This window comes from Lycium barbarum, chromosome 12, assembly GCF_019175385.1.
Source record: "Lycium barbarum isolate Lr01 chromosome 12, ASM1917538v2, whole genome shotgun sequence".
NCBI classification, from domain to species: Eukaryota; Viridiplantae; Streptophyta; class Magnoliopsida; order Solanales; family Solanaceae; genus Lycium; species Lycium barbarum.
Window position 1 is genome coordinate 99,703,327 of NC_083348.1, and position 143,030 is coordinate 99,846,356.

Here is a 143,030-nt window from a genome sequence, read left to right on the forward strand (position 1 = left end):
ACAATTCTGATCATAAAGGTTATATATTGAAATTCAAACTCGCGCGTTACGGTCTAATTTATTATGATTATAATGTTTATATATTGAAATTCAAACTCGTGCATTATGACTTAAATTATGGATGTTTGCCTGCTAACTTATTCTTTTAGAGGCATATAATCTGACTAACAAAGGAGATAGAAGGGGGAAGAAGTAGGACCAATTTGCAGCTGTTCCAATTCGCACAAGAGCATTTCCATTTCTAGCTTTCGTATTTATATATTGTTGAACAAAGTTTATTTTAAAGTAATTTTAATGCCCCTGTGCAAAATGGAGCCTTTCTCACTTTCCACATCTACTGTCCATTACATTTTTTTTATTTCTCACTTTCTTAAATAATTTTGGGTTCATATTATTTATCTTTTAAATTTCGTATCTTTTTAAATAAAATACTAATAATAATAATATAAATCATAAAAATATCTGTTAAGATTATTTTTATCTATCCTTAAATTGCATATTATTAATCCTCCACTAAGGATAGAATGAAGAATAAGTACTATAGTTTCTTATTTTTCTAAAACATCAGATTTAAAATAAATTTAGTTTGTCAAATAATACACATATGGAACGGGAAAGAGTTTAGAATTCTAACTCCATGGCATTTGTTGCACGTTTAATTTATTTTTTCCTTTATTATAAGTAGTTAATACAGATCGAGCTGACCTAAACAGTAATGGGCGAGTGAATCTGATTTCATTAAAAACAACTTAACGGCGAATCATATAGTGACAACTGATAACTAGCCGTCGAATTATCCTTTCGGAAGCATGACATTAGACAATTCTGATAATAAGGGTTATGTCTGGTAGCACTGTCATTTAGGTGCTCCTAATTTTGATTATATATAATTGAAAGTCAAAACTAAGCTTAACAGTATTTATCTGCGTGTAATAAAGAAAAATATAAAGAGGGCTACTACTTTCAACTATTTTGTCTCCTCTTTTATCTTAAAATTGAATTTTTTTAAATTAACTATGCCAAGGAATTGAAATTAATCTTGTATCTTAATTTTGTTTCTTCTGTTCTCGAAAGTTTTATTGCCAGTTAATTAGAATAAAAAGGAGAGTAATTTGACATTGGTCTTCTGTAAAAACATTTGCATTATTTAATTAACTCGCTTGGGATCACCTACGCGTTAGTCAAATTTAAATGTATAACGTGACTCAGTAAGAAAAAAATCAATATCATCAATATGACAAAATAGGATCGAAGTCTTATGCCCTTTTTGTCACGGTACAATTATCTTTTCTTCTGATCATTTTCAATGATGTTTCAACTTATTGTGTTGATTCATTTTATTTTTTGATATCATTTGTTAATAGGGAAAATAAGTTTCGTCTGAGCAAAACAATTCTCTTATTAGTTTCAACTTAATTTACAAAAAAAAAAATCATTTCCAAATTCACTATTCTAAAATAAATTAAGTTTTTCAAAATAATAAATATTTGGAATGCAATATAGTTTAGAATTTTAACCCAATGGCATTTGTTGCGCATTTAATTTACTTATATATATATATATATATAGTTAATACAGATCGACTTGATCTGAACAGTAAATCTGAGGTCATTAAAATCCACCGAACTAGGAATCGAATAGCGGTAATAGCCATCGAATTGTCCTTTCGGAAGCATGAGATTAGGCAAACTTTGATCATAAAGGTTATTGGATGTCTAACTCTGATCATAAAGGTTATTGGAATTCAAACTCGTGCATTATGACTTAAATTATGGATGTTTGCTGCTAACTTATTCCTTTAGAGGCATATAATAGATTTAATTAAGTCGTTAAGATGATTATCTTATGGTGCATATATACAGACTACACAAACAATGATATTGAATCTGGAAAAGGAAAAAGAAAAGCAGAAAAGGGAATAATTTGAGAAAGCACAAACTGGACGCGCAAAGGCAGCTAGGCGGCGACTAGTAGTGACCAATTGCCAATTTGCTATCGTGCTTGTAGGTCTTAACTTATATAAACATGGTTAATTGTGGGACCGTAATTGGTTCCATATGATTGATTAGTAGAGTATTAGGAGTTAGGACGTAAATTTATTTATTACCCAAATAGCACTCTACCGGACGTTTTGTCGAAAGATTAATTTAATTGAGACAAGGCACTTTGAAAACTAAACTATAATTAATTAATTATTACCTAGTAGCTTGGTGAGACATTTTAAAATCTTAGGATAATGAGGAAAATATTGAAGTTCTTACATTTACTGCGTAATCAAAACTATGACTTCTCAATTTAGAATATGCCACATGAATCATTTGAGAGGTCGTTAACCGAAAATATTATTCGCAATTTGTATGCTAACGCTGTTAATTACGTTGTAGCAGGCTTATTTTATTGAAGCGATCGTTTTACATTAACAAAAATATCAGAGAATGCAATTGGTCTCAAGCACAAGTTTACTTGTCAATGTGACAAATTAAAACAACTGCTACCCCATGCGTTAAGTTTCTGTCTTTTCTTCTCCGTCATCTTCTTCTTCAATTGAAAAAGATAAAAAAAAATTGTACTTTATAAAAGCAAATTAAAGTTCTTAAAAGTTACCTCAGGAAAACTTTAAATATTGTCAAGGATCATTTTCATAATATATATGAAAGTACTAGTGGAGCAATGATGTGCAACTACATTATTTGGCATTTGTCTCTAAATTTATGTTGGAAAGTCAAAGTATTTATCTAAGCTTTGTACCAGCACGCTGGTCTCCTATAACAATATGCTCTGGCAAGGTATTGTGGTAGATCTCTGTGGATGGATCAAAACCAAGGTAATTCTTTCCCTAATTTTCTGCTTAGTTTTGGATAATCTGACTGTGAGATTTATGCGTAAACTTGAATTTAAGTATTCAATGCAAAAAGTCTAAAGTCAATGCGTGAAACCTTTTGTAAACCCCATTAAATGCTCTTATATGCTGGATTTGGAATATATAAGTTGACGTGAAAGTAAAAGAAACGTTTGAGGTATTAATTGAGCGGGTGATTTTGCTAGTGATATCTAATACCAATTCCATAAGCATATATTTATTTCAAATACAAACAAGAGTACAAGTCAGAGATACCATGCAGGATTTGGAATATATAAGTTGACGTGAAAGTAAAAGAAACGTTTGAGGTATTAATGGAGCGGGTGATTTTGCTAATGATATCTAATACCAATTCCATAAGCATATATTTATTTCAAATACAAACAAGAGTACAAGTCAGAGATACCATGCAAAAATTAGGTGCTACCATAATAAAGGCAACTATGTCGGAAGTCATTTTTCAAAACTCAGCTCAATTCATGGCATATATACAGACTCTATAACAACAACAACAACAACAACAACCCAGTGAAATCCCACAACGTGGGGTCTGGGGAGGGTAGAGTGTACGCAGACCTTACTCCTACCAAGGTAGGATGGCTGTTTCCGAGAGACCCTCGACTCAATAAAAACATAAAAAGAGGTCAGATACGGCTAAGAGATTCAAAGCGATATGGAAATGAAGTAACGCAAGCGACACAGATAACATAGAATAATCAAAGCACAGGAAATAACAGATAATAGCATAATAGCATAAATTAGAGCACAAGAAATTATACTACGATAATGCGACTATTAATAAGGCAGGGTAATGAGACTATCTACTAGCCTTCTACCCTAATATGGGTCCTCCAAACCCTCCTATCTAAGGTCATGTCCTCGGTAAGCTGTAACTGCGCCATGTCGTGTCTAATTACCTCTCCCCAATACTTCTTTGGCCTACCCCTACCTCGTCTGAAACCATCCATGGCCAACCTCTCACACCTCCGCACTGGGGCATCCGTGTCTCTCCTCTTCACATGCCCAAACCATCTCAATCTCGCTTCTCGCATCTTGTCTTCCACCGAGGCCACTCCCACCTTGTCCCGAATATCCTCATTCCTAATCCTGTCACTCCTGGTGTGGCCACACATCCATCTCAACATTCTCATCTCAGCAACTTTCATCTTTTGAACGTGAGAAACCTTAACTGGCCAACACTCCGCCCCATACAACATAGTCGGTCTAACCACCGCTTTGTAGAACATATACAGACTCTATAACAAAAATGTAAAAGGGATCTTTCTATTTGTTTTTCGGACAAAATTATTCGATGTTAGTGAAAAGTCACCCAAGCCCCGTTGTTGAAAAAATTGTAAGATGGACAAAACTTCCTTTGTCACCGGCAGAAACAAACTAAACTAACGTGCGAAGAAAAGTTGGCGTTGATAAGTTGTTGACTTGGTCTACTTTGTCGTGCTATGACTAAAAATCCCAATTAGGAAGCTTATAAAATGATTATTATAATGTAAAGAATTGGAGCCAAGACTTTTCTAACCTAAAAATAAATTTTTGGAATCAAACTAACCCGTTAAAAAAAAAAAAAAAATCAAAGTAGGCTTCACGCACAGAATCTGTGCGTGAAAGGACCAAAGTGTACATTTATAATTTCGTCCTTTCACGCACAGAATCTGTGCGTAACCCCAGCCTTTATTCTTTGGAAATCAAACTCAAAATTAAGCTTTTTTCCATACTTTAACCGAAAATTAGTCACGTTTCAAAACATCGGAATATAAATATTTTATGTAGAACTTAATATTTTTTTATTGTACAATAATATCGACTCATTACATCAAGTATACATATACATTTAGATCGTCGTTTTAGGGATTGTAAAGTGCTCCGAAGTGAGTTTGAAAACTTGTTATACATATACATTTAGATCATCGTTATAGGGTTCTAACTAATATAGGATGTCGCACGAGTAATTATTAATCGACAATAAATACTAAAATAACTGATTATCACTAAAAAAATAATACCCAAAAATATATGTAATATTAACATAAAATGTACATTTTATTTACAAATATACAATCTCCTAAGGCCTAAGGATCCTCCTAACCCCACCACCCTCACTATCATCAGGATCCTCTCTCCTCCTCTTAATGACAGGATGATTTATGTCATGATCATCATTTCTTCCCTTTTTCAGGCCCTGGGTGAAAATATGCTTCCTGTGGGAGACGGCGGCGGTCTCCACCTGAGTAGCCTCATTAGATGCCTCAAGAGATGACTCAATCGAAGGAGACTGGACCACAGGAGCAAAAGAATGAACCTGAAATAACATATAAACAATTTAATGTTTCATAAACTAAACATGAAATAACATATAAACAATTATTTAATAAATTATTTATTTGTGAAAAAAAAAACCTGTGTGTCGACGGCCTCCTGAGATGGCTGGTCAGAGGGCTCCTTTGCTGGCTCCCCAACGGTCTCCTGAGCGCTACCCGGAGCTGTAGCTGGAGGTGGAGACGGGTCAATCTGAACAAGAGGAGACCGGTCCACAGGCACAGAAGAATGAACCTATAATACATGTAAATAATTTAATTTAGATTAATAAAATAATTAATTAATATATTATTTTATTGGAAAAAAACAAACATGTGTGTCGACAGGCTCTTGAGATGGCATGTGAGGGGGCTCCTGAGCGGCCCGCGGAGCCGGAGATGCAGATGGTGCCGTAGGCCTGGCTGTAGAACGAAGAAAATAGTCATAAAAAATAATATTCAAGTTTATGTCCTCATCTCCGTCTCCCATATGTAGATCACTAACTGGCACCTGTAGAAATGATGACCAAGGATTATAATGTGGGAACATCTTTGGCATATATCCAGGTCTCTGTGAAGGCGACGGCCTGGAGAAGAAGTCGACGGGATATTTGTAGCCGACGAAGCCTGACGGGCTATATCATCAGGCTCATCTACTAGACCTCTGCCAACCCGACCACCTCTGCCAGCCTGACCACCTCTATCAGCCCTACCAGCCTCTCGAACACTCTATGGTACAGGCTCTGGAGCAGGCTCTGGAGCATCCTCATCGACACAATTCCACTCTTGTGCCCGTGTTATACCAGTGTCGGTAAGCTGAACTATCCATGCTGCATATGCCGCTATCCCGGGGTCGGTGGACTCCGTACGGGGAATGCTCCCATGGCGTATCATCAGAGTCATCCGTAACTGCATATATTTGCAAATTTTAAGAATTGAATAAATTCGTAAAGTAATACATAATAAGACGATAAATTAAGTTTAAGACTAATAAAACTTACCAGCGCCTCATACGCTCCTGAGAGTGATGCATATCCTCGACCATCAGGACGAAGCGTCGAGGGGTTGGCAATCAAGAAGCGAGTGATATGCATGTACCACGTCATATACTCATAGACCGGAGTGTTATGTCTGACCACCGCTAGAGTCGTCATCCTCGCGTTCCATGAATCGACTTTCTAGTGCATACGTGCCCGCCATGCCGCATTGTCGATCGAACGCTCGTCCCTGGTATAGTGGGTGTGCTCCCAACGTGTTGCCACGTGTATGTTCTGTACATGCCAAACTGCCGTAACACGCGGTCGGGCGCGTGATGCTCAACGATGTCCATATGGATCAATGGACATTGTGCCATCCACATATGCTCACCATCCCTATAAAACGCCGACAACTGACCCAAAATCTGATCATACGACGTCCATATGAAAGCCTATAAAAGGAATTCAACTAGTTAACAATAAAAGACTAACAAAAATAACAAACTAATGTTAAATAAAAAAAACTTACCTCAGGCGCCGTCATACGGTCTAACTGATCCCTAAACGGGAGAATGACATGGTGCGTCTCCACACCTCTGATATGGCCTCGCGACCATCTCCACGCGTATAGCATATCCTCAACAATATAGTCATCGGGAGGGTGAGCAACTATGGGCTGAAAAGGTCTCAACCTAGTTCACACCCATATCTGTCATAGTCATCAAAAAAATTATCTATCAGTCGTCGTTTCGAAAAAATATATTTAGTGTTTTATTACACACACTTAAATATATTACCTGAAGAAGAGGGCTAAATGCAGCGACCTCAAGCCTCTCGCCCATAGAGGCTCGATCAAATCCTCTGTACATGTAAGCCAGGACAGCAGCGCTCCAACTGTAACATCCCAGCTGGTCTAGATCCTCAATAAAGAGCAGATACCTCATGCTCATATCCGCACCTAATGTGTTCGGGAACATGATGCCCCCGAATATGATAAGAAGATATAAGCGGGCACGTCAGTCAACATCAACCTGAGGCGTCGCCTCGCCAATCGGATGCTGTAGATGTACGAGGCGCAAGTGAGCATGGAGGGAGGACCGCAACAGCCGACTTCGTCCACACATATCCCTCTGATGAGGCACGAAACCAGTGAGCCTAGTCAACTCGTGGGGATACGACGGGTGCGGAGGCTCCACTCTATATAATGCCTGTCCATCAGTATGTAGACCATAAATCACCTCGACATTCTGCAGGGTGATGGTAGCCTCGCCAGTGCGGAGATGAAATGTATGGGTCTCCGGTCGCCAGCGCTCAATCATGGCCGTCACTAGAGCCTTGTCGTGCACAAGTCGACCAACCTCGATGCACCGGTAGATACCGCCCCGACGTAGTATATCTATGACACGAGGATGTGGGGGAATAACCTCTAGAATATCCCACGTTGACTCTCCCAAACGGGTATGAACCACTCTACTAGAGGATACCGGTACATCCCATACATACTGGGACTTATGCTCATGTTGTAGATAAAGTACCCCTCTGTTGTCGAAAGGCCCCGGCTCCATGGAGGTGTCCTATCTATTTTAGGCATTTTAAATTAATCACTAATACATGAAGTAAGGATTACAGTAGTATATTTTTTACGCATTTTAAATTAATCATTATTTTTTTAATTAATCACTAATACGTAGTATTAGTTATGTAATCTTTTACTGAGAAATTATACAAAGGATTGAATCCTAAACTAAGGATTTTCAATTTCTAATTAGCAAATAAATAAATTAACAATTTAAGATATAAATATTAATAATCAAAAAATTAACAATTAGCTAGCAAACAATTAACATATAATTATTAAATAAATAATTAACTAACTAATCAAATAATAAACAAATTATTAACAAATAAACAATTGGCTTAACAAAAACTAAATAAATAATTAGCTAGTCTAATAATTGAATAACTAATCTAACAATTAACAAATACTAAATAAACAATTAACAAATTAAAAAAAATTAAAAAAATGAAAAAACGGGCAGAAACAGCCCATTTTGCGCACAAAAAAAGTGCGTAAAAGTCTTTTTTCATTTTGTACAATAGTAATGCTTAGGTTAATAATGTAATAGAAAAATCGTAGTAAAATGCCCAGATTGAAGCTTTGATTTTGAATTTTGGAATTGAATTATACACCGCTTTATTACAAAGAAACTTGTTCCTAGACTTCAATATACCAAAAATATTGACTTTTGGGTTGGAAATCAACAAGAAAACGATGTTTTTGATCGCGTGGGACCTCAGAAATGCACCTTTAATGGCTGATTTTATTTTTCCTTTTGATCGTGGGGGACCAGTGGTGGGGAAGAAGGATGCCCCATATATTCAAGAGCTTTTACGCACAAATTCTGTGCGTAAAGCCTATTTTTTTTAATGGGTTATTTTGGTTTCAAAAATTTATTTTTGGGTTACAAAAGTCTTGGACCCAAGGAATTGCTTATATCATACTCAGATATAGCTTTTTGGCCTGGAAATGAACCTAACCCAAATATTTTCCACATCCTCTTGCGCCATAGTCCACATATAAAACAAGGGCGCGTATAACGCCAAACTGAGAATAGCCACTTGGTTATCTTTCTTCCTTTTGGTATTGCTATTTTTTATTTACATTTTCAAACATATACTCCTATGCGCTAAGAAAATTGGAGAAATAACTAGAACTTAAAAGGGGTTTTCCATAGGAATTGCACTCAGTAACCATTTTACATGTACTATTTAAATTATAATTTGATTTTCTCAAAGTTCGAAATTAATTTTGAAGCGGCTAAACATTAAATATTTTATAATTTTAAGCTAGGACTTAAATAGCAATCCTGTCAGAGTGATTATATGTGCACTTGCTCCGATTTTTTTACATGCTAGAGTAATTTCACGAGGCAAATTACAGACAGTCCCTGGATTTTAAACCAACGGATGCGAAGTAACAGACTGAAAGAATAACTATATGTTCTAAAAAATTGCGCAACTATATATAAAGAAAACAATTAATGCACTTGCACTTGTAAAAAAAATTGGATTTATCGACAGATACAATAGTTTTAATTCTTCCATAGAAGGAACAAGAATTAGCTGTAGGTTAACCGAAACATTAGAAAAAGGACGAGGAGAAGCAAAAGAGTATCTTTCTGCATCAGAATGTTTGTCATTTTTATGGAGAAAGGAGGAAGTGGTTGATAAGTTAAAATGTTAAATGGAATCTGTCCAAATAATGTAGGACAATTATTCATTTTTTAAATAGGCACGTTTTATAGGATTAAACTGTTCAGCTAAACCTTTATAATTTGAACAGAAGAAATGATCATGTAAATATTCCTTATGTATTTTCAGAACTCTTGTATATATAATATAAAAATAAAGATCTAAAACTGTATTGGGAGATTTAGCATATTTATTATTTTGTAATGGACGACGACGACGACGACAACAATGGGCCACAAACTCAATTGACCCATTTTGTAGCAACAAAATTTTTTTATTAATACGGCTTGCAAAATCAAGACCTTCCAAAATGAGCAGCCTCCACATTTGTTGTGTACGTACTCTTGATTTGTTTTGATATAATCATAATTCTTGATCCCAACATAAATATATACTCATTTTGTTCTGTAATTAGAAAAGTTGTTAACCGTCCAATAGACAAATGAAAAAATTCCAACTTCACTAAAAGATGTCAATGGAGGTAGGTCTTTCCACAAAAGAAGTGCACATGTTCCATTTTGCAGTGGTTAAACATCTACCATTTAAGCATTCTTTAGCTACATAGTTTACGTAAAATATAAATGTTAGAAATTCGTGTCGGATCATGAATTAATGAGGACCCATTTCTTAATTGTAGTTGAACTATTGATGCTTGAAGGATTAAACCAAAGGTCAAGCTGATTGGTCACCTATTAATTACTCACTTCTGTCGCTAATGGCTTGCGTAAATCACCATTTTCTAATGAAACTAGTGAATCCACCCGCGCTTCGCGCGGATTAGACTTTTAAATATTAAAATTGAACATATATTAATGTTGAATTTTTATAAAAGAAACAATATTTATTAATCAAACATCTTTCATTATTCTACCATTTTCTAATTTATAATTCTTTAGATAATTTATACAGAATCTTTTGACTGAAAGAATATATGAGACATCAAGATCCTTCTCGCTAGCATGCAAAAAAAATGGTGATGAAATAAATAATTAGCTAATTTTTTGAGACAATTCTTTTTCAATATTCCCGGTCTATTTTGTAGATTTCATCTTATATATTATTATTAATTACCATACAAATTACAAAACTCAATTCGCTTTTTAGTAGTATATTGAGAAATAGAATTTAATTTTACCGACATAATTTGTTAAACTAAACCAAACCTTCTAGCTAGCATGCAAAAATATGGCAATGAAATAAATAATTGGCTAATTGTTTGAGACAATTCTTTTTCAATGTTCCCGGTCTTCGACAGTTTATTAAATCTCTAATAATCTTCTACTAAAATAATGAAAAATAATTAGTTACCTAGCTAAAATAATTTTAACAAAGAGGATATCAAGCCAAGAAAAAGTAGAAAAAGCAAATAATTAAATAGTTAGTATAAATAAAATTAGGCCATCTAAAATATCTCAATTATAAGAAAATTAGATACATTGGATGAAAGAGAGATTATCAAATGATTTTTTTTTTTGAAGTCAAATTTAAAGAATACTAATTTTAAATTATTTAGAGAAAGCAAATAGAAAAGCATTACCAAAAAAGATATTCATGTCAAGTGGTTATAATGCCTTTGTCATTCTCCTAAAATCTCCCCATAGTCATCTTTTAGTCTTATTTTCATCAATCCACCATTTGGTCTTCTCCTTATCCTGCGAGAAATAATGCATCACAAAAAATGATGCACTACCAATGAAAATTGTCATAAAACAAATTATGTTCTTGTTTTAGGAGTTAGGATCAATATAGGATACAAAAAAACTAATTTACTGGATGAAAATCTTAGAAAGTAAGATCATACACGATATATTTGTTAGTAAATTTTTTAGTGCATAATAAAACATATACGAAGGCATAATACATGAAGAATAGCATACCCAATTAAAAGAAAAAAAGATATACAGTATAGGGCCAACAATAGAGTATCAATAAGCAGATGAATGAACTTGCCTCTGTAATTTTCGATGATAAGTATGCATGGAGGAAAAATGGCTTTACAAATCTACAATACAATTACCAAGAAAACATGAAAAATCAAACAATAAGGTAGAAAATTGAGGAAGATAAAGAATTTAAGATCAAGGAAATAAAATATTCGAAGAAGAAAATATAAAAAGAAAGTTGAAATTGAGAAAGCAAAAAAGATAAATGGGTAAATGATTATGGCATAAATAGAAAATGCTAAATGCAAAAATGATGTCTGAATATATTCTTAGCAGATTACATAGAAGAGGGGAAATAAACCACGTAATTACTCATTAGTTAAAGCGCTAATAGTTAATGTGCATACGTGCATAGTGGAGGGGAAATAAAGACCCTATTTACAGATTATTTAAGGACCCATTTACAAGTTATTAAGAGTGCCTTTAAAATCTAATTTTAAAGTAACGTTTCAGTATGAGAGAAGCATACAAAACTACCATTGGGATGCAACAATTAAGAAATGAGAATTAGGATTTACTGCATGTATGTGGGTAAACCTTGCAAAGGAATATTTAATGCATGCCTTTTTTTTTTTTTAAATCCAATTAGTTAGTAAATGCAAAGAAATGCAAAAAATTGAGAAAAAAGATAAATAGGAATGGTGATCATAGAGAGGTGTCACATAACCTTGTTTATGCCTAGCTTTATATTATATATAGATTGCAATCTTGTCGTGACTTTCTTGTTTCACTTGACACTTGTGATACGCTTTTAATTAAGAAGTTTCCCACTAAATGTTTGATAAATATCTATTTTAAGCTCAATTAATTTGAATTCACGTTAAAAAATTATTTAAATTACTCCTATCAAAGACTATTAATCTATATTGTTATTTTCTTATGCGCATAAACAAGTTAACTTGAATATAGAACTGAGAGGCCTTTCTTTCTCTTTTTTTGGTTAATTTTATTATCTTATATAGGAGTAAAGTTTTCGTACGTCATTGTTATTGTTGACTATTAAATCGTCACGGACAGTGTCTAATTGTTTTGCACGTCCAGAGTTGTACGTGCCGTCACTCTCTTCAGCTCAGTTTAAAATTGTTTGATGAAGAGTCTGGAGCCTAAAGGCACTAAAATGCATAAAATAAATTAAAAAGGGTGCTCCATTCCACAATATATCAAAAGGGGTATAACGTGGAGGGGCCAACGTTATACCTCCAAAAACTTTTCCCCTATCAGACAAAAAAAAAATTAATTTAAAAGTATAACGTGGACTGATCCACGTTATACAATGTTTTCATCTTCCCATTTCATTCATTAATACACGACAAAGATGACTCTTCCCATTTCATTCTAAAGTCATATATATTTACCCCCTTCCCCCACCCCCCAACGTTTTACAAAAATAGTTTGTAAGACGTTGGCCAGATTTAAATTATATCCGGTTATTTTTTTAATAAAAAAAAAATAGTGATTTTTTAATTTTTAACTCAAACATATGCCACAAGTCATATAATAATTAACTCAAACAAATATTTTAACTCATACAATAATTAAATATGTGTTATATATGCGAACATTAAAAAAAAAACTAAAATATAAGTTAAATAAATGTCACACATTAACTAAGTAGTAAATGTTAAATTACATACGTTATTAAATGACAGAAGACATATTATATATTCTTGAAAGATTACATAAGGAAACAACGATCGTACAATTTAGGAAAAAACATAAGAACCAACAAGCAACAACAACTACTGATTTTTGTCGGGGCAACGATTTTTGTTATGACCTGTTTGCTTGCACGTACTACACTTCCTAGCCATGCGAGCAGGAGTTGTATCCATTTCATTCCTCCTTCTAGTTGTACTCCGCGCTCCTGAAGTTCGCTCGTATTCAGTATTTGCAATTAAATTGAAGGGAGAAGGTGGCCAATATCAAATCTCTTTCAAGCCCAATATTCATAGCGGGAAGATACGTAGTACCTCGAATATCAAACTCATCGTTAGTGGGTGCTTCAACATTGGTAGAGCGTTCAACAGTTGCATAAAGTGGAATGATCCACGTTATACAAAATTTGAATGATCCATAATTTTGTATAACGTGGATCAGTCCAAGTTATACTTTTAAATTAATTTTTTTTTCTTTGTCTGACAGGGGAATTTTTTTTTGAGGTATAATGTTGGCCCCTCCACGTTATACCCTTTTAGTATATTGTGAAATGGAGCACCCATTTTAATTTATTTTGTGCATTTTAGTGCCTTTTAGGCTCCGGATTCAGCAGAAACACGAGAAAAGTGCATCTCTAAACAGAGAAGGCCCAAGAGATCTGGGTGAGCATCATTCTCATTTATTTTTGCTCTAGAGTTGAAATGAATATAGATCACTGTAATACTATCGCTCTAACAAATATCAGTGTCGCCCAAAAGACAAAAGAGAGGATAAATGTGCACGCTAGCGTTTATGACATCTCTCACCAGAAATAATCCTCAACATATATTCTCTATTCATGTAAACAAGTAGAAATTAAAACAGAGAATATCTCCAAGCAGAAACCGGGAAAAGCCATATTTACTGGGTTCAACTGATTTTAGTATTCTTGACATAGAACATAAATATACATGTGAGAGATTTCACCACATATGGAATTTTGAACCCACAAATATTTAAGGACAATGTATTTATATGCTAGGGGGAGCAGAAAACGTCGCCGTGTTCCAACAACTTGTGCTCATAATCCCTTGTCGAAGAAGTGCCTATTAGAGCCTTCAAACTTGCACGAATTTTTTGGGAGGACTTGTGGTGACGAAGCCTCCTGAGTACAACATTTTTATCAAGAGATGGAGAGGACTTCAAATATAGTTGGCTACTTATTAATGAGCTTCCACTGCTCTCATTATCTTCATGTGAGACAATCACATTCTTGCCGGGCTCTGACAAAGAAGGTTGTTGCTCGTTAGATACCACAAAAGCCATATTTATTTCGATGATTGTAGTATAGCAATAATTCGTGGAAGAATGGTGAGTTGTTACAAATCTATAAATAGCATTCGGGATGCAAATATTTCTGTGGGTATATTGGCAACTCTTTTGTCTTCTTCTAAATAGTAAAGCATGTTTTAATTTAAGCAAGTGGTTTCTTCTATTATGAATATTCAGAATTTTGGCTGAATTTAGTATTAGTAAATGTGCTTGTCAATTGATAAACAAAACATAGGAAGAGTGGACTATAAACATTTAACTTATGGAGTAACAAATGAAGTGTCAGCACCATGTAATAACAAGTGTGATGCTTATCTATTTGAAACTTAGAAAAGTTGAAAGTGAATGAAAATGCAAATGGTGGAAACAGTGGGCTGCGCCACTGGTTTTATATCCAAACCGAGTGCGTAAGCTTAACTGTGGACATTTTACGGCCAGGGGCCACGGTCCCTGCAAATTGCTGGGCTCTTTTTGTCCTCTTAAAGATGGGTAAAGTTTCACCAATAACCAGTTTTGAGCCTCCAAATAGTTACGTAGCACTATTTTGGAATTTCCAGAATTCCAGCTATTTGTGTGAAAATGCGTTGCTTCCTTTGACTATACCATTCATATTTTACAAGTAATGACGTATTGAACAACAACAACAACTCAGTGAAATCTCACATCGTGGGGTCTGGGGAGGGTAGAGTGTACGCAGACCTGACTCCTACCAAGGTAGGACGGTTGTTTCCGAAAGACCCCCGGCTCAATAAAAGCATAAAAAGAAGTCAGATAAGGTTGAAATGACCAAAAAATAAATAAATCATGATTTAAAGTTTATGAGTTTCTACATCGATTTTAAGTTAATATGTACATTAATAAGTGAGTGTATAATTAAATAATTATAGATACTTAGTTAATCTCTTATATAGAGAGAGAGAAACAATTAGATTCCCGTGACCTCACAAATTATGCTCTAGTTCCGCCACTAAAAATGACATGACATATTTTAGACCATTTAACTCTAAATATTTATGATATGTCATGTATACATTTAACTTTTGTCTTGAAAATATTTCTTTCGTACATTTGGTAGACAATCAAATGTCGTCATATGATTGAAAAGGGAGGGACGAAGTTTATCCTTCCGTACGGAAGTCTCTGAATAAAATGCGCTTGTTTAATAGAAACGGTAGTTATTTGTCATCTCTTTGAAAAACTTAACAGGAAGTCATTAATATAGTAGTGGCGCAAGGATAAGGTATGTAGTAGCGGTGCGAGGATTAGGTATATTAATATAGTAGTGGTGAAGTCAAAAATTCAAAATTCAAACTTATATTGTAAAAAGAAAGACTTATTAAAGGTTGAAATTGGCTATAGATGTAAAGTAATTTGAACATTCAATTCAGAAGATCTTTGAATTATTCAAGACTTTTTTAGCTCACTAGAAGTCTTTATGTATATTTATGAACGAAATCACGGCGAACATTAGGCTAATAGCTTATTTGACCAAGCTTTTAAAATTAGCTTATTTTGAAAAGTATTTTTTTTTGAAAAATGCATTTTTTAAAAAGTATTTTTTGTGAGAAACAATTTGTGTTTAGCCAAGCTTTTAAAAAATGTTTTTAAGCGTATTTTTCTCAAAAGTGCTTTGGAGAAAAAACTATTTTTTCTATCTTCTGCTACTCCTCGAAAGTACTTATTTTCTCTCAAAAGCTTGATCAAACACCTCACTTTTTTTTTTTTAAATAAGCACTTTTAAAAAAAAAAAAAAGTACTTTTGGAGAAAAATTAGCTTGGCCAAACAGGTTATAAGTTAAAAAATAAAATAAAAAATAAGAATGAAAAGGAGCAATCTGCTATAGACACAATTCAAATTGATTTCTAAAAACAACATTTAATTTCTAGAACCAGTAACCAATTAAGTTAAGTCAAATTAATTATTTCAGCTATTATTTTCTTGATAAATGATTTTTGAAAATAGAGACCGAATAGCTAGGCTCTAGCTATGGTTACAAATTACAATAGAGGAATCAAAACTATTGACTTTTGAATGCAAAATAGGCCACATGAATCATTTGAGAGATTTTTAGAAGAAGAGCTAGGATTTGATTCCAAAATATCTTTGTAATACATCGCTCTAACTTTCCTATTTGTATATATACACATTTAGTAGATCCTTTTTGTTTTGGTATAGGTGAATTGATCTTGTCTCGATGGACATATCATGTTTTCATATCTATCAGTATACATTTGATCATACGATAGAATCATGATTTCAAATTCCAAATTCTTCAAAAAAAGTAAAATTTGGGATTCCAAATTATGATTTAATTTTTTTTTAAATGTAAAACTTGACCCATAAATTTATATTTTGTAAGAAAAGATTCAAAAAAAAAAAAAAAAGGACTCATGCTCAATGTGAAAAACTTGTCCATACCAAGAGGAAAGTTATACTTCCTCTAAACCTTAGCTGCCACCAGTACTGGCCGGAATGGCCGAACCAACCGGTGGACAACCTCCACCGGTAACCCAGAATACAACCAACACGATCATTCCACAGCCTACATTATTACATACTGAAAATACAAAGCCCAACACTCAGAATCAAACCTATGCCAATTTTTTCAAGCCTGCAATTATGGATACAGCTACTGTCGATATTCCATCAAAGCAAATTACATACATCAATGGGGAAGAATGTTACACCTCGGAAAATTTTCCGTTAGTACGCAAGAGAAGGAACTAGTGATGAATATGAGTGCATGATGTCCATGAGCAAGAAACGGCGTTTGATGACCTTAGGCGAGATTTCGAAAGTGTCCGATGGGAGACGAGAAAGTTGGCTAAGTTAAGATGAGATAAAAGGTGGGCAATGCATGTGCATGGACGAGGATGATTAAAATGAGAAGTCTAAGCAATATGGGAAGTTGCAGAAAATCATTCAGCTCAGTGGTCGTATAGCACAATACGGCCCGTAAAGTGATTTACGGACCGTATAGTGCGATCGTCCCCCAGCTTGTCAAAAATCTCAACCTTCTGTAAGTTGTGAAAATGGTTAAATACGACTTGGAGGACGGCCCGTAAACTAGTTTACGGACCGTAAACCTCGGTCGTAAAGTGCCATGTCCCTTAGCCAAACTTTCTGTTTTTGAAAAGTTTAAAAACGATCGCGGAGGACGGACCGTAAACCACAATACGGTCCGTAAACTGCGATATACGACCACTGTTCATCCCGACAATTTTTCATGAAAGACCAGATTTTGAATTAATAAAAGGGGCCAAGGCTTCATTTCATCTCATTTCTCACCCACACAACTTAAGAACACCCTAGAACATTCTTCAAACACTTCATCCATAGAAATTCAAGGAGAATCAAAGGAAACCTAAGACCATCAACACCAAATCTATGCAACAAGAGTATGAAATGCTAGTAAAGGCTATCTACCTCAAGAAATCTCAAGAAAGGTGAAGTAGGGTTTTGGTGCAAAGAAGGTATTACTACTCAAGGCTTATTCAACCATCAACTAAGGTAAGTTTCATGACTTTGGTATGTTGTTTAAGGTGTTGGAAGGCTAAGATGCTTGAGATATAGAAATAACATGGAAAATGGGTTTTTAAAGAATGTGAAGTGTCACAATTGAGTGGTAGTTGGATGGAAATCATGAAAGTTGATATGATATGATTATGAATACATTATAAATGATGTTCAGACTACGAACTAAGTGTGATGTGCGAGAAATGTGACGATTAGCTAAAACCATAAAAATGTGGGGAAATTGGAGGAAAATGGTGGATTTGTGTAAGGTACATAAATGATGAATGTTGCTTGTGATATTATGAGTATTGTTGTAAATGTTTGGGAGTTGAGATAGAACGGGGGAAAAGTGGTAAAAACAAAGGGAACGCCGCCCAATTTTCTCTATAGGTAACGATGCGTTTTCATAATCGATTAACTAACATTAGTCCAAAATTATCTCGTGAAGGTAACGACGCGATATCAAAAGGGGACAAGTGGACGATAGCTCAGATAAACGACGAAGGTATGTTGAGGCTCGTCTCCTTCTTTCAAAGGCATGAATCTTATGTTACGATTTCATAAACTCTTTCATGATCTCCTTGTTTTCAATAAAGTTATAGTTCTACGATTCCAATGCTTAATTCCTTTCTTGATAACCCGTAAATGTCTTTCAAATACCCGTAACCTTCCAAGCAATAGTTTGCGATTTTGTAAGCTCTTATGACGACAATGCTAAAAATATTTCATCACAACGGCAATGATGCCGATAGGAAAGTATTTTTCTATGATGACTACGATGAGAATGATTTCACGCTAAAGGTTCCAAATCATGATTCCAATGATGATATAAGAATGTTGAGCTGCTTCTTAATTCCTCAATTTTATTCATAGATAGATGACTAATTTAAGACTCCAAAGTACATGAGCTGACACCTTGCGAGATTTATGATTTAATTCTATGTTCTCCTAATGTCACTCTTCATTGATAGTCCCGCCTTATAATAGTTGTTCCTTCAAGGCGAGACAAAGTTATGACGAGTAGTCCATAATTTATAATCGGAGGTTACCGACCTTACGTCACTCCGATGGAGTTATAGCTTTTCCTTGGGTTCTCATGCATGCTATGTATATGATATAAGTATATGATACGTATATGTACACAGGGGATATGGGGAAAGGTGAGGCGCTATAGACGCATAGCCACCTGATCAGCTGGCATATCATGATTTCATCCCGGACGCGGGGTGCCCGGACGCGGGGTATATGGGTTATGGATCGGGCCGTACGTTCCTCGGCACTAACATATTATAATTATGGATCGGGCCGTACGTTCCTCGGCACTAACATATTATAATTATGGATCGGGCCGTACGTTCCTCGGCACTAACATATTATAATTATGGATCGAGCCGTACGTTCCTCGGCACTAACATATTGTAATGATATGAGGATCGGGCTGCACGTTCCGCAGCAAAGTATTATTAAGCATGCATGGATCCGCCTTAAGAGGCAAGCAGATATCAGTTATTTTCTTGTTCTACTTTACCTTATTACTCTCACCATATCTATTGATGCATGTCTTACATACTCAGTACAATGTTCGTACTGACATCCTTTTCTTTGGATGCTGTGCTCATGCCCACAGGCAGACAGGGAGACGTCGCAGATCCGTAGGAGCCATCCGCAGATTACAGGAGCACTCCATTTTTTTTCCGGAGGTGCTAATTGGTTGCTCTTTTTGTGTACATTGTATATGTCATTTACTAGAGGCTCGTAGATGCTAGGTGTGGGTTATGTGGTTCCACGATATGGATAGTATGTATGTGTATAAGTTTATTGAAACATGTTCTTGTATTAAAGCAGTATATTTTTGTAACGCAAAATTCGATACTTCTTAGAGTTGACAGGAAATCGATGAATGATGGTTAAATAGGTTAAGGGAGTAGTAGTGCGAGTGGTGCTCGGCGGTTAGCCCTGGGTACCCGTCACGGCCCCTAGCTGGGTCGTGACAGAACCATTCATTGCTTGGAAATCCAAGGAGATACAACAGATGATAGTGAAGGAGAAATTACAATATGCAGTGATTGGTAAGTTTTCATACGATAATATAGATATTAAAGAACTCAGGAAGGTAATTCCAATACAATGTGGAATTAAAGGTGTGCCAATCATAGGATTGCTTGATGAAAGACATATCCTGATCCGAGTGCATGACAGATATTGCCAAATGATAATAGAATGATGTCTACCCCTGCATACTACCTAAAAGTGCATGACAGATATTGCCAAATGAGACCTCTCATATGGGATCCATGGTTCAATCCAAAGGAAGAGACTTCTAGGGCTGTAGCTTGGATAAGCTTCCCTGAACTGCCTCCAAATTTCTTTGCTAAAGAGGCTGTGTTTTCCATGGCAACTGCAGTTGGAAAACCTTTAACTGTAGATCTGGCCACAACAAACAAAACAAGGCCAAGCTGCGTAAAAATCAAAGTTAAGGTTGATTTATTAGCAACACTACCAAAGAGGATAAACATTGCTGAAGAGGATGAATTAGGAATACTAAAATCAAAATGGGTAAGGATCAATTATGATTACTTACCAAAATATTGCAAACACTGCAAACTCCAAGGTCATGAGGAGAAGGAATGTAGAGTACTTAATCCTGAACTGGAAAAGCAATTCAGAGAAGAATTAAGGAAAGAAAATGCAGAAATTGTTTCTACAGAAACACAAAATAAAGAAGGCATTCAAGGGAGAAGGGGATGGTGCAATACTGGTAAACAAGAATGGATGCAAAGAAGGAGCAAATACAAGAAGGATAAATCATGTGTTATAATTGGGGAAGTCAGTCCAGTACAAAAGAATAAGGAGGGAATCATGGTAACTACCAATGCATTTGTAGCACTGGAAGAGGTCTCAGACAATCATGACAAGGTGAATAAAGAACAGGTGCCACAAGAAGATACTAGAACATGGATTGAGAAGAGCTTCTACATCCACAAAAGTCAGGTAAAGGACACAGACAAAAAGACAGATGAAACAGAACAACCACAAGGGGACAGCAGCATATCTAGGGATGAAAATCACAACAAACACATACAAACATCAAGGGAGCAGCACATAGTAAATGATTATGTGGAGGGTATTTTACTTGATGAGTCCCAAATGCAGACACCAGGCAAAAGTATTCAAACAAAACATGCAACAACAAGTCATCAAGGGCAGGAGGATGAGCAGAAGAACAAGAGTACAAATCAATCCAGTGTGAACAGCATAAAGACAACAGCCACAAGCAGAGGGGAAAAAATAATATCTGATGCACATGATAACATGGTGAAATTTCAGACTCCAGATCTAAATCAAATAGTGCAGGGAAGGGAGAGTGATAGTCAAAGCAAAGAATTGGCATTACAAGGAAATCATAGCAGGTGGGATTTGAAGAGACGGGAGGAAAATGAACAAGCAGGAGATAGTAGTACTAACAATATGGAAATGAGGCAATCAGTCAGGGAAATATAGAAAGGACAAAATGGGATAAGGAAAATCATGAGCTTAATATGGGGCAGCATGAACAAGGCATATCAACAGTATCAGGGCAGATAACAGTGTGGGGGGGAGATGCCAAAATCAAAAATTAATATTGATGGGGGAAGCAGAGATCTAGATGTGCATACCTTAGAGCATAATTTGGAAGCAGCTGTTAGAGCAGGAGATATTTCACCAAAGTATCTTCAAAAAGGAGGAGGAAAAGCTAGAAAAAAGACATCAAGGGAGACAAGTGTTCCACCTGGGAGTGGAGTTCATTCTAGAAGGCAGATTAATAAACTTAATAAACCATGATGAATGCTCTTATATGGAATATTAGGTCTGTTAATACCATGGAAGCTTTTACAAGGTTGATAAAACTGAATCAAAGATACCATTTTGGTTTTATAGGATTAATGGAACCTTTTCAAGATTCAGACAAGATAGAGGAATATAGAAGAAGACTTGGAATGGAGCATGCAATAGCTAATATATCTGGTAAGATTTGGGCTTTTGTGGAAGACATTTTTGACTATTACATAATGGTGGATCATCAGCAGCATTTAACCATTAAATTAAGGGTTAGAGGAAGTCAGGAGGATATGCTAGTGTCACTATTGTATGCAAAGTGTACTCAAGCTGAAAGATTGGAGTTGTGGGACTCTCTGAAGGATTTATCTACCTCAGTTGATATTCCTTGGATGATTGGGGGTGATTTTAATGCAATAACTTCAGAGCATGAGAATTTTGGTGGTCTTCCAGTAACCATCAATGAAATTCAGGATTTCAGAAGTTGCATCCACAACTGTGGAATATCAGATTTGGGATTTAGTGGCAGTAAATTTACTTGGTGGAATGGCCAAAGTGGTGATGATTGTATTTTTGAGAGATTGGATAGATGTATGGGTAATCAGCTACTACAAGCAAAGTATTCTAGTGTAGGTATCAAACATTTGATCAGGAGTGGGTCAGATCATGCTCCTATGTTAATTTCCTACACAGGAGACAATAGAAGCATCAAAAAACCTTTTAAGTTTTTGAACTTTTGGGTAAAGCAGGAAGGTTTTATAGAGTTGATTAAACAAAATTGGACAGCTGATTTTCTGGCAAATCCTTTCATACTTTTTCATCATAAACTGCAAAAGGTGAAAGCAGCTTTATCACAATGGAGTAAAGCAACTTTTGGGAATATATTTCAAGAAATTGAAGCTCTTGAAGAGATCATTAAGGTGAAGGAAAATTAATTTCAGAATCTTCCAACTCCTACTAACAGACAGGAATTGCATAAAGTGCAGGCAGAATTAAACAGATATTTACATCTAGAGGAAGAATTTTGGAAACAGAAAGCTGGGGTGCAGTGGTTTCAGGATGGGGATAGAAATACAAAAAAAATTCATGCCTATGTTCAGGGGAGAAGGAAAAGGATGCAAATAAGAAGAATCCAAAGAGAAGATGGAAACTGGATAGAAGAAGAAGGGGGAATCATTGTTGAAGCCATAAGATTCTACACTGCTCAGTTTACAAAGGAAGAAGATCCAAAAGATTTTGAAATTCTAAATCATTTGCCCAGAATGGTTTTTGAGGAAGATAATTTGTGGTTTGAAGCAGAACCAACTAAAGAAGAGGTGAAGGCAGTGGTTTTTCAACTAAATGGTGAAAGTGCAGGAGGATCGGATGGTTTTACTGGTGTATTTTATCAAGCTTGCTGGGAAATCATTGGAGAGGATGTTACCAATATGGTGAAGGCTTTCTTTTGTGGAGTTGAACTTCCCAAGTTTGTTACTCATACTAATTTGGTCTTATTACCAAAGAAAGAGATGGTTAACACCTTCTCTGATATGCGACCAATTAGTTTGAGCAACTTTGTGAACAAAATCTTTTCTAGACTGATTCATGAGAGATTGGTTTCCAAACTATCTGATATTATATCACTCAATCAATCTGGGTTTGTTAAAGATAGAAGTATTGTGGAGAATATACTGTTGACTCAAGAAATTGTTTCTGATATAAGGCTGAGGACAAAAGATGCAAATGTTATAATTAAGCTGGATATGGAAAAGGCCTATGACAGGGTATCTTGGTTGTTCTTAACTAAGGTACTTAGGCAGATGGGATTCTCAGAGAAGATGATAGACATGGTCTATAGGATTGTTAACAATAACTGGTACTCTGTGTTGGTAAATGGGCAGCAACAAGGTTTCTTTCAATCTACCAGAGGAGTAAAGAAAGGGGACCCTCTTTCCCCTACTTTATTTATCCTAGCAGGTGAGGTTTTAACTAGGAGTTTGAATGCACTTCATCAGAATATTCAATTTAAGGGTTTTGGCATGCCTAAATGGAGTCCAAAAGTAAATCATCTTGCCTATGCTGATGACATGATCATCTTTACTTCAGCAGATGTGGTATCTTTGCAAAAGATAATGGGGATTTTGAAGAATTATGAGCAGACTTCTGGTCAAAAGATTAATATGGACAAAAGTGTTGTTTGTATGCATAATAATGTCCCAGGGGACATTAGTATAACAGTTGAGATTGTAACTGGCATTAATAGAAAAGAATTTCCTTTTATGTATTTGGGCTGCCCTATTTATCATTGTAGGAGGAAGAAGGAATTCTTTAATTCTTTGATCCTTAAAATCATGAATAGATTACAAGGATGGAAGGGTAAAATGTTATCTTTTGGAGGAAGGGCAATTTTTATTAAACATGTGCTTCAAAGCATGCCAATACACATGTTATCAGCTTTTAACCCTCCTAGTGGGATCATCAGGCAAATTCACAAGATGTTTGCTCAGTTTTTTTGGAGCAATACTATTGGGTGTAAGAGCAGACATTGGGTGGCTTGGAATAATTTGTGTGTTCCAACTACAGAGGGGAGCCTAGGTTTTAGATCATTTCATGATGTGTCTTTGGCACTTTTTTGTAAACTCTGGTGGAATTTCAGGACAAAAACTACCTTGTGGAGTGCTTATATGACCAACAAATATTGTAGGAAAGATCATGCTATAGTGGTACAATGGAAACAGGGGTCACAGACCTGGAAAAGAATGTTAGAAGCCAGGGACTTAATAGAACATCAAATTTGGTGGCAAGTTAGGAAAGGGGATTCACAGTTCTGGTTTGACAATTGGATTGGATTGGGAGCTTTATACTATGTAAATCCAGGGAATACTTATGATGAGAGAATTCAGAATGTCAAAGAAATGGTAGTACAGGGGAGGTGGAATAGAGGAAAATTGATGGAAGTACTCTTTGAAGACATTGTTGATCATATAATGGAGAATATAACTCCACCCAGGGAAGAAAGAGAGTTTGATAGACCATGGTGGATACTAGACACAAGTGGGGAATTTACAATTAAATCAACTTGGGATTTTATTAGGTTAAGGGGACCACAACTGGACAGTTACAGGTTCATGTGGATAAAGGGGTTGCCTTTTGAAATTTCTTTTTTTCTGTGGAGATGCTGGAAATACAAAATCCCTACAGATGATGTGTTAAAGAAGATGAATATCAATTTGGTGTCTAAGTGTTGGTGTTGTATAAGTCCTAGGGAGGAGACTATGCACCATTTGTTTCTAACATCAGATACATCTAAAAGGACATGGTCCTTTTTCTGCAATGCTGCAGGAATAAGTATGGAAGGAATGCAACTGCAACAATTAATTGTGAACTGGTGGAAGGCACCAGTAACTAACAGATTGAAACAAATATATGCTGCAGTGCCATCAATTATAATGTGGGAACTTTGGAAGAGAAGAAATGGTATTAAACATGGGCATCGGAAGGTTAATAGTTCAGTTATCTATCTAGTCTTAATCTCTATTCAAAGACTACTATTATGCAGGAATCCCTCTATTAGAAATATTCCTGCTGGATGGAAGGATCTGATTCAAATGTTGGAGGGAGGCAAGGCAAGAGTGAAGGTAACACAAGTTAGATGGAATTTACCTCCACTTGGGTGGTGTGCTTGCAACACAGATGGTGCTTCTAGAGGTAACCCAGAGAGGAGTGCCTATGATTTTTGTTTGAGAGATGCTGAAGGGAATTTAATATATGCACAAACTGAGGAAATTGGTTATGCCACAAATGTAGAAGCAGAAATTGTGGCTCTTTTGGAAGCCTTGAAGTACTGTAAGCAACAGGGGCTTCATAACATCATTTTTCAGACAGATTCTTAAACTGTTCAGAAAATTTTGTCTGAAGAATGGAAACCTCCATGGAATATTGCAGGTTGGGTGGAAGAGGTGGAGGAATATAAGAGGGATTTGGATGTCATATTCAATCATACCCTAAGGGAAGCAAATAAGTTGGCTGATGCTTTAGCCAACTTTGCCTTAGATGAAGGTCCTTTACAGTACTACTTGTTTGAGGAGTTGAATTTGCAGATGAGAAGGATCTTAAATAGTGATAAGAGTCAAATTCCTTATCTAAGAATTAGGAGATACTGAAGGGGGTGGAGGAAAAAGGAGAATGGACACTAGGGGAACATCTCATTCAAATCCTAGAGGAGGAGAATGAAGCCGTTTTCTTAACTAACTGTTTGTTTATTTTTGCAGGTTTATGTTACAGGACTAAACAATACAGAGGAAGTGGAAACTGTTGTGTACTACATCTTAGCAACAACAAGTCAGTTACTGGACATCAATACAAACACAAAAGGTACACCAATGACAGGGAACAAATAGAGATGGTGTGGGTCTACTTTGTGGTATTAGTACCAAATGGTACTCAATCAAAGGGATGCACACTACATCTATTTGTATCAATGTCAAGGGAAGGCATATCATGCAATGAGATCCACAGGCCACAACAATCAGAAAAGTCACAATACAGGACAAACACATATATACAAGGCAAAGCTAGTGTCATTCAGATACAGCAGGTTCAACGGAGGGGGAGAGTACACAATCAAATTCTAAGTCATGACCTATACCAAATAGATTTGATGGATGCCTTATTTGTGGTATTAGCATCTTATGATGCTCAGTCAAGTGGGCAGAAATTAAATCTATACAAGTATAAGCCATGGCTAGAAGGAGATTTACAACAGATTCAAATACATAGGACAAATCAAGTAGGGAACCAAATAGATTCTACAAAGCTTACAGGTGAGATGAAGTTCAGATCCAGCAGCTAGCGGAAGCTCAGATTCAGCTGGTTGAGGGAGCATGGAGTCATCAAAAACACGAATCAAGTCGAATCCTCAATTCATATCAAACGATCCAACAGAGAAAGAGGGGGAGTACGTCAGTTTCAACAACATGCAACTAAGGGAACAACAGACAACAATGGAGCAAAAAGACCGTAATTCATTCGGAACACTTACCAGAAAAGGAAAGAAGAAGAGGAGAAGGGCCTTCTTCAGATTAGCTTCAGGAGACTACATGATAAGTTTTCTCAGCTAGACTCGACGAATCAACAATAGAGCTTGAGGATCGGAGTGGAAGATTGTTAAGAACAACAAAGGCAGAAATCTCAGGTAGATTTTGGGAAAAAATGAACAGATTTTCGAAGTTGAAGCTTTACCTGGAGTTTTTGACGAACAGCACTTTCACACCTGGAGGTGTGAATCAGAGACGAACCATCAAAGCAACATCATTTGGTCTCTTCATCACCTTCACACCACCAGCGGCAAGAAAATACAGAGAGAAGCGTGGATGAAGAGAGAGAGAAGACACCGAGCATTTAGGGTTTCAATTAGGAAAGTAGTGCAAATGTTATTTGTTTTGGTGTTTTTTGTGTTTTCATTTTTTTTTCTTTTTTTTGGGCCTGACTCGATTTTGGGTTGGGCCGTTTGAACTTCATTTACTTTTTGCACATTAATAAGAAGCCCGGATGGGCATAATTGATTTTTAAAAAAAAAGTTATACTTCCTCTGTTCCAATTTATGTGATACACTTTTCTGTTTAGTCTGTTTAAAAAAGAATGATACATTTTTTATTTGACAACAATTTAATTTTAAACTTTGTCTTTTACGCTTAACGAGATTATCTATAATTACACAAATATCTTTGGCTTATTTTAGACCACATGATTCAAAAGTCTTCTTTTATTTCTTAAACTCCGTGTCCAATCAAACTATATCACATAAATTGGGACGACGGAAAAGTTAGTTACTACTAATATTGATTTTTTGGACCAATGAATCTTTATCAAAGTATGTGTGTTTGAAAGTTTGTAATAACATGTAATTGCAAGCATTTGTTCATAGAAGGAACATGTCGGAGATATGCGATTTATTAATGTGGCGCCTTAGGATATTTCGATACCTTACTTATGAACATGTTTATTTGGTAAGATCATATAAGAGTTGATTTTTTATTTTTTTTTATAGTTTTCACAAATTATAGGATTTTCATGTCTTTGAAAAATAATACAATATAAGAAATTCAAATTGCATGTCTAAACAAAATTTCAATTTCAGATCTAACATGATTTCAAATCAATCATGTGCAATCAGGCCCTTAAACTGGAAAATAGTTGAATCATCAAATATTGGTGTGGCCCGAAAAAAAAAAAAAAAAATGAGAGAGAGAGAGAGAGGGGATAACTAGTATTTGTGACATCTCTCATCAGAAATAATACTGAACATATATTCTCTGTTCATGTAAACAAGTACGAGAACTAAGATTTGTCCAAGCAGTGGCCTATGAAGCTATATTTACTGGGTTCAACTGATTTTAGTATTTCCGATATAGAACATAAATATACATGTTAACCAATAAAATTTAGATAAATATAAAACTTTGCGCTTATAATTTTAAAAGTACAATGTGTTCAATACTAAAAACCATATGCTAGGGGGAGCAGAAAACGTCGCCCTGTTCTAACCACTTGTGCTCATAATCATAATTCTTTGTAGAAGAAGTGTTCAATTGAGCCTGCATAATTGCACGAGCTTTTTGCAAGAACTTGTGGTGACGAAGTCTCCTGAGTACAACATTTTTGTCAAGAGTTTGACTAGATGACTTTAAATAGAGTTGGCTACTTATTACTGAACTTCCATTCTCACTATCTTGATGTGACACAATCACATTCTGGGGCTCTGAGAAACAAGGTTGCTGCTCTTTAGATATCGCGAAAGCCATAATCTTTGAAAGATTGGAATACCAATAATTCTCTCACAACTTACAAATGGTGATTTGGGACTAAAGGTATATATAGCATTGTAGTAACGCATATTTGGCTTCCTCTGGTTTTATTTTAAGCAAGTGGTTTCTTTATTGGCGAATCTCTTGTCTTCTTCTAAATAGTAACGCATATTTGGCTTCCTCTGGTTTTATTTTAAGCAAGTGGTTTCTTTATTCTGAATATTCAGACTCTTTGCTGAATTTAGTCAGGTAGTAGCAAACGGATTGAAGATATAGATACATAGGAGTAGTATATAAGTATAGTAATGTAATGTGCCTGTCCTTTTATTTAACTTATCAAGGAGTAACAAATAGAGCGGCAGCACATTATAATAAGAGGTGTAATGGTTATCCTGAAGAGAAAGAGGGGGGACCAAATCTTTTGAAACTTGAAAGGGAAAGGAGGAGACTGAAGGATTATGGAAACAATGGGCTGCGTCACTAGTTTTCTTTACAAACCGAGTGCGTAAGCGTAACTATTGCACTTATTCTTTTTCTTACAATTCTGGCTTATATTTCTTTTAAGCCGCCATTCTATCAAAAACGGCCTCCCAACCCTAGAAAAGTAGAAATAAAATCTACATACATACCACCCTCCCAAAACTCCATTTATGATGATATTCTATCGAAAAAAACCTCTCAACCCCACAAAAGTAGGGCTAAAATCTGCATACATACCGCCCTTCAAAACCCCACTTATACGTTACACTATGTATGTTATTATTGTTATATCTTGTTAATATTCGTCCCCAACGTACGATAAGAATACGAGATTATTTCTTTTGCCAACTGAAATACACCGTTTATCGTAAATATGTGACACTATTCTTCCAAATCAAGCGCATCGATTTGATGTTCTGTTTATTATTCCATTCATTTTAGTTTTAAATATAGAACAATTCAACATGTTCCCATATTTGAAATTTCTATACTTTTATCATTAATGACACGCTCACGTGAAAAATGACATTACATGGTAAAGACCAATAAATTTTTAAAAATATATTTGATTTCTTACAAATATTTAACTCGTGTGGCAGATATTTCTTCCCCTTTTAAATTACGTAGCAAATAGCAACACTGATATAAAAAATGAAGGGGCACTTGCCATTTATTATTCACATGGAAACCTCTGAATAAAACTCTACATACTTTTTTTGCTCTGTTATTTACATTTAACCGTGTCAAAATTATTTCTTCCTCTCTTAAATTCCATAAACTATAGAACACACTAATGAAAATGAAAGGGAAGGACTATCGTTTATTCTTACATAGGGATAACGCACTGGCCATTTATTTTTCCTCGAAAAAGCCTGAGAGAAAGATATGTTATTCGTCATTTCTCTCCAGCAAACTTAATAGGAAGCCACTAACAATCCTTCTAGCTATAGGATTAGATATATAGCGACATAATCGTCCATCCACATATGCTAGTATCCCTGACAGAACAAACTTTCCAATTCCCCATTTCCACACAAAGTTGAGCTTTTGGCCAGATGCAGGTACAATGGCTTTCTGGTCATCAGCTTCCACTTTCTGCTTCCAATTCATTTTCCCAACTGCTTTACTAGCTTGCTTCCGTAGCACTCGAATCGCAAAACTCACAAAAAGGTGTTCAACCAAGGTCAGAACTGTTGGTACTACTCTCCATTCCTAAAGAAACAAAACATTAACAGCAGTGTCAAACTAACAGAATAGAACCACAAATAATCTCTTTTTGGGGCAATCGTTTTAAAACAAAAAAAGAACTTCAATATGAGAATATAGAAGACAGGACGAAATTCCTCAATTTACCAAGTAGAATGTGCTTTATGCAAAGAGCGCCGATAAATTGAAGTAACTCAGTAATGGAGCACGGAGATGACAATACAGTATCATCATACTACATAATCAACATCCAAAGATAGTAATACTCACACGTTCCCCCCTAATGTGACGCAAGGAGCGAGAAGCTGTTGAAGAATCTCCTTTCAACAATGCTTTGCTAACAAGAAATCCCTTTACACGTTCCACAATCTCCTCTATAAGAGAACTGCTTGGTGGTAGGTTCTTCAGGATAACCTTCAGAATATAAAAAACATTAAAAAACACTTGCAATTTATGTTGCACCTTGAGATTGGCATCACTAATTGTGCACTTAACTTGCTATGAAACGAGAATTAGAGCTGAGCGAGCTATCAATGCCCTCATGTATTACCAATTTACTAGTTCTGACAAGAAAGTTTAGTCTCATGAAGAAGGTAACTACAGTGCTAGAAGTTTTTGGTGGTGGCATATTAAACAAAAAACAGTATTACATGTTTCGAAGTTTAAAATATTTTATGAAAGGGCAAACTACTCACACACACTGAGAACATAGTTTAGTTACCTGGTCGTCAATGACTTTGACTCTCAGGTATTCTTGCTTATACAATGTATCTAACATGGCTTGCAGATATCCTTCAATGTAAAGCTGCATCACAACCAAAAAGAGTCACTAATTTGATGCTTTAATATGCTAGAATAACTATAACATCAGAAACACCCACTAGATATGAGTTGACAGTAACTGCAGTGCATTGAATATTCAGCACCAGGAGTGTTTGTATAACCCCAAAAAACAATAGGAGAGAGCGCGCCTAAACTGTCACACTGGCAACAAGAGCAATAACAGCAGATAAAGTAACAGAACTAGCGGGAGATATTCATTCAGTTAGATTAAACAGATCCGCAGTTAGAAATCAGATGCAACTTCCTCAACAACTATTTTTAAAATTTCAAGCTCTTCAGAGCCATCTCGCCAGATTCTTCCATCAAAAGAATTTGGACTCCTGTAGGCCATTTTCTTTGATAAGAAATAGATTATTGTTGATCAAATTAGATTCTTGTAGGCCATATTACAACTTTTAGGTCCATAGACATGATGAGTCGAATCCTCCACATAATCTGACGACATGACTAGCAGAAATTCCACAATTTGCAAGGAGGAACTTCAATTAACTAAGTAGTTGCACCTGAGGTTAATGTCATGTAGTCTATAGCTGATGATTTTTACTCCATCAACAGTTATTTGGTTCACCAATATACAGGTGTTATGCAGTTTAATGTGTGGTTATTCGATGTCTTGCAAACTGATTCTTTCCATAGTAAAATTCATCCTTTTGCCCTTTTACAAGATAGAAGAGTCATAAAGATCCAGGGCGAGTGGCCAGCTAGACATGAGTTAGAGCTAGCTGTTATCTCTCTACAAAAAGAAGTTGAGATGGATAAGCAATCATCACCACAAATGCATCATACCTCATCAACCCCAGGACTTCGATCAAGCCTAATTTTTCGATCAGGGCCACCTTCCATGAAAGCACTCCCCAGTAGCATAGGTTCCATTGCCAATTTAAGTATTCCCTGATGAAAACCATTCACCTGGAAAGAACACATGAAATTAATTTGGATGGCAGAGCCAAACTACAACCTGAAATAGTGCCTAACTCAGAACTAGATCAAGGTTAATTGAACGTTTCAAGTTTGAAACTTAGTAGTTACAGTATTTGGAATGCCATCAGACCAGATGTTCTTACCATTCCATTCAAACCACTAGCTTCTGCTCCTTTCAGAACCGAGTCTGATATTTCAGTGACAGCAGCAAACAGGATATTTGATCCTCCTGACTTTAACTGCATAAGAAACAGCCTCTGCAGCGTCATTGACAATGGCAAATCAACTATGACAACAAAATTAACTAAAATATAGAACTTACAGTTTTCCCTAGATCACCGAAGTATCTTTTTGATCCAGAAAACCCTTTATCGTCAATACACTTACTAATGAGTTTGAAAGTACCTTCATCCAAACGCAAGCACGGACTTCAATAAGGCAGCATACACAAATAGATGGGAAAAGTCATACTTGCCAGTAAATTCCAAGAGACCAACAACATACCCAGTGTAGTCCCACAAGTGGGGTCTTTGGGGGGGGGGGGGGGGGGGGGTAGGATGTACGCAAACCTTACCCCTACCTTTGTGAGGGTAGAGAGGCTGTTTCCGGTAGATCCTCGGCTAAATTCCAAGAGATCAGCAGCATATATTGTCATGCTAATTCTTCATTATAAAGCAAAATTGGACCAGAAAAGCAGATATCATTACTCTCATGAGAGTTGGGTATAAAGTAGTGTGTAAAGTCCTGACATCCTATTCAATCTGTTCGCACTGGAATTCAAATATCTGAACAGTTTTATGGTTTGGAAACTCTCCTCGATTTAAATTTGTTCTAGTTATCAGGTTGGATTAAGTTACAAATTATCTCATTAGTACGTCCTAATTTTGCCTTGATAGACAAGCTACTTCAATTCGCCTGTGCCTAATATGCCACTTTAGCAAGATAATTTTGCTAAACAAGTTTCACTTTCTGACAAGATATACGATGTACAGAAACAGCACCCAACACAAGAAGATCATTTCTGGTAAGAAGCATATCTTGCTAAGGCATATTCCCCAAAATAAGAACACTGTAATATTCAAATAGTCTCCATTAAAGTCCACATGAAGTATTTATTTCTCGGTACTCTGATGCACAGGCAAATTTGACCTGTGCTTTCATGAACAAGTATTTGAGTAGCTGCCACAAGAGACCCCAAAAAACATCAATGCGTCAAACGAGATTAGCCACACATATACTTGTCCATGAAAACACAGGTCATGTAACTCAGCAATACTCATCTAAAGTCTAAACATGGATGCACCGAGCAGTAACCAGAGGATTTCAGAGTCTTCACGGGCATACCTATGGTGAGGCCAGGAAGATTAACAAGACCAGTAGAGGGATCAAAGAATACATCGAGAGATGATGAAGCTAAGTCATCAAAAATAGAAGCAAAAGCTGGTGGCAGCAAGGGACTTCCCTTTGCAATGTAGACTGCTCTCATTGCATACCTAGAGTGAATGGCAATTTTCAGCTACTATTGAACAATAATTATTGAGAACATAGGCAGAAGTAAGCACAGGCTTACCAGGAATAATGTTGGGCACATTTAATTGACAACTCCCGCAAAGTGACCAATGCATGAGTTACAAGGATGCCATTGAGCTCTACAGTCATATTTTTTATCGGAGGTATCTAAAAATGAAGATATCAGAGACAGAATCTTACACATCAGGTAAAATCAAGAACAGACCTTTGCTCGAATAGTAAGTGAACAACTGTACAGACTTTGAATATTCCCTCCTCAATTGACATTATACTCTTCTATACTGGCACAATGTGACATCATCCTAGTAGTAATATTGTTTACAACTTTCACAAGTTTCAACAATCCTAATTTATTTATCAAAATTAAACTTTAACGTGGTGTGTTCGCTCTGGAATTAACTTTTCAACTACTATCTTAATGTGATAAACAAGCTATTTTAACATATTAAACTCAATTCCACTTGAATGGTGTCACGTAAATAGGACAGAAGGAAGTACTATGTATCAGACCTTTATAACACTGTGAAGTAAGGATCTTAGTGTCTCCTGCTTGGAGCTATAGCTAGCATAAGATTCCCCTGGAAGAAAGCTTGCCACAACCTTCAGCAACATTAACAGGAAAGAAAAAACTGAGTTAAATCTGTGACTTAGTTTTCCTCCTGGCGTAAAAACAACTTCCCAGGGGAGGGGGGCATAGTGAAACCAAAGTTCTGTAGACACCTTAACAGGATGGATCTCAAAATGATCAATGTAATGCTTCTGACTTGGAGTATTTGTATCGCTGAGGGACGTTCTCCAGAAAGGAACGATTCTCATTAATGTCTCTTCATCGAGGTTGAAATCAAGGGGCTGCAAACAAAATTCAGCGATATAAAGATGGGACAAACGGGATATGTAAGTATAACAAAAATATGATAATGAGCCAATCACACATCAATTCCCTATTGATCTTGGAACATGTCCCTGCCAAAACAGTTGAACTTGTACAAGAATATAATAGTTCCAAAGAAGAAGAGATTCATGCGGTATTTATGTACAGTACAGTATTACCTGAAGAACAATTGATAAGTGTCGGACATGTTTGACACTAGAACTTGATGAAGCTAGAACAAGTCCAACACGGAGGACACAGTCATTTGTGTCACAATTTTCTATTTGGTGCCTCCGAAGTATTGATGCAAAAGGAGCTCCAACCCACTTAGGCTCCACACTCAGTGACTGCACCATGATTACAGAGATCAGCAGCTTGAGGTTAAGAATACCATCAACCAAGTCATCAAAACCAGACTCGGGGGGTAAACGAGATCCACCACAGAAATGAATATAAAGCACCAGAAAAAGAAGATTACCTGTACACTGAGATGGTTGAGCTTGTGCTTTTCAGCAAACATGGCATCAAAGTCTATCCTATTTAGTCTTGCCATAATGATTGGATTGTACATCAATCCATTGCCATTATCCTTGTCAACTACATCCTTCAGTAGGTTGAAAGACAATATGGACATCAAGTAAATGAACTATCTTTTAAGCAATTGAGCACAATTAACCAGGTTGCACATAAAATGGCACATGGAAGCCAAGATGGGTTTGTTATTGGATATTGAATAATACATTTCTGGTGTTAAATTCCTCTCTTCCATCCCTGCTTACTAGATCACAAAACTGGAATCATAGTCCACGTTATGAAAATATCCCTCAAATTTAAGAGTGGGGTTAACCGTAGTCAAATAGACTTTATCGTGAGTAAGACAGGATAGAAACTCATGTAAGGACTTAAGGTTATACCAGGAGAAGCGTTGACAAACCCAACATAGGTTGGTGGTCTTGGGTGTAAAGCGTAAGGGTAGAGTAAGAAAGAAGAGAACTTGAAAGCAATCGAGAATTCAGTGGCGGGCATTAAAGTGCTAACCAGCTACCATTTCAAGAAAAGCTACGGAAGGAGAGATTATGTGACTTAGAGGGGGATGAGAACATCCTGTGGAAGATGATACACCATTACATTTCGTCATAGGATAGAAAATGAATAAGACTGATCTCAAGAAACAGAAGATGAATAACCAGTAGACTGTGGTATTACTATATAAAATTCCATTTCCTCAAAAGTGCCAAACCTCCTCAGTAAGAAAGTCAGGCTGGATGGCTATGCAGATGACTTATTCTCAAGGAAAATTTCTAGCAGAAGGAACATACTGTTTTCGTTGTTATAACTAAATCCAGATGAGATGCATATAAAAAGGATTATTTATTTTCAGAAAAAACCAATTCACTCAAGCACATTCAAACTGTTAGTTTGGAAGAATCAAACAACTATATGAAAGACGCTTAAAGAAACAATGGCAAAAATTAAAAATAATCATATACTTACTTGATTTGCACGTTCCAGTAATTGAATCGCAAAATAGGAGATTCTTAGCTGCATCTTTGTGCAAGAATGGAATGAAGTTTCCCCTCTTCGTCTATCAGAATACTCGCAAATTCTGAGAACCCTAGTCAAGCCCTCTGCATATACTTCATAACCCAGCTTAGTGATATCCATGCCAGTTAATTGCCCATAGTTATTTTTCTTTGGATCTTCTGGCTTCTTTTCCAGAGGTAAATGAAACCCTAAACCTCGCTGTTGCTTAGTTCTGTAAAATGGTTTCCATTCACGCACTTTATCCAAGTTTATTTCACGTAGTAGATGTACAGCTGCAAGATAAAAATTACCAAAAATAAGATAATACAGTCATATTAATTTGAAGAAAAAGAAATACATATGCAAGTGAACAAGACAAGTACTTCCCATCACAAAAGGTAAAAGCAGTACCTCCAATCAAACAGAGAGCACGTCTGATTCTTCATTTTCCTAGTTATAATTTTTAATGCAAGGAAATGGTCCATATAGATGAGACCAACTTATGAGGATTAAGGCTTAGTTGTTGTTGCAACAGTTGCATTAAGAGTCCTTTTGATCTGGTTGGAGACTTAAATATTAGTGTAGGGTTAAGTGTGAGCATTAGAGAACCTCTAGTTATAGAAAACCCCTAATATGCCTTTAAAAGCATCAACAAAATGAGCCTGAGAATGAATATAGAGGTTTCATATATAGGAGACCCTAACTAGCTTGGGACTGAGACGTATTAGTTGATCGGTATTGATAAATTACCATGCTTTTCTGCAGAATTGTATCATCTTTTAACAAAACTTTGAAATTCAATAGTTAATGCATATCTGTGAAGACACTGCTTTATAACTAGACTAATCAAATAATTCAAGAGCAAATAAAAAAGCTTTTCCCTTCCAACAGCTAAGACTTTTGATGAGATGGTTCACCCTATACAACATCAACGTATAAAAATACAACAGACTAATCTTAACTGAAAAATAGAGACTAAAATAAGGAGCGCGCATCATTAATATATGCAATTAAACTTCTGTAGAATCTGTTCTAGTGAAAGTTTTAAGAGGTCAACAGCTACCATCAATCTGGACAACAAGCTTATGAGCAAGTATCAGGTCATCCCAGACATAGCCAACATTACTTCCAGATGCCAAAACCTCCGGCTCTATTAAACCCTGAAGGTTCTCCAAGATAAAGGAACGCAATAAGATTCAATTTCACGATAATGATATGTTGCAACTTGTAAGGTCAAAGCATTGAAAACAATGAAAGAGATGCAAAACCTTCTGATAATATGTAATAGAAGTATTTTCCAAGCGGTTCTCAATGCGGTAAGGCAGGTCCATATTTGCTGGCCAACGGAAGCGTAATACAACTGTAGGACCATCTTCAACCACATGAACAGTGGCAAATTCATACATGTCTGAGTTACGCTGAGTTGCAAGATCTGATTGTTGAACAGAATACTCAGACTTCTTGAATTTAAGAAAAAATCGTCCAAGTGAAGCAATACAAACTGGTCCTGACCATGAGTAACTGGCCTTATTTGGTTGAAATTGAACAAAAAATGATGAATCATTCTGGGACTTTGCATGTTTTTTGATGAGATTTTCTAAGAAGGTGTTTCTTTTCATTGTTGTCATCTCATTTCTACTCCTCAAAGTTAATGGTGCTCTCTGTTTACTGTTCAGTGTAACAATTGTGTCAGTGCCATCCTCCTAAGACGAAAATGGATTTAGTCCTCAACTCTATCAGTTTAACACAGTAGTGAAAGCGAGCATCTGAAAACTAGAACAAATACAAACCTCCAAAAAACATTGACGGACAGTGATGTCTTCGTCTGACTCATTTAGTATGACATATCTGGGATACATTGACACAACCTGCAGCGGAACTACTTTGCTAACAGATGGTTTCAAAGAGACTCCCAACTTCGTAACAGTTTTGGAACCAGATTTTCCTTCCACTTCAAGGTTCAGCCCCGTAAGGCCTGATAAAGCATCCAAGTCCAAGGGTGCTTCAGAAGCTCTCTCGTCTAAGAGTGTGATCTGCACCTTGTGGCATCTAGCAATGGTAAGCAAAAATTATGCAGGGTCAAAAAACGTTATGCCTAGAGTTCATAACCGCTGACAGTTGGAACAAGGAGAGACAATATGAAGGACTCAACAAAACTAGAACTAGCGAATCGAAGTAGAAAGAATTTACTTGCTGAACCATGGTTTTATTGATCTGGGAGGAAGATAATATCCTAATTCTGGAGACACCGGGGATACAATATTTTCCACCTCATGCCTGGATATAATAGTATCACTCAGCAAAGGAAAAAAGAGAGCCAAATGAAAAATAACAAATCATCTTCAATCGAAGATTACCTGGAAAAAGGCTTATGATTTGCAGGAAAACAAAACAAAGAAAATTCAGTATTGTTCTCCAGCGTGTAAGAAGTAAATACAGCAGCCTGCACAAACAGACGAATTTAACACCTAACATTTAGGTAATAAGCAGCTAAGCAGGAAAATTACCTCCAAAATCCCTCTCAGTCCACGAGATAATCTTAGTAATGCAAAATACTTCCCATTGCCAAAATCTAATTCAATATCCAAAAACTGAACTTTACTTTTGCGCTTCTGCAGCCTTTTCGCACTGTCACCACTATTGATTGGTTTGCAGCTTGTATCAAATGACGTTAAGGTGACAATGAAATAAATTGCAGCAGGATTTGCATATAAGTTTACAGACGACCCAGAGGGAATAGTTGCCTCATTGCATATGCAGTCAACACCATTAGTAGATGGCAGACCTGTACTAAAGAAAAGTCAGTAATACAATACATCAACTAACACTTGAACCAGACTTAATTTGCTATTACCTGTATCATTGAGTTTCACATGAATCTCCATATCTAAGAAGTTGGAGAAGCTAACAGTAGGAAGCAGAAAGATTTCTTTCTGCTCTTGCAAGGCAACAGGTGAACTTTTATCTACACGCGCATATCCGAAGTTATCTGGTTGTATGATAGGCACATCTTTCCCAATGCTTTCAATCAGAAAATGAATCTTTGCTACTTGTCCATCCTCTGACTTAATATCACAATGTGCCGTACTTAAGGAATATTTCATTGATTGAAAAGAAAATGCTTTCCGCACTTGGTAAGTTAGTTTATCAAATATCCCAGAGAGTCGAACAGGCTTTCCACCTCTAAGATCATCCGACCAGCAAGCGGATGGATTCTCAAAACTTGTTAAGTTGTCTGTAACTTCAGGTCTAAAAGAAAATAGGAAGTTACCTGCAAATTAATTTCCAATATCATGGATTTCCTTGATAGGAGCATATTCAGTCAAGGGGTATCAATATATGGCTTGAGTAAACAAGTGCTTATTTTTTTTTTGAAACTGGTAATTGTGAATAAACAAGTGCTTATTAGCTGTAATAGAACATCAACTATGTCCAAACTACGTAAATATGGTAAGAATGTTGACGTTGCACATTTACTATAGGGTAAGACAGAATATAGTACTTTCACGATGGGATTGACTGAGCCTTAGTATATTTCTGTATTCTTTTTTTTTTATGAGAAACTGAGTTCTTAACATCATAACACCCGAAGTACCTTCAGTCTTTATCTAAAGAACCATCAGATATATCATGGTTTCCAGAAGCAATTTAGCCATTAAATTTGACAAAATTTTAGGTAATTAGCTGATCAAGTACAAAAGAGAATAGGAGTAATTTGCAATAACCAGTGTTATGAAAAGCCATTCCTTTGTTGCATAAAGCAATGAAGCCATGCTAAGCGAGGAGTTATCACTTCATGAGTGAAGCCATGTGCTTCAGAGAAGTGTGTGCTCCAAACAATGATGCGCAAAGTGATACAAAAGAGATGCGTTTGTTCCTTTGATTCTCAACTTTGAGCAGTTGCGTATAATTTGCCTTATCCTACTTAGATGTTGAAAATAGTTATTTTGATTGAACTTTGATTATTATGGTACAAATTCCATATGTTTGGTATTTTTTTTATTTTTAGTAAAGTATGTGCTTCACTTCAAAGAGCCGTGCGCTTTACATCACTGTTCGCTTCAAGCCCTATGGGCTTTTTTGCACTTTTTACTTTAGAAGAGACGGAAATAATGTTCTCAGTTCCTCTTAGGTACCAGTCAGCAATTTTTGCTCAGACTTACCGTTTCTGCATTTTAAAGTTTCAAAATTTTCTTATATCTGAACGGAGCACAATTTATATTCTTGTAATAAGACAGCATGAATTTACTGAAACTTAAGTAAATTTTTTTTTTTTTTTTTTGGGCCAAAGTGTCACATACCAAAGAGGCTAGAGCTAGTGTTCCCTGTCAAAGAGATGCATAATTAAGCAAAGGTCATTGTCCACATACTGAATTTGTTACAAGAATAAATTCAAGAAACATTATGAGCTAATATAAGAAGTCTAGTATTGAGCAACTGAATTCTAGTTCCTACTACCAGTCTATATGCCTTGAACAGCTTCTAGAAAGTGATAAGTAGATACAAAATATCATTCTTAGTCTCATGTTGTTCTACAAAAGTGCTATGCAGAGCCTATAGCCCAGGTTCATCTTGACTACTCGAAGGAAAAAAAAATTCAGATAACAAGCAACCTTTTGAGGCTTGTGTATCTTTGTTTGCAGTAAAAACTTTGGTCATTGTTACTTATTTAAAGTCTTTATTGTTCCTCATTCAATTACAAGCGTTTCTAAATTTCCAGTTAAGAACTTTTTTTTGGACACTTTTTCAGAATTTACAGTTTGCAGAAAATTATTAAAGATAGCAGATTTTAGCCCCATTGAGGAGTCTAGACAAGACATCCCTTCTCTTATCTGAGAGTCAAAATAGGAGTTAGTAGTTCGACTTCGTCTAGAAAGCTAACATTCTTGACATCAGAATCAATTCTGTAGAGTTCTTTTCTCGAAGGCAGGCAATTTCTATATCTAAACTTGAAAAGGAGAAATATCCTTGAAACATACCAACACTCAAAGAATTTAGCGTCTTCTTTCTTTCACCAGAGAAATTTATGGCATCAAAGGCTGCCTTAGAATCGTCAATCGTGTCCCCAGCCTTCAGCCTCACAGAAGCGTAATCAATTTCCTTATGCTGAGGACGTTGAAAACGCAGTTCCATGGAGAAATCGGTGTCATTATGTATCCGAAGTAATGGAGAGACGACAATTGACAAGCAATCCTAGAAACATCGAGAAAGAGGAATGAAAACCCATATGAACAGTGAATTAGACAAGCGTGGATATCCATCTTAAGAAGAATCAGCTGAGGTACCTCAGTCCTGGGTGAAACTTCAGCCACAAGAAATGGACCAGGGAAAGTTTTTGACTCTGATCAATAGCGGAAAAAGCAAATAACTTTAGTAAGCTCAAGTTTGAAATCATTGAATATGCACAAAGAACTAGTATAGTTTATCTCAACTTGGTCATGTCAGCTAGTCCAAAATCTAAGTCTTAACAATTCATGATATCTGCTAGTGCAAAATTTATATTAACAAAAATGAACAAGTTGAGGAAGAGCAGCCTGAAGCACCTTGCAGAGATACTATACGTGGTCTCCATGCAAATGACTGGGTTTCCAAGAGCGAAAGATGAAGTACAGAAGTAGAGAGCAATCCTCGCTCCATAAGCTGGATAGAGAAAAATGATGCTTCCGGAGGTCGATTTGCCCAAGCCATGTGCCTTACAGACAAGAAGTTAGGCTCCTCACATGATGAGCACACAAGTTAAAATCCAAATTGCACAAAGCAAATACTATACCAATGAGAACCCCGTGATTAACTTTTCAGATCATAAGAAGGAAAATTGTGGAAGGATATTCTGTACATGCAAGCCGAGGACAGTGGAGCTTACTCGGTACAAATGTGGCACACAATTGAAAATGTCAGCAGCGAGATTTAAAAAACATATTCCAGACATACATATACATCATGCACTTTCTGTTTCATAATCTGTTAATCTGGTGTTATCATGCACTGAACAAGGGTGAAATAGGGCTGCGAGTTGCGAAGGTAGACTCAAGATTGGAAACAGGTGCATGACTATCAAGCATAGCAGAAGCACAATAGCCAGTTGGCCACATGCCCCTAGAAAAACACTGATTGCACATATTCCAGGGGAGAAGCTGAGTAAATAGAATGTCTCGCTGATCTAAAAGGTCATATCGAGGTAAAATAAAGAGAAGGAACTCTAATGACAAATAACTTTGTTTATCCTAAAATTGCACAAAGGGCAACCAGTACATTCTCAATCATTTGCGTGACATATGACATATGAAAATTAAACTACCATCTGATTCTGCTGTGACAGGTCATGTTTTGTAGTTTAATTTTTTTTTTTCTTTTTTCTTTTCAATGATCAGGAGGTCATGTTCTATCTTTGTTCTGTATGGAATAAACTGTACCAGTTCGAAAAATAAACAGTAGGTCAAGTTCTGTAGTTTCTTTAAAGGTTGTTGACTGTCTCCAAGGTAGGTTCTGCTGAATCATAGCAGCAGATGTTTCAAGTAAACAAGCAGAACATTGTAAACTACGATAAGCACCTCAAGAAAATGGTAGTGGAGTGCCTTCCTGCAACTGATACATCTTGATTATCGTAGAACTGACAACTAAGGGATAAGCCTGACTGGTTTTCAACCTGAAAATGTTAAAAAACGTCACATCACACATGAAACACTAGAAGATTTATAGTCTCTGCATGACTTTTCTCATGAATGGACAAATACAAGCTTTGTCTAACATTCAGTCTCAAAGAGAATGTAGACTAGCCATGAATATGGACTCGCGTCTAATTCTAGGTCTTTGATTTCCTCAGAAAACTAACAGCAAGATTTCATGCAACGGCCAACAGAGCCCGCAAGGTGCACGTGGGCATTACATTTTTTGCAATCATGCAAAGTCAAGATTGGCTGGTTATTAAGTTTGTGATGATGATTCTAACAGAACATTCTAATTTCTAAAACATCATTTTCTATTCCCCAAGAAGCGTCTATTCACATCCCCACTGATTTTTCACATCCTTGATTGCGAAGATGACAATTGATAAAACAAGAAAAGAAAACATAAGGCAATTGTTGCAAATCAAAATACCCGAAGGACGACATATTACCGATAGAGAAAGTTACCGAGATGTTTCATAGCAAGACATCATCCATAACATGGGACCCAAAAGTAATGCTTATCCTAACCAATGTAAAGATGCATATGTGAATCACAAATCTCCGACTCACATATTTAGGTTAGTTGATAAGTCTTGAGTCATATTCCACAGGTAAAATTTAAGTCTCAAATTGTTGTCAACCTATCATTTAAGCATTTAAATTGAGATGAATCATACTGGGCATATTTAGAGCCCGTAAATCAAGCCAGATGCAGTCTTTCCTGCTAAAGTGGGTCCACATAGTTATGTGCATTACTGGTCCAACCACCAATTAACTGTGGAAACATTTTACAAGGGGGTAGACAATGCCGCTATTTTCAGAAAGAGCGCATCCAGGTACTTCAACTACCATCTTATCATTCATTCTGGAATCAAACAACAACAACATCTTACCCAGTAAATTCATATCTGGAATCTTGGCAGGAAACTTTTACTCACTATTTCCATTGAGGAATCTGATTTCTCTTGCAGCAGAACTCCACATCGAAGTTCAGTAAGGACTTTGTAATCAATATATGATCACAGAATCTTTAGACATGCAGCTGACATAGCTATGCTAGCCTACATTTTGGTTCTAAGAAGAGGGGATTCTCTTATGGAGATTGAAAATAAAACATCTCAAGCACAATTTAATGAGTAGCTATGTCAGAGACGAACCTTGCAGCAATTGGCCAAAATTGTCGAGATCCTTACGGAGTATGGACCAGCCAAATTCAACTCCCCAACGACAAAGAGAATAATGTCCATCGAAAGCTCAGTAATTGTCATACTCAACTGCCAAGCCAGAAATATTCATTAAAAGGCACAATAAGAAGAGAAAATCACATGAAAACAGAGATATTAATCTGACCTCTTTAATTCTAGCATAGAAATGGCCAGGCACCCAGAGGATATTATTTTCTAATGCCTGGTTCTGAAATCTATAGCGGTAGAAAACATCAATTTCTAATGGATGCATGAGTTCTCTCCTGGTATCATGCAAACAAGTGAGTAATACGAATTACAACATATTATACCATCTCTGCTAGAATACAATATCAAAGAGAAAGATGAAGTAGCATTGCATTATTTTACTAAAGAGACTCACCGAATATCTTTCTGGGAATCAAAATAATACAGCAAAACCTCCAGCCCGCTCATAACCCGAACTTTAGTATTCGATATCTGTATAACAACTTCAGTGGGACTAATAGAACCCTGGAGGAGGGGAGTCCTCTCCTTGGAGTCAGAAAGTTCATGAACAATGGTCAAAGAAACCTTGTCCACTGACACAGTAATACCAAAAGAATTTCCTAGCTGACTCAGATCTTTTCCCTCACTTATACATGAATCATGTAGCTTGACTGCTCCAGGCTTCTTCTCGAGACAACCATCCAAAAAAATATTGTTAACGTATGGAGAAGGATCACGAAATACTTTAAACTTAAACGAGTGTCCAGGTTTGCTGACAACTTCCAGGACCCCATTAACAAAAGCTGCAGCACAATCATTCTTCTTGTTCACAAGATAAAATTTATTTTTAGTTTGTGGAAGATATGTCTCCAAGTCAACATCACCGTCATAAATGTCATGTTTGTATGGAAGCGCTCTCCAAAGTGCCCAGGCAGTAGCACTAGAACTGGAAATTTCAACAAAATCAGATCGTCGATGGCAATTCAACCGCAATGGTTCTCCTGATTCATCTTTAGCATATAACGAGATGAAGGACAAATACTGAACTTGTGAATTCCAGCTTCTCACATGGTGATGCTTCACCTGATGATAGAGAAAGGGTTAAATCACCACGTCCACCAAGTAATAAATGGTATTCCAAAAATGAATAATACCCATATATGCCAAAAAGATTTGTGAGAAAGCTGTCAAGGTAAAAATGAAAGGAGAAAATAACAGAGGGAAAAGCACTGAGCCTAGTCACAAATGCACAAATCGTTTTTTGAGGTAAAGGTAACTTTGTGAATACTCATCTTTTTTTGTGCACAAGGAAAAGTTTCCTCAAAAAAGATAACTGTGAATACTCATCATTCTTTGTGCACAAGGAAAAGTTTCCTCAAATAAGATAACTGTGAATACAAAGTTACGTTAATCTTCATCAATTTTTTTTGAGGTAAAGGTAACTTTGTATTCACACAAAAAACTCATCATTCAAAAGTGATGAGGTGGGATCTTGCAACCCACAATGGGCTTCTTAATCTTCATCAATTGGGTGATTATTTTAATGATGATGAACAACACCAAGTATATAAAAAACTTAAAGGATTAGGACAAATATGTGAAAAGATTTTAAAATATATACGGACAATAAAAGCTTCAAACCAAAAGAATTAATGAACCACAAAAACTACTTGTCCCTTCACCACACTCTTCTTTGTACAAATAACGAAATTCAGCCGTTCAGATTTTAGTTTGTCAATGTGTATCCCTCAATACAGGTGAAATAGAACTCTGTAATTACAGAAAAGGAGGGAGTTTTGGGACTAGAAACCTGATATTGCATAACAGAAGCTTTATCTTTAGGTGGCCAGGGAAGTTTAATCATGAAGTGAAGGCCCCATGGAGAAAGGTCTAAGAGAAAAGTTTGGTTGGGGGGAGGATGGGATCTGGACCATAAACTTTACGTTATACCTCATGGGACTGGTCTGTGGAAGTTCATCAGAGAACTTTAGGATGCCTTAAGAACACGACAACTTCAGACTAGGAGACGGAAGGACAATTTCCTCTGACAAAATGACTGGATTGGACATGGACCACGACAAAGACCGGCTTCATGGTCTGCATAGTGTTGCAGGAAAAAAGCCTTTTACCAGAATGTGTCTGAACCGGGATGGGAAGTGTCTATCAGGAAGAACTCCTATCTCATAAATCTGATGAAATCTGTGGCAATGAAAGAAGGGTGGGCTTTAATCTGTAAAATTTGGCTACAAAGTTGTCTGGAGGATGCAATTCTCAAAGAAATTGGCATTGAAAACGGAGTTGGAAGTGCAAGGCACCTTGTAAAATAAGTAAGCTGCTTCAGCTGGTTAGTGACAAGAGAAGATTGTGACACAACAGAACATGTTAAGGGTCATGCACATGAGTGTCCTTTGTGAAAGGGAGAATGAGGATGCCAACCAGTTATTTCTTCACTCCAAAACTTCAAAACAGTAGTGGAGTTAATTTAGGCTACCAACCAGTATATGTGTACATATCTTTATACAAACCCTGATAAATGAGAAGTGATTAGTAAGTAGGGAAGGAGGGAGTATTTACTGTCTCTTTATAGGTATCACTGTATATATTTTAGGTGTTAAAATGTTTGTACAAGAACATCCATAAGCATATGATTTGTACTATTGAGATAAAAGAGAGTGATGGAGGACACAGCTATAGAGAAATGAAATTTGTTGGCAAGCTATAAAGTTGAAGCTATGGAAAAAGACTAAAACTCAAGGTCGTCCCGATGGCCATTATCGGTTGAGTGGGTAACATATAAGAAAAAGAGATTAGAGATAAAGACATAACCAACTACAAAATCAGCTGAAGAATCCTTTGGACTGGAGTAAGCAATAATAGCTTTATGGCCATCTTCAAAGAAAAATAAATCTGTAAATATAGAGAAATACATAGTAGTGAAAGAACAGCTTTTAGCTGAGCAGGGAAAAAGATCCAGAAGGGATTAGTCTCGAAAACTAACCCAAATTCCATCAATACCTTTGGGGATTCAACTAAACACCTCACAAAGCTCTAGTCACTTCAACATGGCAAGGCACGCATAATGAATAAGAGCTGAACATACCCTGAACAATGCCTTCTCTCCCACAAGCGAATAGTGGATTGCCCCAACTAAATTGTAGCCACTTTCTGCATTATCAACTGCAACATACATATGTTGGTCGATATCTTTAATAGAAACAATTGTTCCTGCAAGAAAGATACTTATAATGTTATATGCTCATAACTAAAAGATGGATTCTGCAACCTGGGCCGAAAGAACATTACCATCAGGAACCATTTCATCCAGACTTCTTTCATCCAGACTTCGAGAATATTCTCCGCTGTTCTTTTGATGTGTTTGCTCTATGCTTTTGGTTGCTTCCACGCAAAAGATTGCAGATAAGGATTCCCCAGCAAAAAGTATAATCTGATTTAAGAATAAGAACTTTAGAGCAATTCTATGTATACCACTTGTATGTCGGGCTCATTACATAAAAGAAATCATTCCTTTATCATAAGAGTTAAGAGTAAGTCAAGCATTACTAGTGTAGTAAGTCAAGCATTACTAGTGAAACCTTATGGACGTTGGCATCAAAGCTAAAGAGGTACATATAAACATGGAGAGCAGTCCCAGATCACTGATTCCCCAAATCCTAACTCTTTCTCGCTATGTTTAAGATTTACTTGGAGAATGTTGTAAGCTAATTCCAATTTTTTGGATCTGGCACCTTTAGAAGACACATAAGGTCACATATTGCCAACAAGAACCAGACCCAAGTCTATAGGCCATACTAAGATATGTTTTTTAGACACAGAAGGAAATATTTCATTTACTCCAGGTCTGAAGGATAAAACTTACCCTGCATACACTAAAGGAGTCTTGTTCATAAATGAGTGACGGACTGCCTGATGATTTTTGTCACTTTTCGAAAACATGGCTAATGTGTTTGAACTCTCTACCAGCCTAAACCCATTGACTATACCAAAAGCAAAAGAATCCAAGAACCAGCCTAAGCCACTGACACAGCACACTCAATGACCTACAAACTTCCGCAATGTCCGTACTTGGGTCAGTTCTGGGGGGGTCAAATCTTTTGACCACTTGTTCTAGTGTTACCTTTCTTAATCACACAGTTTGTTTTTTGCTTTTTAGCGAGTCTAGTAGGAGGGGCAGAATGCTGACCAGTCAAGAAAGTTCACGTTCAAAAGATGAAGGTAGTGGAGATGCGGATGCTCAGATGGATGTGTGGTAATACTAGGAGAGATATGATTAGGAATGAAGATATACGGGACAAGGTCGGAGAGGCCTCCATGGCGGAAAAGATGAGGGAAGCGAGACTGCGATAGTCCGGGCATGTGAAGAGGAGGTGTGAGGATACGCCAGTTAGGAGGTGTGAGAGATCGGCGGTCGTAGGAGTTAGCAGAGGTAGAGGTAGGCCGAAGAAGAACTTGGGGGAGGAGATTAGACAGGATATGGCACAACTTCAGCAGACTGAGGACATGACCTTAGATAGGAAGATTTGGAGGTCGAGGATTAGGATAGAAGGTGAGTAGGTAGTTGAGTTTTGTCGCGCTGTGTTAACTCCATTTGTTCTGTATCTGAATATTTTGCTGACTTATTTTTCTTGCAATCCTACTACTTTTTTTTTGAGCCAAGGGTCTATTCGGAAACAGTCTCTCTACCCCGCAAAGGTAGAGGTAAGCTCTGCGTACATCTTACCCTCCCCAGACCCCACTTGTGGGATTACACTAGTTATGTTGTTGTTGTAGTGAGTCTAGTAGGAAGTCACAACAAACACTTCATTTGATCTAACCTTTGAACCTGGATTAGTATCCCCTTTGTCTCGCCCAGGAAAACACCATAGGTAAACACCAAAAAGAAAAACGAAAATGAAGACAAAACAAGAAAAAATAGAATATTGATTAGCCTCTACCTACTTATCAAGGAAAAAAATTAACCTCTACCATTGATACCTACTTCCAGTAATTCCACAACCCAAGACCACAAAAGATGGTCACTGTGATCTGCAACCATTCACCAGCTAATGGGCGGCCCCTCTACGCGTTATTAGTAAAATTATTTACCCAATGCACACTGTTTCTATATAATATTTTCGGGAATAATAACTATAGAAGGTACAAATTACAGAAGTGCACAAGAAAACAAATAACTAAACGATGTAAATATGGCTGCCAGAACCATCTTTGTGCTGATGAGTACTGTTCTACTCAACAACAACGACAACAGCATACCCAGTGTTGTTCACGATAGACCCTCGACTCAAGGCACGCAAATAAAAGCAGTTCGAAGAAGGAAATAATGGAAGTAAAGACTATTCTACTCAAGAAACAAATAACTAAACAAAGATGCTTCTCCTCACCTGTATTTCACGCAGCGAGAGAGTCATGTCGAAATGAGATATAGAACCACTGCCGACCCAAAAGTCATTTGACTTCAAAGAAATACTCCCACTGCTTTTTAAAGGAGGCTCAGCCATCAGATTAGCATTTAAGTCTTTTAAAACATAGTTCTGGGGAGTGGCAAGTGAAATTTGAGAACTTGTACCACCCCTCCAAGGTTTTCTTGAATCATCTGCATGGTATTGATTTCCCAGTTCTGGGGGGCTTGAGCTACTTGCTTCATTCGTGATAGAATTAACTTCACCCAAATAATTGGGAGCAACTAATGTATCGTCATGTACAATGATGGAAGATTGATCATTAGATATGAAAGAAGAAAGGAAAGGAGTTTCCGTTTCTTGGCTTTGCTGTTCAGTAGATATATGGAGTTCCGTTTCTTGGCTTTGCTGTTCAGTAGATATATGGAGTAACTGAGAAAGAATTGACAAGTTCGTTATGTGAAATGAGAATTTCCTTGGTAGTTCAAGCTCAAGTTTACCGTTACCTTCAAGCTGAAGCTTCTGAAGTTCATCTGCAAGGCAGAAAATTCATTATTTAAGTTGAGCTTTGTTTACATTGTTTAGAACAAACTGTTTATTTTGGCATACCAAATATTAGCCAGAATTAGCACTTAAGCCCTGAGGCTAGATGCAAAAACATGCTAAATATTTTACTTGCTTAGGCAGCGCCACAAATCAGGCACCAATGTGCTAAGGCGTGTGTTTCATCACCCATAGGCTCCATCTTGAAGATACAGTGTTAAACAATAATTATTTCACCTAATTGTATTTTTTCCAATTTCTTTGTCCATATAATTGTTGCTTGTATTTAAATTAATTACTCTTTAATTACAAATACATTTTTTACCTTTGTACCTTGCACTTAAATGTTGTCGGTTGCATTAGAAGTTCTCAATTAAACAGACCGAGCAGCTAGAATTGACCTAAGATGAAACCTATTATGCCAAAAGCTCCATGGATAGCAAGCAAAAGTCCCCATCGTCATTGCACACTATCTAATCAGTAGGGGTAAGACCCGTGCTTTACTTTCACTTTGCGTTTAAAGTCCCAACAGGCCTCAGCACTTTATTTTTCTTTTCAGCTTTCATAACACTGTATGTTACTCTAGATTCTAAAGAATTTCAATACGGCAAACAAACTCAGGTAGAAACTTGCTGCTCTTAGAGCAATATAATCTTATATCGCTTCTTAATACTCCTTATAATGTTATATGTATCAAAATAACTCCTCAATCTTGGGTGAACTCAAATGCAATGGGGTAGTAATTCTAAAAAAAAAAAAAAAGTATATATCTGCATGAGGGAACTACCTCAGAATCCTGATATCTATTGATAACAAGTGAAGACAAAAGAAAAAGATGATACCAGATTTATCTCCATCCACCAATGCCAGAGAAACACGTGAAAGATTCACGGCAAATTCTTCCACCGGGTCCCAATTAACTAGTTTATGTTGCTCCAACTGTTGGTTGGATGAACTCCTGCGTAGACTAGAATCCACATCATTCTGAGCAACCAGATGTTCTGTCATCGCTGGCCAAAGACCTCCCAACTGATTACAGTAGAATCCATAGCATTCTACCATTGTCACCAAAGCAGCTATCTCAACAATAATTGAACCCCCCTGTCAAATTGGTGTCCGTTTAACCCTTAGAAATCATAAGATCCTCCCAGACTAAATAAGCAACTTATGTCCAAATTAGGATCTTGCAAAAGGGATACAGAAGTTAATGCACAGGCAGGCAATAATCTGAAGCTACAAGAACAGAATAGAAACCTGGGACTGACAGGAGATTTTCTGAAAGTGTCCACCAACAGAAAGAGATGCTTTAAGCGTATTTGGTTCGTCATCTCTGAGGAATAAGTTCTTTACCGCACATCTGGCTAGATAAACTTCAGCTAAAGAAATGTTTATAGTTAACCAATCAAAAGAAGGATTTACATCATTTACTAATGACGGTGAATGATTCGACGACATTGAAGCATCATGTCTGGAGTCAGAACCACCCACTACATTTCTCTGACTGGCCTGCAGAATATTGTTACCTAAGACTACACTTAAACTAATTTCACAATGAGGAACTGAAGCTTGATATAAGGAATTGAGAGACAAAACAGGCAACTGTGGTTCCACTTGATCAGAAGTATCCACAATCTCATCCTGATATCGAGATATATCAGATTCAAACTTGGAAAAACCAATGAGAACGTCGGCTTTTTCCTCTTCAAAAGAGAACCTGATATATGAACGTGCAAGAGATATGTTAATTCCACAACTACGGATTGGTTGCACTGTCGACTTCCTGTCAGCTATAGTATTAGCATCTGCCACACTATTATGTGCATTATATCCTTTCCTGGAGTCATAAAGGCTCATATTCACTGATCTAAGTTCACATTTCGTACTGACATTGAATGTAGTATCAGTAAGAACTGAAGCTACTTGTGTGATTCTATTTTTGGGTGCTCTTTCACTTTCAGAATCTGTAAACTCTCGCCTTAATAAGTCTTCATCACTTTGGCTAAGGTCTAAACTTGACGTACTGAAAACTTGAAAAACTGTACACAGCAAACCAGATATTACCTGCCATAAGAAATTGCAAAGTCAAACGTCTGTATAAACTCCACACAACTTTTATTACAGAAGAATAGCTTATACAATTCTAGTGAGCGCTGAAAGTCACTTGTTACAGTGATCTGCGTGATGGTCAAGTCAACCTGTAAATGTGAAGTATCATATATTCTGATAGCTGTACTGTGAACAGCAGTTGCATTGTTATAAAAATAAGGAATGAAGACCTGTTTAAGGAATTTGTAAGGCAATCCAGGTAAGCACAGAACTGAGATAGCAGCTTAAAGAAGGAATATTGACACTTCACTTGGAGTACTATCGATGGAAAGAGCAAGGAGTACTGAGGAGGTAAGAACAATAGGGTTTCTCAGGATGTGGAAGTGTCCATCATTTGAAGAGGAAACTAGCATATCTAGAGTAGTTAGCTCACACAAGGTGCGCAAGGAGAATATACGGCTATTTGGATGCAGGGGAAGCTACTCTGAGGAACAGGCCATGATATGGATGTGCCCAAGAGGACTTTGAAGCAATGATAAGACTGGCCTGTGTTATAAAATAGCAAAATATGATGGCGGTCTAGTCATTCAAGGTCCTAAAAACGACCAACCACAGAACCAAACACATCAGGGAGGTTGGTGGTCCCACAGATACACTCTCTCTAGACCCTACAGAAGAGGTGTCATAAACAAGGTCGGAAGCACCAAAGTAGATCGGCTGGAAGCAAAACTGATTCTAGTTATGGTAAGGAGGTTGTTTGTGAAGCCTCAGTTGTTAGCACTTAACAAGGCCTAAAAATGATCTTTGAGTTCTCACTTGTTCACAACTAGAAGAGTGGAATTGTTATGGAAGCAAAATTCGGGGAACAGAACAGCTAGCAGGGACTAAAATGAGCCTTGAGCTCTCACTTGTTCACAACTGGAAGAATGAAATTGTAATGGCAGCAAAGATTGCGAATAAAAGACTAGCTCCATGAGGCACAGTTCATTTAGGACTGCATGCCTTGTCAATGTGTTAGTCCTTACAACAGCTAGCTACACATCAATTTCAGGCTGAAGTGCCTGTTTTTCTACGCTCGGTTTCCTGGAACCCTTCATGTATGAACCACCAAGTGACTCATGGAAGGATGGAACATCATCTGCGATGCTAAGGGGATAGTATCCAATACTCCCTCCGTCCCAATTTATTGATATAGTTTGACTGGGCACGGAGTTTAAGAAAAAAAGGAAGACTTTGAATCTTGTGGTCTAAAACAAGCCAAAGATATTTGTGTGGTTATAGATCATCTCGTTAAGCGTAAAAGGTAAAGTTTAGAGTTAAATTGTTCCCAACTATGGAAATGTATCATTCTTTTTGGAACGGACTAAAGAGGAAAGTGTATCACATAAACTGGGGCAGAGAGAGTACTTAATTGGAGAAAACAGCGAAGGAACATAGTCTTTTCGATTTCAATTAATCTAACTGTTTGGATGACAGGGGAAGACTTCAATTTGGATTTGAGGAGTTAATATCAATTAAGTGTATATCAACGCTGAACAAGGCCAATGAGTACTATGTAGGAGGTCGGAAACATAAAGACCACAATGGCAATCCCTGAAAGCTACCTCACAAACGTGGAGATGGTACAGAAGGACTACAGATAGAATTCCACGTTCGGATTGTATGTTCAAGGTCAGTTAAAAGATATACCGCAACCACAATCCTAAAGAATACCAGAGTAGCACGAGAGAGAGAATAAAGATTAAAGAAATACACAGTAGAATGATGTCAACGAGTCAACTACCCAGAGATAATGAAAAAATTCAGTCATATGCTAAAGGAGAAAACTACCAAACAATGCAATTACAAGGCACCAAGAGAAGAGAATAACCTTTAGCAAAACTGCAAATTCATCCATTAATACCAGAGTCTTCAATCCACTACTCATGCAATGCATTACTATAGAGAGAGAAATATCTATTGAGCCCAAAGAATGCAGATCCTTCCTGCCAAAGCATCGTTGAAATATATTAGCTTTAGCTTTTGTCCACATAATTTAGATATATTCAGGAAATGCTTCTCCGATAAAGGAAACTGAGGGAAATTTCTATTTGAGACGGTCATCAGTGTTATGCTGAAGCACACAAAGGTAAGACAAGTAATGGATTGGAACTTTATCAGGTACAGTTTTTACAAGTTTGAAAACAGAAGTTGACTCCAAAGTAGCAAAATACAACAGTAACACTAGACGACAAAAAGAAACTTAAACTTCCTCTGTTGCTTGTTCTCTGATGGATGTTTTGCTGTCTTACAATGACCAGGCTGAAAATGGGATACCTTAAACTGAGAGGGAATAAAAGCAATTTCCTAAATCTACAACCACATTCATTTCTTCAGCACACACCTAGGGGGCATACCTCAGAGTTCTCTTAAAACAACAATGGATATCCCAATCAGGATGAGCAAAGCTGTTGAAAAACTATTCATGAACAAAAATCACCATGTAATATTTTGAAAACGAGGACACTTAATTGCTTGCAGACTCAAGTATAACATGCACGTGCTTGAAAGCAAAGAAAAGAGAACCATGAGAATGGAACAGATACCTTAAAGATAATAGTCGGATAGTTAAAGGATTTAACTCGACAATTTGAAAGCCTTGATTATCCCATGACGTGTCGAGGGAAACTTTCAGACCTTTAAGTATCAAGTAGGCAGAAAGTGAAGTGCACCCTCGACTGCTATTAACTTCACCATTTGGTTTAGCAATATCAATCTGCTCAAGGTCCTTCAACAGTTCTGCATCAAAAACTGCAGTATCTCCACTTGAGGAAGTCAAATCAGACTCCAAATTTGGTGAGGCACCCAGTTCAATGTCGTCAGCATCAAAAGAAAGTCTCACTTCATCATTCCCAAGCTTATGATACAGATCCATATCCACACCATGAAAATCCTCCTTTCTCAATGTCAGCTTGATTCGCGGACCAGCAATGTGTATCGCTATTTGCATATGTTTCTCCGGAAGCAGTCTAGGCATCATAACCTTAATTTCAGCAGAATATGATTTGTATTTGCTATTCCAATCTGCAACTGGTGGATCCTCATCTAATCTAGAACCACCCTCTACGACAGTGGTCCCTATGCGGCTAGTAGTCCAGGATATTGCATTTATCTGTCTGCAAATAACTGTAAGTGACACTATTACAGTATACTCCAGAACCAAATTCAATTTCCCCATTACCATGTAACAAGTAGTGTATCCAGCAGTAAGGTTCTTGAGACTTTGATCAGTCAAAAATCCCTTAATCTCACAAAGAAGAAAAGGATTCTCCATATTCTGGATCTCATTTTCTCTAAACCTTGACGAAAACTTTCTCCAATTCAGGCATGCTTGCTCTATAAGAGAGTTCCGCGTATTTACACAATCTCCACCACTATCATGAGGGGGATTAGCCCCACCAGTTTCGGTGGAATGGAGAATTTGGTTAGGTTCCCCCCATAAAGTAGGTTGCAGATTGTGAACATTTTTTCTCGGACGTCCTTTGAAGTTATTATTGAACTTATTGGCCTTATCATCCGTAAGAGAAGAAGAGACGACCTTCAAGGATCCACATGCAAAGGAAAAGGAATGTTCAGAAACATCTTCAGAGTACCTTAAGCAGAAGAAATCAATAGAGAGACAGAATGTGAGTAAACCAGGGTATGAATGCCCAACATCTGATACCAACTTCCTATTGAAAGATGGCGGAACTTCATTATCTGGTGAAACTGAAATACAAAAGTCTCCGATATATAGGCAAATGTGACTTCCTAGGATGTGATCTTCATTTATAACTCCAAGCTTGTGACAGATATCTTGGTTCCTGACCAGCTTTTTCTTCAAGAGGAGAAAGCCTTTAACAGAATGGAGCACACTGCAAACGACCATCCAAATAAGGGAAAGTGATTGACAGATTTTCCAACAAATCCTGCTCAATGTAGATCCATGACCACCATCCTTGGACTGTTGACCAGATGATGATGCTTTATAACGGATAATCCTTCGTGCCTGCACAATGGCCTCTACCGGTAGTTCCTTCTCAATTTGAGAAATCACCTCCCACTGTTGCTTGAGAGTTCTTGAATATGCTTCACTCTGAACAACAACAGTAGTGAATTTCTTTATCGCATCATCCGCCGGATATCCAACCAGTAAAAGCATTTTCTCATAAGCATGTACATAACGCAACCATAGGCACATAGTGCTAGCAATTTTATGGAATGCAAACTTTGGAGTTGAAGTCAGAGAACTACTTTTTGTTGCTGCTATTTCCCATAGTTGCTTACCAGTTCTGGCACGGTTGGATTCTTTCGACCACAATGCAAAAAGTACAAGTATGATGGAAATGTCTGATGGAGATAAAGAAAAATTCAATGCGGCAGCATAAAAGTTCAATTCTCTGAACTGAAGATGTTTTACTTTCGCGGAAGCTAGCAAATCAGTTGAAGGAAAAATGCAGCTAATGTAATTTCCTCTCCTCAAGCTGATATCCACTTGCTGAACATTGAGATCTAAAGTGTTCTCTCCAGAAGGCAGAAAAACTGAATTAACCAGTCCAGTTAGGAGACAGCCCTTGATGTGTTTACATTGTACCCCAACTTCCTTCATCTCAAATGACAGCGACCATAAATCATTTGATAAAGGAGACTGCACAAAGAAATGAGCATCAAACACTTGCAACCGACATTGTTGTAATATCCAATCAAATAAATGAGTGGTCCAACTTCCTGCAGTAACTTCTGAAATCATCTTCATGGTATTGTGCAAAACACTACCCTGGAATATATCAAAGTCAAAGAAACTAAAATTCAGAAGTTTACAGATCAGACACATGGAAAAAAATTGTCAGGTAGTTCTATTCACAAAACAACAGCACCAAGAAGGTTCTGGGAGTATAAAAATACCACGGGACTTATCTCCTCTATGTTTGTACATGAGGAGTCTTTGAAGTCCAGAAATAATTTAGATCTTTACAACAATCATCGTCCACTAAAATCTTAAATGTTGGAGACACCTGTATTTTTTTTTACAGAAGATAATGTTCTGTTTTCCCCTCAAAATGTCTACGGTATATCTCTCAACATACTTTTGATCAGCTTTTTCTTTTTTTTTTTTTTAATCAGGATATATCTCTCAACGTCGTTTTGATTGACGAGACGCGTAGTGGAGTTAATGGTAAGCTGGAAGTTTGGAGAACGACTTTAGAATCGAAAGGCTTCAGGTTGAGCAGAACTAAGACGGAGTACATGGAGTGCAAGTTCAGTGGCGTAACGCAAGAGACAGATGTGGAAGTAAAGATCGAGGGGCAAGCTATACCCAAAAGAGAAAGTTTCAAGTATCTTGGGTCCGTAATACAAGGGGACGGGGAGATTGACGAGGATGTCGCACATCGGATTGGTGCAGGGTGGATGAAATGGAGGCTCGCCTCTGGGGTGCTTTGCGATAAGAAGTTATCGCCTAGGCTGAAAGGTAAGTTCTACAAAGTGGTGGTTAGACCAGCTTTATTGTATGGAGCAGAATGTTGGAATATCAAGTACGTTCACGCCCAGAAGATAAAGGTAGCGGAGATGCGGATGTTCAGATAGATGTGTGATCATACTAGGAGAGATATGATTAGGAATGAAGATATACGGGACAAGGTTGGGGTGGCGTCCGTGGCGGACAAGATGAGGGAAGCGAGACTGAGATGGTTCGGGCATGTAAAGAGGAGGAGTGATGATGCACCAGTTAGGAAGTACGAGAGATTGGCGGTCGCAGGAGTTAGGAGAGGTAGAGGTAGACCGAAGAAGAACTGGGGGGAGGTGATTAGACAGGACATGGCACAACTTCCGTTGACGGAGGACATGACCTTAGATAGGAAGATTTGGAGGTCGAGGATTAGGATAGAAGGTTAGTAGGTAGTTGATTTTCGTCGCGCTGAGCCTTTCCATCTCTTCTTCTTCTCTTTCTTAGTAGTTATATTTTTATTTTGGTTCCGCATAGATCATTATCCTTATGTGTGTATGACTGTGTTACCTTATTTGTTTGTTATCTTCATATTTTGCTGTCTTATTTCTTACATTTCTGCATTGGACTATGTTCTATTTAGCCGAGGGTCTATCAGAAACAACCTCTCTACCCTATAAAGGTAGAGGTAAGGTCTGCGTACATCTTACCCTCCCCAGACCCCACTATGTGGGACTACACTGGGTATGTTGTTGTTTGTATATATCTCTCAACATACTCTCCAGAATATACATGAAAAATGTCTTTTCTACAGCAGGACATCAAGGAATTATCTTTTAAATTTGTCTTTGTTCCTACTTCCACCTCTGTCCCGTCCACTGGTCATTCCTTGTCCCAAGTAGCCAGGTATTATCTACTGTTATCCCATATATTTCCAGGAACATGCACCAAATCAGATATACTTGCAATGTAAAAGAATGTGCCTTAGTAATTCTGCAGATTCCTCATAAAAATAACATCTACTGCAGACTAAATCTTCTTAAGAGATTGTCCTGTGTTAATCGTGTTTATCACAATCCTGTCCACAAGCTACTCTAATTGGTGCTTTAGTTCTCCATTTCATAGTTCATGGCCATTGGCCATTTTCCACAATATCTCTCAGCATTGAATGATAGCATGAGTTAACAGAAATTTTGAATAAAAACCTTTTTCCCCAACCAAAATAATCAAACAAGTAGTCAAATACCTCTGGATCAAGCTCCGCTAGAATCTTTTCCCGCTCCTCAATGGACGAGTCTCTGGGCTTTGGCCTCCGCCTAACACCGTCCTCCTCCTCTTCTCTAGGAAGTAGGAAAAAGAAAATGTCACTAACAAGTATACAAGTGGACTGAACCCATAGAAGGCTGCACTGGACGCTGAATTTCACTGCACCCACTAATATACTAGTATTTCATGACAATAGGTGCAAACTTAATATGAATCAGGGCTGTCTCAACGTCCTGGGTGGCCTAAAGCCAAATCTAGATGAGAGGCCCTAACTTTTCTTTTAAAAAAACTTCTTACATATTTTTATTATGAAGTCTATATTTCTAACCGGTGCAATCAACAAGTGTAACAAATATATTAGTTTTTCTTCCCCTTTTTAATTAAAATCATACCTTTTTACTTTTAAATACTACTCTCTCCATTCTCATTTATGTGATACTTTTCACTTTTCAAGAGTCAACTTGACTAAATTTGATTAGATTAACTCAATATTTTAAGATTAAAATTTATATATTTGAAAACTACATGAAAAGTACTATAAGTTACAACTTTTTTCATATAAATTTGGTGAAAAAAAAAACATTTTAAAATGTTAGTCAAAGTCCATGCAATTTGAATTTCGGGATGAAAAAAGTATCACATACATTAGGACAGAGGAAGTAATTTGTATTTAAAAAATAATATTCATAAACCTATTATTAGTGAAAATGGCCCCCCCAAAATTAGCCATTGCTTTGGCTGCCTTGCCCTTCAGCCGGCACTGATATGTATATGTACGTTTTAAAAAGAGATAATGGTCAAAAACACATTTGAGCTATTGCTTTTCCGCGAATTTCACACCCCAACTATTCTAGGTATTCCCTTTTCCTACCTGAACTACCGCAATCTATGTATTAAAACACGCCGCAACTATAGGTTGTTCCCTTTTCCTACCCGAAATATAGTTCAGGTAAGAAAAGGTAACAGCTGATAGTTGCGGCACGCTTTAATCCATAGATGTTGGTAGTTCAGGTGTGTTTTTGACCATTAACTCGTTTAAAAAAAAAAAATTAAACTACTATTAGTATTTGTTTATCAAAAAGCAGTGGTTACCAGCCAAAACACAACCATTAGCTGAGATGTGAGGAGAGTGGAGTTACCCGACAGATAAGACGACGTTAAGTCCATGGATTTGGAAATCGAATGCAGGTGCTGACCAGTTGGATACATGAAGGCTCAACTGTTGGACAGTGACTTGTTTGAAACACAAGCGAGTAGGATCATCTAGCAACTCGTTGAGTGCTGACGTGTTGAAGGTAAGGTTCTCTAACTTTGCGTGAGAACGAAGAAACCCTAACTGAACATCTAACTCAACTTCATCGTTTAACCATGGCTGTAACAGAGACACCAGTCTCCGTTGGATCAAATCGTTGAAGAACATTGTCCTCTTCCTATTCTTATCCGATTGATTTACTTACACAGTTCAAGTTAACAAAATTCACCATTGATAACGTGGTTCCAATTTGATCTTATTGACTGCATAATGTGACAGTGATACAAATATCAATTAGGCAATGAGAACAGTTCGACGCTTGTTTTGTGACGGTTGAGAAGAGAAAAATAAGTCGCGGAACTTTGGACCGTTTATTTAGCCTGGACCTGGGCGACCCGATAATTACAATTGGAGTGCAACTTAACCCAAGCGATACGGTGTCGCTTCTTTGTCAAACAAATGCTTTAACATCTCTTAACTCATTTTTATATTCCTGCCGTGGGAGGGGCAACAAAAGTACTACTAGTACATTCGATTTTCGTTACTACTTCCTTTATTCTTTTCTTGATTTCCCAGTATAGTGGAATTTTAAAAAGAGTGCTAACAACAAACAAATGGTTAGGGAATAAAAGTACTTATATTCATTTCTAAGGGTGTTCAATTTATAAAAAAAAAAATGGAGATCAATGTGAATTGATTTATTTAAACATTGGATTAAATCTAGCTTAAATTGAATTAAATCGACTTAAATGTCTATATATAGTTTTGTGTTACGTTTCTTAAGAAGCAATAATATTTGATGTGATTTGATATATGAAGGAAGTTTGAATCAAAATTTACCAGATTAGCTATATAGTATATTTTTGCGCATGAAAGGCTCAACGCCAAACCATGGGTCAGTGAAGCTTCATAGGATTATTAGTCCGCATCTTCACAATGATTTTTATGGGCATTTTACATAAATAGCAAATATTTGGGGTTTAATCAAGCTGCATTGCTAACGTTTCAATATTTACATTCTGTAGCAAATCAGCCTAGCTCCCACATGTGTATTCAATTTATTTTTTTTAGCTCTATTCATGAATACAACAATTTTTTTTCCACTGTATTCATGAAATAACTATCTGTATTCATAAATTGGCTTGTTGTATTCATGCATACAACGAGTAAAAACTGAATACATATACACCAATAATTACACAAATACATCGTATTTTTCGGTATGTATACAACAACTATAGGCGAAAAATACAGTATCAAACATTCATACACTAAAAAATTAACAAATATGCCATATTTTCCGATATGTATACAACAAATACAGGCGAAAAATATTGTATACAACATGATACATCAAAAAGTTTACAAATACGCCATATTTTCCAGTATGTATACAACAAATACAAGCGAAAAACATTGTATACACGGTACATATACAACAAATACAACGAAAATCTGGACTTTTTCAGGATCTGACCGGAAAAAAATCCGGCGAATACAACGACGACATCTTTTTTCCGATGTAGATCTGAGTTTTTTTCTTCTTCTCCATCATAGATCTGAGTTTTTTTTCCTTCTTGCTTCCAACAATGCTCAGATCCGTCGGTATTAGCTCTTTTCCGGCGTAGATATTAGTTTTTTTTCCTTTTTGGCCCCGGAGAAGAAAGGGGTACGGCAGGAGAAGAAAGGGAAAAGAGGAAGGGGCTGGCAGTGACGGTGGTGAAGGGGCACGGCATTTCGCCGGAGCTCCGGCGGTCGTGGTGGTCAGAGGCAGAGCAGTGGGGAGAAGAGGGGGGAGAAATGGGGGAGGGTTGGGTTAGAAGTGAATAGTTTGATGGATACTCTATTTTGTGTGTGTATATATATATATATATATATATATATATATATAGTTACTAAATGTCATTAATACACAAATGTTTGTTATGAGAAGTAATTAAGTTAAACTATAGCTACTAAATGTCAATACCCACTATATGTTTGTTATGTCATGTAGTTATCCCTTTTATATACGTATGTGTGTGTATGTATTATGTAAGTAGTTTCTTTCTCTTACTCATAATAATCTACTTTTGAATGCGACAGTTTCAAAAGTTGTTAATGGCTAATGTGATGACAATGTAACATGAGATATGTTTGAGGAAATGGAACTTTTAGGGAGTCGGATTCATATTGACTGGTCAATGAGGCAAATTGATGCAAGCCAAGCTCCATCAAGAACTTGCACACAAAGCCAAGCTAGGGAGTTCATGGACTTTTCATCAAGTCACTACTTTGGATGCTTGGAGGGTGCATAGGATCATAATTCACAGAGCATTATCATGAAGATGGAGTCTTTGAAGATCATGGAAGGTCAACATAGAATGGCCTTCAAGATATGGGAGATAGCTTAGATAGAAGGCTTTAAGACCATCACATTCAAGATATGGAAGATATCGTGCACATGGGCTATTTATGTCAAAAGGGGGCTATGCCATAAATTCAAGACTTCCATACCTTGAGAAGACCACCAAACAAGGCCCTTGTTTCATTAAGGGTATTATTGTAATAGCTATATTAGTCTTCTTTACTTAGTATATATACTACTTTAGTTTATTTAACGATGGAGCTTTTTGATGAATTGTGAATATTGTTGTTGTCTCTAGAGAGAGAAACTTATGAGAGGCCTATGGAAGACTCTTGTTGAATATTGTTTTGTTGAGAGGATTGGTTGCTTGGGAATACAATTCTTTTGAGGTCATCCTAAGAGAACTGGTGCTAGATTGTATGCTAATTTGGAGGTTTTAGCAATTATAGTGTTTTAGTTGTCAATTAGTGTCTTTCTTTGTGTCATTCTATTTATCGTTTACTTTTTCTTGTGTTTCCATATCCGTTATTGTATCATAAATGTAGTTTTAATTAGTAAAACAGCTTATTCCTCAATATGGATCAAATAATATTTGGTGCTATTGTGTCAACTCTCATATTTAGACATATCCTAAAAATAAATTGACGATTTTTTATTGATCAGGAGAAAGGCTAATTGATCCTAAAAGAATTGTCCATAGCACTGAGATTTTGCACCAGTATTCAAGAGAGTTAGTTGGTGCATGTAATCAGTATAAGAAATTTTCTTCAAAATAACATACCATTATTACTGGTTAGGATATTTCAGCATATATTGTTTAATTTGACATTAATTTGACAAATTGTGCCTCAAAATAACGTGAAAGCGTCGTCTTTTCCCCTCCCAAAAGTCTTGTACCCAAGATCTTCATAGCCGTATTTTCTCTCTGCTATTAATGTTTCGCAAAACATATATGTATATGTCCAACTTTCATTTCTCTATTCTTGCATTTTCATTTTCTGATTTTCTTAGAATCCAACTTTCCTGAATCTTTATTCCCTGGTTTCTTTTATTTTTCATTTGATTTCTAATCATCAACCTTAATTTAGTTAATTCGTGATCATTTTCTTAATGATAATATAGCAGATGAGGAATTCAAGAAAAAGCAAAATGGTGACAGAAGAAAACAACCACCACAAACAAGCATATGGGAGAGTGCAACAATCTGATCCAAATGAACATGAATATTCTTTTCGAATAAGCCACACATCAGAAACTAGCCATACAAATTATGATCATCCTCCTCCTCGATTAAGTTCCGATTATAGCCCTACTCTCGCTGCATCTCCGACATGGGACCCATCATCATCTCCATGTTTAGATTCTTCTTGGGACCAGAGTCACCAAACATCGCCATTATCAAGATCTCCATGGACATCTCACGTCGAAAATAGTAGTACTAATTATTCATATACAGGGCTCATGGGGTCCCTCGTTCGCGAAGAAGGCCATATATATTCTTTGGCAGCTTCAGGGGATTTGTTATACACGGGGTCTGATAGTAAGAATATTAGGGTGTGGAAGAATCACAAAGAATTTTCCGGTTTCAAATCAAATAGTGGATTGGTGAAAGCAATTATAATTGCTGGAGAAAGAATATTCACGGGTCATCAAGACGGAAAGATTCGAGTCTGGAAGGTCTCTGGCAAGGATCCAAGCATTTACAAACGAATTGGAACTTTGCCAACTTTAACGGCTTGTATAAAAAGTTCACTGAAACCTAGCAAGAATGTGTGGATAAAGCATTTTGATGCTATTTCATGCCTTACCATGAGCGAGGACCAAAAGCATTTGTATTCAGCATCTTGGGATAAAACCATAAAAGTTTGGAGAGCATCAGATTCGAAATGCTTGGAATCGATAAAAGCCCACGACGATGCTGTAAATTCAATCGTCGTAGGTTTTAATGGGCTACTTTTTTCAGGTTCTGCTGATGGAACAGTAAAAATATGGAGAAAAGAATCACAAGGGAAAGGAACAAAACACTTCTTTTCACAAACATTGTTGAAGCAAGAATGCGCGGTAACAGCATTAGCTGTTGACCCTTCATCGAGTTTCCTCTATTGTGGCTCCTCTGATGGGCTAGTTAATTATTGGCAACGCGACAAACTTCTTTCCCATGGAGGAGTTTTACGTGGTCATAAGCTTGCAACACTATGTTTAGCAGCCGCGGGAAATTTAATTTTCAGTGGATCAGCTGATAATAATATTTGTGTATGGAAAAGGGATGGAGGGGAACATACATGTTTATCATTGTTGAGCGGCCATTCTGGTCCTGTTAAATGCTTGGCTGTTGAAGAGGACCAAGAAAAAACAGGTGGTGATAAACAGTTTATTGTTTACAGTGGCAGCCTCGATAAATCGGTGAAGATTTGGAGAGTCTCATCGAAGTTGGTACCAAACCAGGCCGAGGTGGGGATGAGTCCGCCGCAAAATGTTCCTTCAGCTTGTAGCTTTGGGACACAAGGTAGCTGCAGAGTTAGCCAAAGGAGAAAATAATAATGGTGGAAACTGGGAAACACAAACGGGAAAAGACATACTCCCCCTGTTCCAAAAAGATTATCATCCTTTCCTTTTTATTTTGTCCCAAAAAGATTGTTTCCTTTTTATATTTAGAAACAATTTAACTTTATGAGATGATTTACAACCACACAAATATCTAAGGCTTATTTTGGACCACACGTTTCAAAAGTCCTCCTTTATTTCTTAAACTTTGTGCCAAGTCAAAAGAGGATAATCTTTTTGGGACGGAGGGAGTATTTCTTTTGATAATTGTGTAGACGCAGTTAGCTTTGGAAATTGACCAAGTTCTCATCTATCTTTTGCTAGCTTTGCTGAGAAATATTAAATGAACCTTCATTTACTTGTTCACCTTTTGGAGTTCGACATAAATGTCGAGGGCGGTTGATGTATTTGAATTGTTGTTGTTTGTTTCTTATCTACATTGACAACAACGTAACATGCGATGAATTATCTACATTGTTTATGTAGTAATACGATAATCTTCATTTCTCTTCTCATATGTTATTTGGCCTTTCGAAGTGAAATCTCTGAAATTTGAACAAACTACTGAGGGCTTTTCAACTAGATGCATGCTTCCATGGCATTAAGCCTTTATTCACTTTTTTTTTCTTTTTCTGATAGTGATGTTCGGCCAACTTGCGCGTATAGCTTATTAGGTACTTAATATCTCCCACCAGCATAAATTAATAGTATTAGATAACTTTGACCACCAAAACTTAGGTAGGTGGGAAGAAATCATCTCTTCTCCTTATTAAAGTGTAGATAAATGAAAAAAATACAAACAAAGAACTTGATACAATAACAATGGAATACATTTTACACTATATCACCTAAAAAATGATTGAGTAATTTCCATAATAAGGTTGTTTTAGCGGAATCAACAACCTGTACGTAACATAAGGTAGAGAACCTGCTAATATAACAAGTTAAATTGCACGGCTAACAGTAAATAGTAGCAATACAAATATTTCAAAGAGAGTTATGGATGACATTTCACCGGGTTAATGTTAAATGAGCTAGAGGATAAAGTTAAAATGGACCCAATTGTGGATGTTTGAACACCATCACCATTCATATTTTTTTGGTTTCCCGTGTTTAAAGTACTAATTCGAAAAGTTCAACTGGACTTCTTCAAATTGATATCACTGGCAAAATTAAATGAACAGAATCGTCAAACAAAGTAAGAAATTATATAACATATCAGTTGGATGACACCTTACAATTCAACTGATATACCTTTAGTAGAATTAACATTGTACTATAGCAAAGCTGCAAACTAATAACGGAAGCCAATCTGGTTGGTCAAATAAACAGAATGCATAGATGTTTTAAGACTATAATTTGTCGTCAAATCCATTTCAACCACCCAAACATTTGGTTATGCGACAACATCAACCAAGAAAATTTGAACTCCCATTTTTTAGTGCAAGCAACTACGTACAGAGATGTAATCTTAGAAATGTGATACCCTAAATTTCCACTGCCCTTCCACTGGATCATAAGAAACAAATTCTGCACCTTGCTCTACTGCTTTCTTAATAAGCATGTCCTTGTACTTGTTGACCACTGGTCCATCTTTGTACTCCTTCCCTATCGATTTGTTGATGCATCTGACATTAAGGAGAGTTATCTCAGCTGGCTTGTTGAGGCCTTGTCCAACTGGAGGTTTCTTGCTCTCATCCATATAGATGATCACTTCACGGCAATTGAAATGGACAGCAGAATCAAGATCAAGCTTCCGGACATCTGTTTCTCCCAAGTGTCACACCCCATTTTAACCCGAGAGTTAAATTAAAAGTATGACGTATTGGAGATTCCTGTTTTTGTTTTTTGTTTGTTTGTTAGGAGTCGCCACCTAATTATTTATGGTGAATTAGGACACCTAAAGTTTATTAAAGTTATGTTTAAAGTTAACTCTGTTTAAGGTCTGCAAAACTTAAGATTCTAGGTAAGGGTTCAATTAGTCTAAAGGGAAGGTATTAGGCATCCTTTAAGACCCATTAACAATGGTTAACCGACCGGACTTATGATTAGTTAAGCTAAGTGTAAATATAGTATTATAGGAAAGGAAATAGCTTTGTAAACATGACTAAAGTTGTAGATAATCATGTGAGAATGCTGTTTAAAATAAAACTTGTATAAAAATAATGATTTGTATAAAAGAGTATTTCTAATGTTATTTTGTAAACACGGCTTATAAATGTCGTCAAGGTTTTAAAACGAAAGTGTAATAGTGTTGTTTAAAATAATACTTGTAGAAAATGTAATAATTTGCGTAAAAGAAGATTCTAAATGTTAAATGAGACTCAAAATATTGCTAAGGCCTTAAATAAAAATATAGTAATGTTATTCGAAAAATAAGATTTTGTAGAAGATAGAGTAATTTGCCTATGAATAATAGCCTTTTAAAAGATAATTTGTCAAATGTTATCTTTAGATAAAAAATGATGTTATATGAATATGGTGGTATAGAAATGCCTAGACTTATGTTCTTAAATATGATGAAAAGTCCATAAGTTTTTTTTCTATTTTGATCACTCTTTATTTAACCAATTTCGGCTAAAAATATGTATAATTTGGATAAATCTTGAAAATGTTTATAAAATATAATTGGATTCCTATTTAACGACGTTTTGAAATTCATGAGATAGTAAGAATGAAAGATGATTTATTTAACTCAAAATATATAGTCATATTATTTGAAAATCAATTACTCGAATAAATGTTATAGGTACTATAAATAGTTTAGAAAATAGAAGTGAATGTAATTTGTGGATTTAACTACCCATTACTAAACTAAAACCCTTAACTTCACTAAGGTTCATCTAAATTAACAAACAAGAAAAAATGTTAGTCATACAATACACATCATATGCACACAAAAAATAAAAATAGAGGAATAGGTATGATGTGAATGGGCTCAGCCCATTTTAGACTGCTGTGACCTTCTGTCTGCTGTTGACATTGATTGGGCTTTTGGCCCAAATTTTATTTCCTTGTTTGACTGTAGATTGGCTGACTTGGAAGAGAAATTGCGTTGGGTTTGAGCCCAACACCGAATGCGGGAGATGACGGGTCCGAGGGACTCGTATGCGATAGTCATGCATAAAAATGAAAAGAAAGGATTAGTATACGATCAATGGATAACGTTAAACATGTGAGGTATAAATTCAAACAAATCAACAGATTGTATACATACTGTGTATATCTTGGTATATTTGAAATATACCTTATGTATACGTAGGTATACAACCTCAGTACCTTAACAACATTAGAGCATTTATAACATTTAAGGAACACCATCTGCCCAGTAGCAGCAATGCATATTGCAAGAAGAAATTATATAAGATACTAAGGCGAACAACATCTGCATAGCAGTGGCTGCAAGTGAAGAAGGAAACGAGGATGTGGACTGCTTATCAGCACAAGAGACAGATCAGATGCAGTTCAAATACTCACTATGCCAAGTAGAGTGAAAGCCATAATGGAAGCATATTAGGCAAAGTAATGGTAAATGGAAAGAATGAGGCATGGATGTGGGATGCACATGGGCAATCAGCAAGCATAATGGACAATGAAAAAGGCTTCAATACTCTGGTTCATGTTCAAATGGAACATCTCATTTATCACTGATACAATAACCTTAATTATTAAGCAAAAGGTAGCTAAATCCAGATAGGTGTATCAATATATGCAGGTACTAACAAAGGTCGAGCTCAAGACAGTAGAAGTGTCAACATGCTTTCTAAAACAGTCCAGTTAGCAGGCAAATGGATGCAATAGGATGATGGCTATAATATGGCATCTCAGGGATAGTCAAAAGCAAATCAAGTTGGTAATTAACTCAATCATGCAAGGCAACATTAAATGGGATGGGTTTTCATGCTGTGAAGATGCCAAGAATGAACATTTTAGGTTCAGTGTGAGCTCAAGCTTAGTCAATCAAACAAGATCATATTTAAATGAATTCCAACCTTAAAGTAGACAATCCCAACACAGGAGTTAAACAAAGATTTACAGTTTACGAAGAAGAAGGCTATTAGGTAGTTAAAGTAGACATAGAACACAAAAAAAAACTCACTCTGTAACTGAACAAGAATACAACCCAGTGGCAAACCAAACTAAAAATAACGCAAAGCTAAGTTCATGTTAAGAATGCAGGTTGACCTGGGCCTTATTGGTGTTTATAAGTGTTCTTCACAGTAGACAAACAAGTATTGAGCCTCTTTTACCTCAGCAGTCTTTGTTTACATAGCCTAGAACCCATAAACTAACATGCCCTTAGTCAAATAGTATGATCAGATACCATTCTTAATATAGTTCAGGTGGCAGGTAAAGCACATCTTAAATTCTTATCCACAACGGCACTTCAAACAGAACATATACGATATTGCTAAGCCACTACAACAAAGGACTTTAACCAAAACAGACATATTAGAGCATGCACAATCCTATCAGATTACAAAAACATACTACTAATAATACAAGCATAGAAACCAACAGCTTTAAGGAGAGTGAGATGGACAGAAACCACACTAATGTGATATCCTTCTGTGACAAACTCAAATCTTTCTCAAACAGCGTAAGTAGATAGTTCATATTTTACCCCGAGAACGAATAATCCACATAGCTAACCTAGTTGTAGTCCTTAAATAGGCCTGGTCAGACATTACACATATACAACATACATTTTACTCTTAAGCAGCCTAGATATATTTTAATGACAAGAGACCCTCACAAGCTAGTATGGACTCGAATAACCATAAATAAAGATAACATTTACAAACAAATGGCCTAAACATGTAGCTAAGCATTTTGCAGAAAAAAAAGGATTCAAACAAACAACCTCCATTTCAGATTTAGGATAGCATATGTATAGTTAAGCAAATACTCAGACCCAACATTTCACAATAGCAGTCATAGCTAATCACACTGAGTATGTTTAACAGGTCTAAAATGCAGACAGATCTGAGATGCTAACTAAGCATGACGAACAAAAGTGGCATGATTTTGATTAAGACAGGATTAACTAACTAAAACATGATTATAAACTAACCACATGCTTAACAAAATCTTGCACTAAATACATAATTATAAACCAACAGGAAGCATATCCGCCAATTATACTACTTATCACCCTAATAACAAATTTAATCTCATAATCAAATGCGAACAGGAAACTAAAACACATAATTAACACAAAAGACACTTAAACATCATTAAATGCTATAAATAAAGGCGAAAGAAAGAGGATTACCTTTCGTGGGTGCAGTGAAGTGGGTGTCGACGGTCACGAATCTACTCGAACACGACGAACTCGAAACCGATTAAAGTAATTAAGGCTTCAGACCAAAAAATAAAAATAGAATGATACATTAGCTGTTATTTTTTTGGGTAAGACCCTCTTTTATCATTAAAACTTGTGTTTTGTAGGGGGTTTTTATCGTTCCCAAAACTCGGTTTCTTCGATCTCCTTTCCTCTGTCTTTATAGAGTGGGGAGAGAGAGGAGCGGTGTGGGGTAGCGGTGTAGGGTAGGCGACGGTGTTGGAGAGGAGCGTGTGTCGGCTGTGGGTGGAGAGTGGGGAAGCGGGGTGCGGCGATGATGATGATGAAAGGAGAAAAAAGAAAGGGAAGTAGGGTAGAGGGGAGCGGAGTGGGGTAGTGGTGTGGGGAACGGTGATGGGGTCGTCGGCGAGGTGGGGACGAGGAGCGTGAGAGGAGCGGAAATGGTGGGAGAGGGGAGCGGCGGTGAAAGGGAGAGAGGGAGAGTATAGAGAGAGAGAGGAGGCGGAGAAAAGAGTAAGAGAAAGAGAAAGAGAATAGGTTTTAGGGTAAAAATATTGGGCCGGGTCTGATCAATTTCATTTGGGCTGGACCGGGTAAGATGTGAGCTGGTCTGGGTAGAAAAAAAATATGGGTTGGGTATAAAAATGTGGGTTATTTATTTGGGTAGGGAAATAATATTGTATTCGTATTTCGGGTCATGAGTTTGGCTGAAAATTGTTGATCCTTCCTCCGCTATTTAATTATTTTTGGGCTTCTAGTTTAATAACTGGTATAATATATATTATGTAAATATAATAAATAATTAATATGTAGAAAAAAAAAAATTTTGCAAAGTGTTGTCTTGTAATTAATTTAACGATTCCAAACCCGAGAATGAAACTATGACTAACCGTTTAAAATCTGTGATAAAGTAATACTTATAATGTTAAAAAATAAAAGTAGCGAAAATAATAGTAGTGAAAATAAAGTATTTAGCTCGTCGGTAAATTTAGAAACCCGGGTAAATTAAATAGGAGAGGGACAAAATTGGGTGTCAACACCAAGAACTTGATGCTTCCATAGCCATGTCTTCCTACCACAAACTCCTTCACGTGGCAACAGAAACCATCTTCTTCCTTCTCCTTTGATATTAACTCCTTGATAGGAGGAACTGTGTAGTAATCAGCACGTTGGAGCTTTGGCATTACGCCATCGACATCCCTATCATCCGTTCCAGCTTCATCAGCACTTCCAAGTGAAACTTGAAAACAATGTTTCAGCTGTCCGCAATTATCATAATGCATCTCTTCAAGCTCTAAGTTGGGCTTATCACGAACTTTGTCTCCGTCATGCATACCTACATTTTTATCAAGTTAACAGAAAAGGGAATTATAGGCAATTAAATAGCAAACTTGGTTTGGCTCTTAGTTCTTGGAACTTGTAAAATAGCAAGTCAACTTTTATATCTTAGATAATACAAATAGATAACAAATGATAACCTTTCTAGTGTCCAAAGTCTTGTAAAGAATCACTAATCTCTGAAGTCGCTCGGTTTTAATTTGAACTATTATAGATTCCAGGCTTTGAACTTATGGATCTTAATGGATCAGCCATATTAAGTAATCCACCAAACATTACATGTGATCTTCTCCTTCCCTAACTATGTCTTATTCCTCAAGACAAAAAGAAGGCATGAATGCATAAGTTCATTAAAAAATAAAGCTTACTGTCCATAGAAGTATGCTTCAGTTGAGACAATCTACATGAATCAGCCCCCAGTGAAAATTCTTTAGCGGTAGGACGAACCCAATCCCTTGGATTTTCCCTTGGAATGATGATGACTTCTGTCGTTGGTAAGCCAGAAGCGTTCTCTTTATCCATGAAAAAGGGGACCTGCATAAACAAATATTATCGTCCTGTACCATTTTCCAGTGTTTTACGTGGTTACATGAAACTTGAAAGTATGGACTTTGTCCTGTATTTTTTAACACAGAGGATACCAATACTTGCAATCTTTGCATATGATCTGGGTTTCTTTCCCTACACAAGTATCTCTCACTGTACTCTTCTATAGTCTTTTGGATCAATTGAATGTAATGCCCAATCCTCCCTCTCACTCTCTCTCTGCATCTTAGCGTATAAATTGTGCTTCCTTCACAAGTATGTTTTTCTCAAAATTTACCTTTTGGTCCATCAATCAAAACATGCCACGGGCTACTAAATAAGACTCATATAAGAGGCCTCAGCTACTAAGCAATTGACATTTGATGTCCAATTCTCTCTCTCCCTCTTTGTGTTTTTTTTTAACTTTACCTTTTGGTCCATCAATCAAAGCATGCCACAAGCTACTAAATAAGTCTCATAAAATCATAATTCTCACCTTTGGTTTATCACTTGTAGGTTTGTATTTCTGAGGTGGCAACCTATGTTGACTTAGAGATGAATGTCGAATTATCAACGAGGATTTTCGTCTAACTGGAGCAGGGTTGTTAGAAACCTGCAACCAAAAACAGAAGAGAATTGTTCTTAATAACCTACAACTTTTGTTTTCACCTTAAACATAAACAATATGAGTTTAAAAATCATAGTGAAGCTATAAAAACATAATAATTCATGATACTTTGAAGAGTTTGTTTGGAACTTGGACAACTATATTGGCATTTATCTTATTGGAGAAACACTGGAATATAATTATATAAACCTATTTGATGCATAAGGAAATGAAAAACCAAAGCCCAGCAACTAGATGCCGCATCATGCTTTAGCAAGTTACACCTACCTTGACACGAAAGCATAAATAATTACAACATATTAAAGGTAGTAAATAATTCTGTCTTTAGAAGTGCATAAAATCTATAGCAACAATAATGAGGCATACTAGTACATCATGTAACAGTTACTAAGAAGTATGATATTTGTTTTGGGACAAACAAACACATCCAGGAGCAACATTAATTATAGTTAGCTGTTCAGAAATGTGAAACTTACAGGTAAACTAGAAATTCCATACTGGATGGATATTGCCAAATTTGGGTGCTTAACCGATATCTGGACTGAAGGTTGTGTTTCAGCAGGAAGCATGATTGGTGATGTTTCACTTCCATGATTCTCGGAAAGTATGACCTGAAAATATGTTAAGGTATAGCTGGTGCATAAGAAAGTACTAATAGAAGGATCACGAAAAAAGAAAAAGAAGACACAGAAGAAGACTATGACAAATACAAAGATCAGGTTAAAACAGGACTGTGGAGTAATGACTGAGGCAGCATAAATAAAAAGAATGACAGGAAAGTCTAGAAGTCAAAATTAGGCATTTCATAACATACGCAGTAAAGCAAAACAATGGATAGTCAAGTTTGATACTCACTGTTGCCTATTGATACTCAGCTGACCAACTCTTTTTCCAATTTCTGAGCAACTAGTAACTTCTTAAAGGAAACAGGTGCCAGGGATTAGTTACAATTAATATGTAACATACTATCAACTTCAAGAAGAGCAAGACATACTGCATGAAGTACCTGTTGATGGGTGAGAAGCAATGGTTGTTGGAAGTGTTGCTCCAATGCTGGGAGTCATTTCTCGCTGCACAGCACCAAAGAATAGAGGCTCCAAATTTAGATGTACAACACCACAATACAAGTGCTTCACCAATTATATAAACCACAATAAGGTGCATATAAATGAGATTGTAATTACATATAGGTTCAGAATGACTTACATTATTTTGACTCGAAGTAAGTGGATAGCCTGTGGAAAGCTGAGAGAATGTACTTAAGTTTTTCAACCCAATAGATTGTGTGTTCGAAACATTACAAAAACCTGGTGGAGTAGGCTGCGACTGCTTTAGGCAATTCAAGCATAATGTGGATTGTGGAGCTGCTCCTGTAGTTAAAGCAGGAGTGGGAAAGAAATAGTTCTTTTGATCAGAATCATGGCCTGATGGTTTTGCTAGCGAAGGATATATTGAAGGTGAGACCGAACATGGAAACAGCGGAGATTGGGTAAGTGAGGGAGTGGAAGACATTGATATAGCCCCTGGATTCCTTATTGGAGGAAAGGTGGAAGAACTGGAAGCTGGTTTTAAAGGTGCAAACGCATTTGAATGGTTCCATGGAGAAAAGGGAACATCTGAGGCAGTAGATTCCACTCTACTTCCAGTGTCAGAAGAGTTAAACAATGATGTTTTGCGGGGGAATATATGGGGAGACTGCTGTGGCTTTGGAAATGGGGTAGATGCAGTTGTTGTAGAGTTTTCATTTGATAGAGAGTCAACCCCTGCTCTTTGCACTGCAAATGGACTTGGAAAATGGGAATAAAAAGGTTGATCAACAGTGGATTGGTTAAATACTGGTGATGTGAAAGGCCTCGTGTTGTCGATGACACCAAATCCCTGTGTGCCGGGAACACCAAATGAAGAACCACAATTCTGACCTGCAAACTCACCCATGAAGTATAAGAAAATTAATTAAATACAATATATATTTCCTTGCTATCAAATATAAGGAAAAAAAAAAGATAAGGAAAATAAGTTAAGGATACCTTTATCACCTAACTGGTAGTCCTCAAACCTCAACTCCTCCTGGCTTTTATCTTTATAAGTGTGCATTCCACAAATGGACTGAATTTTTGCACCACTGTCCTTCTCTGGAGTTACAATGTATGATGCTATTCTACTTCCTTTCTGATTAATACCAAATGCCGACTTTCCAAAACCAGAGCTCTTGAACAAAGGTGTTGTATTTTCTTTTCCTGGTTTGCAAATTTGATCGAGATTGAACACATAAGATATCCAAAAATATAAAGTTAAGGAATAAATAGTGTATTTAATAAAAACTCAACATGGATTTTATGCAGGACATACTTATGGAATAAAAAGGTTGATCAACAGTGGATTGGTTAAATACTGGTGATTCAACACCAAATCCCTGTGTGCCGGGAAAACCAAATGAAGAACCACAATTCTGACATGCAAATTCACCCATGAAGTATAAGAAAGTTAATGAAATACAATATAGATTTCCTTGCTATCAAAGACAAGGAAAAAAAAAATAAAGATGAGGAAAACAAGTTAAGGATACCTTTATCACCTAACTGGTAGTCCTCAAACCTCAACTTCTCCTGGCTTTTATCTTTATAAGTGTGCATTCCACAAATGGACTGAATTTTTGCACCACTGTCCTTCTCTGGAGTTGCAATGTATGATGCTATTCTACTTCCTTTCTGATTAATACCAAATGCCGACTTTCCAAAACCCGAGCTCTTGAACAAAGGTGTTGTACTTTCTTTTCCTGGTTTGCAAATTGGATCAAGTTTGAACACATAAGATATCCAAAAATATAAAGTTAAGGAATAAATAGTGTATTTAATAAAAACTCAACATGGATTTCAGATCAATATAGAGCATATAGTAATGCACATTGAACAGTATATAATCTTAATTCAAAAACATCAGCTAGATTACAAAACATTATTCTCCCTCAAAATGTTGAATAATCTTCTCCAATACATGAGAAAATGGACAATAAAGTAAACCTTTGCTCCCTGAAGTGGATACTGCTGGTTGGCCAAAGGAGTAGGAATCAAATCTCGGGGTGCCAAAGTGTGAGTTGCTTGCAACACCAAATGCTGGAGCTTTTGTAGATCCAAATATGGAGGAGTTTGAGACATTGGCATCCCTGGACCACAACAGAGGCTCATTGGCCACACTATTACCTTCATATGTCTTTCCAAATGTTGGTAAAGTGGACGAGCCTGGAGATATGTTTTGTGTTTGACCAGATGTAGAATTCTTTGCTGCATTAAAGCCAAACGTTCCTGTAGTTCGGAAAGCAGATTGAATTAATTTGCTAATCGATAAAGACACAACTACAAGTGCCAACAGCAGTCACAAGATTGGTTGAATAAGTTCTCCAGAAATAGTAAGTAATAACATTACCCAAAATAAGAAATTCCACTGAGATATTGCAGTTAGTACTAACATTTGGAAAAAAGTACAGCCCGATGACACTTCATTGCATAGCTACTTTCACAAGGAGCAGAATTAGCTTTTCAACCAATTCCATAGCCGCCTCACTGCTCTAGTAAAGAAATATGGTATCTCTGCTTTCATGAAATTGGCAGTACTAAGTGTAGCATCTATGCCAATCCTCACCTGGACCACAGGTGAGAAAGAAGCTGTACTCAAATCATTTGGCAGAGAAACCATGGAAAAGACATATATACTCAAAGAGTGTCTATAGTTCATTCCCATGGATAGCCTAAGTGGTCTTTCTTCTGTGCATACTTGGACAGAGATGGGAGAACATTCTATGGAATATTCAGTTGATCAGACATAATAATGCACCAAAATCAAGCTAGAAAGAGAAACAATTTTAACTGCAAAAAGTTGCACAAAGAAAACATGTTGATGATACAGCGATAAGTGACTTTTTACTTTCTCTGAGAAAACTGTATAAACCCTATTCTTTTTGGTTTGGATGTGATCATGCAAGCTGGAAGATTTAAAAATAGACTGTGGGGTTCCTTGGAGAAATCAATTGGCAATTCCAAAATCACCATGTGCTAAAAGGAAAAAAGAAATAATCAGAGTTAAAATCAAGTCTTTACCGCCAAAAGGCGTTGAACTTCCAAAAGGAGGAGCAAGTGGTGATGCTGATGAGGTTGTTGTTCCAAACACTTGTGGCACAGAAGGATTACCGCTGGAGTTACTAGTCTGTTGAATTCTGGATGTACAACCAAATAGGTTGATGCTGCTAAATGACGGGCTTGAAGCTGTCAAAAGATCATTAGAGAAAGAGAGAAAACAGTCAATCACTAGCTTATATAATAGCAAAGAATTTGTTCTACTAAAATTTTAATCAACCTAGGAGGAAAAGCATAAAACTTACAGGAAGAAGACAACTATGGGAAATCATACTATGCACATATTGTGATATACTAGCAATTAAGTACATACCTGGAGAAGCAGAATTTGAATCCACATAAGATGAATAAATAATGCATTACCGTCACAATAGGTTGTCAATTTTTTCAATTAAATCAGCAGAAATTCGAAAGATTGCACGAAGCCTTAGATCTTTTATTCTTAGTATAATCTATGGACAGTTTAATAAAGAATTACTAGTATTCCAGCGTAATCCCCGCACACAACGCGGCACCCATTATAATCTATCCACCTGGCCCTGTATATTAGTCTATGTAGAAATTATTAACAAGAATTCTTCACGATAATAAACATGGGAAATTGTTGAAAGCAGAGGCGGATCCAAGATTTTAATTCAGCCTAAAAGTAAAAAATTCTTGGTAATACTTTCCCGTGTTTATTATCGAAAGTAAAAACTTTCTAGGTAATAATTCAGCCTGAAAGTAAAAAGTTGTTCTCAATATATAAAAACAGATTCGTGTTCTCACGTATCATTGATATAGAGGAGGATAAATTTTAAACCACTAAACTATCAACTAAGCTCGAACCAACATGCAAGACCCACAGAGAAGCATAACACAGGAAAAATTAAAAGATGTTCTTAATAATACAAGAACAAATTCGTAATCTCAAGAATAAGGGATATGGAGAATTAGGAGAAGGCACATAAACTATCAAGTAATTAGAAGTTAGAACCAACATGCAAGACCCCGGGCAAGCATAACATGCCCAGATTCAGTTATCAAGAATGCAAGTAAAAGGTGTTCTTAATATACAAGAACAAATTCGTATTCTCAAGAATAAGGGATATGGAGAATTAGGAGAAACCTCATAAACTATCAAGTAATTAGAAGTTAGAACCAACATGCAAGACCCCAGACAAGTATAACATGATCAGGTTCAGTTATCAAGAATGCATGAATGTAGAGAAATTAAAAGGTGTTCTTAATATAAGAAAAAATTCTTGTTCTCAAGAATCAGGGATATGGAGAATTAGGAGTAACCACTTAACTTATCAAGTAATTAGAACAAACATGCAATACCCCAGAGAAGCATAATGCATGAAAGTGGAGAAAACCCATGCACAAAAACAGGGAGGAGAGCAACATAAAGAATGAACTTTTTACTTACATGGACCGGTATTTTTCAAGGAAAATATCGACATGTTTTGAAACAGAGAAAGCAAAGAGCAAGAATATTATTGTTCTCCAACGTGTAAATAAATGGCAATGTATTGGAATGAGGAAACATGGGGGGTATAAATAGAGAAGAAGAGACGTTGGTTGCATATTTTCTAAGCAGACTTTAAACCGTAATAAGCGTGTAGCTTACTGTTTAAGCTAGTCGTTGCCGGTTTGACCTTCAGATTATTTATTTTTCCTTTTTTTTCCCGCTTTTTTATTTGATTTAATATACCTTAAATATGGATTAACATATTTAATTTTTATTTATTAAAATATGTGTTTTTATGTCACTCAATTATTTGTAAATGCTTATTAGGTATAAGATTAAACATATTTAATTTTAATTTATTAAAATATGCGTTTTTATCCTTTTATACTGGAAATAGATTACATTTAAATTATCTTGAGAAATATACTTTAAATATGGATTAACAATACAAACATAATACATAGGATGTGACGATATATAACATAAAATTCTGAAGAATCACAAACAGAAAATGAATACTTCAATTAATTGAATGTCCATTGTGCTTTACTTCAATTAATTGAATGTCCATTGTGCTTAGCTAGATATTATGTGGGTCAAAATTAATTCGGTATGGTTCGATATTTTAAGTTCGATTTTGATATTTTGTGGTACGATAAATAGATAACGATAGTCTATTCGACTTTGAGTTACATATACTAATACAATAATACAATAGAGGATTATGGTTTCGACTATTCAAAATATGTCTCAATTATATCATACTTACGCCTCATGCATGTAAAAATATTCAAAAAAAAAAAAATACAAGCATTTCCGTCCATTAATCAATTCCACAAAAATGACATTTCAATCAAGAGAGGATAGTCAAGGTTCCAACATCTAAACAATTATTTTTGTACTAATATTAATTTATATATTTGTCCGTATTATAATAATATATATGAATTGTATAAATAACTATATACTTCGGTACGATATTTCTTTTATAAGTACCGAATATTTTTTAAAATGCATACTAAATATTGTACCAAATACCATAATATCAAAACCGCGGCATCAAACATTTTGATTTCGGTATGGTAATCGGTATCTACCGTACCATGCCACATGCCCCCTAATAATATGTTGTATTAAGATCTGAATACTAAATAATTTAGAGTGTTTATTTTTTCAATATCTGAATTATAACAATTGTCTTTATTTAAATTAATAAAAAAAAATCAATAAAATACTAAATTAATCTAATAATATATCAACAAAGAAAATTATGGCGGTTGGTGGTGGTATGACTAGCGGTGGTGGTTGTGAGTGACGACTGGGGGTAATGTTGGCTAATGGTGTTGTTGTGGGTAGTAGCTAGCTAGTGGTAACGGTAAAAAAAAAAAAAAAACGTGGTAACGGTAGCTGACAGTAGAGGTCGATAGTGGTAATTGGCGGTGGTCATTGATAGTTTTGGTAGATGATAGTGAATATTGATAGCCAATGATGGTGTCGAATGATCGATAATAGTGGTTGCCGATATATATAGTGGTGGTTGTTGTGATAATCGTTAGTTTGGTGGTTGTTGTAGTAATTGTGATTGGTGATGATGATTGTAAATAATGACAAACTTATACAGGTAGAAAAAATAGTCTTTTGTTCTTACGAAAGTGTAGATAAACCCTAAATACAACAAAAAACTTAATGCGATAACACTAGACCACCTAAAAATGACTTAGTAATTGCCCGTAATAAGGTTGTTTTAGTGGAATTAACAACCTGTAACATAAGGCAAGACAAACTGACATATTAAAGACAAACTGATATATTTATTAAATTGCACATCTAATAATAAAAATTCTTTAAACCGTAAGGATATTCCTATAAGTTGTGGTAGGACCATTCTAAACACGGTTAGCAGGTTCACAAACTACAAATACTAATTGGAATTTTCTCTGGAAAAGGAAAGAAATCTGGAGTCCTTTATCTGGATACTCCTAATTGAAAAGTAAACGTACGTGACAGGGTTTTACAATATAATGTGCTCCCCCTCTAAATAAAAAAGAGTGTCCATTTAGCTTTTATTTGGTTCAAAAAGAGTGTTCATTTACCAAATTAAGAAAGAATTAACCTTAATTTTTCAAATTTATTCTTATTAAGTGTTAAGTAATCAAATTCCAATTCATATTTAATTAAGAATAGTTTAGTTATATTTTCTTAAGGAGTGTGCAAATGGCTAAGTGGACTCTCTTTTTGATAGAGAGAGTATATAATAATAATAATAATAATAATAATAATAATAATAATAATAATATAAAGCTGATAAATGTGAAACGGAAACAAAAGTTTGATTGTCTATGTTGCAAAAGGGTCTTCTTTAATTCGGTGAAAGGAGATGAAATTCTTCTTGTATATTTGACTCGCCTAATGCAAGCTTTTACTTTTTTATTTATATATATTTTTTCATTTGGCTTCCGCTCTTAAGGTTAGATCACCTGCGTCAATTGTGACTTATGAGTATAATTTATTAGAGGGGGAAAACTAAAAAGGGAAAATACTTAAGTGGATAGCTCAACCTTGGTGGGAGTTTGAGTGAGACATATTTTGGATAAACTTTTCTTAGAACCACATATTTGAATCTAATGCTATTGCCTTAGGAGATGAACACGAAATTGAATTCCATGTGGACTAATTTTTTGTGTCCGCAAGTTTTATCAACTTTTCCTTTATGAAAGTATGACTTTGTGCCCCCAAACAGTTTGTAGAAACTTAAATTTACCCCACTTTTGTATACCAATTTTTGCAAAGTAAAAGTTGAATATTATTCAATGAGTAAAATTTATGCCAGTATTTTCAAATTGTTAAGTTGTCATCTAGTGTTTCTTCTTTATGGATATGTAAAAAAATATGTGCAGGCATGGTGTGCGATTAATAGCCTGTTAGGCCATGTTTATGGAGTAAAAAATGCATGTGTTTGATCAAGCTTATAAGAAAAAGATCAATATTTTTGAGTAGTTGCGAAATTATGTTTTAAAAAAACACTTCTAACGAAAATTACTTTTTAAAATATGCAAATTTTAAAACTTTAGCCAAACAAACCATAAATGATTGGCGAAAATAGTAAGAAAGCATGAAACAGCTGCTTTATCCCACTCATTCTCTAATTCAAATAAATGAAAAAATTGGCTTTAATCCTTGCTACATTTTTTTTCTAATTAACCTGTGTTAATCATAAAATTATTGAGGTCCCCTTATGATGATCAGTTATTTTGTAGTATCTCATTATCTCATCCTTCCACCATAAACAAAAGTGTGTCAAGCTGGCTAATCCCATTAATGACTAAACACTAAAAGTAATCAATACTAATATAAAAGGGAAAGGGAAGAGGCCCCTATTTTTTTCATCTCACTTTGAATAATTTTTTTTTTGCTCGGTACTGATTAATCGAAATTCTGTTATGATTTTATTTTTTGAGAGATCCAAGCAATAAGAGTAAAAATATGAATGGAAATTCGTCTCATAATGAAGCTAAATAACCACAAAACAAAGTACTAGTTTATAACTGAAGTATTATACTCTAACTACAACTAAGAAACTAAATATTTTAGTCAACAAAATATTAGATTCCTTGTATAAAATCATCCCCATTAAGAGCCTACACAATATGGTGCACATCAAATAACAGTAATAGAAATAAGTATTGCTAAACTTATAAAAAAGTAAATTCATTTTTCCAAAGCAGATGCAAAGGTTTGGCTGGAAGCAGAAATTTGAAGGTTAAGAAAGAAGTTTGAAGTGTAAACAAGCTAAATATTTGAATAAAAAAAAAAATTGTGGGAGGATGAGTCCATTTTATCGTTAAAAGCAAAACATGTTGATATGACAATGACGTGGTACAAGACAAGGGGCCTAATTCCATCAAAAAATCCAAAAACAATGTACTCTACTCTTCCCTTCTCTCTCCACGCACTCTACTCTATGTCGACAAACGCAGCCACAGACGCAACCTTTCTTCCAAATTTCAACAAAGGCAACATCAAACAAAGAGAAAATAAAAAAGGAGTAAAGTAAAAGAAAAAAAAGATGCCACTACAGAACAGTGTCCACTACTATTGGATTCCCCTCCTTTGTTGTCTATTTTCCCCCACTTACCCCCCTCACCTTTTCTACTTTCCCAACACATTTTTTTTGTTCCTCCATCCCAAGCTTTGGATTTTCCCTGATACCATTCCCATTGTCTTCTTCTCCTTCTCATTCTTTTTCCTTCAAAATTCATTCTTTTATTCCACTTTTTCCTTGCCAGTTTCAGTTTCTTGCACAGTTATTCTTCCCTGGATTTGGTTGCTTTTGAAATCTTGAAAGGGCATGGTAGAGGATACATCAAGATTGCATTTTTATCTTCTTGCCCATCTCAGTTTCTGTCTTTTTTCTAGTGTTGTATTTGGGTCTGTAAATAAAGATTAGTCATAGTTGTTGAGGGAGGGATTTCACTTTTCTTTGCCAGTTTCAGTTTCTTGCATAGTGTTTCTTGGTCAGGTTAATTTTGAAATCTCAAAGGGGCATTTGCCTAATTCATCAAGATTGCACTTTTAGTTCTTTATCTGCTAACCCATCTCAGTTCTCTCTGTTCTACTACTGTATTTGTTCTGTAAATAATAGTCAGTGATAGTTGTTAAGGGGTTTCACTTTTCTAGGGTTTGGTTACTTTTGGAATCTTTAAAGACGTGTGTAGTTAATACATCACAGTTGGATTTCACTTGTATTTGTTGTGTGAGTAATAATCTTTATAGTTGTTGAGGCTGTTCTGATTTTCCTCTCAAAGATGGTGGTTGATGATGGAGTAGAATACTGTTTTGCTATGGAGTATGATGGTCCACCTATAACCCATGATCTTCCACGGGCAGTACCTATCAATGTTGATAGGATTCCGGTGGCTACTGTAGTTTCACAGGTGCCATTATCCCATAAGTTAGCTTTACCAGTTGTTCAACCTATATCAGCTACAGATATAACTAAGAGATTTTCTAAAGATTTGAAGCATAGTTTGGAATCAACTGTGTCTCCCACATCTGTTATATCTTTTCAGAGGGTGGATGAAGACGATTCCGCTAGTAAAGAACTAGCTTTAGGCTCAGAAACTACATTGTCCCCAAGTTCTGTTACTGCACTTGATGACAGAGTCCATAGTAATAGGTGTAATGGTGGTCAGTCCAGTAGTTCTAGCCCATTGGAGAGGTGTAATGGTGATGAGAGTGTACGTGAATTTTCTGGTTTAATCAATGAATCCACTGACTTGGCATCTACCTCCATTAGTCGTGATCATTCACACGAATTGCTGGGAAGGGTGGGGAGTAGTTCTGGTACTTTTAGATTTTCGAGTAGTTTTGAGAAATCAAGAGACTTGTCAAGGAGTAGTCACAATTTGAGGGCTTCAACTGGTCGTAAAGACAGAAGCTTGGAGCTCAATGATTTAAGCCAACCAGATTGGGCGTCGAATGAGTCAATTTTGAGTCTTGATTATCCGTCTTCTCGTGTTTCTTCACATAAATATGGGGATAGCTTTAATGAAACTAGTTGTGATGTTAAACGAGCACCTGTTGTGACTTTCTGTGATATTGAGTCAGAGGATGAAGATATTAATGAAGATGTTAGTGGTGCCGAGCCTGAGGTCGTCCGACCAAAGAAAGAACCTGCAGTTAAGGTGAAAAAAGGGGTATGTTATCGTTGTTGTAAAGGAAATAGGTTTACTGAAAAGGAGGTATGTATTGTTTGTGATGCCAAATATTGCAGTAATTGTGTGCTTAGAGCAATGGGGTCTATGCCAGAGGGAAGAAAGTGTGTCAGTTGCATCGGTTATCCGATTGATGAACCAAAGCGAGGCAACTTAGGCAAATGCTCTAGGATGCTCAGGCGACTGCTAAATGATTTGGAGATTAGGCAGATCATGAAGGCGGAGAAAATGTGTGAAGTGAATCAGTTGCCATCTGAATATTTATGTGTGAATGGAAGGCCTCTTTCTCCTGAAGAGCTTGTTATATTGCAGAGCTGCATAAATCCACCAAAGAAGCTGAAACCTGGGAATTACTGGTATGACAAAGTTTCTGGTCTCTGGGGAAAGGTGAGTAGAATTTCATTCTGGACATCATTTTATTCTTTTTCCTCATGATATGTTTTGTACATTGAGCATTAATCTGGAAGTTTAACCGATAGTTGATTATAACAGGAAGGACAAAAACCTTCACAAATTATCACTCCTCATTTAAATGCTGGAGGTTCCATCAAGCCAAATGCTAGCAATGGAAACACTCAGGTCTATATAAATGGTCGTGAGATCACCAAATCCGAGCTACGCATGTTACAGGTTAAGTTTTTATACCTGCAAAACAAGGGTCCAGTAATAATTCACTTTTTTTGTTTTAGACTGACATTATGATTATTTATACAGTTAGCAGGAGTACAATGTGCTGGCAACCCACATTTTTGGGTGAATGAGGATGGTTCATATCAGGAAGAGGGACAAAAAAATACCAAAGGATATATATGGGGCAAGGTTAGATTTGTATGCGCGATTTGAGTTTGTATCCATTTTTCAGAATTTTCCTTTGCCTCTATTTAGTGTAGTCCCCATAGCAATGGGCCTTGGTTTAGTGAGGTTTTTCCCTTTTGGGGATCATGGCTAGGAAATGTAAATCGTCCTTATTTATGTTCCATGATTCAGTTCCTTCTCGACTTATCCATTTCACATACTCAAACATACAGCCATGTCTGGTGCTCAGTGAAAGTATTTTATCTTTTCAGGCTGGAATGAAGCTGGTTTGTGCTGTACTCTCTCTTCCAGTTCCTTCAAAATCATCTAATACTTGTGGAGAGCAAGTTAATAGTGTGCTTAGTCAAGTGATACCTGATTATCTTGAGCAGAGGGCACTTAACAAACTACTTTTGATTGGATATAGTGGATCTGGTACAAGCACCATATATAAACAGGTGATTTTCTACCTTTTTTTTTAATAAAGTAATAAAATTTTATTAATGTTTGGGCAAAAAACATGCCCGTATACAAGAGGTATACCAGAATGATTTTCTACTGTTAGAAATGACTCCTTGAGCCCTTGCTCTTTGCTGTTTTAGCTAAATATAATTTATCTGATATCTCTCCACGTGAATAATGCTCTGATGACCAGCTTGTTTGCTTTCTATTATCTTGTTCACAACATCCTATATTCACCTGATTTATGTTAGATTAGGGACTGTCTTCTCTTTTAAAAAGCATTAGTTATCCTCCATGATGTTCCGAGTAAGCTATTTAGAGATTCATCCTTCTTTAGTTAGGTTGTAAAGTTGAAAATTTCCTTCTCCTCCCTTGGTATTCTTGTTCCAAGTATAGCGGACTTGGAAAGAGAGAAATTTAAGACTTTTTGAAGACAAGCAATTCCATCCATAAATTTAGGATGAATTGTCTTAGTGTTTTATATTTTTGGTGTAAACAGAACTTATTGTGGGATATAGGGGATTTTATAGGCAAATTGTAATGATATAGCAGACTAGTTTTAGACTAGCTTTTGACAGCTTCACCATGGCTCTTTTTATGAGCTTGTAATTACCCCTTCAGCACTTCCAGGTGCTGCTTTTGGACATGAATACGAGATGTTACCTTTATCAACAAAAAAGTATAGCGGACATGCGGTAATCTCCCTATCCTATAGTTGCTTTCCTAGATAAGAAAAAATGAACAAAAAAGAAAGGAAAAGGAATGCAGGCACCTATGCTTACTTCTTAGAGAAGAACTGTTTTTAACTTATTGTTGTTTATAAATTGTTGCATGTCTTGTATTCTATGTGAGAGCAATTAGATTCTATTGGACTTTCTTTTAATGTATAAGTTAGATAATTGTGTGGCCTATTGTAATGTTGTCTTACGTAGATTTTCTCTTCCCAAAGACTTATGTTGATGCTTCTTCTATGTTGTTAACCTGACTGATAAGAAGAATCATTGCAGCTGCTAACTTGACTTGCCTTTATTACGATCTCAAAAATGTTTTTCTGGAGAGAATGGAAGGATGATGTAGTAGGATGTTAAAAGGATGTTGAAACATATATACTACAGAGAGGTAGAGCCGCAGAGGTGAAGTTAAAATTTTATGTTTGTGGGCCAGTGAGTTTTGTAATGGTACCTCGATTTGCTAAAGTGAAGCCTATTTGTTTTGTGGGTTTTTGCTCGATCTAGTAATAGTTTCTCTTCAGTTTTTTTGCTTTCTAAATACCGATAAAAATAGAAATGCAAACATTGAAACAATCTGACAATTATACTTGATCAAGGCTCCTGTCTACTTCACACATGTCACTGATTTTATCTTAATGGCGGTAGCATTACTTGCTTTTGTTCCTTCGAAGGTAGGTTTTGTATCAGGAAATGTTTCTATTTGGGAACATCGACTTCTTGATTCCCATTTAGCCTTGTTATTATGCCCCTTGATTTTTTTTCCCTATCAGATTGTCTTTGTTTAATTTGGCTTCTATCATTCACTGGTAAATTAGGCAAAAATTCTTTACAAGGATGTTCCTTTCTCGGAGGATGAGAGAGAACATATCAAATTGTTGATCCAAAGTAATGTATATGGATACCTTGGTGTGCTGCTTGAGGGCCGCGAGCGCTTTGAGGAAGAGAGTTTGAATGAAGTGTGCGAGGGTTCTTCGTCTTGTGACTCTGGGATGACAGGTATTACAAACACGTTGGGATCCTCATTTTAATTGGTTCCATAAACATAATCATGTGGTGTTACAAACTTTGGGCTCCTCATTTTGATTGGTTCCATAAGCATAATCATGTGGTGTTGCAAACTTTGTGCTCCTCATTTGAATTGGTTCCATAAACACAATCATGTGCATTACCTTTATCAAAAAAAAAAAAACACAATCATGTGCATGCCATCATGTTTATTTCCCCTCAGCCTACTTGGTGAACCTGAATTTATACTTCTGAAGTAACAATTGTTGCGTACGGCATCAGGCAATAGCACTGGGATTGAAAAGAAAACATTATATTCCATACCTCCGAGACTGAAAGCATTCTCAGATTGGATTCTCAAAATAATGGCCACGGGTAATCTAGAAGCCGTTTTCCCAGCTGCAACACGGGAATATGCTCCATTAATTGAGGAGTTGTGGAATGATACAGCCATCCAGGCAACTTATAAGCGAAGAAGTGAACTGGAAATGCTTCATGACATGTCTTGTTACTTCTTAGAGCGGGTAAGAAAATGTCACGTGGACAACTTGCTCAATTTGATGATGTCACATTTATGCATAATTGCTTGCAATCGATAATTGATGTTTGAAGAACTTGTGAGTTGTGTCTTAGATTCTTCGTTTTGTGGGTCAAAGTCTACAGCTATTTCAACTCCTTAATTTCACATTGCGCTCCACCTATGCTGTCCAAATTATATAGACAAACGGGGTCTGGCCCAAGAATGAGCTCTATCCATCGTATATGTTGTATGCTAATTTGCACTTTGGTGATACTATCTTGTTAGCTTTATGACATTTTGTCTTTAAAATGGAAAAAGGACGATTTAAACCGGTTCTGTCTTAGGGCGGGCTATTGTTAGTGCAAGATGTCCTTATGACTTTGTGTTGACTGCTGAGAGAGAGAGAGAGAGAGAGACAGCGAGTAGGAGAAGCGAAGCTGAGAATGTTACTTTGTATATGTTACATCAGGATTTTGTAATTGCATATTGTATCAAGTCGTCTATCCTTGCCCATGTGATTACATTTGAATACTAGTTGTAAGCCAATCTGATGCATGGGATCCTTTCTTATGACAAAGCTCATCACCTGATGGTAAATGTTACTGTCAGTGGTAGCTAGTGTGCTTTTTGTTTCTTGATAATACTATCAGTTCTTTTCATTCTTTCACCATTATCAAAGGGGCTAGAAGTTATATACTTGAGATAAAATTGAAGTTGCAAATTGTACGAGGATAGACTTGTATGAGTCTTAGATGAAATTCTTCCAAAGAATCACTATATCATTAAGACAACACAAAGAAGATAAAAAATACAGGGTGTCCACAGTGTTGATTCATTACCTTGATGAAATGGTTAAGAGTACATCAGTATACTAGCAGGGCAGTTAATAATGGCGGTACTATATCCACCTTTTACAACTAGAGAGTAGAGAGATCAAAGCCAAGGCATCTAGACGATATCGTGAAAACTTCCTATCCAAGTTCTTTTTTAAATAAAAAATGATTAAAACATAAAATATGGGGCAAAAAGTTTCTTGAGTAAACTATTCAAAATGAAGTATGTCAGAATATGTGAAACTGTGGTGTCTATGGACTATGCAACATAGTCAGAGTAAAGGGCAGCCTGGTGCATGATACGTCCCGCGTTCACGAGGGTCCGAGGAAGGGCTGCACCCTACCTTTGACAAGTATCAGTGGCTAATTCCACTCTCGAACCCGTGACCTATAGGTCACGTGGAGACAACTTTACCGTTGCTCCAAGGCCCCCTTTCAAAATGTTTTTGTTTTGTTTTGTGGGAAATGATTATTCTTCCGTTTGGTATTATAAGAATGTGCATAAAATAAAATATCCTCAAACTGTAATGCAACACTGCCCAAGAATTAAAATAAAACTGAATCTAGCAATGGAGCATTTGGAGGTTTACATCTTGATGAAGGTTATTGTTTTTGGAGATGTGCCTCGAGAAGGAAAAAATATGTTGAATATAAATTTGATGAAAATTTTAAAAAAAGTAGACTGATGCAAAGATGAAGATGACAATTCATTTGTTTTAGATATATAAAATTTGAGATAATTGGGTTAGTTGGAATGTACATACCTAAATGCCATATAATGATAGGTGAAGGTCGAGCGAGCAGAATTTATTTCTGCAGAGGGAGATATATGTTAAATTTGATAAGGCGCCAAGTACCCTAAAAGAGTGAAGCTTCTCTGTTTTGGATTAATAAAAAAGATACACCTGAGTGCTCTAGACCTAAAGACACCTGATAACAACTGAAATTGGTGTGTTTCTTCACTTCTCTGGCAGTATAGCCTCTTACTATATTTTATAACAATCTTTTATGGTACTTCGGTGAACTCAATTGGGTTGACTTTGAATAAATTGGTTTGTTTGTTCCAAGTTTTGAATAGACCTTGTGATCACATAGTAGCATTTGGCTGGGTTATGTAACTGTGAGCTCCTTGTTGATTCCTACCGATGACGTAAGGATCTTTCATTATGTTGCTAAATATCTCCGCATCTACTGTTTTCCTATTTCAGGCAGTTGATATTTTAAAGACAGACTATGAACCTTCAGACGTGGATATCTTATATGCTGAGGGTGTTACTTCTTCCAATGGACTTTCATGCGTGGACTTCTCATTCCCAGATTCAGAAGATCATGATAATCTTGACAGCAGTGATCACACTAATTCTGTGCTCAGGTTCGTGAACGCTAATTACACATACTCTTCTAGTTGACAGAGAAGTGGAAGAATTTTGAAAATTAGAACTTAACATTTGGTTTACTCACCCTTGCGCTGATATGCCTTTAATGGGAAAGCACTTTTGCCTCGTTGACTTAACTACTCTCACTAATGTGGATTGACTTAGAATCTAGGTTGTTCGGATCCTCCAAAAAATGCATAACTTTTAGAGCATCCGACATGCACCCGGCGGCATTTTGAAGGATCCAAGCAGTATAGCCTAGAATGTAGTGCAACGGGAGTAAAAACTTTCATTTGTGATGTTAGTACACTGGAAAAGAGACTCGTCTCATGGCTGGTGCAACAAGCCCGGGTCCGTTATAAGTACTTGATATGAGAACTGAAAACGAACCATTGTGCTGGTATTCTCACATAGCTTATCAAATAGGCAAATAAGTTGCTTATCAAATCGGCAAATGAGTTTTTATGATTTTTCTATTTCTAAATATCGGTGCACCTGTGTTTGAGAACCCTTCTATGCAGATAAAATGTTCTTATAATTGATTTTAGGATCTCCTAAATGAATATAGGGTGTGAAATGAAGTTATTACAGCCCTTAATTTATGGACTTGAGATGCGTTGTTAACAGAACTTTTTCTGGTACTCAGATTTCAGCTGATTAGAGTACAGGCAAGGGGGTTCATTGAAAATTGCAAGTGGATTGAGATGTTTGAAGACGTTCGAGTGGTTATTTTCTGTGTTGCCTTAAGTGATTTTGATGAATATGTTGTTGATGAAACTGGGGAGAAAGTGAACAAGATGTTATTAACCAAGAAACTTTTTGAGAGCATCGTGACTCATCCAACCTTTGATCAGATGGACTTTCTCGTCTTATTAAACAAGTTTGATTCGTTTGAGGAGAAGTTAGAACGTGTTCCTTTGACGAAATGTGAATGGTTTGACGATTTTCATCCGATCGTAAGTCGTCATCGGTCCAACAGCAACTCCAGCAGCATCAACCATAGCCCCTCCGTGGGCCAGTTGGCGTTTCATCATGTTGCAGTAAAATTCAAGAGGCTATTTTCTGCTCTCACTAACAGGAAGCTGTATGTTTCACTAGTAAAAGGTTTAGAGCCAAAAACGGTGGATGAATCGCTCAAGTACGCAAGGGAGATAATCAAATGGGATGAAGAGCGGTTAAACTTCAGCTTGAGTGAGTACTCATTTTATAGCACTGATGCAAGTTCTTTCTCACCTTGAACCCATGAGAGCATCAAAGAATTCTTTTTGAAAGAAAAGTTATGTCCATAAGAGTTGTTACTGTAGATATTGAGATGGTAAAAGAAGAAAACAATGCAGGGTCAATGGCCGGATGATTGGTATATATACTAGACTTCAGTTGGTTCAAATCCCACGCAAGTGAACGGAAAAGTGTATCCTTAAGGACTGAAAGACGTCTGCCAATGAATGAGCAAAATCACTTATCTTACAGAATAGGCTTGTAAATGGCTAACTTTGGTGGGGATCTTTTGTACAATCAGAGAACAAGAAAGATATAGCTTTTGCTTTGACAATTTTTTGTATATTGTATGTATCCCTCGGTGATGTAATCAAATTGTAGAATATAATATTTTAGTAGAATATAGTATTTTAGCCAAATTAGAGTGAAAGATGCTCGCTAATTAAATGCTGTGTGTGTATATGTGTGTGTTTTTATTGTACACGTAAGGAATCCGCTCAAACTATATGCAACAATAAATAGTTGAATCACAATCCAACTTTATAGAGAGAATGAACATGAAAATGACTAAGTAACCAAAACGAAATTGACTGCCCAGTAAACTGCAAATACCACATCAGAACTCTTTCCATTTCTAGGTACCAAATATGATTTTTTTTTTTTTTGGCGCAAAGTTGGCAATATTGGCTGGAAAATTCTAATAATGTGTAATTTTTGTGAGGATTCTGAAAATATGTAAAAAGGTGATTTACAAGTGTTCTAAGCAACTAATTGAGATGACAGACTGTTTGGAAAACGATGTTAGCTTAAATTGCATTTTGAAATGTAATTTTACTTTGATTCGATCCAATTATAGTATTTCTTATCAGAGCAGACTGAATCATACATTATGACATCAACTATTATAGGCAAGACTTGCTAGGCTCACTGCACTATTTCCCTCCCTTAACCAGCTAATTGCTTAAAACGTCTCTGTCTTCTTTATATTATAATAAAATCAGAACTATGGGCATTAAAAGTAAAGCCTGACGTGTAGCATTAAAGGTACAAAGACTCGAAGATTGCTGGAATTAGAAACTGATATTTCGTATGAAAGGAACTTATTTTGTTCCTATCTCATGAGGAGTGGTCGAATTAAAAGTACTTTCACCAACATCATTTAAAAATTTGGCATATGATACAAATGGAAATTCAAAGTTTTCATCTCTGAATAATCTTTTGCCTACTGAGGAAATAATAAATGTCTGTGATCATAACACAAGGGGTCAAGTTTTCCACATTTCCACAACTGAGTTCTGCAGAAAGTTGTAAAGATATTTGAACTTAAACTATAAACAGCAAGCTTATTTGCATGAAGATAAAAATGTGTTCAACACGTCAAAAGATTTTACCAACAAAGACACCCCCCAAAAGTTGTGGTCCAAACAATAATCAGTCTTAGCTGAGTAAATCAAGAAAGTTTCTTCACGAGAGAACCAATATTTATTAAACTTCCTTCTACTAGTTTTCAGTAAGTTTTTCCTCTTTATAGTTTCTGCAGCTCTAGTTAAAGAAAATGGCTACAAATTGTGAGAGGTGCAAAGTGGTTGAGAAACAAAAGTATTGGGAAGATTTCGACAAACATCAGTTCTTCAAAGTGATGATGCATGATTTCGGGCGTAGGTTGGTGAGTAAACTTCTTCCATGCTTTCTTTCTCTGTACACTTTTTTATGAACATGAAAATACAGAGCTCTCTCTTCAGATTTATGAACTTTTTAGCTGACTAATTTGTGTTTTAACTGCAGCGCATTCCATTCAGGTTTGTGACTAATTTAAAGGACAGTCACAAACTGTTGGGCCATAAGATTCTAACAGGTCCAAGTGGAAATTCATGGGTAGTTGAGGTTAAGAGAACAGAGGATGATGAGTATGTTTTTTGCAATGATGGCTGGGAGACATTTGTTAAAGACCATTGCTTGGAAGATACAGATCTGCTGGTGTTCAAGATGAATGATTTTACATCTTTTGATGTAATGATCTTTGACTCAACTGCGTGTGAGAAAGAGGACACTTTCTTTGTTAAAAAACATAGGAACCCCGGCAAACATCCGGACGAAGTAACGGATGAACATTCCAATGAGGAATATGGTTATGGAGATGATGATACAGATGAGGAGGATAACATACGAGAGCCGATAAGGCGCAAAGGAAGCGAATCTTCACGCGGTAAACAGAATCAGTTCCATTTACCTCAGCCTAGAAAAGGGAAGAACATGAAGCAAATCCCAGTAGCCAAGCAGGACAATAGGACAAGGAAGTGTACACCTTCGTCATTGCGCAAGATGAATGTTGAACCTGGTTAAGTCTTGTTTCAATTGCATTTTTAATCTTTGAAATTTATCTATTCTTTCCCCTTTTTTCCCCTTACATTGTTGGATTCTGATTTGGAAAAATTGTTTGTTCAGAGGAAAAAGTGCCTGTTTTATCAAACAGATACCAGGTTCCAGAGAAAGAAAAGATTAGAGTTCATCAACTGGCGCCAAGGCACACATATTCTGTTCCTTCTGTTCTGATGACAATGCAGCCTACCCATGTCAACATGGGTCAACTGGTACTTTTTTTTTCATAAGATTCTACCATCTTGTCTATTAAAGTGAAACTAGTTACAGAGTGTGTTATCGGTGTATATAAGTTAAATCCTTTGTTTATAACTGATATGGTTCATTTGGTAGTAGTTTAAATATTGCTGTAACATGGTGGAAGTCTTTAGTCCAGGAAGTTGTCTCAATAACTAAATAAAGCTCTTCTTCAATAGGCAATATCTTTATAACTGATAGTTGTTTCCAATAAGTAAGGCTGGAAAAAGCACATGAATTGCCAGATTGTAAAATTGTCTCCACTATTGGAGGAACAAAACGATTTTAAGCTCTATATTTCTAACTGAAATGATTTACCAAGTTATAAATTTGCTACAAGTTGCAGGAAAAATACTTAAAGCATTATATGTTAAGCTAAGATAAAATTGTGCCATGTCCATGAAAGGGTCTCACAACTTTTTGTGATTGTGGCTGTAGAGTTCATGTTCCTCTGTATGTAGATTATAGGAAATATTAGGATTAAGTTTAATTACCCTAATGATTTACGCGCTATCTAATTAGTTTAGATTAATGTGTTATGTGTAAACCTTCATTGGTATCAAGAGCCATAGGGTTGGTTTTCTGGTGTGAAAAATAATTATAGAACTGTTCTGATTTACTGTGTGTATTTAGAATTGAGTTTTTTTTTTTTTTTTTTGCAGTGTGCAATTGGAAATAATAAAACTTTGTAGTATACTGATTTAAAATTACGTTTTAAGTTAGGTTAATGTTTTCTTATATCTGGATATGTTTCGACTCAGAACCCTTATCAATTTTTTTCTCTATTGATATAAAATAAAGTTTTGAAATCTGTTAAATATTTATTTTTTAACCGATAATTGTTTCTGAAATTAGTTTTCAGAAGAAAAAAAAAAATTTAGTTGTTTTCTCAATCAGTACCCGCTCTGTCACCGCCTGAGATCGCTGCCTACCACTGTCAAACGGACGATGGCTTTGCCAAAGATAAGAAGGTAAAAGATGCAACGGCTTCTTCCTTCCCTCTTCTCCAATGGCAGAAGCAAGATAATAATAATAATAAAAAAATAATAATAAAGGGACTAGTTTAACCTAGCATTACCTTGGAGAAGATATATTCTTTTAATGGGCTTGAGTAGTTTGTTTTTGTTGATGCAGAATAAGACCTCTTGGGCTTAGAGCCCATATCAATGTTCTGGTTGTTTTTTCTTAGAAAAATTACGTGAGAAGTCACGATACCATAAATAAGAATATAAATAGCAGAACTTTTTATATTTTACAAAAATAATACTATTTATTACATATATAACACATTAAAAGAAGTATATGAAGAATGGGAATATCCCCAAAATCAGGGATTCAATCATATCTTTTAGTGGGCGTTTGGCCATAATAATTATTCACTTTTTTCCGGATTTTTTCCCCACTTTTTTTACTTTTAGTGTTCGGCCATAAAAATTATTCACTTTTTTCTGGAGTTGTATTCCGAAATACTAAAAACAAGAAAAACTTATTTTTCAAAAAAGTTTCACTTTTTTACACTACATTTCACCAAAAACTACAATTTCAAAAACTATGGCCAAACACAACTCCAACTCCAACTTCAAAAATTCCTAAAAAAGTGAAAAAGTTTTCGGTAGTTATGGCCAAACAGGCCCTTAGTCTTTATTTTCAGTTATCCATCATTTACGAGATAAACACATCATTTATTCTCTGATTTAAGATAAACATCTACTACATATCAATCTTCTCCAACATATATATCCTCCATCTCCTATTACTCATCCCTCCATTCCTTCATTTTCCAGTTGAAAAATTACCATGTTTATTTATGGTATAAATATATTTTTGCAAAAATACTATATATATATATATATATATACCATGTATATTTATGCTGTAAATATATTTTTGCTAAAATACCATGTATATTTATGGTATAAATACATATTTTCGAAAATACCATGTATATGCTATAAATATATTTTCGTGAAAATACGAAGTATATTTATGGTATAAATAGATAATTTCGAAAATACCACGTTTAATTATGATAGAAATTTTACATATATTAAGAAAATAGGAAAAAAGGTTTAAAAAGAAAAGGAACAAAACTATTTTTTGAATGATTGTATCAATTGTATACGGAAGATAAATATTCTGCCCAAAAAAATAGGAAGAGTTAGTTTGGGATTGATTCACGTTCAACTGCATTATAGGGATTTTCCTTTGGAAGTTTAATATTTAGTTGCTATGAAATGAAAACTAAATAACCTTGCTTACGATTATGCAATTATTCTCTAACTATTGCCTAGTTATGTTCTTTTCCCTTTTTTCTTTTGGCTACAAAACTAGTTAATGGGCTAAAGGCCCAGTTTAATCATGGCTGATTTTTTTGGGCTAATGGCCTGATTTAAAAACTTTTATTTTTTCAATTAATATCCAGATTAAGAAATTTGGTCATATGGACCTAATATTCAGAATAAAAATTTAGTATTTATATTTTTTAATGACATTAAATTATTATCCCAATTGCTTTTTAAAAAAATGTTAATTAGTTTAACATTAGATGTATTTGTCAAATTTGTTTAACACGAGATTTATTTGCTAATTTATTTAGCAAGTTTAAAATGTTAATTATTTTAACATTAGATTTATTTGATTATTTTGTTTAGCATGCTTAAAATGTTAATTTATTTAACATTAGATTTTTTTGTTGTTGATGTGCTCAACATGCTTGAAATATTAATTAGCTTGACAATAAAGTTATTTGTTATTCTTTTCATGCTTGGAAATGCTAATTAGTTTAACGTTAAGTTCATTTTAATTTGTTTGATGTGTGCTAAATGCTAATTATTTTAACATCATTATGGTAAAGTCTATGTTAATATTTTTAGCATGTATAATATGTTAATTAGTTTAACACATTTTATGTTAATTTAGCATGAAATATATGTTACTTGGTTTAACATTAATCTTGCTAGTTAATTTGTTTAACATGTGTACTATGTTAATTAGTTTGACATTAAGATTTTCATGTGAATTTATTTGCATGCGTATAAAAGTTAATTTATTTAACTGATAATTCATATGGGATTATAAAATCACGATAGACAATTATGTTGCCTAAATATGATTAAGATGCTGCTAATTTTCATAATATTTTAATTTCTGGATGATGACTGGGAACATAGTGAACTCTCGACTCCATGATTAATATATGTGTTTATTACCTTAGTCAATTGATGCTTAGTTTCATAATATGTATGTGTGTTGACCATAGTGCCTTGCGTTTGATTATTTTAATGGTTCTCATTATTTTTTTGTGTTAAAGAATGACTACTGCTTCGAAATACATTGTTGCTGAGCTTAACAAAGGGTTGAAACTCAATGGTGACAACTATGAAACTTGGAGTTTGAAAGTTCAATATGTGCTAGAAGAGCAAGAGGCTCTGGAGGCCATTAACAATGTCATGAATGAGCCTGAGGATGGCAACACGGTTCAGCATAGGCGTGACCGTGAAACATATTATGCTTGGAAGAAAAAGGACTCCGCTGCTCGCATTACGTTCCTAAGCACCTTGGATGATGACATCCTAAGGGAGTTCAAGGATCACCAAAGGGCTATGGAACTTTGGATTGCTTTGAAGAATAGGTTTGGTACCTATTCTACTGTAAGGCTAAGATCCTTGACGATCAAGTTTGACTCATACAAGAAACGCCCAGAGCATGCAATGAAATGCATCTAAGGCAAATGACAAACATGATCGGGGAGTTAAAAGATGCTGGTCATGTGTTGACCAATGAACAACAAATTCAAGCTGTCATACGCTCTTTGCCTAGTTCGTGGGATCATATGAAGATGCACTTGACTCATAATGAAAGAATCACAACTCTGAAAGATGTCCGGAGGCATCTTGAGTTAGAGAAGCAACGACTTGAGGCTGCGAAGCCAATAGCTGAGTTGTACATGGCAACAACCTCCAAAAACAAAGGTGATCCAAAGCGAAAGAACTGGGGAAAGAAGAGAGGGCCACCTCAGACTCAGCCTCCTAAACGAGCAAAGACTGAAAAAGGAAAGAATAGACGTCCCAAACGTGTCAATGTTGCTAAAGTGAAGTGCTATAATTGTGACAAGAAGGGTCACTATGTTAAGGATTGCTCTGAGCCTCCTAGAAAGGTATTTCATAAAATTCGAATTAGTGAACTTTGTGTAGACTCAGGAGCAATGAACCACATAGCTTGGGAGCGCAATGCCTTTGTTGAATTTCGGCGAGTTTCACGTGGAGCAAAGTGGATATATGTGGGAAACAACCATAAAGTTGCTATTGAAGAGATCGGTACATGCAAGTTAGTCCTGCGTGGCGGTCGAGACCTAATTCTACATGATGTCCTTTATGCACCAACAATTCGTCGGAATGTTATTTCAGTCTCTGTTTTGCTTAGGCTAGGATTTAACTTGTTTTTTCATGACACTTATCTCAAGTTGACTTATGATTCATTATTATTTGGTTTTGGTCATGTGATCGGAGGTTTATTTATTATGGATTTAGATTATGGTTCATTCAATAATAATGCTAGTTTTTCTATGTTTGCTTCTACAAATAAATATGATAGTGATGTAAACATATGGCATGCCAGACTTGGTCATATTGGCCAACAAAGAATGCAAAGGCTAGCAAAACAAGGTTTGTTTGCCGGCATTGAACATGTGGAATTGTCCACTTGTGAAAATTGTCTAGCGGGAAAATCTGCACGAAAACCTTTCGGTAAAGCGACTAGAGCTGAATATCCTTTGCAATTAGTCCATTCTGATATCTGTGAGCCTATGAATATTAGAGCTAGGCATCGAGCAAGTTATTTCATTACATTTATTGATGATTTTACCCGTTTCAATTATGTCTATTTAATTTCCCACAAATCTGAAGCAATAAGTTATTTCAAACGCTATATGAGCTTAGTGGAAAATCAATTAGACAAGAAGATAAAAGCTCTTCGAACTGATCGTGGCCGGGAATATTTATCGACTCAATTTAATGGGTTATGTGATGAAAAGGGAATAGTTAATCAGTTGACTATCCCAAATACTCCACAACAAAATGGTGTTGCAGAGAGAAGAAACAGAACGCTCCTAGAAATGGTTAGGTCAATGATGGCACAAGCCAACCTCCCAATTAATTTTTAGGGTGATGCTTTGCCAACTGCCACCTATGTACTTAACCGAGTGCCTACAAAATCAGTTGCAACCACTCCATATGAGTTATGGACTGGAAGACACCCTGACCTGAGTGTATTAACACCTTGGGATTGTGCTGCACATACACATGATTCCTCTCACAAAATTGGAAAATTGGGCCGGAGAGGAAAGAAAAGTATCTTTATAAGGTACTCTGAAACCTCAAAAGGTTATGTGTTTATAGGTCAGCAAAACAGTGAGAGTGTAACTGAATTTGAATCACGAGATGTCACATTCTTAGAGAATGAGTTTCCTAACAAGGGAGAGGTAGGTCAAGACCTATCATTGTTTGAGCTAGGGGATCAAGACGTACAAGGATCTCTTCATCCGAGTGGGAATATTTTAGCAGATGATGAATTAGTTTCTCATCAGCAACCTCTTCCATCATCAGGTGCGAATGAAAGTAATCCTTCTACACTTAATGAAAGTGACCAAATAGATCTTGTTCCAAGTGAGAGTGAGATGGTCACCGTTCTTGTTCCGAGTGGGAGCAGATTAAGTGTTCTTGATCTGAGTGGGAGCAACGTTGATCCAAATGGGAACAATGATGAATCACAAACTAGACGTGGTTCTGGTAACAAGACTCCCCGCCAACGATTTGATATTAAAGGCGGTGAATTATTTATGATGCTCTTGCAAGATGAAAATGAGCCTAAAAATGTAAAAGAGACTCTCTCATGCCCTTCTAAGGACAAGTGGACAAAAGTAATGGAAGATGAGTTGGAGTATATGAAAGTCAACAAAGTTTGGGAACTAGTTGACCTCCCTCAGGGACGCAAAACTATTGGGAGCAAATGGGTTCTCAAAATAAAGCTCAAAGCTGATGGCACAGTTAAAAGATATAAGGCTCGACTGGTGGCAAAAGGGTATACATACCAGAAAGGAATAGACTACGACGAGACTTTCTCGCCCGCTGTTAAGTTTACCTCTGTTCGTCTTGTTCTTGCTATAGTTGCAAGCTTGGATCTTGAGTTACATCAAATGGATGTAAAGACTGTCTTTCTCAATGGAGAATTAGATGAAGAAATTTATATGGAACAGCCGGAATGTTTCATTGAAAAGGGCCACGAACAAAAGGTTTGTAGACTTTTGAAGTCTATTTATGGCCTCAAACAATCTTTAAGGCAGTGGTATATACGTTTTCAAAATGTTGTCGTATCCAATGATTTTACCATGATGGATGAAGACCATTGCGTTTATACCAAAAGATCAAGAAACAAGTTTGTGATTTTAACATTGTATGTAGATGACATACTTATAGCTGGAAATGATAAGGAGTTCATTACTGAGATAAAGTCTTGGTTATGATCCCAATTTGAGATGAAAGATATGGGTGAAGCTACATATATTCTTGGAGTTAAGATTTCAAGAGATCGTCCAAAGAAACTATTGTATCTCTCCCAAGAGAATTACATTAGAAAAGTTCTTGAACGATTCAATATGCAAAATAGTAGCACTGTTGATACTCCTATCAGTAAAGGCCATGCCTTGGGTAGTCAAATGTGTCCTAAGACTCCTGAAGAGAAAGAAAGAATGAGCCGAGTTCCTTATAGGAGCACAGTCGGAAGTATAATGTAGGCTATGGTGTGTACTAGGCCTGATATCTGTCAAGCAGTTGGCTTGGTAAGTAGATATCAAACCGACCCAGGTTTAGCACATTGGCAAGCAGTAAAGAGAATCATGAGATATCTGAAGGGAACTGTTGATTATGCATTTTGTTACCAAGGCGACAAATATCTGCGATTAGTTGGATACAATGATGCTGATCATGGAGGAGATCTAGACGAGAGAAAGTCTACCTCAGGATATGTTTTCTTACCCGGTGATGGCGCCATATCATAGAGTAGTAAGAAACTATCATGTATATCACTATCTACTATGGAAGCCGAATATGTGGCTCTCGCATCAGCAACACAAGAGGCTGTTTGGTTGAAAAGGTTCTTGGAACACTTATTGGATATCACAGAAGAAGTTGAACTAGTGTTAGTCTACTGTGACAGTGTGGTTGCAATTTTCTCTACCAAGGACCCTAAGTTTAATTGCAAAACCAAACACATAGATATCAAGTATAACTATGCGAGAGACATAGTTAAACGCAAGGTAGTGAACGTGAAGTATGTTTCTACAAAAGATATGTTAGTAGATCCATTGACCAAGCCTTTGTCTAGAGATGCATTTGTGACACACACTAGGTCTCAAGGATTGCGTAAATTCTAAGATACTTCATTTTGTTCTTTTATTTCCCCATGTTCACAAGACTGATGTTCTTTAATTATCAATAAAGTTGATTTACCTATCTACATATTTTGATTGTTGAATGTTATGTTCGTTCATTGCATATCTTTTTTATAAGTATGTCGGGTAGACAGGTAACTGCCTCCTTATCTTAGTGATGAGTGGAGACGAGATTGGATTTTAAGAAAAATTATCAAATGGATAATTTGAGAGCTATCAACTTAAAATCATGAATGTCGCATAAATAATGACATAAGGTCGTTAAGGTGAAAAACGTTCACCTAGTCTACTTAGTCAGCCAGATGTGAGTTAAAAATGATATAGTAGATCAAGGAACTCAAATTTAGATACTTATGGTGTCTAAATATCATCTGTACAACATTCTTTACGAGATAAAGACATACACTCCCTGGGAAAGGAGAAAATGTTGTAGCATGTGTGCTAATGTCGACCAATTGGGCTAACATAAGTCCATTCTTAACTTATTGTTGTGTGAGACCCAGAGCCTTTATGGGGGCTCAAGATTTGTACCCTTTGTGACTCGGATCAGATACTTGAGACTTAGTTTGATGTTGGCTATCTTAGTGTGCTTCCAAAAGACCATGAACACATATTCGGTTTGGCGGAGTATATCTAGAAAAACAGTTAACCTAATATTAAGAGGATCATGAGAAGAGGAAAATCATTGATGGAATCTCATTAATTTGTATTCACTGGTGCACCAATTATAACTTATGAGTTACAATTGTGAATACAAGAAATAATGATATATGAGATTTTGGAGATTATATCAAATGTGATTCATATGATCTGGGGTACTGCATACTTTATGATCTACTTGCAGGTTTGCACTCGACGAGAGGCTATATACTCCTAACATATGTATAGCACTTAGCTCTCAAAGTATGCTGGTCGCACGGTCTACTTCCCCGTATGAATGATTGCGGAGATGAGTTGAGAACATGTTTCTCATATTAGATGAGCACTCACATTATGTGTGAGTGGGAGATGTAGGAAATTTGGGTCCACCCATAAGGGGTGCTTAAGGCCCATTAGGATAATTAAACTCAGCCCTAATATTTCCTATATAATAACACTTACGGTGTAAAATAAAACATACTTCTGCAGTATTTTTCTGCTCTTCTCTTCTCTACAATATATTAGGATTTAGACTGTGATTTAGAGTGTTGCTCCAATATATCGTGACAACCACCATCGGCTAATTCCAGCCGCGCTTCGACTTCCGCTTCCGCTACACGAAGAACATGTAAGTTCTCCTTTTATGGTTTACGCGCTATCTAATTAGTTTAGATTAATGTGTTATGTGTAAACCTTCATAGATAGATCTGCCCATGCGCGCCACAGCTAATCCATGCGGAGGGCGGTTTTGTTAAAATGTTTCTAACCCTTTCAAAATCCAAACTGAATTTTCTTAGTAGTTTTAATAGTATTTAAGTCCTAAAGTTTCCTTCAAACTAAAAGGAGTCAATCTTAAGTACCTCAAACATCTGAGATCCTGAATTAGAGAACCGTGCTTATCTCTTAGAATGGACACATGGTATAATGTTTTAAGTATATTTTTTATGATTGGAGATGCCTTTTTTAGTTTTCCGCTTAATTGTCTGTCTAAAATTGGACCAGTCATTGAGATTCTGCTAATGTTTAACTTTGGTTGTCTTGTAAAGTTGATGACGATCCTCAAAAGTTCTTCCAATTCCATGGTTTCTTCAATGACGACTGAACAAGCCCATTGATGGACATGGTTCAACTTTATAGTTTCCTCCTTTCGATTGATATTTTATTGTTAGCTCTAAAGTCTTTGTATTGGAAGTTGCATGGATTTGTTCCGCATAGTGACACAGTTGTCAAAATGATACTATGTAATGTGTATGTCGCGACTCTTGATTTAGCCAAACTTATAAATACTATGTAATGTGTATGTCTTGACTGTTGATTTATCTCTACATATTCACGTTATTAGTACCATATACTAGCAGCAACTCACCATCAGTCTAACCAAATCCTTAGTTGATAGTAGTGTGTGTACTTTAAGCTGTTTTTGGCTAATATTGTTTCTTGAATGTATGTGGAACCAGAAGCTCCCCAAAGCATGGCACCAGAAGTATATGAGGCAGAAACCTGAGGCAATCACTCTGAGAATCCCTTCGAGTGGAAGAAGGTGGACGGCCACAATCAATTGCAGAAAGGAAGGACTGGTGATTCAGTCAGGCTGGGAAGATTTTGTGAGGGATAATGGACTGGAGGAGATTGATATTTGCGTGTTTGAGCTTGCTCAAGGAGGAAAACACAACTTACAGCCAGTTGTTTTAGATGTTTACATATATCGTGTTGAGAATGAGATCATGCTACCATACTCCAACAGCACATCTTGAAATCTGGATTTGCTAATTTGCTTACTTTCAAGTCCTTAGTACTTCAGCAGTTTTGAAAACTATCTTAATTAAATAAATTTGGTAAAACTAAGTTGTCAAGTTAACATTTGGCCATAAATAGTAAGAGTAGTTGTAAATATTTAACTTCCAACTGAAATAGTTAGTAGTTGTTTGAAAGTGTATTTCTAGTGGAATACTATATATTCTCACAAGCTATTATTATTGTCAAACTTTTTTTTTCCAAGATTGCAAGTGGATTGGGATGTTTGAAGACGTTCGAGTGGTTATTTTCTGTGTTGCCTTAAGTGATTATGATGAATATGTTGTTGATGAAACTGCGGAGAAAGTGAACAAGATGTTATTAACCAAGAAACTTTTTGAGAGCCTCGTGACTCATCCAACCTTTGATCATATGGACTTTCTCGTCTTATTAAACAAGTTTGATTCGTTTGAGGAGAAGTTAGAACGTGTTCCTTTGACGAAATGTGAATGGTTTGACGATTTTCATCCGATCGTAAGTCGTCATCGGTCCAACATCAGCTCCAGCAGCATCAACCATAGCCCCTCCGTGGGCCAGTTGGCGTTTCATCATTTTGCAGTAAAATTCAAGAGGCTATTTTCTACTCTCACTAACAGGAAGCTGTATGTTTCACTAGTAAAAGGTTTAGAGCCAAAAACGGTGGATGAATTGCTCAAGCATGCAAGGGAGATAATCAAGTGGGATGAAGAGCGGTTAAACTTCAGCTTGAGTGAGTACTCGTTTTATAGCACTGATGCAAGTTCTTTCTCACCTTGAACCCATGAGAGCTTCAAAGAATTCTTTTTGAAAGAAAAGTTTTGTCCATAAGAGGTGTTACTGTAGATATTGAGATGGTAAATGAAGAAAACAATGCAGAGTCAATGGCCGGATGATTGGCATATATACTAGACTTCAGTTGGTTCAAATCCCACGCAAGTGAACTGAAAAGTGGATCCTTCAGGACTGAAAGATGTTTGCCAATGAATTAGCAAAATCACTTCCTTTTACAGAATAGGCTTGTAAATGGCTAACTTTGGTGGGGATCTTTTGTATAATCAGAGAACAAGAAAGATATAGCTTTTGCTATGACAATTTTTGTATATTGTATGTATCCCTCGGTGATGTAATCAAATTGTAGAATATAATATTTTAGTAGAATATAGTATTTTAGCCAAATTAGAGTGAAAGATGCTCGCTAATTAAATGCTGTGTGTGTATATGTGTGTGTTTTTATTGTACACGTAAGGAATCCGCTCAAACTATATGGGAATATTTGAATCACAATCCAACTTCATAGAGAGAATGAATATGAAATGGTAAGTAACCAAAACGAAATTGACTGCCCAGTAACTGCAAATACTACATCAGAACTCTTTGCATTTCTAGGTACCAAATATGATTATTTATTTATTTTTGACGTAAAGTTTGCAATTTTGGCTGGAAAATTCTAATTATGTGTAATTTTTGTGAGGATTCTGAAAATATGTAAAAATGTGATTTACATGTGTTCTGAGCTACTAATTGAGATGACAGACTGTTTGGAAAACGACGTTAACTTAAATTGCATTTAAAAATTAAATTTATAAATTGCATTTTGAAATGTTATTTGTAATTTAATCCAACTATAGTAAGTATTTCTTATCAGAACAGACAGAATCATACATTATCACATCAACTATTATAGGCAAGACTTGCTAGGCTCATTGCACTATTTCCCTCCATTAACCAGCTAATTGCTTAAAACGTCTCTGTCTTCTTTATATTAAAATCAGAACTATTGGCATTAAAAGTAAAGCCTGACGTGTAGCATTAAAGGTACAAAGACTCGAAGATTGCCAGAATTAGAAACTGATATTTCGTATTGAAGGAATTTATTTTGTTCCTATCTTATAAGGGGTGGTCGAATTACAAGTACTTTCACCAACATCATTTAAAAAATTGGCATATGATACAAATGGGTCAAATTGCCTACTGAGGAAATAATAAGTAGGCGTTTGGGCATGCGATTTGAGACTATGAGATGAAATCAGTGTTTGGACGTGTACTTCATCTCATGGTTTCAAACCATGGTTTGAAATCCTAAATCATCCAAAAAAGCATGATTTGGGGTTTCAAACCATGGTTTCAAAATTTCTAAATATAAAACTTGACCATAAGTTTATATTTTGTAAAAAAAAAGACCCATAAGTTGGTAGATATTTTTAACAACTACTCCCACCAACCATTTACCAACCTTTATTTATGTCTATCATGTGGAAGAATTATATTAAAGAATAGTTACATTACTATTCATGTTAAATTTTATTTTTTATTGAACTAAAGTTTGATTAATTGATGTTGTATTTTTTAGAAAGGTTTTCTAGCAGCGTATTAATTTTGTTATGAACTGTGACTTGCTCATTTGGTAAGATTGTATAAGAATATTTTGATAGTTTTCACAACTTGTGAATTTTTATGTCTATAAAAAAAATATAACTTAAGAAATTCAAATTGCATGTCCAAACATGATTTCAAATCATGTCCGGCTCCTAAATGTCTGTGATCATGACACAAGGGGTCAAGTTTTCCACATTTCCTCAACTGAGCTCTGCAGAAAGTTGTAAAGATATTCGAACTAAAACTATAAACAGTAAGCTTATTTGCATGAAGATAAAAATGTGTTCAACACGTCAAAAGATTTTGCCAACAAAGACCCCCCCAAAGTTGTGGTCCAAACAATAATCAGTCTCAGCTGAGTAAATCAAGAAGGTCTCTTCACGAGAGAACCAATATTTATTAAACTTCCTTCTACTAGTTTTCACTCGGTTTTTTCTTCCTTCACTCGACTAAGTTTTTCCTCTGTTATAGTTTCTGTAGCTCTAGTTAAAGAAATGGCTACAATTTGTGAGAGGTGCAAAGTGGTTGAGAAACAAAAGTATTGGGATGATTTCGACAAACATCAGTTCTTCAAAGTGATGATGAATGATTTCAGGCGTAGGTTGGTGAGTAAACCTCTTCCATGCTTTCTTTCTTTGTACACTTTTTTTATGAACATAAAAATACAGAGTTCTCTCTTCAGATTTATGTCCTTTTTAGCTGACTAATTTGAGTTTTAACTGCAGCGCATTCCAGTCAAGTTTGTGAAAAATTTAAAAGACAGTCACAAACTGTTGGGCCATAAGATTCTAACAGGTCCAAGTGGAAATTCATGGGTAGTTGAGGTTAAGAGAAGAGATGAGGATGATTATGTTTTTTGCAATGATGGCTGGGAGACATTTGTTAAAGACCATTGCTTGGAAGATACAGATCTGTTGGTGTTCAAGATGAATAATTTTACATCTTTTGATGTAATGATCTTTGACTCAACTGCGTGTGAGAAAGAGGACACTTTCTTTGTTAAAAAACATAGGAACCCCTGCAAACATCCGGACGAAGTAACGGATGAACATTCCAATGAGGAATATGGTTATGGAGATGATGATACAGATGAGGAGGATAACATACGAGAGCCGATAAGGCGCAAAGGAAGCGAATCTTCACGTGGAAAACAGAATCAGTTCCATTCAGCTCAGCCTAGCAAAGGGAAAAAGATGAAGAAAATCCTGGTAGCCAAGCAGGACAATAGGACAAGGAAGTGTACACCTTCGTTATTGCGCAAGATGAATGTTGAACCTGGTTAAGTCTTGTTTCAATTGCATTTTTAATCTTTGAAATTTATCTATTCTTTCCCCTTTTCTCCCCTTACATTGTTGGATTTTGATTTGGAAAAATTGTTAGTTCAGAGGAAAAAGTGCCTATTTTATCAAACAGACGCCAAGTTCCAGAGAAAGAGAAGATTAGAGTTCATCAACTGGCCTCAAGGCACACATCTTCTGTTCCTTCTGTTCTGATGACAATGCAGCCTACCCATGTCAACATGGGCCAACTGGTACTTCTTTTTTTTTTCCCATAAGATTCTACCATCTTGTCTATTAAAGTGAAACTAGTTACGGATTGTGGTATCATTGTATACAAGTTAAATCCTTTGTTTATAACTGATATAGTTCATTTGGTAGAAGTTTAAATAGTGCTATAACATGGTGGAAGGCTTTAGTCTAGCAAGTTGTCTCAATAATTAAATAAAGCTCTTCTTCAATAGGCAATATCTTTATAACTGATAGTTGTTTCCAATAAGTAAGGCTGGAAAAAGCACATGAATTGCTAGATTGTAAAATTGCCGCTACTATTGGAGGAACAAAACGATTTTAAGCTCTATATTTCTAACTGAAATGATTTACCCATTTATGAATTTGCTACAAGCTGCAGGAAAAAAACTTAAAACATTATATGTCAAGCTAAAATAAAATTGTGGCATGCCCATGAAAGGGTCTCACAACTTTTTGTGATTGTGGCTGTCGAGTTCATGTTTCTCTGTATGTAGATAGATCTGACCATGCACACCACAGCTAATCCATGTGGAGGGAGGGCGGTGTTTGTTAAATTGTTTCTTTTTTTCCACTTAGTTAAAATGTTTCTAACCCTTTAAAAATCCAAACTGAATTTTCTTAGTAGTCTTAATACAGTTAATAGTATTTAAGTCCTAAAGTTTCCTTCAAACTAAAAGCAGTCAATCTTAAGTACATCAAACATCTGAGATCCTGAATTAGAGAACCGTGCTCATCTCTTAGCAAATGGACACATGGTATAATGTTCTAAGTATATTTTTTATGATTGGAGATGCCTTTTCTAGTTTTCCACTTAATTGTCTGTCTAAAATTGGATCCGTCATTGAGATTCTGCTAATGTTTAACTTTGGTTGTCTTATAAAGTTGATGACGATCCTCAAAAGTTCTTCCAATTTCATGGTTTCTTCAATGACGACTGAATGAGCCCATTGAAGGACGCGGTTCAACTTTATAGTTTCCTCCTTTCGATTGATATTTTATTATTAGCTCTGAAGTCTTTGTATTGGAAGTTGCATGGATTTGTTCCACACAGTGACACAGATGTCAAAATGATACTATGTAATGTGTATGTCGCGACTCTTGATTTAGCCAAACTGATAAATACTATGTAATGTGTATGTCTTGACTGTTGATTTATCTCTACATATTCACGTTATTAGTACCAGATACTAGCAGCAACTCACCATCAGTCTAGCCAAATCCTTAGTTGATAGTAGTGTGTGCGCTTTAAGCTGTTTTTTGGCTAATATTGTTTTTTGAATGTATGTCCACACCAGAAGCTCCCCAAAGCATGGCACCAAAAGTATATGAGGCAGAAATCTGAGGCAATCACTCTGAGAATCCCTTCGAGTGGAAGAAGGTGGGCGGCCACGATCAGTTGCAGAAAGGAAGGACTGGTGATTCAGTCAGGCTGGGAAGATTTTGTGAGGGATAATGAACTGGACGAGATTGATACTTGCGTGTTTGAGCTTGCTCAAGGAGGAAAACACAACTTACAGCCAGTTGTTTTAGATGTTTACATATATCGTGTTAAGAATGAGATCATGCTACCATACTCCAACAGCACATCTTGAAATCTGGATTTGCTAATTTGCTACTACTACTACTATGTTTATTTACTTTGAGAAGTTTGATTTGCCTTAGAGATTTATATTTGTTATGTGCTTCAATCAAGGACAAACTAGAAGTACCTAATTGTTATGTTGTCTTGTTTCGTGAATGTTAATCTCTAAGATCTCAATTCAGTATTATTCTATTGCATTTATTTTTTGTGCTTTTTCAAGTCTTTATTGTTATCAAACTGTATTGCAAAAACGTTGAAACAGTAAAAATAATTTCTGAAACCAGAAAACAGAAATTGAACAGATTCTGGAAAAACAAATAGAAAACGAAAACAGAAACTGGAAAAATAAGAACAGTCTCTGAAAAATTTGTAAGAATTAAAATCGAGCCCACTGAATGCACAGTGTGTCCTTAAGGAAATTATTCCCCTCAAGTACCCGAGGTTAATGGAATATATCCTCGCAGGATAGAACGATCTTACTCACCGATGTATCGGTACCTAAAAAAACGGTGTCAACGAACCACTCAACGGCAGTAAACTACACTGGAATTTATTTGTGCAAAAGAAGAAGAAGCTTTGAAGTTCAGAAATTTCGTAAGGAAAATTCTGAGGAATCAAACGAATTTATAGCCATGGAAGTACTGTTTCTGAAGGTTTGCAAATGGGAAAGAACCGGGTCGCGGGTCAGACACGCGGATCCGGGTCACTAACGGGTAGGATTGGATAAGTTAATTAATTAATTAATTAAAATTTGGTCTAAAAAGATTATCAAGCAATCAGATCATTTGGCCTTGGCCGAAGCTGAAGCCGAGCGACGACGACGACGCGAGGGGAGACCCTCTTCTTAACCCTTTAGCAACAAGAAGGAGTACTTCTACTTTTAAGTAGGAGAACTTTTCTTTCCACTACCAATGAGGGACAAATACTCATTTTATAAAGCAAGAGGAACAACTCATTTTCCCTCCACTTCTTAATTAAAATTAAATAATTAAAATTAAAGAAAATTTGGTCCAAAAAGATTATCAATCAATCAAATCATTTGACCGAATCTGAATCCGAAGCCGAGCGACAACGACGGCACGAGGGGAGACCCTCTTCTTAACCCTTTAGCAACGAGAAAGAGTACTTCTACTTTTAAGTAGTAGAACTTTTCTTTCCACTACCAATGAGAGACAAATGCTCATTTTATAAAGCAAGAGGAACAACTCATTTTCCCTCCACTTCTTTTCCCTCCGTTTCCCATTCAATCTATCATTTAAACCCAACACTTATTACTTTAGGAGTTGTGAAAACTATCTTAATTAAATAAACTTGGTAAAACTAAGTTGTCAAGTTAACTTTTGGCCATGAATAGTAAGAGTATTTGTAAATATATAACTTCGACTGAAATATTGAGTAGTAGTTGTTTGAAAGTGTATTTCTAGTGGAATACTATATATTCTCACAAATGATTAGCATTGTCAATTTTTTTTTTTTCCAAGTTTTTTCAATTGAAGTTCACATCTAAACACAACTAAATTTTCACATTTTTTTTTCAACTTTGACTCATAGACTTTTAATGTCTTCAGCTCAGATATTGTCCAAAATCCAAATGCCACAGAAGTTTTGAGTTTTGAGTGAAATATTATTTGAATTTAAAAGTAAATGAGTTTCAGAAGTCGTATTAATTATAACGTTTTATTTATATTTTTGACTAAATGGAATAAATTACTAAAATATCTTGGACGGTTAGGAGGAGGCAATTAATACAAATTCATTTTCCCTACTTTTATTAGGAAAATCATTTTCCTAAATTTTAAAGAACTTTTTTTCCTAGAAGAAATATTTTTCAAATTTTTTGACTAACTAACTATGAAAAAAAAAAAACTTTGCAAGCATGACTAGTTACTTGAAGGGAATTCAAAAGAAGTTGCTGGAAAAAAAAATTCGGATCGGGTTGAGTTATTTTAGTGGGTAAAAAATTATATGAAGGTAAAATAATTTTGAAGGGCTGGGATGATGCCACGTGACAGCAGTTAGACATAAGGGTATAATTGACCCCATAGTATAATTGTAAGGGTATAATTAGCCCTAAAGTATAACGAAGGGTATGAATGAACTATTTTTCAAAGTTTCGGGATAATTTTGGCCTTTTTCCGTAAATTAAAAGCTAAAAATTGGATAGCAACTTATGACTTCTAGCTAATAATCTATTTTAAAAAAGTCAATCCAAACACTTTTTGATTTAAAATCAAGAAAGCAATAAGTTGAGTTATACTGACTTATGACTTTTGTTAAAACATTTGACTTGAAAGTACTTTTGTAAGTAATCACTTCAAACACAACACACAAATAAACTAGAAAGTACTTCCGAACTGATTTGACCATATTTTATGCCAAATCCAAACGTTTTCACAGTGCTTAAACCCTGAACCCAATATCTCCGTCACCATGCGCCACTTCCTTCGCTCTCTCCACCACCACAACCACCGCCGTATAACTCCACATATCCATTTCATTTTCTGTGCAAACTACAAACCACAGAAGCCTCAACCACCACCAGCTCCACCTTCTCCTCCAAAACCTCCTAAAAAGCCTGTGAGTTTCACTCATCAGGGCGAGTCATGGGAAGACTGTTACAACTGGATGTCACAGCTTAATGACAAAGTAGCCATGCGACATATGGATGTGTACATGGAACAAGAGGAGAAATACACTGAAGCCGTTATGTCTGATACAGAACGCCTCCAGTCCAAACTTCAGTCAGAAATGGGGTCTCGCTTGTCAAATGACCTCTCTACCCCTCCCCTTCGTTGGGGTCCTTGGTACATATTCTTCCCCTTCATTTTCTTGTTAGAATCGAGCAGAATTCATATACCCCTTCGTTTCAATTTGTTTGTCTGGCTTTTGACTTGGCACAAGTTTAAGAAAATAAAAGACTTTTGAAGCTTGTTATGTATAATGTTCCAAAATACCCTTTAGTCTTGTGGTCTTAAACATAGACACGTGAAAAGTTGAAATTAAAAAGTTGCCGAAAAGGGCCAAATATACCGAAATGGTGTAGCAGTGGTGGAGGGGGATTCAATAGTTTAACGGTAGGGGTATATTTGGACCCAAAGTATAATGAGGGGTATATTTGGCCCTTTTTTGATAGTACAGGGGTATATTTGAGCCTTTTCTGTTTTTTTTAAACAGATTAAAAAGGAAAGTAAGACAAACAAAGTGAATAGTTGTTATTGTTATGTAATTGAAATATTTATCCCCTTAACTTTTCTTGCTGTATTATTGTTGTTTGGATTCTGAAATGTAATATTTGTGTTTACTCTATGGAGGTGAATATTGGTCGCCGCAGGTTGTACTATAGGCGAGTGGAAGAAGGGAAGCAGTATCCAGTGCTATGTAGAAGGTTAGCACGGGCAAATGAAGATTTCATTTCCAATAAATCTCCTTCAGCAGGTTTCGATTTTACTTCGGGGAAGAGAATTGAGCAGAAGCTTCTTGACTACAATGAAGAAGCTGAAAGATTTGGAGGTTTTGCTTTTTTTACTACTTTGTTTTTATGTTGATTTTCCAAATGGAGTAGAATGTTTGTTGAGGATTTATATAGCTACTTACGTAGAAGGATTTTATGGTTCGTTTTACTCATGGTGTATAACCCTTTTTCCTTTGTTAAATTAAAGGTTATGCATATGAAGAATTATCAGAAGTGTCCCCTGATCATCGATATCTAGCATACACAATGTATGATAAGGATAACGATTACTTTAAATTGTCTGTGCGAGACTTAAATTTCGGTTCACTATGTAGTAAGCCCCAAGCAGATTGGGTTTCAAACATAGCTTGGGGGAAAGATGGACAAGCATTGCTTTATGTTGTCACTGATCACTGTAAGAGGCCTTATAGGTTGGTAATTTACTTATTTGGTTAAAAGACTGTTTATTACGTACGGCCGATATCTCAGTTGTTTCCAATTGTTTTTTCAGGATCTACTGTAGTATGATTGGGTCTGAACAAGACGATGTGTTGCTTTTAGAAGAGCCTAGCGAGAATGGCTATGTAAGCATACGACATACTAAGGATTTCCAGTTTGTGACAGTACATATATTCTCAACTACATCATCAAAGGTGATACTTTATCAGCATTATCTAATTTCTTTTATCACTTGCTATTAGACAAATTTTATGTTAATGACTAGTTTTTAGATCTTTCTGATAGATGCTGCTGATCCTTTGTCTGGCATGATACCTGTGTGGGAATGTGAGGCTCAAGCCCACTGTGTTGTCGAGCATCACCAAGGGTATCTTTATCTCTTTACAGATGCTGCTAAAGAAGGACAATCAGTTGATCACCATTATCTTTTACGCAGTCCAGTTAACTGCTCACGGAATGGAAGGAAGTGGGAGGTGAGATCTACCCTTCTGCTCGTCAAATAACCTTTCATCTGAAAAGCATAATATTCATTCATGATTGGACTTTTGGCTCATAGCTTTCTCATTAAGAATGCAGAATATATTCAGTGATGACTCGGAGTTCATAATTGAAGACGTTGATTTCTGTGACAAGCACTTGGTGCTCATTGTGCGGGATGGCCGAAATATTAGACTTTGTGCCATTTCTCTGCCTCTGCCAAGTGTCAAGGTAATAACTTATTTTGGTCCTGGTTTGTACTTCTGATAACTCCTCCCGTTTCTTCCAATCTGAAGTCATTAACTTTGCTTGTTTAAGATTTTGTCCGCTCTATAAATTTTAGTGTAGAATTAATCTTATTATAGCTTATAGTTGCTGCAGAAATCTTAAACAAGCAAAACCTTGATGATCAACCCCCCACCCCCCTTATCCTAATAAAGAAGTAAACAGCCCCTTATTGATTCTTTTGTCCGTGCAAGTGCAATTGCTTTCTTTCCTTTTTCTTGTTTCCTGGACTCCCAACAGTTGCTTATAGGCTCTCACTAACTAACTTTATACTCCAGGTTCTAGAAAGTTCTCCTTTTGAGAAAATTTTGCTATTTATAAGTGCAACGTTTGTTATGTTACCTTTATCAAAAAAAAAAAAAAAAAGTGCAACGTTTGTTTTGAGATATTTATTTTCCCTCTAGTGGCTTTGAGCCAAAATTAATGAACAAGGGTTGAGGCATGTGCAAAGCTATAAGAGCACACCCAATCTACTGCGTCATGAAATAAGTTCGAGACACGTTTTACATTGTAGCTTCTTACTCTAAGATTTGCGACCTGATGTGCATTTATTGCTTGAAATGGATATTTTGCCTGTTTTTCTCTTTTTCCTTCTTACTTATTGTCTTTGAGCAGCAGTGTGTGTTTCTCTTGAATTACTTACCACTGTTATGCTCCTCCTTCCTGTTATCTTCTACAATTTTCGCTGGACAGGAAGAAATTAAGCTCAAAGAGCTCAGTCCACAGTTTTTGCCTCTTCCAAAGAATGTCTCTCAAATTATGCCTGGAACAAATTATGACTACTACTCCTCAACAATGCGATTCACAATATCATCCCCTTTGGTAGGTACTTGTCACCTTTTATTAACCTATGCCATATATTTTACTGTAGAATAGTCTTGTATAAACCAAAGAAAATAACTTCATTGTACTCTCTTATGATGCATCTCCCTCACTCTCTTTTTACAGAATGAGATCTTATAGTTTTAGCTGAAACCTCATGGTCTTTCTATGACATATCTCAAAATTTAGTGCGGTGGTTTAAAGATTTTGCCTCCCGTACCACTGACAATTGTACCGATCGCAAGTAAATTGAATGCTTGCATAGATAATCATAACTTCCATTCTCAAATTTCTACTGTTTTTATCTCCACAGAGGACTAATCCATGTTCTCTGAATACGCATGTTATTATGCATGGCTAGCACAGTGATTAAATCTGTGAGCTGTGCGTCAACAGGCTATAGACTCATATTTTTTACAGGTTTATTAAGTTCTTAGTTTTTAGCATGATCTATGATAGGGATAAAGGTGGCTTTTTGGGTTTAAGTTACGACAACTAAGTGAAGATTGTCTCCTGGGTGGCGATCTGTTTGTCTAAGAAATGAAAACTTGTAAATTTACGATACTAAGTTGCACATGAAATAACCTAGGAAAACTTTGATCGTCTTATTACCCTACGTCAATGGAGTATCCTATTTGAATTCTAAGGAGAGTTTGATATAATGCTATTACATCCCTTCAACTCTATGTTTGACTAGTCATAGTTTCTGTTGAGTCTGTTTGATTTCATTGATCAAATCTTTTTGGTGTTAGAAGTATCAAGGTCACCTTGCACTCCAAATAGCAAACTTTGACTGAAATTCACACTGTTTATAGATGCCTGATGCAGTTGTCGATTATGATTTATCAAGTGGAAAATGGAATATAGTTCAGCAGCAAAACTTGCTTCATGAAAGAACAAAAGTGTTGTATGGATCATCATCCTCAGCTAGTTTTATTCAGAGTCCAAGGAATTTAGGCTCTAATAACGAAGTCAATCCTGAAAATCATTCTACATGGAATGATCTTTCTGAATTCTATGCCTGTGAGGTTCACGATGTGACTTCTTATGATGGGATTATTGTTCCTCTGACTGTTGTCTATTCGCCAAAGAGGAAGAAGCCAGCTGAGAATCCTGGATTACTTCATGTACATGGAGCTTATGGAGAGATATTAGACAAACGATGGCGCAGTGAGTTAAAAAGCCTTCTCGATCGTGGCTGGGTCATTGCATATGCTGATGTCAGGTGCTTTCTTTCTGCGTTCAATTTAGTAATGTAGCTCTAAAATTACTTTTTTTTTCTATAATAATGCTAGCCTATATCTTACAGTTACAGATGTCCTATTCCTATGAAGTTAAGACAGGTTATATTGTTATGTAAGTGACTAAGTGCTTGACATGACCTTTTTATCGTGTTCATTCTCAGAGGTGGAGGTGGTGGGGGGAAACGGTGGCACCATGATGGCAGGCGCACAAAGAAGATCAATTCCATCTATGATTACATATCCTGTGGTAAATTCCTAATTGAGAGGGAAATTGTGCAAGACAACAAGCTCGCTGGGTGGGGTTATAGTGCTGGGGGGCTATTGGTGGCTTCTGCTATAAATTCTTGTCCAGGTCTATTGCGGGCAGCAGTTTTGGAGGTCTGCCACACACTCTGAATGCACTATTTTGCATTTATGCATCCTTAAATTCATTCTTTTCGTTAATCTTTCTAATGTCCCCACCCCCACCCCAACAAGGAGAGGAAAAGGGTGGGGAAATTATGTTACTAAATCCTCCTCTTTTATTTTATTCTATCTTTTGACGTTATTGAAAAAATTGAGTACCTCTTTTTACAGGTACCATTTTTGGATCCAACAAACACTCTCCTCAATCCAATCTTACCGCTTACACCTGCTGACTGCGAAGAGTTTGGGTACCCCGGGGACATTGATGACTTTCAGGCAATACGTAAATATTCACCATATGATAACATTCAAAAAGATATTTTATATCCAGCTATGCTGGTGACGTCTTCATTCAACACGCGGTAAGGTCCAAAGTTTTTCTTAAATCTTTTGCTGACTGATTGACTTCCTCTGGCTTGTTAAATGGTACAGTCCCTTCTTGTCAAAATGACTAATATGTGGACATTGTCTAAAGCCATGTCTTTTACACTATTACTTCTAAGTTTGATTTACAACTACCTATATAGGAGTCGCTCCATCTTATAAATGGGACTTTGCTTTTAGTTTACTTTTTACTTGGAGATCTAAAGCCCATATAGCAGCCTCTTTGCGGTCATCGCTGGAAAATCATTTGCTTACCAGCATGGGTGTTTGTCCCCTTGCTGTTTATTTTCTCGCTGTTCATGTGATTTCTCTGCATCGGTATGATAATTCTTAGGTGGAACAGGTGTCAAACCAACTCCATTATTATCCACCCATATGTAGCATCCCTCATGTGCTACAGTGCTATGATCTATGACTAGGATCGACCAGGTGTAATGAACCTGATCCGCCAAGAATTGTTTCAAGGTGTAAATTAACTGAAACTGTTATCCTTTTACATGGGTTACCAAGAATTTGTTCTGAGGTCATTAATTAAGTGAAATGTCATCCTTTTGCATAGGTTTCTGCCGATTTAGGAATAATTGCAGCTCATTGTGTTGTAAGTTCCTGCCCATAATCTTGCATGATTTTTCAGGTTTGGAGTGTGGGAAGCTGCAAAATATGTTGCTCGGGTGCGTGAATATTCCGTTTATGATCCTAAACATCCAGTATTGCTTAATTTGACAGCTGATATAGTTGAAGAAAATCGATACTTACAATGCAAGGAGTCAGCGCTGGAGACAGCTTTCCTTATTAAGATGATGGTATCATAGCTACTTTTGCTTTGTATATTAATTTCATGTAAGGATAAAAAAGCTTATACCATAGGATCTTAACTTATTTTTTTCACTTTTCATATGAAGCCAGATTGTAACACACTTTTAAGCCGGGGATCGTATATTCCGACTAATCTTGTCCTTTACAGCAAAGGTGTTCTCCAGGAGGAATCTCCTTTAGTCTTTAGTTGCCACATTCTTGTCCAACTTATTAGAGCTGTTGTTGAAACGTGCAGAGATGAATGACCAGACTAATCAAAAAGTGGTTTGGTGTGGTTCATCCAAGAGCTGGCCAATGAAATTAGTTAAAATTATGGGAGACCAAGATTGAATCCTTTGGAAACAAAAAAGGTTTTAAAAAAAAAAAAATGGTTGGTTATTTCCATTCAATTGTCCAAATATCAGTGGACAGAGTTATCTAGTGCATGTGTCGATAGAAGATAGCAGGTATTCAGTAGAGTTATCGGTGCACGCAAGCTGGTGATAACAAGTTAATGATATGGCGTGATTATGTTGTTGAAGAGATTAAGATGAAAATTATGTCCCAAGATGTAATAATCTAGTTCGTTAAGATATGGTGAGTACTGAGTCTCAAAGACATTGCTGGCGCCACTTGGATTTGTTATTGTGTCTAAATTTGTCAACGCTTCGTTGTCACCCAACTAACCCCCAAATATGAAAATGTTCTTTACAACGAGATAGCTACCAACTGTCAACCAGTTTGTCTGACGTGGCTTTCACTATCGTTGCGTCTTTATTTTGAGATGATAAACAACCACCCGAATAAGGAAAAAACTAAAATGAATACATCGTATTAGGAAGGATGTATATGCACACACATTATTGGTTTTGATTAGATATCCTTTTTTAATACCAAAACAAATCAAATAATTGTTGTATTCTTTTTGGTTTAACACCAGATCTAATCAAACCAAAGTATATGTTTTTGGTTTGATCTGATTTTTTCTTCTTTGTTTTTCTAAACGCTCCTAGTCAGATTCAAGTTCAAATAAATTATGATTGCCATTTGTTGGTGAACATAAAAATAGTCATAATTTATGAACTCTCCAGACAACTGACAACTACTCTTTTAGTTTAGTCAGAGACCTGTATGTATATAATAACTATGAGTATGACAATTAAAGAACTAGTTGAAAGGATCTTTAATTTGTCTTAAATAATTACAATTGTTTAGTATTTGAATGAAATGAACCTGTTAAGAACAAAATGACTACTCATAATTCATATAACTGACTTCAACTAGTTTATTTTATCTTATTATTAAAAGACAAGCTCTTTAGTATTGGAATAAAAATGAACCCGAATAGAGCAATATAAATATGAAAATTTCGTTACTTGAGCAGAACAAATTTGAGACGAGACTTTATGATTGATTGACAGATATTGTAGTAAGATAGGAAAAATGGATTGCACATACTGTTGGGCAAGTTTAGTTTTTATCAATGACGATGAAGAGGAGACGTTTCAGTCAATCAAACACAATTATTCCATCAAAGAAAGGTGCATGTTTTTGCAAGGTCCCATTCAATTTTGGGACCTCCTAAGGGAAAACAGAATCTACAAAACCCAAAGATAGATGGACAAAAGATTAGGACAATGATATAAGACCTCACTCACTATTATCTCTGTGGCAAACAAAACTCAATGGGTGGGGGCCCAGCTACAATGATTAGCATTACTGATAATTGAAGGTCCCATTACTTCAAATCATCCACTGCTTTTCTCTTTGGTTTCTTTTGTGGGAGAACAGGGGCATTGAGGTGTAAAGAATGGATACAAGGAGCAGAAGCATAGTAGCATACTTACGTTAGATGCCAATCATATCCATATAAAACACTTCAGGACATTCGAGTCAAACAATGTACACAAAATGATCTTGTCCAAAATAGCAATCATTTTCAACTCTGATGGAAATCTTAAAATTTACATAATTCAATATAATAGTGATTCTTCACTGAAAAGGGCAAAAAAAAAAACAACCTTATGTATAACCAGAAGCAAGCAGCCTAAGAGCCTGTTTGGATGGGCTTAAAAAAAGCAGCTTATATTATTTTCAGCTTATAAGCTGCTTTAGATAAACTAAGCTAAACGGGCCCAATTAATTTTTTAGACTTATTTTAAGCACAAAATGACTTTAAGCTGACCAGCCAAACACTCAAAAAAGCTGAAAACAGCTTATAAGCAACTTATAAGCCAATCCAAACGGGCTCTAATATAATCATGTCTACGGCAGATGTTTTCGAGACGATTATTGAGATAATTTAGAGAGATACCTTATACTAAGTCAAAGTAACAGCATAGGATTTATTCAGAGGAAAATATGACAGCAGAATAAATCAAAATGAGTAGCACAACCCTCTCCAATATTAGTCGTCCAAAAGGCATTTAACTCATTAAACAACTTGGAAACTTGGTCAGGTGACCATGAACTTGTAAATCCAAAGGGTGTCAAAATCATTCAATGACCGGGCAGTATGAATATTCTTTTTCCACAAAATTATGCTGATAACAAGAACTTGATGCAGGAAAAGGGAAAAGGCACTCTATAATAGCCTGAACAAAAGCATGAATGGTCATTGTACAAAGCTGAGAAGCAAGAGGGCAAATGGTGGAAGGGGATCATTAAATCCCTGCTGCTTATAACTGCTTTGGTTCATCATGATTCATGACTACCTGAGAAAATACAAATTTCTAACTCCCAACTCTACAGGAAACTCCAAAAAGGCAAAGAAGAAACATTCAAGCAATTAAAAGACAAGAATAAAAAAATTTCTCCCGCATGCATTGAAGAAACATAGGGCCCAAAAGAATACAACTCAGACCTTTTCATTAATCTAAGATTCCTGCATCTTAGACTAGAAGCAGAAGGAGCAAAAAGCTACTAAATCAGCCTCCTCCAGCTTCATGCCTCGGCGTCTTCTGCAACAGACGGGAGTCCAGCTTCTTTAATAAAGGCAGGGTCAAGAAACTTAGCCACAAAAGCCCACAACTTATAGACATCATCGAAATTAGTGAGGAAGCCAAGTGAAGCAGTGACAACTTCGACTCTGACAAACCCACTTCTACCATCATACTTGCCATTCTCCATTGGTTTGCAAAGGGTAGTGTCATCAAGACTCAGAGACCGTTGCTGCTGTTTTGGGTTATCTAAGATCCGAATGTGACTTAGGATACCAATGCCCAGAGAGATACCATGTGACTCAGCCAGTTTCTGAACTATTTCAGGACTCACAAGACCCCTGTTTCTGTCTCGCACATTGAATGCAACAGCTGCACCCCTCTCATATTTGATTTTCGGACCATAGATGCGAACAAGTCGTGAACTGTCTTCCCCATTTGACCCAGGAAATCTTATCTGAAGCATCGAGGTAACTAACCAATTGATGAGATATCTTAGCCGGAGAGTAGTTTTATTGAGACCCAACATGTTGATGTGATCAAGATGCCGGCATGCTATCTCCGGCTCTCTCCTGTCTGAGTCTTGTCCATCATCATAGTCTCCATCACTAATGTAATCGTCATCATCCAGACTTGTCGTTGCTAACAATTCCCCAGGCTCAAGTGTATGGCTCAGACGAGCTTTACGGTTGTTGTCTTCCATGCTGAAGGAAACACGCCTTCCCCTGCTTCCAGGCTGATCAGCATCTTCTATACCGAAAAATCTACCACCTGCATATCTGTTTCCTTCTCTCCTTTCCAATAACCTGAATTCGCCTTCAGTTTCTCTTCTTATAGCACTCTCTTTAATTTCCGGGCATATCTCAGAAGCTGATCCATTACCAAGGGTTTGATGCCGAGAAATTGGAATTGAGTTGTCCAGACCAGAACCCTTGCTGGTCTCTGGTTCTTCCTCGATCTCTCTAAATTCTCTTGAAGCAAACTGGTCTTCTTCAGGAATCTCCTTGAAGTGATCAAATTCTTGAGACACTGACCGAACAGCAGCATCAAATGATAGGACATGGTTGTCTTCATGACGATCTGGATTCAACTCTCTGTCATACAATGGGCTGCTTGACATCTTTGAAGGCTTGGGAGATAGCCTTTTATTATTCTTCCTGCCAGCAAACCAAAACGGGGGTGCTGGAGAGGCAATCTTTTGTTTGTTAGATTGGCCAGCACCATCAGACCCCAAAGGACTCTGGCCCAAGTCAATCCACAACGAGTTATCAGATGACTCATCTTCGCTGAAGACTGGACTTCTCATTACCTCCCCAATAGAAATGCTTTCAGTCTCTTCAAATATCGTGCTTGCTCCATCCCTATCAGAGCTGTTGTCATGTTCCATCTCCGTGTCAAATACATCCCTAACCTGAGCAGAAGTGAATGCACCAGAAAAGGCTGGCAACTGAGATCCTGGCCGAGTTTCAGCATTAACTTCACTGTTCTCTCCGGCTTCATCATCCTCGGCCAATCCAGGGAAACCATCAATTGAATCACTCAAATACAATGGGAAAACGGGAGTAATTTTCACTATACCAGACCCAGCATGCCCAGACTGATTTTGAAGGCTTCCCATCACAGATTTTTTGATGAGTAGACATCCAAATCCAGTTGGGTCATAACCAAACACCCTGTAGAATGAAGTAATTATAAAGTCCGGTCGAAATAAAGACAACCCTAGAGAATCCATGTCTTTTGGACCCAAAGCACCAGCATCAAGCAACACATGCCAATTATTCTGTTGTGCCAGTGCCATCCACTGGTAAGAATACTTAGCACCAGTAACTCTAGATTGGACTGGAAAAACAAATAGACCAGTAGCTGAATCTTTCTTTCTCCTCTTTTTGTTCGAAATTTGCTTTCTCAAATCAGTCGAACATAATTTGAGGGTAGGCCATTTGAACCACGCACTGTAAACCTTGGCACCTTTCTCCCTAGCACACTGACCCATCCAGTTAACCGACTGACTCTCGTGATCAAACATAGTCAACAACTTCTTGTTAGTCTGGAAAGGGTATGATTCAGCTAACAACTTAAAAGCTGAGCCCCTACTAACAGTAAAAACAAGACCATATTCATTCTCAGGGATGTTCAAGTAATCCATTATTCGGGCCTTAATATCGTGTTCAACCGTCCCTTTCTCAGCACAACCATACAAAGCATGATTACTCAAATTGGCAGTAATCTCAGACAAGCTAAATGTAGATGACTCCCAATAATGAACACTCTGAAGAAATGAAAACAACCCAAATCCACAATAGTCAAGACATACCTTGGGTGCAGAACCAGTAAGGTGAGAGTACTCATCTGACCTCAACTCATCAATCTTCTCAGAGCTGTTGTACTTAGGATACATGGTCAAGAACTTGGAATAAGCTTCATCAAGCTCAGGTATCGAATCCTCAGATTCGAAAGTTCTCTCAGCAGCAAGAGCAGTGGCTTTAAGGAATTCTTTTTGAGCATGTAGCCTAGCGAGGGACCGGGATCGGCCCAACCCCTCATCTTGGTTCTGTGCTGAAAGGGAATCCACATCTTGGGATTTAACAAGTGACCCATTTTCAGATGCTTCTTCAAGAGCCTCCCTAAGCTTATGCTCTTGCAATTTTTTCAAAACAGATGGGTTTTTCTTGATCTCTTCATTGGTATGGTTAGAGTTAGAACCATTTCTTTTTCTGCTCTTTTTGTCCAAGATCAGTGAAGCACAGTGAGATATTGGCTTCCATAGTGAAAGATGCATTAGAGCTTTTTTCTTTGAGTGTTTTTCCCCCCCTTGTTCAAAAAAGAGTGACTGAACAAAGATTCAAGAAAGACAAAGAAATAGTTTTTAGCCCATCTAATCTAACACTAAACCCCAGAAAAAGAAAGGCTTAAGTCACAAACCCTAACTTCTGGAAAAGCAAAGGGAATCAAGCTAAAAGCATCCCTTAGAATCAAAACACTTTGCTTTCAAAAATCAAATGGCCTTAACTTAAGGAGGGAAAGTCTCAAAGCATTTGCTTTAACAAAAAACATTCAAACACAAAGACCAGATACCGGTATCCAAAAGAATTGATTAAAAATATACAGTATGGACCAGCTGAAAGAAACCCTAATTTTTTTTTTCCCCTTTCTAGAAGATTCACTTTAAAAAATTGAGACAACCCAAATAATCTTTGACTGAAACACTCAATCAATCAATTTTCAGGTTCTTGATTTGAGAAAGTCAAAGAACAAGAATATAAGAAATTCGTGTTGACATTTTAGGGATGGAAGAGAGAAAAGCAGAACACAAGATTAAGAAAACCAAGAAAGGAAGTTAAGATCCAAGACTTAAAGATTGGACTTTTGTAAAACCCCACAACGTCCAAATCGAAAGTCAACCAGTTGAATGAAATTGGAAGAAACCCCAAGTCCCAAAAGCAAGCAACAAAGCAGATCCCCAAGAAATGGACACTAAAAAAAAAAAAAGAAACCAAAGAGAAGAGATGTAGAAATTATGCCAAAGAAAGATTGAACAAGAAGAATCTACACCTCTAAAAAAAAAAAGAACTTCAGCTAGTACTCAATCAAAGACACCTGAAAGTAGAGTTGAGAAAAAAAAAAAATCACTCCCATATTATTATTATTATCTCTCACTAGGCTTATTTTTTTTCCTTTTTTTTCTTTGGGGGTTAAAGCCAATTAAAAGCAAACAATCTCAAAATGAAAGGTGCATTGATTGCAGTTCTGAGCCCAAAAGCATACCTCTATTGATTACACCAATGCTCTCTGTTTTCTCTCTCCTTGATTGACTCTATAATATGGCTGTATCTACACATTTGCATGTTGTAATTTACAACTTTCCCCTAACCAAAAAGTGTGAAATGATATTGACTTTCATATACACACAGCCCCACATACAGAGATAAGTTGGTGCTTCCCTCCTCTTTTATTTATTATTTTTACTGAATTAATAATTAATTAAGTTAAATGAAATGGGATAATATAAAATGTTTGGTTTTGATGTGGTGGTAACGTAGGGTCCACCCAATAGACATTTGCCTTTTAACGGTGATGGCTGAAGTCAAACAATCAGCTTAGCTTGTAAAAGCTGTTTTCTGTCTACTCCACTGTTTTCACAATCCACCAAATCTTCCTTTTTGAATACTAAGTTAGGCGTAAGAATAAAGAGTTAAAATTTTCTCAACTTACAATTTTAAGCGTAGATATATATTTATTCCATTATGCTACTTAAAATTCCATTAGGGGTCGTTTGGTACGAACGATAAACATAAATAATTTTGGGATAAGAATTTAACAATTTCTTTTCCCTGTTTTGGTTAGTAATCATGGGATAAGTTATCTCGAGATAAGGAAGAAATCTCTTTTTTTTTTTAAATTATCTAATGTATAATACTTTTAGTCCAACATACCAAACAATCAATAAAAAATAACTCCAAAATAATTAATCTCAGCATAACTTACCCCAACGTAATTAATCCCAACATAACTTATCCCAGCGTAATTTGTTTTTGAACCAAACGACCTCTAAATGTATAAGTATTTATCGGTTATCTGAAAAATAAGTTGAGCAATGAGTTGCATTAAATTAAAGCACATATTCATTGCGTTCTACTCGCTCCCTTTAAGAAACAATAATTGATATTGATTTGAAAACTTACAGAAATGACTATATAATTAGAGATGTTAACAACCCGTAGCTATGTTTTGTGTATTTACATTTCGTAGCTGATTTTGAGGTGTATTAGAATACAGTTTTTAGTTATATTCATAGCTAGATTTTAGATATCCCAAACGTGTATTTGAATACACTGCTTAGCCATATACATATGTATATAAATGAAACAAAAAACACATAAAATCAAAAATTCAATTCATTTGGCAAACATGCAGTCATAATACAATCAAAAGATGTATTTAGTCCTATACATATGTATATAAATACAGATACAATTGTATTCAGCTTTTGTAGTACGTAACTCAAATACATATATACAACTGTATATAGGTACGGAATTAAAATTGTAGCTACGAAATGTTATCTTAAATAGTACTCTCTCTGTCCCATAATAAGTGTCACCTTAGCAAAAAACACGCATATTAAGAAACCAATAATGCTATGTGAAGTTTACCAAATTACTTCTATATAATAAAAATAAATTACTTTTCCTCTTGATTAGATCATGCACAAGTAGTGAACGTTTTGACATTGGGAATCCAACAATACCAAATTACTATGTGTCTTTTCCAATCATCATTTAAATGTTACTTTAATTTGTCTTTTTGTCTAAGGGTAAAATTGAGAAAAAAAAACTAATCAATTTATGTCTTGGTTTCCTAAGATGACACTTATTATGGGACAATTTTTTTTGGCTAAAGTGACACTTATTATGGGAGGGAGTGAGTAGTTATTAACAATAAATACCTCTTAGAGTTAGCTATATCATATAAATTTTACTATGGATATTTTACCACAATACCTATATTAGTTGATGTTTAGTATTAGGTCTTGAAAAATGATTTGAGAAATAGGTAATTAATACTAAGAGTCAAACATCAAAACAAATTATGTTTTTCTCTTGATATGCTAAAAGTGACAAGTAACAGCGAAAATATATTTTTAATATAGTGGACAAGTAAACGCAAACGGATGGAGTAATTTATTTAGCAATTTAGGGATAATTTTTCTATATTTAAAAATAATTTAATTTTAAATTCACATTTTAATTTTATGAAATAATTCATAGTTACACAAATATCCAAAACTCGTTTTAAAGCAAGTTTTAAAATTCTTTTTTATTTCTAAAACTTTGCACAATCAAATAGTGCTATGTAAACTGAGACGAATAGAGTAACTTTTAATTTTACACTATCAATATATCAATGGAATTTATAGTGATAAATATGAGTTTAACTAAACTGGTCATTCTTGTCATGTACTATTAGACAGACATGTGTTGAACTAGTTATTGCGTCCTACATAACACGAATTCAGAATTTGAAATTAATCGAGTTATTGAGTTTTGACTTTTGAGTATCGACTAATTATAAAAAAATAAAATTCTGAATAAATATTTTGAAAAAAAAAAGTAAATTATTAAATTTAATTTTAATTCTATAAATATATATATATTAACTATTTTTAAAAGCGTTGAAGGGGTGGGGGGTTTAACGGCTCAAGATTGATTCTTGGTAAGAGAAAAAGGAAAAATTCAGGAACTGTGAGTCATTTCTGTTAACGTTTTATTCTTCCCTTTGTATTAAACAAATAATAAAAAGAAAGGTTGGAATTTTCTTTTTGTTCTTCTGGTTTCCATTGAATAAGTTTTTTCTTTTTGTTCTTCTGGTTTCCATTGAGTAAGTTTTACTTTTCTTTTCGTCTGACCACTAAAGTTGCTTCTTAAGGTTAAAAAGTGGAAATTTGACCATAACTGCAACAGTGCAACGCAATGTAAAAAGGGAAAACAAAAATAAAGCGCTCGTGCTATATACTCCATTAATTTTTCCTGCGACATAATATTGTTTGTTTACATCGTAAAATCATTTAGGATAGTTTTTCTTTAAATCGACAGCTTATAGTTATAATCACGTGTTTCAATTTTTCGCAGGACATATAGTTTTACAACATCCACAGTTAGAGAGGGAAAAAAATGCATCTGTAAGACGTGACAGCTTCAAAGCACAATGATAAGAACGAATAAAATAGGAGACTGAAATTATGTACATTTTTAACAAGAAAAAAACAAAATGATATCGTACAAAATCAGTATAAATATTTGGGGAGCGCCAAGTGGAGTGCTGGATTGTTCCACCTTTTTGTTTAGTTTATATATATCTAATCCAATTTTTTTAAGAAAACTATAAATCTAATTGAATCGAATCGAATCAGCATTTTGGTCAACCCTTCAAGCATCCTTGTTTTGGTTTTTTCAACTCAGAAAATTGTTGTTCCTGATGCAAATACAGACAGTTTAGATGCTGATATAATTCATTTTTTTGTGTTGGTGTTGGTTTGTGCATCTTCCAATGCTTGTCTTTTATGGTTGAAGAACCAAATAGCAACAATTGACAGATTTATGTTTGTGCTAGTAAAAATAGCAGATATCTAATAAAATATTGTTACCGTATACGAATTGATCCAAATATTACTGTTACTGAAAAAGGAATCAGATATATATTAGCAGCGCCATTCAACGTTAGACTGATAAAAGCAAAAGATAAGGTGTTTGTTTGTTTTTACCATTATGAAATCAAATCATAATTTTGGTTCTTTCGGTTCAAATGTTGTCTCACCATCTTTCACTTTAATAAAAAGACTTTGACAAGTATGGTATCTCAAGGGACAATCTTTAGTTACTGAAAGCAATAATTCATTAGTTTCAATATTACTCCCTCCATCCCATAATAAGTGTTATATTAGCCAAAAACACGCATATTAAGAAACCATAGATGAAGTGTAAAGTTTACCAAATTACCCTTATATAAAAATTTTACTTTTTCCACTCTTGATGATTAGATCATGCACAAGTAGTTCATCTTTTGACATTGGGAATCCAACCATCATCATTTAGAGTACTACTACTTTTTTTGCCTCTTACTAATTTTATCTTCCACATGCCAAAATTTTCATTTTCACATGAAATCCAAATTTGACATTGTGAATCCAACTTTTGGCCTTGAATAAAGAAACTTGTCATTTTTTGTCAAAGGACAGAGATGGAAAAAACTAGTCAATATATGCATTGATATCCTAAGGTGACACATTTTATGAGACAAAAATATTTAGTTAAGGTGACACTTATTATGAGACGGAGGGAATACTATATTACAAGTAGCTGCTGCAGGCTTTCCAAGTGTTGATTAGCATGTCGAACTAAAATAAAGCTAAATACAAGAGGATCCTTTAGCTTTATTGGAAGTACTGATTTTATTGGATTTCTTGTTAATAAATTTATTTCCAAAAAGAAAGGTGAACAAAAATCACGTGGAACCTTTAAAAATTACTTAGTACAGTTATCAGTCAATATTCATATGCTTCTTTAATTGAGGAGCTGGTGGATATACGATTCCTGTTGGCAAAAGCTGACAAACAAACAGTTCGTAGTGAAAGTTAAGATAGACTAGTGAAAAAGAAAAAATTAACTGCTGGAGGTAACATTAATTAGATAGAATCTTCAAATAATTAAGACAAACTACTGCGGCAATGTAATGTAGATACTTTTACCTTTTAATCATTTGGAGGATGCTCAATTTGATGTTTGAGGTATGCCAAACAGCCAAAATTAATTGAAAAAAGAAGGGCGAGGACTTGGTCAAACAAGATTTTTGCATTTTATATTGGCATAATGCATAAATAAGCAGTTAAACGTGGCCTCCGCCGGCAAGTATGCCCTTCAACTTTTGGTGTGCATTAGTAGGCACCTCAATTTGTCTCCACTTTGTCAGTTGAACATTTCAACTTAAAAAATGATCATCTAGACACTCCAAAATCGATGTGTCACGTCAGCATTTATGTTTAAGTGTTCAACAAATTGAGGTACCTACTTGTGCGCACCAAAAGTTGGAGGTGTACTTGCTAGCTGAGGCCAAGTTTGAGTTCCTGTTTATGTATTATGCCTTTTATATCTATTCTTTTTTGAAATAACGGCTTCTTATTATTACTAGTGCTTTAGTCTGAATTCTTGAAGGGAAAATGATGAAAAACTACGTCTGAACTATTTGAAATACAGTCACACCTCTATAACAGCATTTGCATATGACATCACCTCTCTATAACAATCAAGTTTTTTCGAAACCAATTTTTTATGTTATATTTTACTTCTCTATATTAGCACTTTACCTTTAATAGTAACGATCAACTTTATAACAGTATGCTCTTTGTAAAACTACCCCTCATATAACAACTATCTTCCATTTTTGGTAATATAATAATTAAATATCTTTATCAAAATAGAACATCTATTGTTACTTGGAGTGGGATATATAGAAGATTCAACGGGTTAACTCTTAGATTCTCCTCATGAGAAAGCAATTGGATACCCGTTTGTTGTAAGTTTAGGCGCAAATCTTCGTCAATTCAAGTGTTATATCATCAGTAAAAGATTTGAATACGAAACAAGCTATAATTATAAATTTCTTCCATCAATCTTGAAAGAATTTAATTTTCAAGTAGTTTTAAAGTGTATGGCTTAGAACTTAAAACTTTATTCATTCAGTTATGAATTTATTAAAATTGCATTAACTTTTTTAATGTTTAGTTAGTGAGGTATGTATATCTTTGAGATACAAAATTTAAATAATTTGTTATTTTTTATAGCGTTCAAAATTAAAAATTAGATTTTATGAATCGTTTTTGCCTATAACAGCCAACTATTATCTAAATGTCAAATGTTGTAATAGTTGTATAACAGTCATTCTCTGTAACATCAAAAAAATCGAAGATGCTGTTATTGAGAGGTTTGACTGTAGATCAATTTTAGCTTTCTTTATGGTTTTTACTCAAAATGGCCTCGCCGTTACAGTTTTGGCTCAAAAATGCCTCCCAACTAGCCAAATAGCTAAAAAATATCTTTCCTACTAACTGTTACTCCAAAAACAAGGGAGAATGAGTCAATTTTGCCTTTGAACTATTCGAACGGGGTAATTTCGTCTTTTATTTAAAGTTCGGGACAAGTGTCTTGATTGTAAAGACCTGAGCAAAAATCTTATATTGGAGATTATGAAAATGCTTTGACTATTTTAAATTATAATTTATATACAATGCCAATTTTATGTTTTATATAAATTTTCATTATTAGCATTAATTTTTCAACTAAATATTTACCCTATCTATTATGCCGACGCTCGATTGAAACTTGGGATGACTTAAACTTACAACAAGTAACATATCATACCAAGGTATAAATGAATTTGATTTCTTTTATCACATCGTTTTTAGCGTGAGTAAAATTAATTCATTATTACTGATGTAGAAAAATAAAATTTTAAATTATTATATATATTTGTTTTTTATTTGTTAAAATAGGAAGCGTTTTATACTACTTATTTTCTTATACTGTTATTATACAAACAAAAATTAAAAGAAGAAGGGATAAATTACCCAACTTAGAATAGTCCAACGGAAAAAATAATTTTCCTTTGTTTTGGAGTATCTGTAAGTAGGAAGGGTATTTTTAAACTATTTGGCTAGTTGAAGAGCATTTTTGAGCAAGAAAAAACATAACGAAGAAGACATATTTTTAGCCAAAAACATAACAGATGGTAAAATTGATCTATTTCGAATGATTTAGGGGTGTTTTTGACAATTTTTTCCCATTTATCTCAGCTACCATGTTAATAATAACTTAGTGAAAAACAAAACACTTTGCTTCCTTTATTTTCCTCCCGTTCTTTGTTTTTATATTGCACGGATCGTATATTTTTTCTTGGCTATCACATTTAAGTGACTTACAACATATCATCTGAAAGAGTTTAATCCTGTTAATTAAGCTGGTCCAACTCTTTTAATCTTTAAATTGTGACAGAACGATTGAATTGGATATATATCTTCATTAACGCTGAGAATTAATATAGGCACAGCACAAAAAGATGCCATTATTTATCTGAAGGAGATTAAAATAATAACAGTTTAACAGATGGTATACAATTTAACTGCGTGCACTTTGGATTCTCTTGTCCTGGATAGTCGGAGTTTGGGTGCAGTGCACGATACCCAAAATTTGGCACTAATAAGATTAAAAGGACCAAATTGACTACAATTTTTACTCCATTATATTGTGGACCATAATTGACATTTCTTTCTTTTGACTTTTTCAACACAGTCAATTACTAGGTACAACATCAAACAAAATGCTGCACATGTTGTTAGTTATTTGCCTTTGGCTCCCTTGAAACTTCCTATATGTCTTTACATGCCTTTGAATTTGACTTGACCATTCCAAATTCACCTCACTCCTTCTGTTTCATTTTTTTTGGGGCCAATACTTATACTTTATTTTGTTTGTAACCCTTAATTTTTCCAGCTTAACATTTGAAATAAAGTGATTCTCTTGGCTCAAATTTAGGAGGAAAAAATGAATGTGGGATGGAGGAATGTGTGCTCCAACTAACAAATGGGCAATGGCAATAACTAGGGCCAAGGGGGTAGGCTACAAAATTTTTTGGACTGATTACACTATGACAGACACATTTAATGCAAACGCAATCTTTTTTCCAAGCTGTCCTTCTTAGTTGTTGGAGTTGTTGGAATGACTAAGAGCCCGTTTGGATTGGCTTATAAGTTGCTAATAAGTTGCTTATAAGCTGTTTTCAGTTTTTTTGAGTGTTTGACTGACCATCTTAAAGTCATTTTGTGCTTAAAATAAGCTCAAAAAAATAATTGGGCTCATTTGACTTAGCTTATCTAAAGCAGCTTATAAGCTGAAAACAGCTTATAAGCCAAAAAAAATAAGTTAGACTACCCAACTTATTTTTTTTAGCTTATAAGCTGTTTGCAGCTTATAGGCATAAGTCCTCCAAACAGGCTCTAAATTAAATTTGTTGTTTCTCTTTTTTCACCTTGTGTGGAATCTCCACTTCGTTCTAAAAGTTCCCAAGTCAAATTAGTTCAAGAAAAAAGCCATCAAGCTTTTTTTAAAAGTGAATCCCATTTTCTTGAAATGCATGAACTATCTTTATGTGGTACGATCTACACTTGGCATGTCTTTTTTTCTTTTTCTTTTTTTACGGTCATTCAAAAAGAGTAGTGCTCGTCTCTCTGTTTTTTTCTTTTTTCATATACCTTTTTTCTTCGATATGGTGTTTTATCTTCTCTATTTTGAATAAACAAGGGGATTGTAATTCTCTTTCTTTGAAGTTACATCGTTATTGTAGTCTTCGTAGAGGGCAAACATTTAATGCAAATGTTTGGTTTTCGAAAACAAGATGAAACCATGTTGACATATCGAAAGTCACGAACCTCTTTTTTTTTTTGAAATCATAGTTAGTGTTGTGTATCAAAACTATGACAATGGAAAGAAAAAAATAATTATATGCACGCATGTTTCTATCAAATCAATGAATATATATTTTCATTTTTATGTTAAATTAAATTCTTTATTTGTTTGGTGTAAATATCTTGTGCAAATAATAAAGTAATTAATGCGCTGCCAACAACAGATATATCAAATGCAAAATCTTAACCTGATCCACGCAGTCAAACACCAAATACCACTTGCTCTTTGAAAATTTATATCAATTGACTATAAAGAATTGATCTTTCTCCTCATGAAAGGTTATGGGATCAATCCCTTCAATCCTTCTTAGTTTGGAATGTCGCAATATAAACGAAATATTCTTCTTAGCAATTTTATTAGCTTACCCTAACGAAGGAAATAAAGCACTCAGTAACCTTTTCACCTATTATATATTTCACGACCAAAAGCTTGGTGTAAATATTGAATGCAAGTATTTAGACACACATATTAATAGCTCAATATGAAACTATGATTGAATGAAATATATATTTTTTCTTGTCAAATTAGAAATTTTAGTAATTGAGGTTACATATAATTAATGAGAGCTCGAAAGTAATTTTTCCAAGAAAGAGACTGGACCGCACCACCGTGAAATTAGAACTATGTTTTGTCTAAACAATGGGAGCGGGACAGACCCATTTTTAGGCAAATAATGTATCTTTGTCTATTGATGATGCAGTCCCTTTCTGTATAAATTAATTAACTTTTTACTAAACGTGATGCAGTTGACTATATTATGCGCATGCAATTTTTTATCTTCATTAATATAGTAATAAAGTGGAATTTTCATTTGTGAGTGCAACTGCAAAACAATGTTACGTAAAGAGTAAACTAATCGTAAAACACTTTGATTTTCTACATATCTCCAAACATCAAATTTTCCAATTTTTTAGACTCTTTTCTTATTTCCTCACTCAATCTCTCATGGAAAAAAAAGAGAAGTTCAGGCCAAATTAAATATCTATAAATGAACCCACTTTTACAAATATGTTTTATCGCGTATTTAAAAGTAAAAATAATCGAAAATTCTAGTCTCTTTGCATTTTGTCATTGGCCATATTCTATTTCTCCTTTCCACACCCCTTCAACTGGAGAGGGGAATATTGATTATTCTTAGACAAATGTGAGGAGATAAAAAGTAAAGTTTGTTAGGTACATAAAAAAATAATTAAATGTCGACTTTAGTATAAACTATTCTAAATTAAAATAAAAAAATAAAACTATTCTAACTTCAAAACCCTCTGATCGAAGTCATCTTAAAGCTACTCCCAAGGAACTCTAAACATTATTTTCAATCGAGAAAACAATAATTTTCGTATGCATAATTACATTTGAAAAGCTATGTTTGAAAGGAAAATATGATGATTTCCTTTCTCGTTCTGGGGAGAGGACGTAGCTTATGTCTCTTTCAATTCCTAATTTTGCCCTTTAAAAAGTGATAGTGCGCTCTTTAAAGTGATATTATTATTATTATCAAGAGCTTTTCTTTCCCGCAACTTCCTCACATTGCTTTGCCAATTTAATTTCCACCAACAACAAATTCTAGCCTTTTATATTCTTTTCCCCCCCAAACTTTTTCTTTTCCCCTTTTTTCTTTTACTTTATTTCTTGGGGAAATACAAGCTTACTGTGAGTCCTACATTTGAAAATCTTCACAGCTATAGATTGAAATATGAGTTGTGAGCTAGTCCTGCATTTGAAAAGCTTCACAAGTCACAACTCACAACCTTAGAATTCTCAATTCTTTGTTAGACTAAGAGTTATTAATCATATTAAAGCAATAAGCTAAGTCTAATAAGAAACTTAAACATGTTAACTAACTGATCAACGAGTCAACAAAGAGTCAAACACATTGATTGAAGAGTTAAATATGGGGTTACTTTTTTTATTAACTAAGGGCCATAAATCAATAACGCATTCCTCAAACCATAATGCGGAAAAGTGAATAGAAAATGGTAATATACTCTACTTGATAAATAAGGATTTTGAGCTTGTGGGTTTATTATCTGGTCATTTAATTAGATCAATCAATAAAATAATCATTCAAACTAACTTTGTATTTATGTGAAGTTATTCATGAAATATCTTTTAGTACTAATGTGAAAAACTGACCAATTTTGAAAGTTCTAGCAAGAAAATTAAAGCAATATGGTTTTAAAACAACCCAACACGCACAAAGGGTTTAAACTTTAGGACAAGGATTTAAGCCTATGTAAACCGAAAATAAAGGTTAATATATTGTGCAGGTTATGTATTCTTATTGTACAGTTAATTAATTCTAATATTATGGACAACTATATATTAAACTGGGTTTGTTGTTGTTGTTGTATGAACAACTATTGCAGTTATCTTTAGCTAACATAATAATGTGCATAGGTTATACGAAAATTATTCAATAAGAAGCTTTTTGCATGAATTACTCCTAATAGTAGGGGTTACGTAAGTAATCATCAATTGAAAGAACACTCAAACTTCTTATAAAGAAGGATTAGTCACAAATTCACAATGCATGAGTAGATAGGATGATACTTTATGAAAGCAACTCCTTTGGGGTATTTCTTTAATCCCTTAAGTCTTTTGACTTCTAAATATCAATTCTACTGTGTTTTGTTTTGTAAACTCACATAATTTATTGAGAATTTATGGAGACGGACGGAGTAAATTTGCAGACGTTTTAGAAGGGGAAATTTTGACACTTCACATATTTATGGAGTTTGAAAAACATATCAATAAGGTAATTGCCTCTTGTCACATGAACTGAGTAAATATTGTGTTTGAAATTCATAAAAGGCCCTTGAATTAAGGCCTATGTAAGTCACATGTTCTCAATGAATTGAACAAATAATGTCATAGATCTGAAATCAAACATGAACAGTTTAGAATAGAGATATGGTCGCAACTTATCCTATTTAGAAAGGATTTACCTAATATACCATGACAATAAATTTTTTTGTTACATTATCAGTGAATTCAACAAGTAATAGCAGGGTAACCTATCTCATTTTCAAGTTACTAACCCAATTTTTTATGGACAATTACCTTTATTTATCATTTTGTTAATGTGATAGTGTAAAGAAAAATTTCCGTGTATAAATGTTTAATTATTTTAGAAAACCAATTTCGCAATTTACTTGAGACTTGTGGAGGGAAGTGATGAATAAGTTGATATGCCACGTTATCATTTTTTTGCACGCATTGTTCTTCAAAGGCGCTGGTCTTTAATTTTTGTCATTCGCTTAAAAAAATGGCCGAAAATATCTCAAAATTTTGGGTTCGAATCTCCGCTCAGTCCAAAAAAAAAAAAAATCGCAAGGCAAGGTTGCCTTTAAAGTATGCCTTGAGGCAAAAGCTGCAAGACAGATTTTTTTTATTTTTTTATTCTGTTGGAATTCTACAAAAGTTTTGCCTTAAGACCACCCCCAAATAAGGACAATCGTGCAAATTGCCCTTTTGGTTAAGCGGACCTGTTCCTGGAGTAGCCCACGTTCTGGGCTTAGCCAAAAACTTTGTCTTGGTCACTTAAGCTGGGCTACTAACTACTTGGAGTTGAACAAATTATAGTCTCATGTTTTGCCTCATATGATTTATTGTATAAAAAGTTGTTTAATCATCACGTAAAGCACTGAACAAAGAGCTGACTAACTAAATATTGCCTCGATTTAGTGCTTCTACAAGCTCCTTTTAAATTTTCTATCAACCGTAAAAGTTCTGGTAGAAGAGTACTATGACTTTGATCCACCTCAAAAGCAGATTTCATATTGGTTCCATTACTTCAGTTAAAAAGTTCTGCAAAAAGAAACCCTTACAGAGGGTTATATATCACATTTAGCAAAAACCACCAGCCACCTAGACCATTGTTCACTGTCACAATGTGTTCACAATGAATATGCTTTACCATTGAACGCCGTAACCTGTTTCAGGTGCAAAAGAGTATCCCAGCATTTGTCATCCACGAAGTTGTTATGCTTCCACATTGCTTCTTCCACGTCTCTGCCTTAGTCTTCCAGCTATGCTATCAACAACTTGTGCAGCAACTTGACAAGGCTTCTTCTTCGACTTTGAACTTGCTTGTGGTGCAACCATACCATCACAGTTTTTGTCACCCGAGACACAAGTGCCTTCCTCCTTTTCTTCTTTTGATTGCATTTTTCCAATATCAAATTCATTACCAAGTTCTGACTCGCCTTTGTAAACATCATTCAATTCAGTAAGCACAGCTGCACTTGAAGTCAATGCACTGCCAACCAGCACGGTATTTTTTTCTGGCGCAACCATACCATCACAGTTTTTGTCAAATGAGACACAAGTGCCGTCCTCTTTTTCTTCTTTTGATTGCATTTTCCCAGCATCAAACTCATAACCAAGTTGTGACTCGCCTTTGTCGCCATCATTCATCTCAGTAAGCACAGCTGCACTTGAAGTCAATGCACTGCCAACCAGCTCGGTATTTCCTTCTGGCGCGATCATACCATCACAGTTTTTGTCATCTGAGACATAAGTGCTGTCCTCTTTTTCTTCTTTTGATTGCATTTTCCCAACATCAAACTCATAACCAAGTTGTGACTCGCCTTTGTAGCCATCATTCACTTCAGCAAGCACAGCTGCACTTGAAGTCAATGCACTGCCTACCAGCTCAGCATTTTCATTTCCTGGTTTGTTGTCTGCTGAGAAGTTCCCTACTTTGTTGCATGAGAGCACAGGATTTGTACCACTGTTTTCAGTGTCATGTTTCAGTAGTAATAAAGGTTCAACACTTGACTCCGCAGCAAAAGCAGGCTTCAGTGAGGGCTCTGTGCTACTTTCTAGTGCTATATTTTGCTCATTGGGATCATACTCCACTGTTTTCACCTCGGTTTGAGTAGTCATAACCAGTCCCTGAGAGTCGCTGTTATACTTGCAAAGTTCCTCGTCTTTCGTTGTACTTTCCATATCTGAGAAAGGTAGCGATCTTTTTGCAGACACTGGTGGTGCTGAGTTGTTCTCAGAACTGACACTAGCTCGATGGGTTTGAATAAGATAATGTGCAACAGACTTATAACCCAGTCTTGCTATCTGGATTAGTTGAACAATCAAGAGTTTGAGAATGGAAGAGAAGGGAAAAAAGGAAACGACATGATAAAGAGATTGAAAGAACAGAAAAATATTTGGTAGCATGAAATTCTTATAACTATTACCTTCCTATAAAGAGCGCCAGTAGGTGCCCAACCTTTTGCTTGCCGGCACAAGCTGCAGTTGCAAATTCCTCGACAAGGTGGACAAATCCAGTCTGGATTCCTTTTCGCTTCAAGTACATGTTCTCCATATCTGCATCGCGTAATTCAATAACACAATGAGCAAGAGGCTGCAGATATTCAAATTGAAAGAAGAAAGTGACTTGAAGCCGTTTGTTCCACCCTGCTACACCGCTGGGCTGGGTAAAGGGGGATTATCCCGACCAACATTTCTAAAACAAACTAACAAGTTCTGAAGTTCCCCTCTAATGAAAAAAATACAGATGCATAGTCCTGCAAATCTTGTAAATGGAGATATACAGAACTATATGATAAAACAACTAAAAAGTTCTGAAGTTCTCTTCTAATTAGATTACATATGCATCATCCTGTAGGTCTTATTATAATCTGCAGATCTTGTATAAAGGGAGATGCTCCAAGCCTCCAACCAGTATCTGAGAATCTATCTTGCAATTTTTCTAATTACACGACTAAAATAAAAGCTGGTCACAGTAGGATATTTGCATCCAGATGCACACCAGGAGCTGCATTATAAGGGAATTCAAAAGTACGAAGAGTGAAAGTTGATCTTGTAATTCCGTCTTAGAGAACTCCAAGCTGCGTGTTTAAGGAAGAAATTTCTTAACTAATTCTTATTGGCTTGAACACATACAACTTCACAACATAGATATATATGGTGCACGGAGACGGGAGATCAGTACAACTGGTTAAATGAGAGGTCAATAAATGCATATTCTCAAAGCAGATTGATAAAGCTCAGCAGGACCAAATATACAGCCAATTGAGTGAGATAGTAGTTTCATCATCAAGTGGCATAGAAAGACAAACATGGACATATAGATAAAATACATTACTCGATGAAATTGTATTGGTTATAGACGTTTTTGTTTATTTGAGAAGTTTGGCATATTGAGAGCATAAAAATGGTTAACATTAGAAGATATCTAAATTTTGATATACATGATATTCTACCTCATATACAAGCAATCTCCACAAAATTGTCCTTGAACCATTTGGCATTTGCTGCAATGAGTACGCTGACCAAGAGTTTTCTGTCTGCAGAAAGAAGGTGAAGAACCACATGGTTAACTTGGTATATTCATCCAGGGAAACTGTACTGAATGAAGACATACATGAGAAATGAACGAAAATGTGTCATGATTTTGTTCCTCCTTCAAAGAAAGGATTTGTTGCAAACATCACTTGATTCATCAGAATAGAGAAAGCAGTACTGACTCCTTGCGTATTTGAAAATATCACGGCTCAATAAAATAATTGAGATAGGCTAATAAATCCAATAATGTACCCCTCAAAATAAAAATTTACGCAGTTTCCAATGTTAAGACAATGAGAAATTTGATTGAGGTAATTTCATAGATCATTTCAAGTCCATTCATATTTATCTCCTCATTTTTCATTATTTTGCCAATGTCACCTATAGTTTGCAAAGATATCAAGTACTACCTTAGTGTCTAGCAAGTAGGCAATCTGACAGCAACTGAAGAAATTAATAGACAGCTACACAACGCAATTCATTTACCCAGTTTGCTTTCCCTAATTGTTTATTATTTTTCTAGCGGGAAATTTCAACTTGTTTACATAATTAACTCCGACATCATGCAGAATTGGCAGCATCAAAGAATTAACCGAAACAAGTAAAAAGTTAGATATTTGCGTTTTCAAGTGTAAAACTCAATGTAGTGTTTTCCAAGGGATCAGATGTAGGTCCAGTGAACTAAGTCAATGTGGGCCAGTGTAACTAACAGCTAGCTTATAGGTACAACATGAAGCAAGAATTTACTGAAGTTACTAGGTTCCCCTACTGAAGGTAATGTCTGCAGCCAGGCTGATGAAAATCAGTTTATATAAAGCAAGCAAATTTATAACAAAAATATCTTCTTACCGACATTGATGACAAGTTTTTCCATTGATCGGATCATAGATTCGCTTCCCATCATTTCCATATCCATCCACAAAAAAAGTCCAGCTCAAATCAGTGTTACCCAACAATTTCTCATGTTCTTCTGTGTAAATCTCTGGCTTTGACCCTTCCTCCCTCAACAAATGATGCCCACCTTCCAAAGATTTATCAATCTTTGACAGATGCACCTCTGAATAGCTAACTGGTGTCCCATTCTGCAGCCTAAATTCCCAAGCAAACAAGAATAAGGCATTAGAATTCCAACATGTCCATCTTCTTCTTCATTTAAGTGCAGAGCAGAAATGAAAACCTAGAAAACAAGAAAATAGGAGCAAATAGTTGAACATGCTCCCCTTACATCCAGTAAACCTCGGAGAAGAACAACTGATCTCAAGTCAGTAAATGCAGAGAGGAGGAAAACATTTTATGGAAAAATAGTTTTCAATTTTCTTAAGTTCCTTAAAAATGAGGAAAATGACTTCCTTAATGGAAGTAGGGAAAACAAGTTTCATAAGTGACATACCAAGTTCATTGTCTCCTCACCACTCCTTGACCATCCCACCCCAACCCCGCCACCCCCCCCCCCAACTCCCCACCTATCCTACCCCATATTATTTTGCTAGATTACATATAAATGCTCTTGGGATAATACTTTTTTGCTTCGTTACCAAACACTAGAAAACAAGTAAGAAACCTACTTGTTTTCAAAGAGAGCATTTTCCACCATACCAAACACACCCTAAATCTAAATCATTTTTCTTGTCTACCATTACACCTCTGAAACAATATGTCAATTAAATGAGATCATTTTTTTACAATGGAAAAATTCCTGTTTTAAGCTTCAAACTTGATGGATACTAGGGCACCCTTTCAACCCTTGTCAACTTAAACACCAAAATTAATTCACAACATGACTCGAACACTGTGACGTGTACCTACCACACATAATGGTCAAAAACACACCCGAAGTACCACTTTTTTTCTAGTTTCAAACCCCAATTATCAGATGTTCTTTTTTCCTACCTGATATGTATTAAAACACACATCAACTATCAGTTGTTCCCTTTTACCACCTGATAAGGTTAAAGAGTTTTTTCCTACCAGATAAGGTTTAGGATTTTTTCCTAACTAATAGTTGAGGTGTGTTTTAATACATATATGGCCAGATGGAAAAAAGGAACATCTGATAGTTAGAGCGTGAAACTCGCAAAATAGCAAATAGTTCAGGTGTGTTGTGGACCATTATCTCGAACATTCTATCAAAAAGCAGTGGGTATGCCCACATCAGTATAAAAGAAATAGTGGAGTATACCTAGAAGAGCGACGAGATGGTCCAGAAGAAGGCTGCAAAGGAGAGATACGCTGAGGGGTTTTCCTAACAGTGGGTTTCCTAGTAGACTTAAGTTTGAGTGATATGTCAAAAATCCCTAACTTTTCCATTCTTTCTAGATTTTCTTTGATTCTTTTTTCCCTCAACTGTTCATACTCGGAGTTTTTCTGGGTGTTGCCGTCGTCCACATTGTCAATGTTCATCGGAGCAGCTCTCTTCCTGCCAAGTATACCCATTTTTGCAGCTTCCAACGGTCAAAAAAAATGTATTGTAGAGAGAGATAACAAGGCCGTACACTGTCGTGTTATGCACCCAATGGCAATAAGTAGGGAGGGAAATTCAAGCTCTGCTGCTACTAAATTACCGTTTTCTCCTTGTTTAGTGGACGCCAGCACCAGCGCACTCACTAACTATTTAATTCGCTTTTAATTATTTTATGTACTCCATGTAGCAATGTTATCATTATTATTATTATTATTAGGCTTAATGCACATGAAGTCTCCTAAATTTATCTTTTTTTTTTCATTTTGACACTTTAATTAAGTGTTATTTTTATTAAATCTCTAAACTCGTCATCAAGTGTATTTATCAAACCCTCTAATCTGATTTTTATTAGAAGCAAAAAATAAATTGGGGTAATAAAGGTAAAGTAATATTTTAGACGTGTGGTAAGCTATTCTTTAGGTCATGGATGTGTTATTTTCTGCTGATTCTGTTCTTTCACTGTCAGCTTAATTAAGAGCTTACTTTTTTTTTTCCCTCTCAATTACTGTTAATCTTAGCTAAAAAATGACATAATTAAATTAGAATATATATTAGCATGTTGCTATATTGAAAATAGAATACTATGTAAGTCAGATTGTATTTGATAAATAGACTTGAAGACGATTTCAGGAGTTCAATAGGAACAACACTTAGTTGAGGTGCCAAAATAAAAAAATAAAAGTAACAAGTTGAGGGGTTGCATATGCATTAATTAAGCCTTATTATTATACAGTTAAAAGACAAAAATGTATGAAAAAATCACACGAAACTTACAAAGTTGGAAGTTTTCAATTTCTCTTTTGTATCATGATCTAACTTCCCTTTGTGGACTCATTGGATTGACATTGATTGACCCGCGATTTATGCTAGCTGAGCTTTAGCTTGAGTGATCAGAGTAAATTTATTTAACTTTTCTAATAATAATGATGATAATACCCAAAAATAGAATAGAGGACGTTTAGTTTTCCCGACTTATTTAGCTAGACGCACTTGATTATGGGAAAGAATTGGTAACTAGCCATTTTAAACGCCTGACATCAAATATTAACTGTTATTTCAAAAGCTATCACTAACATTTACCACTTTTATTACTAACATTTAACCAACAAAAAAAAAAAACATTTACCACTTCTTTGACATGGAAATTTTTTTGGACAAAAATACTTCCAATTACAAAGCTGAACAACTCCAATGACCGGTTCATGGACTTCAAAAATTTGCTAGACTTTCAAACCTAATAAATGAATTATGGGGTTCAGACCTTTGTAAGTTCAAATCCAATAAACGATTCATGGGGGTCAAAAAAAATTTAGAGTTTCAAATTAGAGAAACGAATCATGGGTTCAAACATAAGAAAGGATCCACGAGATTAACATTTTTATAAGTTCAGACCCACGTAATAATAATTCATAAGGTTCAAGCATTTGCTGGACTTTCAAAACCAAGGAACAATTCATTTGGTTCAAAACTTCAAAATTTATAAGTTAAAACTCATAGAACGCTTCATGGAGTTCATTTTTATTTTTATTTTTTGGAGTTTTAAACCCAATGAACCATTCATGAAGTTCAAACCTTTATACGTTCAGATCAAAGAAATAATTTATGGGGTTCAAACCTTTATAAGTTCTTCCGTATTTTAAGTAAGAGTATTTTTGTTAAAATTTTATTTTTGAATTAATATTTCATTATTACTTTTCCAATAGTGACTAAAAATTTAGGAAAAACAACACAAAATACCTCTAAAATGCAAAATATTTACCCCTTTCATGCCCCTCCTAAACTAATTTCGCTTTTACCCATCCCAAACCGAAAATATTTACCAGAATACCCTCTTGCCCAAAATCCTTCCTCCATGATACCATCACATGGTATCACGAAGAACTAAAAGAAGGATTGAAGCAGTCCTCCATGATACCATCTCAGTATATTTATATACCATGATGGTATCATGGAGGACTAAGAGAGTGTCTCATTGAAAGACTGAAGAAATTCTCCAAGATACCATCTCAGTATATGGCATAAATTATGATGGTATCACGGAAGATTAAGGAGTGTCTCATTGAAGGGTTGAAGCAATCCTCCATGATACCATCTCAATATATGCATATAAGATGATGATGTTATAGAGTTTGTTTGAAGAGAATGTGTTTTTTGAATAAATAAACACGATCCTCTATGATACTATGTCAGTATATTATATATACCATATGAGTTTCAAAAAGGTTTGATGAGTGGTTTTGAAGAAATGAAAAGAGTCTTCTGTGATATCACCATGATATATAAGAGACAGGGTGATACCATATTAGTATCATAATTTTGGAGGCATTTCGAGTAAATAGTTTTGGGGCCATGAAAATAAATGAGTATGGCTGATAATTATTTTGTTTTTGGGGCCATCTACGCTCTTTCCCCAAAAACTAATAGCATGCCTAAAAACTTAGGCCAGAGTACTATATTGTGATGGATCATT

General features: G+C 35.8%; 9 protein-coding genes and 1 pseudogene across 12 annotated transcripts; 6 read left to right on the top strand and 4 right to left on the bottom strand.

Annotated features, from left to right (window-relative positions):
* Window positions 1-21,646: 21,646 nt before the first annotated feature.
* LOC132624727 (uncharacterized) lies at window positions 21,647-26,475 on the top strand. The gene is made up of 4 exons (XM_060339459.1): window positions 21,647-22,564; window positions 22,631-25,469; window positions 25,569-25,751; window positions 25,895-26,475. Exons 1-4 carry the CDS (start codon window positions 21,647-21,649, stop codon window positions 26,473-26,475), a joined length of 4,521 nt encoding a protein of 1,506 aa, XP_060195442.1.
* A 3,079-nt stretch (window positions 26,476-29,554) lies between these two features.
* Window positions 29,555-60,021, bottom strand: LOC132625246 (uncharacterized). 3 transcript variants are annotated; one of them, XM_060340101.1, is made up of 37 exons: window positions 59,520-60,021; window positions 58,361-58,454; window positions 54,236-56,445; window positions 53,521-53,635; window positions 50,859-51,665; window positions 50,447-50,705; window positions 49,044-49,594; window positions 46,948-47,089; window positions 46,745-46,869; window positions 44,060-44,727; window positions 43,823-43,940; window positions 43,630-43,746; window positions 42,356-42,450; window positions 41,348-41,496; window positions 41,090-41,145; window positions 40,784-40,997; window positions 40,106-40,129; window positions 38,659-39,075; window positions 38,312-38,589; window positions 38,162-38,247; window positions 37,995-38,081; window positions 37,595-37,853; window positions 37,073-37,507; window positions 36,868-36,964; window positions 35,775-36,097; window positions 34,759-34,884; window positions 34,460-34,627; window positions 34,130-34,258; window positions 33,920-34,009; window positions 33,450-33,556; window positions 33,224-33,372; window positions 32,202-32,284; window positions 32,023-32,118; window positions 31,745-31,867; window positions 30,837-30,920; window positions 30,386-30,529; window positions 29,555-30,121 (listed from the first exon to the last, which is right to left on the bottom strand). In XM_060340101.1, the coding sequence occupies exons 1-37, from the start codon at window positions 59,798-59,800 to the stop codon at window positions 29,798-29,800; spliced, it is 9,630 nt and encodes a 3,209-aa protein (XP_060196084.1). In that variant the 5' UTR covers window positions 59,801-60,021; the 3' UTR covers window positions 29,555-29,797. The 3 variants fall into 3 exon arrangements, with proteins under 3 accessions (XP_060196084.1, XP_060196085.1, XP_060196086.1); XM_060340102.1 differs by lacking the exon at window positions 40,106-40,129 and having other exon boundaries at window positions 59,520-60,020; XM_060340103.1 differs by lacking the exons at window positions 58,361-58,454; window positions 59,520-60,021 and having other exon boundaries at window positions 54,236-55,227; window positions 55,326-55,524.
* A 3,083-nt stretch (window positions 60,022-63,104) lies between these two features.
* On the top strand, window positions 63,105-64,845 carry LOC132623461 (protein JINGUBANG). Its single transcript, XM_060338215.1, has one exon. The coding sequence runs from the start codon at window positions 63,105-63,107 to the stop codon at window positions 64,515-64,517; it is 1,413 nt and encodes a 470-aa protein (XP_060194198.1). The 3' UTR covers window positions 64,518-64,845.
* A 908-nt stretch (window positions 64,846-65,753) lies between these two features.
* Window positions 65,754-77,894, bottom strand: LOC132624728 (nuclear pore complex protein NUP98A-like; annotated as a pseudogene).
* Window positions 77,895-81,915: 4,021 nt separating this feature from the next.
* On the top strand, window positions 81,916-91,003 carry LOC132623225 (extra-large guanine nucleotide-binding protein 1). The gene is made up of 8 exons (XM_060337958.1): window positions 81,916-84,003; window positions 84,109-84,246; window positions 84,331-84,435; window positions 84,684-84,869; window positions 86,420-86,600; window positions 86,892-87,133; window positions 89,171-89,334; window positions 89,985-91,003. The coding sequence occupies exons 1-8, from the start codon at window positions 82,708-82,710 to the stop codon at window positions 90,574-90,576; spliced, it is 2,904 nt and encodes a 967-aa protein (XP_060193941.1). The 5' UTR covers window positions 81,916-82,707; the 3' UTR covers window positions 90,577-91,003.
* An 823-nt stretch (window positions 91,004-91,826) lies between these two features.
* On the top strand, window positions 91,827-103,241 carry LOC132625164 (B3 domain-containing protein REM16-like). Of its 2 annotated transcripts, none has more exons than XM_060339983.1 (4): window positions 91,827-92,222; window positions 92,342-92,894; window positions 93,002-93,147; window positions 102,719-103,241. In XM_060339983.1, the coding sequence occupies exons 1-4, from the start codon at window positions 92,112-92,114 to the stop codon at window positions 103,010-103,012; spliced, it is 1,104 nt and encodes a 367-aa protein (XP_060195966.1). In that variant the 5' UTR covers window positions 91,827-92,111; the 3' UTR covers window positions 103,013-103,241. The 2 variants fall into 2 exon arrangements, with proteins under 2 accessions (XP_060195966.1, XP_060195965.1); XM_060339982.1 differs by having other exon boundaries at window positions 91,834-92,222; window positions 102,716-103,241.
* Window positions 103,242-105,732: 2,491 nt separating this feature from the next.
* Window positions 105,733-108,715, top strand: LOC132625165 (B3 domain-containing protein REM16-like). Its single transcript, XM_060339984.1, has 4 exons — window positions 105,733-106,012; window positions 106,133-106,685; window positions 106,793-106,938; window positions 108,232-108,715. Exons 1-4 carry the CDS (start codon window positions 105,902-105,904, stop codon window positions 108,526-108,528), a joined length of 1,107 nt encoding a protein of 368 aa, XP_060195967.1. The 5' UTR covers window positions 105,733-105,901; the 3' UTR covers window positions 108,529-108,715.
* Window positions 108,716-110,826: 2,111 nt separating this feature from the next.
* Window positions 110,827-117,013, top strand: LOC132622811 (uncharacterized). The gene is made up of 11 exons (XM_060337482.1): window positions 110,827-111,322; window positions 111,850-112,028; window positions 112,178-112,400; window positions 112,481-112,622; window positions 112,701-112,901; window positions 113,005-113,136; window positions 113,884-114,012; window positions 114,828-115,237; window positions 115,418-115,634; window positions 115,833-116,023; window positions 116,680-117,013. Exons 1-11 carry the CDS (start codon window positions 110,949-110,951, stop codon window positions 116,855-116,857), a joined length of 2,376 nt encoding a protein of 791 aa, XP_060193465.1. The 5' UTR covers window positions 110,827-110,948; the 3' UTR covers window positions 116,858-117,013.
* A 2,388-nt stretch (window positions 117,014-119,401) lies between these two features.
* On the bottom strand, window positions 119,402-123,724 carry LOC132623865 (uncharacterized). Its single transcript, XM_060338672.1, has 2 exons — window positions 123,545-123,724; window positions 119,402-122,609 (listed from the first exon to the last, which is right to left on the bottom strand). The coding sequence occupies exon 2, from the start codon at window positions 122,556-122,558 to the stop codon at window positions 119,784-119,786; it is 2,775 nt and encodes a 924-aa protein (XP_060194655.1). The 5' UTR covers window positions 122,559-122,609; window positions 123,545-123,724; the 3' UTR covers window positions 119,402-119,783.
* Window positions 123,725-135,543: 11,819 nt separating this feature from the next.
* Window positions 135,544-140,665, bottom strand: LOC132621974 (uncharacterized). The gene is made up of 5 exons (XM_060336479.1): window positions 140,279-140,665; window positions 138,949-139,188; window positions 138,018-138,101; window positions 136,989-137,118; window positions 135,544-136,866 (listed from the first exon to the last, which is right to left on the bottom strand). Exons 1-5 carry the CDS (start codon window positions 140,530-140,532, stop codon window positions 135,775-135,777), a joined length of 1,800 nt encoding a protein of 599 aa, XP_060192462.1. The 5' UTR covers window positions 140,533-140,665; the 3' UTR covers window positions 135,544-135,774.
* Between the last annotated feature and the right edge of the window lie 2,365 nt (window positions 140,666-143,030).

Bases quoted from the DNA above. Each gene is read 5' to 3' on its own strand.
- LOC132624727 (XM_060339459.1), top strand. From the start codon at position 21,647: ATGATGAATGCTCTTATATGGAATATTAGGTCTGTTAATACCATGGAA. The intron at 22,565-22,630 runs GTGAAGGAAAAT...CATAAAGTGCAG, and splicing joins CTCTTGAAGAGATCATTAAG to GCAGAATTAAACAGATATTT. The intron at 25,752-25,894 runs GTCAAATTCCTT...TTATTTTTGCAG, and splicing joins GATCTTAAATAGTGATAAGA to GTTTATGTTACAGGACTAAA.
- LOC132625246 (XM_060340101.1), bottom strand. From the start codon at position 59,800: ATGTTCTTCAACGATTTGATCCAACGGAGACTGGTGTCTCTGTTACAG. The intron at 46,870-46,947 runs GTAATGTTCTTT...TCTTTCTTGCAG, and splicing joins GGATGAAATGGTTCCTGATG to GAACAATTGTTTCTATTAAA. The intron at 34,010-34,129 runs GTGTCTACAGAA...ATGTTGCTGAAG, and splicing joins TTGAGATCCATCCTGTTAAG to GTTGTGGCAAGCTTTCTTCC.
- LOC132623461 (XM_060338215.1), top strand. From the start codon at position 63,105: ATGAGGAATTCAAGAAAAAGCAAAATGGTGACAGAAGAAAACAACCAC.
- LOC132623225 (XM_060337958.1), top strand. From the start codon at position 82,708: ATGGTGGTTGATGATGGAGTAGAATACTGTTTTGCTATGGAGTATGAT. The intron at 84,004-84,108 runs GTGAGTAGAATT...TGATTATAACAG, and splicing joins TTTCTGGTCTCTGGGGAAAG to GAAGGACAAAAACCTTCACA. The intron at 84,247-84,330 runs GTTAAGTTTTTA...TTATTTATACAG, and splicing joins CCGAGCTACGCATGTTACAG to TTAGCAGGAGTACAATGTGC.
- LOC132625164 (XM_060339982.1), top strand. From the start codon at position 92,112: ATGGCTACAAATTGTGAGAGGTGCAAAGTGGTTGAGAAACAAAAGTAT. The intron at 92,895-93,001 runs GTTAAGTCTTGT...TTGTTTGTTCAG, and splicing joins CAAGATGAATGTTGAACCTG to AGGAAAAAGTGCCTGTTTTA. The intron at 93,148-102,715 runs GTACTTTTTTTT...ATGTGGAACCAG, and splicing joins ATGTCAACATGGGTCAACTG to AAGCTCCCCAAAGCATGGCA.
- LOC132625165 (XM_060339984.1), top strand. From the start codon at position 105,902: ATGGCTACAATTTGTGAGAGGTGCAAAGTGGTTGAGAAACAAAAGTAT. The intron at 106,013-106,132 runs GTGAGTAAACCT...TTTTAACTGCAG, and splicing joins ATGATTTCAGGCGTAGGTTG to CGCATTCCAGTCAAGTTTGT. The intron at 106,939-108,231 runs GTACTTCTTTTT...TGTCCACACCAG, and splicing joins ATGTCAACATGGGCCAACTG to AAGCTCCCCAAAGCATGGCA.
- LOC132622811 (XM_060337482.1), top strand. From the start codon at position 110,949: ATGCGCCACTTCCTTCGCTCTCTCCACCACCACAACCACCGCCGTATA. The intron at 113,137-113,883 runs GTAATAACTTAT...TTCGCTGGACAG, and splicing joins TGCCTCTGCCAAGTGTCAAG to GAAGAAATTAAGCTCAAAGA. The intron at 114,013-114,827 runs GTAGGTACTTGT...CACTGTTTATAG, and splicing joins TCACAATATCATCCCCTTTG to ATGCCTGATGCAGTTGTCGA.
- LOC132623865 (XM_060338672.1), bottom strand. From the start codon at position 122,558: ATGCATCTTTCACTATGGAAGCCAATATCTCACTGTGCTTCACTGATC.
- LOC132621974 (XM_060336479.1), bottom strand. From the start codon at position 140,532: ATGGGTATACTTGGCAGGAAGAGAGCTGCTCCGATGAACATTGACAAT. The intron at 139,189-140,278 runs GTATACTCCACT...TTGGGAATTTAG, and splicing joins CCATCTCGTCGCTCTTCTAG to GCTGCAGAATGGGACACCAG. The intron at 138,102-138,948 runs GTAAGAAGATAT...TTCTTTCTGCAG, and splicing joins AAAACTTGTCATCAATGTCG to ACAGAAAACTCTTGGTCAGC.